This window comes from Leopardus geoffroyi, chromosome B2 (genome assembly GCF_018350155.1).
Source record: "Leopardus geoffroyi isolate Oge1 chromosome B2, O.geoffroyi_Oge1_pat1.0, whole genome shotgun sequence".
In the NCBI taxonomy this organism is placed as follows: domain Eukaryota; kingdom Metazoa; phylum Chordata; class Mammalia; order Carnivora; family Felidae; genus Leopardus; species Leopardus geoffroyi.
In genome coordinates, this window is record NC_059332.1 from 34,357,859 (window position 1) to 34,479,754 (window position 121,896).

The 121,896-nt window shown below is 40.1% G+C and overlaps 1 protein-coding gene and 1 pseudogene across 6 annotated transcripts; both read right to left on the reverse strand.

Moving 5' to 3' along the window:
* Positions 1–2,236: 2,236 nt before the first annotated feature.
* Positions 2,237–121,695, reverse strand: FKBP5 (FKBP prolyl isomerase 5). 6 transcript variants are annotated; one of them, XM_045500763.1, is made up of 13 exons: positions 121,536–121,656; positions 120,912–121,161; positions 114,627–114,732; positions 61,611–61,736; positions 56,995–57,139; positions 41,340–41,482; positions 40,257–40,371; positions 24,428–24,584; positions 17,816–17,906; positions 15,279–15,362; positions 7,418–7,603; positions 5,469–5,708; positions 2,237–4,550 (listed from the first exon to the last, which is right to left on the reverse strand). In XM_045500763.1, exons 4-13 carry the CDS (start codon positions 61,713–61,715, stop codon positions 4,443–4,445), a joined length of 1,374 nt encoding a protein of 457 aa, XP_045356719.1. In that variant the 5' UTR covers positions 61,716–61,736; positions 114,627–114,732; positions 120,912–121,161; positions 121,536–121,656; the 3' UTR covers positions 2,237–4,442. The 6 variants fall into 6 exon arrangements, with proteins under 6 accessions (XP_045356719.1, XP_045356718.1, XP_045356720.1 ...); XM_045500762.1 differs by lacking the exon at positions 120,912–121,161 and having other exon boundaries at positions 121,536–121,695; XM_045500764.1 differs by lacking the exon at positions 120,912–121,161 and having other exon boundaries at positions 61,611–61,739; positions 121,536–121,677.
* LOC123610036 lies at positions 97,709–97,806 on the reverse strand (annotated as a pseudogene).
* Positions 121,696–121,896: the final 201 nt, after the last annotated feature.

Sequence of the window (121,896 nt, forward strand, 5' to 3'; positions counted from 1 at the left end):
CACATGATCCAAAGCAGACCCAGGCCAGAAATATTTAATACCTAAAGAAAGCCTTGGACACTTAGTGTATTTGTAACGTGTCAGCTAAGCCCAGTTTGAAATACATTCCTTCCTTGCAGTTTTGGGTTAGGGATCTTGTGAGACTTGGAAGGTGGAAACAATGCAGCAACAATACTCTTTTTATATTTGGAAGGTCAGCAGAAGGCGAGGTGGTTGAGTGCCTTGTAGAGGAAGCACCCAGTAAATAGCAATGACCAGTTTTAGCTTGCAACTGCAGGACAGCTTTTCCTATGCACCGTTCTTAGCAGCTGAGATCTACCCTACCCTTGTCAACGCCTGGTGTCACTCAACATTTTACTACTTGCCCTTGATTGTCAGACCCTGATGCGAGTCTTGATCCCATGAACTGTGAGACTGTGACCTGAGCTGAAGTCAAGAGTCAGATGCTCAACCGACTGAGCCCCCCAGGCACTACCCACCCCCCCAGCATTGTTTAAAAAGCAAATCATGCCTATGCTTTACATTTCCCGTATTTGTACCCCAAAGTGGAGTATGAGGCCTATGGCTCTGCTGCCATTTCTGGTCAACCAAATGCTTGGGGATTTTAAAGAACTAACAACATCTCGTTCCATCGGCCAAGAGATCATGCTTCAGACTGGAAAAAGACCTATTTTGGAATTGTGTAAGGACATCAGTCGACCTGGGTGACTGTGGGCCGGCCACTTCACCATTCTGGGGCCTCCACATGTGATTCCCCAAGGTCCTCTGGAAATTCCTGCATCAGGGACTAGGCTCAAGATGTCCCGTCTCTAGGCAGCCGTTAGCCCCAACAAAATGCTGACAAAGATCTTCTTGGGAGTTACCTTCAGTGATGTTCCTGTTTTGCAATGTATTACTAAGGACACATGTGTAGATTATGTTCAATTATAGATCAAGAGATAAATTATGCAAACAGCAGTGATGAAATTATTGCGCCTTCTCTGTATCCTTTCCCCGCCTCCCCTCAACATCAGACATGAAGGAGAGAAAAATATGCAAGGCAGCACCGAGTGGGTGTCCCTCAAGACATTTTCAAGCCATTACGGAATGTTCTTTTATGTACACTTTTGTCAGTCATTGCTACTCGAACATGTGAGCAGCCAGCGGATAGAAATAACATACAGCTAGGCTAGGGAGTTCTTAGTTTTGGGATCTTGACTCATCAGTCTGAATTCAGTGCATGTTGTCACTAACGCTGGTGAGTCTCCCAGGGTTGCCAGTCCTACATTCTGATGCATCATGCTAAAAAGGCTGAATACTCATCTCTGGAGTGGATGCAGGCTGCCTTGAGTTACCCAGGTCATGGCTGGGAAACCACCTCTGGCTATCCTTAATACCCCTAGCAAGAGTATTATTTGCTTAGCAAAAACATGCAGAGGCGCCTGGGTGGTTAAGCCCATTAAGTGTCCAACTCTTGATCTCGGCTCACATCACGATCTCATGGTTGGTGGGTTTGAGCCACACGTTGCACGGTGAGGAGCCTGCTTGGGATTCTCTCCCCCCACCTCTCAAGATAAGTAAAAAAATATATATATATAAAAAAATCATGCAAATAAAGACAATTATTTCATTTTCAAATAATTTAGCAGCAAAGGGGTAGGAGTATAATTCAAATCCAGAGATGAAGCAAGGAATTCAGAAGGATAAAAGATAAGGTCTCTGGAGCCTGCACTGACCTATCCGCAGATGCGCGTAGAGCTAGTGGAGATAGGCTCGTCACCACCCCAGCCCCGTGTCACCTTTCTTTTGCAATATGTGTGACCTCTCCTTTGGCCTTCAGAGTATGCAACCAGGAGTATCTGATGAAATATGCTACTTAGAGGACATGCACACTTAAGCCAGAATATCCCCTGATGCATGCTTATGTTTTACATATTTATTAAAGGGCACTACGAAGTCTCTTCATTTCCCAAATGAACCTTATGATCAGTTAAAATGGCGGAATATCCACAGGCTGATGAGAAAACAAAATCCTCTGGTCTCTCTGATCATGTGGTTCATCTGCACAAAGATGCATCATCCTGCCACCTTTAGTCCCATGCTGGTTTCCAGCTGTCCTCAGAGCAAGGAAGACAATATGGCCTCCAGCCAATTTTCTGAGGTCACATGTCTTCAACTTGGCCCCCATGGTTTTCCAACCAAAACAACGTTTCCTGAAGACTACTGAAGCAAAACCAAGAATAATGGAAAGTTTATGTCTGGTTGTTTTTAAAATTTATTTGAGGAACACAAAAAAGTGTATCTGAGTGATTTTTTTAAAAACAAGTTTTTAATTCATATGCTGCCTCACCACTCCATATGTAGTCTAAAAGATGGTTCAAACACATCTGCTGATTTCTAGACAAATTAGATCACTGAATTTGATATAAGAATATATGAAGTTTCTTCTCGAGAGGCGATGGGCACCCACAATCATTTGCTCAGAACCACCCACACACCCCTCCCCGCACTCTTGCCCTCCCTACCCCCCCCCCCCCCCAATCCGGTGACCCATAACACACACCTGGGAGACAGTTGGCTGGGGTGATCTAATTTTTGGAATTGTTCTTTTGTTTGTTACCTGCAAAACACTAACTGGCCTTTTTAGGATGAATCTCAGTATTGGCCTCATTGAAGTCATGCTCTAGTCAACAGAGCTACAAATACTAAACAGTTAAGCAAACAAAGCAAAATCAACTTTTGCTTTTCATATTTCCTAGGCGAAACTGGGGCTTTTGAAGAAATCTCATGAAAAAAGACAAAAGTGAGAAATTAAAAGGATTCTAGTTGTCGAAAGAGAAACTCACAATTTCATTCCGTTTGTTCCATGGAGCAGAGAACTGGTATAAAAGGAAATGATTTAATTTTTAGGTTGCCACGTGGGTCCTAACCTAACAACCAAAGTGTTTTGTTAAAACCACCATAAAAGTAAAAATGAAGTTAATTGCCAGTGTTCTTTAGGATTTTACAAATGAGATGTTCCAGGTTGGAGCGACTGTTTCCTTCAGTTGCAGGCGCTTTCCCACGAGAGCCTTCAGGCTGTGGGGAGAGAAAGCCACGCTCAATCTCGCTTACCCGTAAGGACCAAGATTCCACTGCGTGTACGTATTTGAAGATTTGCCCCGATTCACCACCCCAGTACTGGAGCTTTCAAGGCGAGATGTGCCTGCACAGGAAGCGGTTTTCGATTCTTTTTCACAACCCACACCAGAACAAAGAAGCTATCAGCAGGAGGGGAAAGCTACTGCGTGCCAAACCTGCGAGGAAAACCCTTAATGCACAAGAGCAACTTATTTTTACAACTCCACAGATTTTGTTTTTAAAAATTAAGCTACTCATAGTAGTAAAAAGTCGATTTTTTTTGCATGATAGAGGAGTGTAAATAAAGTTCCATAAATCAGTATACATGTTTACAAGGCAGTAATTTTTAAAAGACAAAAACAAAAGCCGCGGGGATCCTAAGTGGATATGTAACTAAATCCACTCCAGGTCAGATATCATAAGAACAAGTCTTAAATACGTAATAACAATGGTCAGAATGGAAAGAAGAAAGTGAATGGTATAGCAATGCTGGCAGGCAGGGCTGTCCTCCACATTTCTCCTAGAAGGGCCAGAGGAGGGGGGAAAGCACAATTCTGACGGCTATTTTCACGCTTCGGCATCTCAGAGCTTCACCTAAGGCAGGGAAAGCTAGCCCACACACTGCTCTGCTCGTTACTGTCACTAAAGAATGTTATGGGAATGACAGGGTCCCTCCTCCAGGGCCAGGTTGGGTGCAGGAGAAACCCACTCTCCCAAGGAGGCTGGCTTAGGGAGGAGGGAGTTTGGCTGAGTCAGTGAGCTTGTGGCCTCTGAGGTTCTGGCTTTCAAGTCTGGCGGCTGCTGAGGACCTGAGGGGATTCCAGACGCCTCAACTGTGGGTTCTGTTGGTTAAAAAATGCTAGCACTTCAGTCATTTAAAAAAGCCAAACCTTCTCCTCCTCTCCCCCACCCAACTGTAGGAAAGGAGAAACTCATTAAGCAATTATTTTTAGGTTTCCGCAGTGCTACTTAAGTTCAATCGAATGTAAAACCTGACAGACAGCCCCAAATTGTTAGGATTATCTCAAGGGACCCTGAATTAGATGTCAAAGGCTGACATAAACTGAAATGAGCTGGACTCGAGCTGTTGGCTCAGCCTTGCCACACCAACAGTCATTTCCGTTTTGTTCCACCTGGAGTGGTCCCACGCCACCCCCTCGAGGAGAGCACTGGGCAGCAGCAGGGTGGCTGTTTTCTGGGAAGCCACTGGTTTTGCCATTTGCTTCCAGAATCACACAGACTATAACAAACTTTACATTAAACACTGTTTAGTCCTGAGTAGGGTGAAAGCCCATGGAGGAGGGGGCCGAGTTCATCAGGGCTCTTCCCTCCTTGGCGTGGTGTCATACGTGGCCTCCGGCTTTCTCTTCCATCGCTTGCCCCTCTGGTTCTTTTTCACGGCTGACGACCCCTTCTATAGTCTTCTTGCCCACTGCCTTACTGGCCTCTTCCTGAGGAAAAAATAAGAAATCAAGAGGGTCAGAGGAACAAGGAACTGAAACACTGAAGGAATTCCTGGCTCCTCCCGACAGGCTGTCAGGTGTGAAACGGGGACGCGACGACCTTACTGGGGTTGCCCGGCCGGGGAAGTCAGGACAGTGCTGCCAACAGTTGAGGGGGCAGCTTTCACTTTTCCTGGGTGGAGGGGACTAGCCTGCCACCTGCCACAGGCACAGCTGCCAACAAGAGGCTGGGAGCGGGCGGTGAACTCAGGACCAGAGTACAACTCTGCTGTGGGGAGGCCGGCAAAGTAAAGGGTATGATAGCAGGGCTTCCCCATCACAGCCCATCCCTGGCAAAATGGGAAGTCTCAACAAAGACGTACTATCTGAAAAAAATACCTGATGTGCTTGACTTTTTTTTATTATATATTTTTTTAATGTTTATTCATTTTTGAGAGAGAGACAGACAGCATGAGCAGGGGAGGGGCAGAGAGAGGGAGACACAGAATCTGAAGCAGGTTCCAGGCCCCGAGCTGTCAGCACAGAGCCCGATGTGGGGCTCAAACCCACAAACTGTGAGATCATGACCTGAGCTGAAGTCCAGATGCTTAACTGACTGAGCCACCCAGACGCCCCTTGACTTTTAAAAAATAATAAACTTTAGAACGTCTCTAGGGAACTTATTTTCCTCATTTCTTTCACGGATGTGTCAGTGCCTCACAACTCTTGTGTCTGGTGAGTAGAACAGCCCTGTTCTACTTCCAGATCCAAACCAGCCTCAGATAAGATCGGGTATCATTCTCCCCATTCTTGCATCTCTTGGGTTGTCTACCTGTCCTTGTGTCCCATGCTTAACCCATTTTTTAAAAATTATCAAAAAAAATTTTTTTAATGTTTCTCTTGAGAGAGAGAGAGTTCTGTACATACCTTTGCATCCTGCTCTGCAAACTTCTTGAACATGTTGGCATATATCCTGCGGTCCCGCTCATTGTGCTCCTTTGCCTTTTTCTGGCACATGGAAATCTGTAGTCGCGCTGCCTTATTCTGGGGATTAACTTCCAACACTTTCTCAAAGTCGCCCTTGGCCGACTCAAACTCGTTCATGAGCAGCTGGGCTTCCCCCCTTCTGTACAAGCCCTTCTCGTTGGCACTGTCTAGTCCAAGGGCCTAGGGACAGAGGTCTACTTTTTAGAAAGGGTGAATGTAACTTGTGTGCTTTGAAGAAATTCAGTATTTAAGTCACTTACCAAAGCTTCTTGGCCAAGAGAATTGGAAAAAGCATATTGAAGAGATGGGGCTCAAGGTAATTAAATACTACCAATCAAAATCCAACTAACTATGCCCACGTTAACTTCTGTATTTGATACGATTTCTATAAAGATTCCAAGGGGGCTTTGGAGGAGGCTCTTGAGAAATTCATTTTAAAATTCAATGGAAGAAGTAAATGCCCAAGAATGGCTGAGAAAATTTTGGGAGAACAAAAATAACGAGAGGGGACTTGACCTACAACAGAAAAAAATACACTCTGAAACCACTGAAGAGTTTGACTGCCAGTCTGTGCGCAAAGAGGTCAGCGGAACAGAACAAAGCAGAAGCAGATTTATGTGTATGTACATTAAAAGATTTAACAGTGATAAAGGCGGGAATGTACACCGGTAGGGAAAGGACTAACTTTGCAATAAATGGAGCTGAGACACTGGCTATGAACATGGAAAATGAGAATTAAGTTGTTATATCACATCAAAACACAAAAGATTCTAGACCACGTATACCTATATGGAAAAACAAACCTCACCAAAATATAACACGGTTTACTTTTAATTCATTTTTTAAAAGGCATACCTAGGTAGAGTAGGTTTTGCAAGTACCAAACAGAATTATTTTTATCATCTTAGGGTAGGGAAGAGCTTTCTCATTAGAAAGGAAAGGACAGATTCGACTAAGTAAATATTTAAAACTTTCCTCGCAAGTGAGGAGAACAAGGTCCCTATAGTCAGATAAAGGGTTAGCAGTAATGATGTACAGACTGCCTCAGTCAATATGAAACAGACAAATCATCTAGTTGGAGGATCTGAATAGGCAATTCATAGAAGAAATGCAAATGGCTAATGATGAAAAGATGGATACTTTCATTAGGAACCAAGAAACAAAAATGAAAATTTTTTGTTGCCAATAATATTGACAAAACCCCACGGATAATATCTAATAATCCTGTATTTTGAGAGAGAAAGGCAGGGAAGGGGCAGAGAGAGAGGAGAGAATCCCAAGCAGGCTTCACGCTGTCAACATGGAACGCATGAGGGTTGGGGCCTGAACTCACGAACGATGAGATCATGACCTGAGCTGAGGAGCTCAGGAGTCGGATGCTTAAATGGCTGAGCTGCCCAGGGGCCCCTCAATAATCTATTTTTTGACTCCATATTCCATTCCTAGAAATTTAGCCTGTAGAAACAATGCCGAAAGTATACCTAAGTGACCTCTATGTAAGCAGCTCAACTCTATCATACTCAAGTCCTGAAAGGCTGAAGTTGAATCTGTTCTTAGTAAATTGAACATGAGGAGTTCTATGTCCAATCTGATACCAGATGCCATAGATTTAAGGAAGGTCATGGATGAAAAAAATTTTAACAAAACTTTTCTTCATAGTGTATTATCATCTAGGCATCAGAAAAGTCTGACTATAGTTGTAATGTTTCTGAATTTCCCAATTCATAAGGAGAAACAAAGAATCCCAAGGAAACAAATGAATATAACAAAGCAAATGAAACACCACCCACCCCTTGGCTAAGAAGAAGCAAAGTACGAAGACCAAGTATGAAAACGGAGAGAAAGACTGGGACTATGGAAAGTCCAGTTCACACGCAGACACCCTTTACCTTATCACAGCATTCAACAGCTTTGGTGTATTCTCTAAGCTTCAGGTAGCACATGGCCAGGTTCAGGAAGGCAGCCAGCAGAAATGATTCAGAAGCTTTAGATTCCTTCTCTGATAAGCCATATTCCATCTCTAACCAGGATACGATCTTCCCATATTGAATCACTGCCTGCATGTACTTGCCTCCCTAGGAGGAAAAAAAGCTAGGGATTACTTGTTGCACAGGGTCTGGAGGGGGTACAAAAGAAATATAAATTCAGGCCTCCCTGAGAAAACCAAATCCTCAAAATGAAAACAGCCCCCTCATACAAACCATGGTATTTGATCATTTCCTTTTGCTCTTAGGAGATGGGTATCCAGGCCCCTTTCCCCATTCTTTTTGCAGGGCCAGTGACCTGGGAGCTGATTCGGGACAGTGTGCTATAGAATGCTGTTCTCCAGCACGAAGGGGACGGCTCTCCCAGCGGGACGGCATCAAGGCTTTGGGTTACATTCTGGGTGCTAGTATTTCTCAGACTTTCAGAAGGCTGGGGAGTAGTTTTAGAGTAGATCACTAGTTTACATGAAGGGAAATTACTCTTCCCTTTTCTCCTGAGAAGAAGCACTCCACAGTAGACTACATTCTGGCAAGTGCCAGTCACAAACACAGCAAATCTTAGTTATCTAAAGTAGGAGTGGGCAAACCTTTTCTGTAAAGGGGCAGATAAAAAACATTTTAGGCTTTGCAGGCTGAACAATCTGTTGCAACTCTGTCAAGAATAGTGCAAAAGCAGCTACAGACAATATATAAATACACTCGATCCCTGAATAACACAGGGGTTGGGGTGCTGACTCCCCATGTGGTTAGAAATCTGTGTATATTTATCTTTTAAGTGATTTAATTATTTTATGTATTCATTTTTCTCATCATGACAAGTATACTCTTTAATCCCCATCACCTATTTCACCCATCCCCCTACCTACTACCTCTCCTCTGACAACCATCAGTTTGTTCTCTACGGTGAAGAGTCTGTTTCTTGGTCTTTTTCCCCATTTGCTCACTTGTTTTGTTCCTTAAATTCCACATTTGAGTGAAATCATAGGGTATCCGTCTTTCTCTGACTGGCCTTATTTCGCTTAGCTATACTCTCCAGTTCTACCTACATTGTTGCAAATTGCAAGATTTCATTCATTTTTTAAATGGCTGAATAATACACATATACATACACGCCACTTCTTTATTAATTCATGTATCGATGGACACTTGGGCTGCTTCCATTGGCTACTGCAGATAATGCTGTTATAAACACAGGGATGCAGGTGTCCCTCTGAATTAGTGTTTTGTATTTTGGGGGGGAAATACCCAGTAGTGCGATTACTGGATCATAGGGTAGTTCTATTTTTAACTTTTTGAGGAACCTCCATACTGCTTTCCACAGTGGTTGCACCAGTTTGCACTCCCAACAACAGTGCAGGAGGGTTCCTTTTTCTCTACACCTTCCCCAACATTTGTTGTTTCTTTTATTGTTGATTTCAGCCATTCTGGTAGGTGTGAGGTGATGTATCATTGTAGTTTTGATTTGCATCTCCCTGATGAGTGTGTATAACTCCTGACTCTCCCAAAACCTAACTACAAATAGTCTACTGTTGATTGGAAGTCTTATTTTTAGAGAGAGAGAGTGGGCAGAGAAGAGCAGAGCAGAGGCAGAGAGAGAGAGAGAGAGAGAGAGAGAGAGAGAGAGAGAATCTTAAGCAGGCTCCACACTTAGCATAGAGCCCGATGCTAGTCTCAATCCCACGACCCTGGGACCATGACCTGAGCTGAAATCAAGAGTCAGGTGCTCAGCCGAATGAGCCACCCAGGTGCCCCACTGGTTGTTCAACACATTTTCCACGTTATTTGTACTATATATATATTTGTACTATATTCTTACAATAAAACAAGCTCAAAACAAGCAGAAGTTATTTGGGAAATCATAAAATACATTTATGATGCTGAATTTATTTTTAAAAAGTCTGTATATAAGTGGACCAGTGTAGTTCAAACCCATGTTGTTCAAGGATCACTTGTAAATGTGTGTGGCTGTGTTCTGGTAGAATATTACTAAAACAGGCTGTAGTTCGCTAACCTCTGATCTACACACAACGGAAATACAGAGCTGAATAGCAGCATCCAATATAAATAACTATGAGACATAAATCACATAGATGTCAGCTAACTACATGAGAAAAATCTTTAATATACTGTTGCTCTAGTGATTATAATTTTAACAACTGTGAATAACAACTGTAGAGTTAATTCATGTGAGTTAACTATATGCTCTATACAAGAAATTATGGGGCTGAGATGACATGTTCACTGCCATTTTAAGGTGCAAGAAAGAAGTGACAGCCGGTAAGCACACAAATAAAATGGGAGCACAGGTGAGGAGTCGCCTCTGCAGGAGGTGACTCTTAAAATGGAAAGCAGAGGACATGTCCTACCAGACCTGTAGCCAGACCCCTGAGGATTTTAGATCCAGTGTCTGAGCCACCAACAGTATTTAGATCATGTCACTAGGATCCACCACAGTCAAAGCAGTGTGTGCATCTCCGTGTGGAGCTGTCTCCCCACGTGCACTCCAAAGCTCACCCAATGACTGAGAGAAAAATCACAGAGCAGATCTACGAGGATGTTCCTGTTAAAAAGGACTTCAAGTGGCTGGCGTAAGACATGAGCTCCACCTGTAGAAAGAAGCCCTGATGTTGATTTTTAGTGATGAGGATGGAGTAGAGCAGTTCCCCGCAGAAGGCCTACATCTGAAAGCAATGATGGCTACATCCCCCCTTGAACATCCCTCTTCACCAGTGACTTTTTTTTTTTTTTTTTTTGAGGATCACATGACGAGTTGACATTAGTTCCTCCAGGCATGGGAAATTAGAAGATAAGGTACACTTTATTTATTTATTTTTTAAACGTTTATTTATTTTTGAGACAGAGAGAGACAGAGCATGAACAGGGGAGGGGCAGAGAGAGAGGGAGACACAGAATCTGAAACAGGCTCCAGGCTCCGAGCTGTCAGCACAGAGCCTGACGCGGGGCTTGAACTCATGGACCGTGAGATCATGACCTGAGCCGAAGTCGGACGCTTAACCGACTGAGCCACCCAGGCGCCCCACCAGTGACTTGTTTAGGGAACAGAAGACCTACAGAGCTCACAAGTTCTGCTGTAGAAGGGCAGTGCAAAAGAATTCCGAAGTGCTTTGAAGAAACAGTGTATTAGAATCGAAGTCTATTATCCTCTGTGCCTGAAAGATTTGTGATCTGGGTTATTTGTAAGAATAGGAAACCAGGTCCTCTCAGAGTAAATGCTGAATTTTTTTTAGGAAATTAGATTGTATGTGCTATGGACTGAACTGTGTGCCCCCCACCCCCATTCACATGGTGAGGGCCTATCTCCAACACAATGGTAGCTGGAGATGGGGCCTTTGGGAGGTGATCAGGCCTAAACGGGGTCCCGAGGGCGAGGCCCTCACAATGGACTTCATCCCTTTGTAAGAGACAAACTCGCTTCCTCTTTCACCCATGCTGTCTGTAAGCACCTAGGATAGTTCATCCGAGCACACAGCGAGGAGGAGTGCTCTCACACACACCAGCCCTGCTGGAACTTTGAACTTAGACTTGCACTCTCTGGAACTGTGACAGATAAACTGTTGTCTCCATCACCCAGACTATGCTGTTTTATTATGGCAGCCCAAGGTAATGAAGAGAACACTAACATCCTGTCAGAGCCTTAGACCCAGTATTCCTTTTTTGGGACACTACACAAAAGTCCTCATGAGGCACCGGGTTTGTCATTTCTTTCCGTCACTGTGTTTTCTTTTGTGGATGGTGAGCAATCTGAGGATAGGAAGCGTGTCTTATCCTTTTGGAATATCCAAAGACACTGAGCACAAAGAGGCCCTGAGGAGAGGTGTGCTGAACAAATATTAAAGTCAAAGACAGAACTCTGGAATCAAAATGTTCTCTATGGTTGACAGCAAAAATGGAAAGGTGGGTAGAAATGAAAGGTTATCATTTCATTCCGATTAGGTAAGAAGGACAGGTGTTTTCCCTGTTATGCCTAGTTTCTTCTTCTTCCTCCTTCTCAAATGTACCTATTACCTTTCCTGACGATCTCCTAGTATATTGTTACAGGGAAAGAAAAAGACCAGGGACGACAGTGACCCAGAGCTTATCATTGCAGTAGGTTCTAAATAATCAGAATGGTACAAGGCTGTGGTTTCAAACAAAAAATCATACACACACACACACACACACACACACAAAACCCCAAAAAACCAAAACCAAAGGAAAAAAACCCCCAAAACCCCACAAAGTAACAGACTTCACAATGCTTTCTTTACATTTATATAGCATTTTAACTTCTTGAAAGCTCTTTCATCTGTATCACTTATAATTTTTAGAGCTCAACTTCTGACAACAAAAATCTTGTTTTGTGGTATTACTACTTCTAATGTACAAAAACAAGAGTTTTTCAGCTGGGGGTGATTTGCTCCCTGGGGGACATCTGGCAATGTTTAGAGACACTTTTTAGTTGTCACAACCGCAGGGGGGTGTGTGTGCTACTGGCATCCAGTGGGTAGAAACCAGGGATGTCACTAAACATCCCACGACGCACATGACAGCCTCTCGGCAAAACAGAACAGCTCCAAATGTCAGCAGTGCCAAGATTGAGAAATCCTATACTAAGTGAATGAGAGGAGAAGAAAGGGAGGGTGGAGACTTCTTAGGAGTTTTTTTTTTTAACCTAAAACCCTAGAATTCTAGATGACCTGTTACTAAATCACAGCGTTGGTTTTTTGGTTCAGCAAAGTCAAAACACAGCAAAGCCTGGTTTGTCTGAAAAGGGCTCAGCAGTCAATCCTTAACTAGTTTGCCTGAGAAATGCTTTTTTTCCCCGAAGGAGCACAAGGGGGCGCAAGAACCCCGTATCACTGCAGTGTCCTCAGACTTGCGGCTCTGCCTCCAAGTCAGAAAAGAGAACCACTAAACCAAGTAGGATAGTTAATACTCTGGTCTTGCAGAACCCTATTCAGCTATGAGGGCAAATATCATGTCTGTTTAATTGGCCTGCACAATGCCTGGCACAATGGCATGCTGTTACCTGTTAATTCCGGAGCCTCTCCTGCCTTTCTTCTCTTTAGTGGTCAGGGGTTGATATGAGGGGTTTACAATCTAAACAGCAAAATTACTCCCATTTTAAAACTGAGTGCAGTTCAACTCCACAAAGGGGAGAAATTTACCCACTGATGTGTAAACCAAACCAAGAGGTCAACAAAAATGGAGCCGTAATGTACCAGATGGCACGAAATGTAGATTTTTATTTCACCCCATCTCTGCTCTCACCCACACATCTGGACTCTATGCATGTGCACAACGTGCCAAGTCAAACACTCTGGAAAGATGAGGCCCAGGAGGGCAGTGTGGCAGATTGAAACCTGCCCTGAAATTTTAAAAGAGAGTATGTACGGGAAACTACCTACCACTCTGAAGTCTTACATCTAAAACGAGGATCGCTGCTGGGATCTTTTACCTATAATTATGAAGGTGCCTCCAGGGAAGTTTCTAGTAGTACAAAATGTTCAGAGACATTCTGGGAGAAAAGTCTTAGGTCAGTGGTTCTGAACCTTCCATTAATTTTCCCCCAACAGACTAATGTTTTGACAGGTTTTGTCTATCAAATTGCATGTTAAAAATAATATGTTCCATATGTGTGACCGCTGATCCAGATTTTATCCAAAGATCAGTAATTTTAAAAGGGTTCACAATATTATGAAATACACAAACCACTACTGCAATTGTGATGCCTAGAAGTGACAAAGTTAAATCTGTACGGGCACTGAAGCACTGCTCTCTGCTACCGACCACTGACTCTGGCCATCTCTCTGTATATGTTTAGGATACAGCTATACAACACATGGCTTTGCCACATTATTTCATCACCAATAATGTTCCCCAAAGTTCTGAGTCATCAGCAACCAATTAGAGCTTCTGAACAGCTGAGCTGTATTACTACACAGAGTTGATAGAGTTCTGTTCAACATGGCGAAAACTTCAATCCTCCATCCCCAAACTATTAATATTCTATTTAGAAGCTGCAGGAAATATAAAAAATACAATAAGGACTTTTATAGACCTCCAGGTACACAGGAAACACCATTTAGGACCTATGGTCCCAAGGGATTTTACAAAAATTATTTCATTCCAGTGTATTGTGTATTTGAGTCTACAAATTACTCATGTGGAATTTTACTTGAATAGCTTAGAAGTATCCAATATATTTCAATTAGAATTAAAAAAACAAATCAAACTTGCTCTCAAGCGTTTCAAAACTCACAGAATTTTAGGGCTAGAAACAAACTTGGGGATCATCTAATCTAACTCTGTGTATGACTTTTCACACATGAAAATAACCTCTTTGGACCTTAAACGCCTTTAAATCATTTTGAGCCATAAAGCCTGGCTTTCCCCATTTGGAGCTCAGTCCACCATTCCCCAATGCTTTCTGGTGATTGACACGTTATTTTAGTCTATCTAATAAATGGCTATAAATTAATGCAAATAATTATATATTACCTAAATCAACAGATTTCACATTTATTTAGCTATAACCCACAGCAAGAAATATGTTTTCAGTTATGATCCAGAATCCACTCACACACAACAAATTTTATGATACAAAATTTGTCTTTACTACATTAATGCAATACACTTCCCCTAAATTGGGACCATGACCCAATAACGGGTCTGTTCTTACAGTACGGAAAACAAGGAGCACACGTGTTGCCCTCTGTGTGAATTCTGTGTTGATTATAAACGGTCTCACATAATTCTGTAGTTGTTTCACTGGGGTTAACCTTGCTTCCCCTCCCTCCAGACAAGGTTGTCTGTGCAACAGCATGTCTTAGAGCAGCCGCTCCAGTAAGACTGGCTAAAGTACATTTATGTATCATCGTTTTAGATGGTTGAAAACATCATCTACTTTTTTTGCTCATGGACTGCAGTCCATGAAAAAAAGGAAAAAAAAAAAAGAAGAAGAAGAAAGAAGAAGAAGAAACCTTGACAAGAACTCCGTTCTTTCACTCTCTGCTTGACGTGGAGAAGATGCTTTGCTGGGGCCGGTGAAGCAATGGGCAGAACATTCTGGTTAGAACTGAATCAAGTGCTGTTTCTTTCTCTCTTTTATCTGGGGGTTTAAGATCTAAGTGAGAAAGTAACACATTCCTAGATATTACAAGAATGGACTTTGGAGAAGCAACCGATAACAAATATCATGCAGGAGTTTCTCAAGATTCCTCACAAAACCAATGGCAGGATCATCCTGGCCACTGGAAGAAATTAATATTCTCCTCCTGCCAGTTTCTTCTGGAATCTGCAATTTCGCTTTCCTTTTGTCACATGCCTTAGCGGCTTCACCAAGAGAGTAGTAGAAAGGAAAATGATGGGGAACTTATCTCTATGAATTCTCACTTGCTACCAATTATTCCATTCATTCTTTGCTTCATTCCACAAACGCTTACTGAGTGCCAGCCACATCCCAAACAAGATGCCTTAGGTCCTGGGTGATACACTGGTGGGTGGACAAGCCAGACCTGGTCTGCCTTCATGGAGGGTTACAATCTAGGGTAGGATGTGTGAAAGAGGCATCTGTACTCCTTTTGTCACATTAATTCATTCCTTCTCACCATTTCTACACTGAAAATGACAGACTTGTAAAAATTCAGGCTTATTCTTACCCAGAAGTGTACTGACAGAATTCAGAGTAGGGATTACCAGCACAATTCACTGACACTTCAATAAATTCTTTGAGATGGAAAAGATTATACAAGGACTCACACACCTTGAAGTACACAGTTCCCTTCTCTTTGACAATGGCAGCCTGCTCCAGTTTTTCTTTGGTGTCCATCTCCCAGGATTCTTTGGCCTGTTGTGTAAATTTGTAACAATGGTTAGATGAAGAGAGAAGGAAAAAGTATCAGCTGATGCCTGTAAGAACAGACAGCAGCTACTTCTAGGACACCCATGCCTCAAAACACACTGGCTTTTAAAACTGCGTGCTGTTGCCAGTTCACCGCTGGGTTAGAACTCACTTTCCATGATGACTAAGCTGCAGTGTGACCCATGTTGCTCAAGGAGGAGCAAGACAAAAATACAAGTGAGCAAGCTAGGCTGTTGTGTGTTGTTGAAGAGCATCTTCAGAGCTGTCCGGTGAGGACACACAGCAAAACCCGGCGTCCCTCCTCTCCCCTCCTGCACACTTCACCAGTAAACTGCCATTACAGTTTCAGCAAACTGTTTCTCTCTAGCCTCTGTCTGTCGACTCTAAAATGGGAACACTATGGTAGTCAAGTCGCGGCTGTATATTCACAGAGAATTTTTAAAATTCCAGATCACGTAGTTGTCTTTTGACTCTGAAACCTCTTTGGACCAGCAGATAAACTAAAGCTTCCAAACTGTATCAACTTGCAGACGTATACCTGGGGGACTGAAGGAAAACATAACAGGGAGGGTAAAGCTGATGCAGAAATATTTCAAAGCCATAAACCAACGATTTTATGACCATCTGCTATTTTGTATTATGTGTATTATTGCTCTCCACCACTAGAGATATGAATCCAGGGACAACCGCACTGTCATTACGAACAGCTAGATTTAAAGGGACCATAAAGAGTCAACGGAACAATCTGGGATCCTTTAAAAGGGAAAAGGAAAAAGGCTCTGTCAGTGCTACTGACTACATAGGAATTATGAAACTTCAGTGAGTAACTATAAAATTCTATTCAGAAAACAATTAGTGATGTATTCCTGCTGCCACCCACCTCACCAAGTGAATAACGAGAGTTACTAGCCTTTCTGGTTTTTAACAACTTAGCTCTTTTACTTAAAGTCTTTTGTGGTTTTTAACAACTTAGCTCTTTTACTTAAAATTCTAGTCACAAGGGCTCTTTGCATTTTTATACCGAGTTCCGTCTTTATGGAGTATAAATGTATTCTTAATACTACGAGGCAGAGAACTAAATCCCGTTGCTTTTTCCAACAACATCACACTCTCGTGTGGTTTCAAGCGTACGCAGCAGTGCTGCATGGAACATGCTCCTGGAGCGGTGAGCGTGCAGGGGCTCGTTACAGCACAACACAGTGAGAATATTCCGCGACAAGCAATGTCCACACAGCCGGGGATCGGAAGGGGCTGTGGGTTACTTGACTAAAATGGAAATAGGAAAGCCAAAGGTCTACATAATCACATGCTAAAGATTATTTTCTCTCTTTAATAATAAAAAAACTTTGTGCTATGAAGACAGTTTTGGAGGATCAGTGCTGAGCTGGAAGGCCTTCAGGAGAAGTGACCTGACAACAAGTGATGGTCACGACAGGAGCATGTGCTTGTTGTGGGGGCATGGTGGGTGGGGGGTACGATCAGGAACATCGCCGTTGGGGGCGAATCCCAAAGCAGTCTGCCCTGACTTTCTAGGTCCAAAGTTACAGCCCTCCGGGATGATGGTTTCCTTTTGGAGTCTAATGAATCATAAACAGTTACATTTCCAGTCCACAGCTTAATGTACAGAACACGGAGGCAGCACTGTGGGAATAAAAAGGGCACACGAAATGCAGTTCTCCAGGCTTTCAGGGAAGAGTGGGGCGTTGGTGATGCAAAGGGGACTTGGCCGGACACGGTAGCTAGTGCAGACATATGTGGTGGGTGCGTCTGGTGGGGCTGCTGCCGGGAGCCTCCAGAGGTGGGTCTGAGATAGAAACACGTTCGAGGAGGCACGCTGTTTCCGGAACCCAAGGCAACGGACAACCTCTCTTTTTTAGACTTGGACAGGTGGGAAAAGAGAAGGCCGCAGGGTGAACAGGTTTGTCTCTTGTGTCCCTTGTCACACAGCCTGGGGGCCCACAAAGCCTTGCCTTTTGGATTACAACTTGGAGCCACATGAAGGCCTCTTCACAACTCCTGGGAAGGGTACGGTCCGTTCAGCACTGGAGAACTGCACCCCACGCCCCCAAGGAGCTGCTTGGCAGAATGTGAACCTTTTTGTCTTCAACCCAGGAAAAAAAGTACAAAAAGAACAAGTCTAGGAACAAATAAGGGAACAAGTCTTGGATTCTACCCAAAAAAAGTTAAAAAAAAAAAAAAAAAAAAGGCTGACACATAGGAACAAAATCAGAACACTGAGCTCCTTAGCTGTAGATGAGCCGTGTGGTATCGGCGCTCCCGGGGCCGTGTCTGAGACCAGAGACAAACTTCAGTCACGAAAAGCACCGCATGCGAATAAATGCCATCTCCATCCACACCACCTGACAGGAGAAGTAACTTCTAGAAAGCGCATGGAGAAAACATCCACCATGACTTCGGAGAAGCTGGTATTTTCTCACCTTTTCAAAGCTCTTCAGTGTAACTTCATATATCAGCTCAGCATTAGGCTCAATGCCAAACTTAGGCTTCCCTGCCTCTCCAAAACCATATCTGAAATGGAGAGTAGAACAACAAAACTTTAAACAAACTGCTGTATTTCCAGGCACTTCCTCTGGTATTCTGAGGCAGCACGTTAGCACGGGGCTGCACACTTCACATACCACAGACCCCGCAGACAGACCAGATGTTGACCAGAAGCTACAGTGCCGCGTATCACTGTCGTGTTGAAGAAACCGGGCTCGATTTAGCTTTCTTTCCTCCTTCCCAATCACACGTAATGTAACACCTGTGCTCCTTGGGGAAGCTTGCTTGATGGGATTTTAAACGTCACTGCCTTTTTCTCTCTGCTTGATCTTATATCTAGTTCTTTTTATAAAATACCCATAGTTTGGCCATCAGGACTCTTCCCCGAAGCTTTATCAGCAGGAGGACAGAGAAGACAGGCACTGTAATTGTTATAACCTTGCTCGTCAGAGGCTATGTTTAATAAGCTTTTCACTTTAAAGTGCGGTCTCCTTCCGGCAGTAGCACTTCCAGTCAGATAAACGGGGGGAAGGCTCACACATCGGGAAGGAAATTCATCCTCCCAGTGTTTCTGCAAGACATTTAAAAAGCACACCAGAACACAGAAAAGATATAACAAACGTATCATCAAAAGGAACAGCCTAGCAAGCTCTAACACATCATTAGGAGAAATCCTCTCATAGTTCTGTGGCTATCGCACTGGAAAACACTGTACCTTTTAGCCAAAACTTACTAAAGAAAATAAGGATATATAAATTGTTTTCTGTTTCATTTTGAGATCACATCCAAAGCATTCAAGAACATCCTAGAATGGAAGTTCTGGTGGTGTTTGGTCTGTCGGGTCCAACGGTTTTCCCAGCATTTAGTACATACAACGCACGGCATATTATCAAAGTGTTCGCTGAGATATATTGTATTCCCATCTGTTTCACGCCAAACTATTTTTTTTTTTTAAGATTTATTTTTTTAAATGTTTGTTTATTTTTGAGAGAGAGCAGGCAGAGGCAGAGAGAGAGAGACGAAGAGAGAATCCCAACCAGGCTCCGCACTGTCAGTGCAAGGGCTCGACGCAGGGCCCGATCTCATGCACCATGAGATCATGACCTGAGCTGAAATCAAGGGTTGGATGCTTAACTGACCAACCCACCCAGGTGCCCCTCAAGCCAAACTACTCTTAAGTATATGGAATTGTACTGCAAACCTTCAGGCTATGGGTTGAAAGATGCCAAAACCAGGTCGATGCTAATACTTCTAATTTTCTCTGGGGTAAAAAGACTACAGTTGGAACACTCATATTTTGCTGTTCACATCATTTTCTTTACCCCTTGCCTGAATTTTTCAGGAAGAAAATGCTTACTCACCTCCACTATTACACAAGAAAATGAAAGCTGGAGCCAGAGAGAGGCACAGAGACACAAAGAGAGCTGGTAGGAATGGGGCGTGGTAGTTTTAATAGCAGGGCAAAGGGTATCTTCAGCTAAGAAATCAAAGAGGACATAATTATCAGTGGCCAATTTTAGGTAGTCATGACTAGTTCTCTACTTCAAGCTCTTAGACCTGTAGATCTCCTATTTTGTTTCTACCATCTGGTAAATAATGGAATAATCTTTGCTGGGAACCAGGTGGGTGGGGGAGTCCTTGCTGATCATGCTTGCTGAGCCCTGTGCTAAACGGGTACATACCCAGCACAGTCTGACGCCTGCCCTAGACCAGTGGCTCTCAATAGGGGTGACTTGAACCTCCCCCCCCCGCCCCCCCCGGGATAGCAGGCAGTGTCGAGAGGTTTTGGGTTTGCCACAACTAGGGGAGTACTACTAGTGGGCAGAGGCCAGGGACACTGCGGAATGTCCTAGAATGACAGAGCAGCCGCCACAACCGAGAAATACCTGGCTCCAAATGTCAGCCGTGCTGAGCATGAGACAAGCTGCCTTAGAGGAACTCACAGACAGAAGTCTCAAGGCTGGGGGTCGGGGAGATGCGGGTTGGGTCAAGGAAGGCATCAAACTGCCCTGAGTTATCATCAATGGGATTAAAGACAACTGAAGGAGGGTATTATTTCTGTAGTCTCTCCTGGGTTCAAACGAAGAGGTTCTATGAAGATTTATGTGGAGAACACCAGCACGGGGAGGCCTAGGCTCACACCAAACTATTCTGGGAGCATCTAACCCGACCTTCCATGTTACACAGAAAGCTGTCTGACTTATGCCAGATCAGCCTGGGCAAGGAAGGACCCGGGGCACACATCTTCCTCTGACTGAAAGAACACCACAAGTGGGATTCCAGGACTTAACCCACGGACAGGATGGGCTATAGTAGCAGAAGGAATCTGGTAGTAATGTTCTTGAATGAACAGTTGCAGACAGCAGAGATACAAACAATGATTACCAGTGGCCAGTAAGGCTTTATGGGCATAGAAGAAGCACTTGTACCCTAAGTGCTTACAAACTAAGGCTCAGAGAGACATGCTTCCAGACAGTCACACAAAGAGGCAGTAGCAGAGCCAGGACTTCAATTCAGACCCCATGTGTCCCCAGAAAACTGTTTATTTTTTAACCCGGACTGCCTCATAATTAAACATTATGGCTCTTGGCAGTCTGTGTTTTTGTCGGGGGTTGGTGCAGGACAGAAACATAAGGAAGGGGAGGGGGAAAATTGTAACTAGCCATACTTTAAATGAAAAAGAAGCATCGGTCAGTATTAAAAACAATATAAAACATACCGTCCCACTGAGGAAAAGAAAATGGGTTCTTTGGAAGTGTTTTATGAATTTACTGTGAAAACATCCTGCCAAGGAGTCTATCAGAGTCACAGAGAGGTGCACCCTGAGTGTCTTCTGGAGAATGACATGCAGAGGACAGAGAAGAAATACGGAGCATGTATGTGCAGCAGCCACATTTACAGCAACACTGGGACGCGGTGTTCTGCGGTAAGTGGAGGTCCGGACAAGGACACTCACCGTGTGCACACACCTGGTGCGTGCGGACTGGCTACATACGTGGGCAACGTTACATAGTGCACGCGTGGATGGTCTTGTTCCGCAGAGCTGGCACCTCATGGGACTCTACATGCTAACCAGCATCTCAGAAAACAGCACGTTCCTTTCTAACTACGCTAAATTATTTCCATAAAACTATGGAAAAGCTTTTAGACCTAGACATTTATGAAAATTTGATTACTTTTATGATTGAAGATTTGAAAAATGTACCCTATGTTAAAACAGGTCGTCTTGGGGCGCCTGGGCGGCTCAGTCGGTTAAGCGTCCGACTTCAACTCAGGTCACGATCTCATGGTCCGGGAGTTCGAGCCCCGCGTCGGGCTCTGGGCTGATGGCTCAGAGCCTGGAGCCTGTTTCAGATTCTGTGTCTCCCTCTCTCTCTGCCCCTCCCCCGTTCATTCTCTGTCTCTGTCTCAAAAATAAATAAAAAACGTTAAAAAAAAAAATAAAAAAACAAACAAACAGGGTCGCCTTTTCCTTGTGGTCTTGAGGGTAAAACAGCATAGAAAAAGAGTCACCACAATAGCAGTAACAGTTAATATACTGAGAGTTTACATTTGTCAGGCACTTTGCAAAGTTCTTTACATGCATTACCTCATTTAGACCTCCACAACTTTATGAAATAGATATGGTTATCCCCGTTTTACAGAAGGGGAAACTGAGGCTGAGGAGTGTTAAGTGACTTGCACAAGTGGACCTAGATGACACGGGGCATGGCAAGGTTTAACCACTAATGATACGACAAACAATTTAAATGTGCAAGGAACCATTTGCATTAGTAAATATAAGGACAATTTGTTTCTCTTTGCCACTAAATTTGAGACATCTGCCCCCCAAATTGTCTTGTCAGCTAGGTTAAAATATAACAAACTGATTCATACACTATTATATGCCTCCATGTACACAGAATTATCCTCAGGGAGCTTAAATCTGAAAGCATATAGTGGACATAAACGCCATTCTCTTTATGTGAGTCTAGGACTATAATTTTAGAATGCTAGATTAAAAATAATTAGATATTACCTGGATATGGAGGAGACAGCCTCCTCTATTTTCCTTATAGAATGAGAGAAATAAGTTTACCTAAGCGTGAACTACAAATATAGAATAAATGTAAATAAAACACACTAAAGTAGGAATAGAATAGTGGAAAAAGAACGATAGAGAAAAAGAAGGTATTAAATGAAAGGTGCCTCCGTGAAGGTTCTAAAAGGGTTCAAGGTGTAGAGCGTTTGCAGGCATGGCCAGAACCTCACCCGGGAAACAGGATTATGGCTCAAGAGTTAGGGCAAGGGGGGATATGCTGCTGGGCTAGCACTGAGGCTACACAAAGGCCAGCAGGCGTATAAAAGGCACAATTCTACCTACTGGTAAGTGCAGGTCATTCGGATTGTCAATAACCCCAGATCCTAGTGACTGAAATCCAAGGAGCCAAGAGGGAGGAGACTCGAGATAAGCTGATGTACTTTCATGCAAACAGAATCAAAACACCCTGCTTTCTCTCAAGGGTCCATTTATCAAGATAGAAGGGTTAGATTCGTGGTATAATTTTAGGTCTAAAAATAATACCAAACATGTTTTCACAAGAGAGACTGTTAGTGTCTGATAGTTCTAAGCTGGGAAGTGCTAATGGATATCCTTATGATGGGAAAAATTTAGGCAAAAATGAGTCATCTCCGCTGCCTTTAGATCCAGGAAGAACACTTTTTTTTCACCCCAGGGACTCTGTATAAGAACAGGTGGCACAAATTCAAGTAGTAATAAGTCATCCAAATGCTTCTACTTCCACCCCTCACATGTTTTACTGCCTCCCACTTAATTTGGAGAAAAGGAAAGAGGGGCAAGAGAATCACGTGAGAAGGGCCAACAGCTTCCTGTCTCGGCAATATGGCAGGCAAACCAATAAACAGCAAAAATTGCCTGTCAGTCCTATCCTTGACACACAACAATCACGGAAACAGCCTCGCAAATCTTTGATATTGCAAGGCCCATTAATTCACTCCATGATCATATAGTCGGATTCAATTGTTACTACTGTTAGCATGAACTTCACTGAAAACACTAAAACATTGATTGAAAAAGCAAGTGTATCCTATTTTTTTTTAATTAAAATATAGTTGACTTACAATGTTTCAGGTGTACAGCATAGTGATTTGACAATTCTACACGTTACACTAAGCTCACCATAAGTGCAGTTACCATCCATTATCATACAATACTAGCACAGTATTATTTACTATATTCCCTATGCTGTATTTTGCATCCCTATGACTTGTAACCGTAAGTTTGTACCTGTTAATTCCCCCTTCACCTCTTTCACCTAACCTCCCACCCCTCTGGCAACCACCAGTTTGCTCTCCGTATTTATGATTCTGTCTCTGTTTTGTTTGTTCATTTGTTCTGTTTTTTATATTTCACATATAAGTAAAATCCTATGGTATCTGTCTTTCTGTCTGCCGTCTTTCACTTAGCGTAATGCCCCCTAGGTCCATCCATGTTGTCACAAATATAAAACACTGATGAAAGAAATCGAAGATGACACAAATGGAAAGATATATCATGCTTATGGACTGCAGGTATTATATTGTTAAAATGTCCACACAACCCAAAGCAATCTACAGATTCAACGCAATCTCTATCAAAATACCAACAGCATTTTTACAGAACTGGAACACACAAAATGTGGACCCACAGAAGACCCTGCACGACCAAAGCAACCCTGAGAAAGAAGAACAAAGCTAGAGGTATCACAATCCAAGATTTCAAGACACACTACAAAACTGTGATAAGCAAAACAGTATGATACTGGCACAAAACAGACACATAAATCAATGGAACAAGATATAAAGCCCAGAAATAAACCCACACTTATATGGTCAATTAATCCATGCCAAAGGATGTAAGAATATATAATGGGGAAAAGACAGTCTTCAGTAAATGGTGTTGGGAAAACTGACCAGCTACATGCAAAAGAATGAAAGTGGCGGGGCGTCTGGGTGGCGCAGTCGGTTAAGCGTCCGACTTCAGCCAGGTCACGATCTCGCGGTCCGTGAGTTCGAGCCCCGCGTCAGGCTCTGGGCTGATGGCTCGGAGCCTGGAGCCTGTTTCCGATTCTGTGTCTCCCTCTCTCTCTGCCCCTCCCCCGTTCATGCTCTGTCTCTCTCTGTCCCAAAAATAAATAAACGTTGAAAAAAAAAAAAATTAAAAAAAAAAAAAAAGAATGAAAGTGGACCACTTTTTTTTTTTTAATGTTTATTTGAGAGAGAGAGACAAAGTGCGAGTGGACGAGGGGCAGAGAGAGAGGCAAACACAGAATCCAAAGCAGGCTCCAGGCTCTGAGCTGTCAGCACAGAGCCCGATGCGGGCCTCAAACCCAAGAGACATGAGATAATGACCTGAGCCAAAGTTGGACACTCAAATGACTGGGCCACCCAGGCGTCCCGAAAGTGGACCACTTTCTTACACCACTACCACCACACACACACACACACACACACACACACCCCAGTCCTTTAGATAACTTCACTATGTACTGAACTGGTATGCTGCTTACCGTGGTCCAAGATATAAAATACACTGTTCTTCCCGCTGCATTTTCTCCAGGGCTTTGTCAATTCCAATTGGAATGTCATGGTCTTCTCCTTCCCCAACGATGAATACCACATCTCTACAATCAAACATCCTTCCATTATAGCGGCCTTCCAGGTGGACTGAGGGAGAGGAGACAGGTCAGTCAACAAAGCTGCTCCGTAGGACTGGTTAATTTAGGGAAGTGATAAATGATGATTTTCCTTTCTCATTTCATCAAGAGACAAATGGGTATATCTTGTTGACACTTAGTCTACTGAGTCTGAAAATTTAAGAGCCATCCTATTTCTAAGTTTAAACTTATACTTACCAGGAACTGTATCAATACAATAGCTTAGTGGATAATAAAACAAAGTGGAAACACAGGTTTAAATTAAACCTACCATATGAGACTTCCTCACCTATAATACAGGATCAAGAAATAGAATATTAGATAACTATGAAGGTGCCACAAATTTAATTATCAACTATATAAGGGATTAAACATTTATAACTACATCTTGACTTCAGAGGCTTAGATGAAAAACAACTAAACGGCTATTTCCCCAAAGCTATACAAAGGTTAACTGAATAAAAAAAAGCTCTTTAAAAAAAAAAAAAAAAAAAAAAAAAGAGTCTTAATCTCATTCACAAATATGTTTGAGTAAAAACAGAAAACCCAAAGCCAACATTATCAGTAACTGTATCATAGCTATATCCCTTAGTGGAGTGATAAATGTAAAGTGTGAAAGGAATCATTAGTCTACTATAACTTCATAAATCAAATTACTTAACCACCTCTTCTGAAATGTTAAAAGATCAATTTCTTGGGGCCTAATTTCTCACTTCACTCACACTCAGCTCATTTCCAGGGTAATTTCAGAACAGATAAGGAGCTTTTATGTTTCTTCAAGACAAAATATGAAAAATGTATAGAGATATGTATATTTTTCTTGATCCGTTAGACTTTTTTCCTAGGATAAACAATTCTCTGAATCTTTCCAACTACTTTTCATATTAAAGATATTCATTCTTTTCCATTTAGGTCTTTGACTTAGTAAGAAAAATGAATGGCTCATACAACAGCACAACAGTCACCAAATAATACAATAATTTGTATTTCGTAAGAAAATTCTTTAACTTCTAGGAAACCAATTTGACAATAAATTTCATATATTAAAAAAAAAAAAGAAAATTCTTTAACTTCTATAACATAATGGACTAGATTCAAATGTAACAATTTCCTAAAATGCTTCTTTTCTAACACTGGTTTCTCTCCTTTAACTTGCTTTAGAGAGACTAAAAATCACTCACTCTGTTCTACTTGTTTCACGAGACAATTATGATTTTTGAAATACAAATTCAAGTCCAACTTACTCTACTTTTGAACTATGTGATCTCAAAGGTCCTGTGAAGCTCTAAAATGCTTCAAAGCATTTTAGAATCTATGACCCAGTGATAGAATTCTTGATATAGGCTAGAAACGAGCTTCAAAGCTAATTCCGCAGTTAATCATTTGATCAGGTTACCTTTAGCCCAGCCCTGAGAAATGAAACACTGAAAAGTAAACAGTGGTGATATAGACATCAAGAGCCACAATGTCACATGGACATTATACTTTGAAGCTCTCTACCCTGTTCTGATTTACTAGGATTCATATCATCCTGATGTGTTTCCATCACAGACACAGGATGAACTTGGGCCAAATTAGAGAGGGATGGGACTCTCCAAACAAGGGGAAGAAAAACACTGGCTCTTGGGGTGGGGTTGACATATAGGAATTTCACTCTATGTCCCACAGTCATAAATGTAGATGATCTTCTCTATTACAGTCACTTTTGGAATGCTCTAGATAAAATAAAACTCAATCAACTTATAGCACATTGAAAATTCTTTTTAATTGGAAGTATTTTCAAAATAAATTTATTATTTTCAAACATGTACTAGAGAGGTTCTGCAGGGAGTCTAAGGTTTAAGATATTTTTACTAAAATAAATAAAAGATGATGTTCTAAAGGAATTGAGAGTTCTGGAAAGTTTATGTTCTTAAATATTTTAAAATCTGCCCAGGAAATCTAATATAGACCAATGCGATGATACTTTTCACGAAAAAAAAAAAAAAAAAAAAAAAATGTTGAGCAAAGTGAATTTCAGTCCTTGAATTGTGGAATACTCTCAAATATTGAGATTTATCATCCTGCTACCTCACAACTTAGCAGACAGATTTTTCTGTCTGAGGTTTATTGTTAGAAGTATCTTCCTCCCTAAAGGAGAGTACATTTAGTGGGAGAGGAAACTATCAGTACATTCATTGTGGTTTTTGGTTGATCAAGTTTGAATGTGTTTTCAAAACAGGAAATCCAGAGACTCTGCAAAAGATTCCTGCTCATGTGTCAGTTTCCTAGGCTAGTTTTCAGCTTGATGCATGTACTTGATGTTAAAATTACATAAATAATTTCAGAAGTTTTCTTTACATGGCACAACCCATGATATTAGGAAAAGAAAAAAAAAGATTGGCTACTAGTGAACATAACTGAGAAAGATAAGTGAAGCAAGCAAGCCAAAAAAAAAAAAAAAAGGTTCAAATTATAATGAAGGCAAGCAAACTATAATGAAAGCAGCTGGTCTACGAGAGACAATAAATGATAGAACCAATGTTTATGGCCACCTAGTAGAAAGGTAAAAATCTGCAATGACTCTTATTCTTACTTACTACCTTATATACATAATAATCTTTTCTTCTGGTAAATCTAACTCTTCTAAGTTGGACCTGAACACTATCTACAGTACCCTAAAATCTTAAACTGATACATGCATGTGCACAAACACACATACACCAGTTCGTATGTACTTATAAAGCCACTACCTTTAAAAAAAAAAGATTTTAGGAAGAGAGAGAGAGAGCACGGGAGCACGTGAGCAGGGGAGAGAGGTAGAGGAAGAAAGAGACAGAACCTTAAGCAGGCCCCACGCTCAGTACAGAGCCTGGGACTCGAGCCCATGACCCTGGGATCACGACCTGAACCCAAATCAAGAGTTGGATGCTCAACTGACTTAGCCACCCAGGCGCCCCCAAACCTCTACCTTTTAATCTGGAATGTCAGAGTAAGAGAAGGTATCATAGCCTCAGGGGGTATACAGCCCACTGATTCTTTAGGTCTACAAGTAGCAAAGGCTATCGCTCTGTTAACTGGTTTCTAAACTTGGAACACTGGTGTGACAAGTTCTACAAGACTGCTGACAAGAACTCATACACCACCCAGGGGGCCACAGAAACGCCATGAACGGCCTGCCATTGTAGGGCCCCTTCACGGTGACAGAAGCAAACCTGCCTGGTTCCTACAGAGCCAGTGCCTTCTTTTTTTTTTTTTTTTAATTGTCTCAACAATTGGTACCAAAGAAAACTGTGGCAGCTCTGGCTAAGGAAGACCTGTGGTTGCTTTTGACCTTGCATCTCTTAGTGCAAATACTCACTTAATAAATATTTAATAATAACCATCATGACTCACTGGGAGCTCAGCCTCTAGGGCTCAGGAGGTCTGTTGCTAATTCCAACCAGCATGATTTACGGGAAGTAAATGATCTATGACGTGCCCAAAGAGAATAAAAGTACATACAGGATGCTTCTACTTAGGGCTTTTTTGGTAAAGAAAAAAATACACAAGTTAAAAAGGAACATTTTCCCTTGACTTAAAGTCTACGTAACTCCCCATGAAGTCAAACCAAATGAAATTACCCGAGCTTTGCTGCGCAATCCGAGTGTAACCACATCAAGTAAGCCGGGTCTGCTGCAAAACATCACTTAAACTGGAGCTCTGACTTATTGTTCTCTTACTGCCCTAGAGCAATTTTGTTTTGAAGAGCACAGAACACCCTGTTCTGAATGTGGCTGGCACATGAACTCGATGTGCTGACAGCAATTTGTACTCCGATTAAAATAGGGGGGAAAAGGAAAGAGAGTGCACTGCAGTAACAAAAACTGGAATGCAAGAACCCAAAAACTGTAGAATTTGTATTTTAGGAAGCAAAACTGAGAAGGAGGCTCCATAACCTTAAAAAAAAAAAAAAAAAAAAAAAAAGGTGCTGTAAATGCTCCAGCCTAAAGACGTTAGCTCTGGTAAGTGTCTGTTTTTCCCTTTTCTAATTATAGTAGCTGGTGTCTGATAGCTTTGCACTCATTCCCAAAACAATTACTGGGTCATGGGGATCTGAATGGGAATGTTGTAATGGCATTACTACTAGACAAGACCAGTCATCTGGCCAGAGAAAACCAGGTTGTGACAGGTTACTACCACATGGCAAGGGTTTGTTCTGCTGCCTAATTCATGCCAAAATGAGTTTCTCTCTGCCTGCCTAATAGAGCAGAACATCCAAGAGACACTGGATTCTTAATGACCCCCTGAAAAGGCAAATAAGGAAACAGAGATGGATTTGTAACATCAGGAGAGGCATATTAATCACCGATTAGAAGAGAAACTGTTCCCATCAAGCATGGTGGTCAAATGTGCCCCGAACTGCCTCCCTTCCTCCTCTGCACCGTTTTACACTAGTAGACATGAACAAATAGCACTAGACGACTGCTTACAGAACTGAGGGTCAGATGCTAGCTGAGAGCGGGCGTGGACCCTGGCCACTGGAACAGAATAGCCCTTATGCAAATGGCTTACAGATCTTCGTCTAAATAGTAAGCACACCCACGGCAATAAATTCCACACCAGCACACATCCTCCTCACGCATCTCTTTACGCAGGTATAGCACTTTCGTCAGACCTGGGTGCCAGTCCCATTGTGCCACTTCACAACTGTGGCTTTGGGCACGGTCATCTCAATTACCTGAAGCTCAGTTTCATCCACAGAATTAGGGAAAAGAATATCAGCTAACTAGGGGCGCCTGTGTGGCTCAGTCATTTGAGTGCCTGACTTCGGCTCAGGTCATGATCTCATGGTCTGTGAGTTCAAGCCCCACGTTGGGCTCTGCTCTGACAGCTCAGAGCTTGGAGCCTACTTCGGATTCTGTCTCCCTCTCTTTCTGCCCTTCCCCGACTCACGCTCTGTCTCTCTCCCTCTCTCAAAAATAAATAAACATTAAAAAAATATATATATATATATATTAGCTAACTCCTTACAGTGGAGAGGATCAAATCAGGTCCCGAATTAGAGCTTTTAGCCCAGCACCTGGCATTCGTTCATGCCTATGTCAGGGTACCTAAGATGTGAAAATATTGTCCTATGTGTGGATACACATAGATGATCTAAATGGAAGTTAGCTATGATTATTTTCCTGCAATTAGTGGTAAATTACGCCAGATTAAACATGTTTTAGAACTTTGGTACAAGCAACTGCTTAATGGCTCCACAGACAGAGCTGTCATAGTGTGAATAAAACTCTAAGTACGTAGGCAAAGGCAATGTCTTATAACTTCTTTTGTACCTCAGTGCCTACCACACAGTTCAAGGACAGAGAGTAAGTATTTAACAATTAATTTGAAAACAGGGCATTAAGGAACATGGTAGTAATTTTCACTCTTTATAGAAATTTTCCTTTTTGAATATATCAGTACTCCTATTTTTAACAACTTGCAAGGGCTATTTAAAATTTTTCACTGATATGGAGCTTTTGTTTATTATTTTTTTTTTTACTTTTTAAACGTTTATTTATTATTGAGAGACATGGCATGAGCATGGGAGGGACAGAGAGAGAGGGAGACACAGAATCCGAAGCAGGCTCCAGCTGTCACCAGAGACAGCCTGACGTGGGGCTCGAACTTGCAAACCGTGAGATCTTGACCTGAGCTGAAGTCGGACGCTTAACTGACTGAGCCACCCAGGTGCCCCTGTTTAATACTATTCTAAAATGAATGATCCATTGGCTGTATTTTTTTAATAACAGAAAGGACTATTTTTTACTAAGATTTTACTCTACCTGAAGACTTGAAGCTACTGTTTTAGAAGGAGCCATATAAATTCAAGATATTTGAAAGAATAAATACTATCCATTTTAGACCAAGTACCACACTACGTTATTTTGTGAGAACACATAAGAAAGCAGTTTCAAGAATTTGCTCTTTCTTACTGGACAAAATTTACCAGGACATTCATAAATACTTCAGAAGCATGTGAAAAAAACCAAAAAAGCCTCATAGTTTGATCAGATCTCAACATGTGCATACATGAAATCATTCCTCTATTTCCAATTTTCAGTACCATTTTGTTTTTAATATTTATTATATTTTATTATATTATTATAAAGAACATTTATAGCTAGATTTTGTTGTTGTTTTAAACTTCTGAGAATTTTTGCCTTTAATAGGTGACTTTATCTCATCCATATTTTCGTAACACTGATATGATTGGTTTTATTCCTACCATCTTATTTTAGGTTTTCTATATAATCTTTTCTTGTTATTTTTTTATAACTTTTATTAGATTAAATTTTCCTTGTTCCTCTATTTCTTCACGTCACTCCAAAGAAAGTTTTTTTAATTTAATTTTTTAAATGTTTATTATTTTTGAGAGACACAGTGTGAGTGGAGGAGGGGCAGAGAGGGAGACAGAATCCGAAGCAGGTTCCAGACTCTGAGCTGTCAGCACAGAGCCCCAACATGGGGCTTGAACCCATGAGTTCATAACCTGAGCTGAAGTTGGATACTTAACCGGCTGAGCCACCCACCCAGCTGCCCCCCAATTTTTTTTTTAAGATTTTATTTTAAGTAATCTCTACACCCAACATGGGACTCAAACTTACAACCTTGAGATCAAGTATTGCACACTCTACCAACTGAGCCACAAGTTCTGGTTTGGAAGTTCTACATGCTATTCTTCCTAGCACCTAACATTACATTTAAACAAATCACTTAAAGGTATATATACTTTTATCAATGTTAACAAATTAATCAGCATAATCGTCCCCTGGAATAAAACTATGGATGATTTTGCCTCCCCTCTCCACTTCCCATCTGCACATTTTGTTTAAATGACTCAGAAAACCTAGCTCCAGACTGTTAAGCCATTATTATTTTTAACATTATAGTTATGTCATTTCAGAGATCTTTCAAGATAAATGTATCCAACTTCACTGACATGTTATGGAAATTACTTTTTTGCTCACTAATGTTTCTTATGCCTTGAAGTCTTTCCTTCTTGGTTTTGTTTTTTGTGATGTTTTAGTATATCCTATAGTATATTTTTCAAAAAGGGCATGAGTCTGCATATTCCCAAAAGCTGATTTTGTTCTCATACTTAAATGATGATTTGGCTGAGGACAGAACTCTGAGGTCAAAATACTCATAGTCACAATGCTCAAAGCATTGTCATGTGGTATGCAGCGTCATGAGTTAAGAAATCTGATGTCATTCTGATTCTCCTTTCTTTGCACAAGGCTTGTTCCTCCCTGGAACAGTTCAAAATTTCCTTTTAAGCTGTGGAATTAAGAAATTTCACCAGAATGTACCTAGGTGAAAAAGCACTCTTTACTGTTGTATGGCACTCTTAATCTTTTTTTTTTTAAGTTGTTTTCTTGTTTAATGTTCTTATTTTTGAGAGAGACAGAGTGCGAGCAGGGGAACGGCAGAAAGAGAAGAAGACACAGAAGCCAAAGCAAGCTCCAGGCTCTGGGCTGTCAGCACAGAGCCTGACATGGGGCTTGAACTCGCAGACCATGAGATCATGACCTGAGCTGAAGTTGGATGCTTAACCGACTGAGCCACCCAGGCACCCCAAGGTCCTTTCAATCTTAAGGCTCTTCTATTTTCTCTAGGAAATTTTCTTCTATCACATGTTTGATTAGATTCAAATGGGCTTTGATTTTTCATCCCTACCTTCTTTCTTTGCCTTTTGTATCTTTGGGTTTTTTTTTTTTTTTTTTGCTCTATGTTCTGAGATATTCTTATAGACTACTTTTTTATATTACCAATTCAGAATTCTGGGACTGTCCATTTTGCCTTTTGGCCCTTGCTCTGAGTTCCAATTTTGCCAATAATATTCTTAATTTCCAGAAACTTTATCCTCCCTTTCCTTTTTCAAAGAAGCTGGTTTTTTGACTTATTAACTTAACGTCCCTTAAACATCTCGAAAGATAATGACGAGTATTTTTAAAAGTTCTCTTCAGGGCACCTGGGTGGCTCAGTCAGTTAAGTGTCCGACTTTGGCTCAGGTCATGAGCTGATGGCTTATGAATTCGAGCCCTACGTCGGGCTGTGCTGACAGCTCAGAGCCTGGAGCCTGCTTTGGATTCTGTGTCTTCCTCTCTCTCTCTGCCCCTCCCCAGCTCACACTCTGTCTCTCTCTCAAAAATAAACAAACATTAAAAAAAAAAAAAAAAAAAAAAAAACACAGTTCAAAGACACTTTATGTCCTCAACCTCTAGCCCAAATCTTGACACACAGTCTTCTGAGGCGGATCCCTATTTTATTTTAGAAATCTGGCCTTACAGGCCTTAGCCTGCAAGCAAAAGACATAGCCAGACCCTATAGAGTAATTCTCAATCCTTGGCTGCAAATTAGAATCACCTGGGGAATTTAAAAAGTTGTGCCTGGAGTTCCAGCCTGTGAGAGTTAAGATTCTTATTTAATTGGTCTGGGCTGAGGTCTGGGCATCAGGATTTTAAAAGCTCTCCAGGTAATTCTAAATTCAGCCAAAGTTGAGTACTGCTACTAAAGCTTACTGGCCCAGCTGTTCCATATTGTTTTATAAAAACCCAGATGATTGCCCCATAGCCTACTTTGGCTCCCTTGTACCAGCTAGCTGACTGTGAGCTTGGAGTTCTGCCCAAGCTTGTTGAGAAGAATGGTATGTACCTCTGCAGAGATCTTCTCTACACCTGTTTTGAGTTGGGTTCCCTGAGTCTAGTTTCCATCAGTCCAATTTTATCTACTTTACATATTCCAGAAATTCTTCATAATTTCTAATCCACTTCTTGCATTCTCCCTATTTTCCAGCATGGCTATGGACTTCTTTCTTTCTTTTTTTTTTTTTATGTTTATTTTTGAGTGAAAGAGAGCAAACATCATGCATGCGGGAGGGACAGAGACACAGCGAGAGTGAGAGCTACAGAGAGCATCCCAAGCAGGCTCCGTGCTGTCAGCGCAGGGCCCAGTGTGGGACTCAAACTCACAAACCCTGAGATCATGACCTGAGCTGAAATCAAGAGTTGGATGCTTAATTGACTAAGCCACCCAGGCACCCCCTCCTTACTCTTTTTTGAAGTCATTCTCCAGCCCCTCTCCCATCTTACTCAGTGGGATCTGGAGAGGAAGAGGGGAGAGGGAAGAGGGAGGGTACTCCAACAACTCGAACTCTGCAGACAGCTCTGCTGAAAGGCTCACATTTGAAAACACTGTCAAGTGTCTGCATCCTTGCACTCAGATGTGGTGAAGCACTGTGAGGCAAGACAGCTACATACAGCCGGCATGTGGATGTGTCTACTCCAAGCAATGAAGTAAACAATCAAAAAATGTGTAAGACGGGTGACTTGCGGAAGAGTAGGAGGAGTGGTAGGCTTATGTGAGTCAGATTCAATTTCTAAGAAAGCTAAGCTTAAAAGTGACAATGCAGCCATTGCTGGCGACTAAAATACAGTGACTAAAGCATCAGTCGCCATCACAGTGTCAACTGGACTACCTTAGAACCCTGTGGCTTTTTTAATGGAAAAAGAACACTGAGTAAGAATTACAAGATGGTCATCTTAACTGACATAAGAAAAAGCACAACAGAAGCTAAAAACCGACTTGCAATTATTAGGATCCTGACAAGAGAGGGTAAACATTTCTCTGAGGAAGAATAAATCCTGTCAACTAATTAAGTTCTCTCTTCCACAACAAACAAATTAAAAGGAAGCAAAAGATCACAAGTGAGTAAAATCCTTTTTTGATTCATTCCGTAACTTTATTCTTCAAAAACCAACCAACCAAACATCCTGGAGAAATAGGATTTAGGCACGATTAGTACTAAGAAGACATATAATTAATTTGAAGACTGTGTTAAAGACAGAGGCAAATTAATCATGAGTTCCAGGTCAACCCTGGTAGAGCCAAAAGGATTTGCTGATGAATTGGATGTAGAATATAAGAGAATGAGGAGTCGAGGATTTCCTTCCTTAAATCTATTTTAAGGAAGCAAAACCAATTCTATAAGCATAATATACAGGGTAGAAAAAAGAAATGTAATTTCCATCCTGTACTAGGCACCTTTCTTCATTTAACTGTCCACACAACCTGTGTGTGTATAGGAGAAGATCATTCCCATTTTACAGATGGGAAAACTGGATGCCCATGGTTGTTGAGTAACTTGTCTAAAGTCACAAGAATATCACTTAGTGATTCCAAGATTCAAAATTCATCTATCACTTCCAAAGCCTGTGTGCCCCTCCCTGACTACCCACTATACCTTCACACAGAAGTGACACTTTGTAACTCTTCTGTGTCTATAATGATATATTATAATTAAAAAAAATTTTTTAATGTTTATTTATTTTTGGAGAGAGGCAGAGTGCGAGTGGGGGAGGGGCAGAGAGAGGGGGAGACACAGAATCTGAAGCAGGCTCCAGGCTCCAAGCTGTCAGCACAGAGCCAAACACGGGGCTCAAACTCACAAATCACGAGATCATGATCTGAGCTGAAGTTGGATGCCCAACCGACTGAGGCACCCAGGCTCCCCTATAATGATATATTGTAATGGATCATCATTGTCTCCTGTTCTCTTCACAGCAGAACTGGCTTTAGTTTGGGGATTTCTTCCTGGCTTTGAATCTAAGTGTTACGGGCGATGCTATGAAAAAAGGCAAGCTGGTGAAGACCTGAGAAGACTTTAAAAGAACAAAGTGCTTGTGGTTTCTGACAGGCACCACTTTTTTTTTTTTTTTTTTTTAATGTTTGTTTATTTTAAGACAGAGAGACAGGGAGAGAGAATCCCAAGCAGGCTCTGCGCTGTCAGCACAGAGCCCGACGTGGGGCTCGGTCTTATGAACCATGAGATTATGACTGAGCCTAAATCAAGAGTTGGATGCTTAACTGACTGAGCCACCTAGGTGCCCTTGACAGGCACCACTTTTAAGTCAACCTTCTGTCCTCCTCCCACACACAGTGAACTTGTTTCAAAGAGGGATAAGTGAAAATACAATGTTTTTATAAAATTGATTTGTTCCAGAAAACCAAATGGGGCTTTTGGATGAAAAAAGTAAAAATAAACCATTTACTCTAAACTTTCCAGAAAGTAAAATCTAACAAGATGAGAGACAAAAGATTAGTCATTACCCTTTTTTAAGATATTAGGAAACAGAAAAAGCAAAATTAGATAAAGAATTATTCAAGTATTTTTTTTAAAACCCATCGATAGTATGTTACCCTCCGTACAAAAAGGAAGGGGACATAAAAGAAAAAAATACAGATACCTGCTCATTTCTGCAAAAGAAACACAAGAAGTATAAACCAAGAAGAAATGTGACTGGTGACCTACAGGAGGTAGGCAGGAAGGAAGGTGGAAATAATGGGGAAATGGGAACCGGTTAGTACAGAGGACGGGGGAATAACACTTCTGTGTATATCTTTTTGTTTAGTTTAGAACCATGGCACTGTTTCATCTACCCCGAACACAAATAAATAGTTAAAAGCAACCGGAGTGTGGGGGGTGACCCTAAATGGCATCCAAACATAACAAATGAACATAACTGCGTTATAAATAAATAACATAACCACACTGAAGGGAGTGAGAACACAAAACTAACCTAAGTTGGAAAACAGTGTTTTTAATGTATGCTATAAGGCTGGTGACTACAGGAACTTCTACACAAATACTTCCTGCGTTTACGAAGTGCGTTTTTTGCAGGGGTGTGGGTTAGCAATTTTGAAACTACTTTCTGTGTAAACTACAATTAAGCAAATAAACAAATACATCGTGGATAGGAGAGAGAGGTTTCTCACTGCTGGAGAAAGAAGTTTTAAATAAGTGAAGGGAGAAGGTAAGGATGAACATGAGGTGCTGGATCGGAACTGCAGGCATCAGTATGTGCTCCTAGCTTTTAATAGACATATGGACTAACAGAGAACACGTACAGCTAATAAAGAACACGTAAAGCTGTGTACATGTGCCTTCTGTGGTACATCTATTTCCCAGCTCTGTCAAGTTAAGAAGCAACACGTTCCACAGTGTGAGTATACCCGGCACCCAAATCTTGGTTTCTAAATACTGTTTTCTAATAAAAGAAATCAGAGCTCCTTGGAGAAATGGTTGATTCCAGCCCTGGGGTGGGGAAGCTACAAAATGAGCCTAGAGCATCTTGTACCAAAAGTAAGGAAGTGCTTAAAAAACAAAGGAGGGGGGTGCCTGGGTGGCTCAGTGGGTTAAAAGGTCTGACTTTAGCTCAGGTCATGACCTCGTGTTCTTTCAGGGCTCGTGTCGGGCTCTGTGCTGACAGATCAGAGCCTAGAGCCTACTTTGGATTTTGTGTCTTCCTTTCTCTGCCCTGCCCCCACCTCTCAAAAATAAACATTAAAAAAAAAAAAAAAAAAGGATGTCTGTTGAAAAGACACAAAAGCTAGGTTAAGAACCTTTCAATGGCCAAATCTGGGACAATCTGACCAACAAAGTAAGAGTAGCAATGAATAATAACCTACAGAATAAAATAAATACCAATGACTCTACACTATTATAAATAACTGAATAAACAGGGAAGAAGAGGCAGCCCTTCCTTATGGCAGAATTCCAATTAAATTGTAGAAGGAACGGTGGAAATAGAAAAATCACCACTAGGTAAATCCTACAGTAATAACTGTTGCATGGAAATATCATTCATGGATCAGGGGCGCCTGGGTGGCTCAGTCAGTTAAATGTCCGACTCCTGATTTTGGCTCAGGTCATGATCTCATGGTTCATGGGATTGAACTCCTGCTGACAGCATGAAGCCTGCCTGGGATTCTCTCTCCTCCCCCCGCCTTCTCTCTCTCTACCCTACCCATCCTGCTTTGTGCTCTCTCTCTCAAAATAAATAAACTTAAAAAAAAAAAAAAAAATCATGGATCAGTGTGTGAAGATGTGATGCAAAAGACACCTGCATGGTCTCCTAGTAGTTAGATCCCTCCCAAAGAGATACTTAGTAAGGCAAAAATAGCAACTTTACAAAGGAGAAACATGGCAGATCCCACCTTAACCAAGTGACCCAAGTTAACATCAATATCATGTACCTCCTGATAATGATGAACTGATAAGGCACGGCATCACTTACATGGTATGTAAAAAAAAAAAAAAATGCTTAACTCCAACCTAATCATGGAGAACATCAGACAAACCCAAATTGAAATATATTCTAAATAGGCCAGTTGTCTTCAAAAGTATTAAAATCATGAAAAAACACAGGAAGACTGATAATTGTCACAGACTGGAGACTACTACTAGAGGGACAACATATAGCACTGGATCCTGAATCTGACCATGACCAGAAGAGGACATCAGTACAGCAAATGAGGAAACTCACACAAGATCTGTAGAATAGTATTAACAGTATTTTTTAAAGTTTATTTATTTTGAGAAAGAGAGAGAGAAAGCACACACACGTGAGAGGGAGAAGGGCAGAGAGAAAGAGGGAGAGAATCACAAGCAGGTTCCATTCTGTCAGTGCAGAGCCTGACGCTGGCTTGATCCCACAAACTATGAGATCATGACTTGAGCCAATACCAAGAGTCAGACGCTCAACCAACTGAGCCACCCAGGCACCCCTAAAAGTTAATAGTATCTTATTGGTGTTAATTTCCTGATTTTGATAAATGCAGCACTGTGGTGAGGGATGATGTTACCATCAGGGGAAGCTGGATGAAGCATATAAGTGAATTCTCTGTACTAGTTTCGCAATTTGTCTGTAAGGCGAAAATGATTTCAAAACAAAGTTAAAAATAAGGACTCCCACCAAAAATACTACCAAAAGCAAGATGGGATTTAATTTAGCCTGCCCCAAAGTTAACTCTGCAATGGTAGTTTTGTGGCATTGCCTATAATTGGGGAAAGTTTTTCTTTTTAATTTGGTTGACAAAAGCCTCCAGGTTAAAAATATATATTACAAATTGCTGAATCTGGGAATTACTCTATCATAGGAAAAAAACCTCTGGTTTTTTGATATTTGAAAATATTCATAATAAAAAATTTAAATATCTGTTACAGATAACCTTCTTACATACTTGTTAATGTGCTGAAGATGATGTTCTATCATTCTAGTCACTTTCATAAACATTTAGAACTCTATCATGGAACATTCAGGGCTAACAGGACCTTAGAAATCGAGATGTGGGGCGCCTGGGTGGCGCAGTCGGTTGAGCGTCCGACTTCAGCCAGGTCACGATCTCGCGGTTCGTGAGTTTGAGCCCCGCATCGGGCTCTGAGCTGATGGCTCAGAGCCTGGAGCCTGTTTCCGATTCTGTGTCTCCCTCTCTCTCTGCCCCTCCCCCGTTCATGCTCTGTCTCTCTCTGTCCCAAAAATAAATAAACGTTGAAAAAAAAAAAAAAAAAAAGAAATCGAGATGTCTACCCCTGTGTCATTGTAAAGGAAGCCAGAGCCCAGAAAGGCAAGGGCTAGTTAGAGTCTGCTGAAGTTAGAATCCTGCCTCTGGCTCCTGGGCTAGGTATTTCTCCAACATTATACATTTGAGCTCCTCTTCATTTATTCTAAAACTTACCAGGAATGATTGCTACCTAAAGACTTCAACAGCAATAGTACAGTAATACTATTTACAACTGTTTCCAACTAAGTAAGTAACTCAATTTGAACTAATTTGCCAGACCCAAGGGAATGAAACATGCATCTCAAGTAGAATATACAAATGGTAAAGATAAGAAAATCAACCATTCTAGTTTACTGTTCTAAATGAACTCTTTATTTTAACTACGCCTTTTATAATAGTTCATATTGTCAAGTACTCTGTTTTCTTAATGGAAGTATTTTTCTGTTTTCTCATGACTCTCTTTTTAACGGTACTTCAAGCTCAGTGAATGGCGTCTTTCAAACATCTATCCATGCAGAAAGCACCTACCGAACACCCAATGTGTGTAGGGCACTGTAGGTAATGCTGGAAACAAAAAGACTTAAAAAGATTCTGGGCTTCAAGCCGTCTACTGGAGAAATGGGCAAACACTGACTACAATACAAAGTGACAAGCGGTGGGCGCCATGGTCCATACATTGTGCTCTGGAAGAGTGATCAAGTAATCGGTCCTTGGGAGTATCCTTCCCCCCAGTTTAGCAAGTAAAAAAAATGGAATAGCTGTAAGTCACCCAATAAATGGCAAAGCAAAACATGAACCTAGATCTCCTGACAGAGAATGGAATGAACACTATTACCCAATTTTGATCTAACTAAAACGATGAACTTTTTCATCTTGAGACAAGCCAGTGAGACAGGTTTGAGAGCTCTGAAGGACATTACAATCCAACTGCTCTGTTCAGTAACTCTGTAACCTTGGGGCAATTTCTCTGAACTCACTTTTCTCACCTGGGGATAATAAATCTTATCTCGTAAGGTTATTTTGAGAAATAAATGAGTAAATCCATAAGGCAACTAACATTGTGGCTGGTACACCATGGAGCCCGTAGACTTGGACTTGATGCTATCCATCTTCTGGGTCTACCAAAGCTGGTACAGTAAATACCTAGCATAGACATGTTGGATGAATATTTACCAAATAAAGTCATTATTAAGTAAATGTTGAATTTAAAACTATTCTCGAGTTGAGCTATATTTAATTGTTTATTTCTAGATTTTTAAAAAGAAATCTCCATTTTATCCCTGTAAATGGAACCCAATTTTAAGGACTCGTTCACTGTCACAGCAATACTTACTTTCTACTGTTGCTCCTTCGTTTGGGTTTGAATATCCTTCTCCTTTCTGTTTGATTCTTCGGATAATGCCTCCATCTTCAAATAAATCCTCTCCTTTGAAATCGAGGAGCTCAATCTAGAAAGGAAAAAAAGATTTGGCTGAGAAAAGACCAAACAGAGCCAGCTTAACATACTTAAAGACAAGGACAACCGATTCTCCTTTCATTTTACAAAATAAAACTCTTTAATATTTATCTATGCATCTCAGTTATTGGAAAAGTAGGAAAAAAAAGAACGCTGCACTTTCAATACCTGGAAAGAGCCTTCACGTAACGATAATGTCTAGGACTGCATCCTGTGGGGTTGCAGTGCAAAGACAGACAGGAAATACTAGGAAAGCTGCCTTGTGGGCAAAAAGCCAGAGCTACAAGGTGCTGCCCAGAACTATTTTGTCTGACTCTAGAGGCCACCACCTTTCCACCCCACATTCATGGAATTCCCTTTTGTAAATGTAAAAATAAATCCTATGAATCAGACCTACAACCAACTAAAGGTGTTTTTTGTTTTTTTGGTTTTATTTTGTTTTACCCAGTTACGACATTTCAGGCATTTCCTCCCTTAATTTTTTAATCACACTTGGACAGATCTATGTAATTCAACACAGAATGAATAATGTTATCACCACCTACTGCTTCTAATGAAGAAGCGAGACTGGTGACAAATTGTAAACCTGTATAATATGAAAGTATCTTACCATTTGGTTTAGGTATATTTCAACACTGGTCTGCCACATCTTCAACGTTGTCTTCTGGTCAACTTTGAGTATGTTATACTCACACCACTGACCAGAACCTTTCTTTTTAAGCCTGGTGTCTTTTGTTTATTTGGATATGATCGTTCAGTGCCAGAAACACGTTTCTAAGAAAGCACTGGCACACACCCCTTGGGTTTGTGGGAAACAATTCAAGAAGCCAAGCTCCAAAATAAATAAGTTGGATCTGATTCTCAACAGCAAGCTTAGCTCCTTGTTCCACTGCCTGTTGCTTCAGAGCCAGCACTATACTAGAACAGAGGCTAACAAGGCAACATCACACACACACTTACCTCAAAAAAGAGAGTTGCATTCGAGGGAATTTTGGGGAGACTGCCAGCAGAGCCATATGCGTATTCTGGTTTGCACAGTAAATGGCAGATCTCTCCTTTCTTCATGGTAGCCACCCCAATGTCCCATGCTTTGATAACTTGGCCTACGAGAAAGAAAAAGGTGGTTGAAAGCGATAGGCCGTATTTAAAAATATTTAACTGTCATAAAACAAAAGTTTGAATAAATTTCCTTTACATTACATACTCAATTAGCAGGGGCTCAAAAAGAACCAAGAAATAAATTGATTAAAAAAATTCTTTTTAATGTTTATTTACTATTGAGAGAGAGAGAGAGAGAGAGAGCGAGCGAGCATGAATGGGGGAAGGGCAGAGAGCGAGGGAGACACAGAATCTGAATCAGGCTCCACGCTCTGAGCTGTCAGCACAGAGCCCAACGCGGGGCTCGAACCTGAGATTGTGACCTGAACTGAAGCAGGAAGATGTTTAACTGACTGAGACACCCAGGAGCCCCGCCCCCTTTAAATTTTTTTAATGTTTATTTACTTTTGAAGGAGAGAGAGCCAGCGAGCATGAGCAGGGGAGGGGCAGATAGAGAGGGAGACAATAAACTGATTTTTGAGGGTGACCAGAGAAGATTCCCTGCTGAGAAGGAGAACAGTAGTATCAATTTCTAAGTTTCAAAGACTGAATCTTTGAAAAGTGGTAATAATGTAATCTTTGAAATGTAGCTGGGCTGCAGCTGTTGCTTAATTTACAATTTCAACCATAATAAAGGGTGTGTTTTCTAGGTACAGATAGAACAAAAATAGTATGGGATGAAATGGAATTTGTCCTAAGGAAGCTTATAATTCAGTTGAGTAGACAAAAACAACAAAACAACTGGAAAAGTATAAATTGCATAAAAGGGCCCATGAAAGAGATCTCCAAATTTAGAAAAAGAAAAAAAATATTTTTGTTTTGTTTTTAAACAAAATGGTTATGTGTCCTTTTGTCAAATCACAAGAACTACTGAACTCAGAATTTTTTTTCCTACTTCCAGGAAACTAAAAGTTGACTTTACTCCTCAACTGTAGAACTATTCTAGCGTACATAATTGTAATTATATCTTACAATAATCAGTCTCAAATCCTTTGGGAAACAAAAAATGCAGGTGATTTAAAGAGGTAAAATACAAAAATGAGGTACTATGTCAATCAAAAACATAAGTACTGACAGCAGGATCAGGTAAACAATAAATCCCAACAGAAGTGAATTTTTTTAAAGTTTATTTATTTGAGAGTGAGACAGTGTATAAGAGCAGGGGAAAAGCAGGGGGAAGGGGGAGTGGGAGGAGGGGGGAGGAGAGGAGAGGGGAGGGGAGGGGAGGGGAGGGGAGGGGAGGGGAGGAGAGGAGAGGAGAGGAGAGGAGAGGAGAGGAGAGGAGAGGAGAGGAGGAGACATAATCCCAAGCAAGCTCTACACTGTAGTGCAGAGCCTGATGTGGAGCTCAAACCCACGAACCACGAGATCATGACCTGAGCCAAAGTCAGATACTTAACCGACTGAGCCACACAGGCACCCCTGAAAGTGAATTTTGAAGAAAGCTATCATCTTGAACTGTGGTAGGATTATTAGAATAAGACGAATTCTATACTAAAGTAGGTAAGTAGGGATGGATAGAACATTCCTGACTCAGGACTACAGCTTGTCTTAAGTATTGTAATTTTTCAAAAGATCAGATACTGTAGTTAAAAATGTTTAAGTTATACATGCCTATTATTCAATCACACACAAGAGAAAAAACAAAGTAAAAGGGCATCCATTCCCTCCTTGTAAGAAGACACTGTTTGTTGTCCCTTTTATACCCTTCTGGTGCATGCTGTACAGCATACCATGCATTTAATTCTGCTTTTTATTCAATATATATCTTGATCTCTTTCTGTCAGCAGAAAGGAGGATATGCATTATTTTTAGGATATGCATTTTAGAGGTTAAAAATGTAGACTGTTTTAACCACAGACTACCTGGATTCAAATACCAGGTCTGCCCCTTATAAGTAATGTGTAAATTATTTAATCTCTGTGCCTCAGTCTCTCATCTGCAAAATGTAGATAATAACCGTGCCTGCCAAATAGTTGTTATGAGAATTGTTAGATAAAATCTGTCAAATGCATGACATAATGACTGGCATATGATATACACTTAAGAACAGCTGTCATTATTCAGGCACCTGGCTGGCTCAGTTGGTAGAGCACGTGACTTTTGACCTTAGGAACAGGAGTTCAAGCCCCACGTTGGGTGTACAGCCTACTTCTAGAAATAAAAAAATAAACAAATAATGGAAGAACAGCCATCATTATCACCATCATCATAAATACAAATATACAAATATTTGTACAACATTGAATACAATTATTAAATGAGATCTAGTTCATTCTAAATGACAGCATGATATTCCAGTCACTCTCCTATTGAGAAACATATTAACAGTAGTCTAAATAAGGATATGTGTCCATACAGGATTGTCTACTTTGTGTGAGAATATTTGGAGAATATTCTAGAAATGCAATGGTGATGTGCACTTTCAATTTGACGGACATTGCCCAACTGCCCTTCTAAAATGGCTACATCGATTTATTTTTATTTTTAAAAAATGTTTATTTTTGAGAAAGAGCACTTGCAAGTGGGGCAGAAAGGAGACTGAGGATCTGAAGCAGGCTCCAGGCTCTGTGCTGACAGCAGAGAGCCCGACGCAGGGCTCCAACTCACAAACTGTGAGATCATGAGCTGAGCCAAAGTCAGACGCTTAACCAACTGAGCCACCCAAGTGCCCCAGCTATGTCAGTTTATACGCTCACACATGGTTCTACTGTGAAAACAGTCCAGAATCATCAGGTGAAATGTAAAGTCTGCTGTTGATAGGTTGCTTTCCTGTCACTGATGCTTGGAGTGGGCCCTTGAGGAATATTTTTTTTCTTTACTATCAACTCTGGTAGTTTAAGACATACTTGTCCAGGAAATTTTTATATTGTGTGTGGGGGGGAGGGGTGAGGGGGGACTACTGTACATTTTTTCAAGTTATTTAGCCAACTACTGAGGAACAAAGGTCCAGCTATTAAGAATACAAAGACGGCCATTCCCTTCTTCCTTCCAAGGAAGGTGCAATGTAGTATGGCTAGTGGAAGAGAATGATAAGTGCACTGTTTTTGTTTTTGCTTTAAACGAAGCAATGGTAAACACCAACAAAGAGTATAAACAAGGGGCTTTTTGCTTTTGGATGGGGGTTAGAGCAATCAACAAAAGCCCAATTCATTGATAAGATCTACTCTATGCCTAGAAGTTGGAAACATTAGCCTGTGGATTAAATCTATAGGAGCCTTGACCTAAAAAATTCATGCCTGTGCCTTTGCTTTTCTTCTCATTTAGAACATAAAGCTTCTCTTACATCGAATTCCTAATACTGAATGAAAACACATTAACAAAGAGCCAGACTGGAATGAACACAGGTATATATTTCTAAAATAGTCAATCCAGGGACTTTCTTTTTTTTTTTTTTTTTTAATTTATTTGTTTATTTTGAGAGAGAAAGAGAGCACGAATGTAGGTGTCAACAGGAAAGGGGCAGAGAGAGAGGGAGAGAGAAAAGAGTCTTAAGCAGGTTTCACACTGTCAGTGCGAGTCCGACACAGGGCTAGAACTCACGAACTGTGAGACCGTGACCTGAGCCAGTCACAAATCGGATGCTCAACCCACTGAACGACCCAGGTGCCCCCAGGAACTCTTCTTAAAAAGTACTTCCCCGGGGCGCCTGGGTGGCGCAGTCGGTTAAGCGTCCGACTTCAGCCAGGTCACGATCTCGCGGTCCGTGAGTTTGAGCCCCGCGTCGGGCTCTGGGCTGATGGCTCGGGGCCTGGAGCCTGTTTCCGATTCTGTGTCTCCCTCTCTCTCTGCCCCTTCCCCGTTCATGCTCTGTCTCTCTCTGTCCCAAAAATAAATAAACGTTAAAAAAAAAAAAAAATTAAAAAAAAAAAAAAAGTACTTCCCCCTGTTGTGATGACTACCGGGTGATGTATGAAGTGTTGACTCACTAAATTGTACACTTGAAACTAATATTACAATGCATGTTAACTAACTGGGATTTAAATACAAACTTTAAAAAAAAAAAAAGTATCTTCCCCCGATTAAAAAAACAAAAAGTAACAATACATACTTATTATAGAACACCTAGAAATTATAGAAAAGCATAAAGAGTAAAATAAAAAACCTCTGAAATTCCAGCATCTGGGTTAAACTGTCAATTTCCTGGTACATTTCTTTCCAATTATATGTTCACTTGGTTTGCATTTAAAATTTTTACATATACATTCTTAAAATTCTGGTCATAGTTTATTTGGTTTTGTGATCTACTTTATATTTCACACTAAATGAGCATTTTCTTGTTAAAAGACAGTATTTGAAAAATGACCTAATAACTATCTCATCTTCTGATTATAATTTCAATTACATTAATAAACATTTAGGTTCTTCCTTTATTCTTCTGACTTTTATAAAGTTCTGATGAACTGATGGATGAATGGATAAAGAAGATGTGGTGTGTATATATATATGTGTGTGTGTGTGTGTGTACACACACACACACACTTGGCAATAAGAATGAAATCTTGCCATTTGCAACTACGTGGATGGAGCTAGAGGGTATTATTCTAAGCAAAATTAGTCAGTTGGAGAAAGACAAATATCATATGACTTCACTCATGTGAGGACTTTAAGATACAAAACAGATGAACATAAGGGAAGGGAAGCAAAAATAATATAAAAACAGAGAGGGGGACAAAAACATAAGAGACTCTTAAATATGGAGAACAAACAGAGGGTTACTAGAGGGGTTGTGGGAGGGAGGATGGGCTAAATGGGTAAGGGGCATTAAGGAATCTACTCCTGAAATCATTGTTGCACTATATGCTAACTAACTTAGACATAAATTAAAAAAAAAAGTTCTGATGAACAATTTTGCACCTACATCTTTACGTAACTTTTTCTGTATAATAAAAGCCTCTTACCTGATAATCAGAGCTATACAGTTGGGAGGATAATTTAAAATGTTGCTTGGGATTCTCACTCTCTGCCCCTCCCCTGCTCTCTCAATGAATGAGTAAATCATTTGCAATTTACAATGTGGGTTTCTTTAAAGTGGACTGAGAACCAGAAGATACTTGTAAAGCAATCAGTACATAGAATTCTTCTGGTAAAATGTGTTCTGAAGGTCTTGTTTTTGCCTTTTACCCATCCCTAATTCAACAACAATTTACAAAATGCTTTTAGCAATTTACCTTAGTAAGGCTTTCCAAAAATGTCCAAGTTTTCACAGAAATAATTCCTCTTTCTTTCTACACTAATTTAAGTGTTTTATATATTAATTAAATTATATAATTACAAAAAGTACAATGGCTATAAACAGGTTTCAAGTGATTCTTAGTAACAGTCTGAGGAAGAAAAATGCAGGCCCTAACATCCAGAAACTGCTGGACACTGACAGCTAGGCCTTACTGATGTCTGAAGCTGGCCTGGGGGGAACCTAGGCCATGCTATTCTCCCGGTGCACACAAACAATCTCACTAAATACCAACATCAGACAAGGTCACTCTGAGACCATGAAAAAGTGAGACAAAACAAAAACACTTCAAAATTTTGGACAAAAAATAAGGTCATTGTGCAACCTACAAAATACCAAATATCCCCCTCTCCTGGCAGCCAGGAGTGACTGCTGCTTCTCCAGCAGGTAGGGCTTTAGTCTCTTGTCTATTTGGCCTTCCTCCTAGATAAGATTTGTTAAGATCCCTAAAGAATCACCCCACATCCTAGCAATATCCAATCCAGAGCAAAGGAGCTCTTCCTTAATCCCTTCCCCAAATCACCCAATACAAAAGCCTAAATCCTAAAATAAATCCCTTTGAACACTCTTACTGAAATACCACACAGTCTCTCACGCGCATTTTACCTCTACAATGAGTAATCAACCCGGCTTGTTCAATGACAGCTATGTTCCTAGTGGTCTATGGCTGGAGGGCATTGACAAGGCACACTCAATTGGCTGAAGCACAGGGTAGGACCACACCACAGAACAGGAAACCAGCAGTATTGCTCAACATCTTTACAAACAGAACGGGGAGCATCATCAATCCGGGGTTGGTTAAGCAAGCTTCTACCATACTTTCTTAGGTTCAATTTGTAGAAGCAGAATTACGGGGTCAAAGCATAAACATTTTACAGATTCTTCTTGATCTTTAGGATCATAACTATAGGTATCATGTACCAAGAATATGTAATTTGTTCTCACACTTGATCTGGACTTCCAATTTTACTAGCTCAAATATAATTTATCAATTTCAGGAGTCCTATTTCATTTGTAACCATAACTGAAAATAAAAACATATATTTAAACAAATCTATAGCATAGCTACCCCTAAGTTTAAAGGCTCTCTCTACATATGTAACCACAGGCAATTGAAAAACTTAAAAGTATACAAGAAGACTAGTATCAAAGCAATGAACTGTACTTTTTTCTTGCTTCTGCAAAGTGTAATCGAAGAATACACTTTAAGACATAAAATTTTATAGGTTCAATGTAGGTTCATCAATCCTAACAAGTGGATCACTCTGGTGGAGGGTGTTGTTAAGGGGGAAGCTATGCCTGTGTAGGGATGGGAGATACATGAGAACTCTGTACCTTCTGCTCAGTTTTACTGTGAACCTAAAAGTGCTTTAAAAGTCAATTCTACTGGGGTGCCTGGGTGGCTCAGTCAATTAAATGTCCAACTTCAACTCAGGTTATGATTGCGTGGTTTGTGAGTTCGAGACCCACGTCGGGCTCTGTGCTGACAGCTCAGAGCATGGACCCTGCTTTGGAATCTGTTACTCTCCCCCTCTCCCTCCCCCATTCATGCTCTGTCTCTCTCTCTCATAAAAAAAAAAAAAAAAAAAAGTTTAAAAAGTCTATTAAAAAAATCATAGGGGCGCCTGCGTGGCTCAGTCAGTTAAGCATCCGACTTCGGCTCAGGTCATGATCTCATGGTCCGTGAGTTCGAGCCGCGCGTCAGGCTCTGTGCTGACAGCTCAGAGCCTGGAGCCTGCTTCGGATTCTGTGTCTCCCCTTCTCTCTGACCCTCCCCTGTTCATGCTCTATCTCGCTCTGTCTCAAAAATAAATAAACTTTAAAAAAAATTTTAAAAATCATATTAACAAAATTTAACAAAGTAACCCAAGTGTCCCTAGATAGATGAATGGCTAAAGATGTAGTTTATATACACAATGGAATATTATTTAGCTATAAAAAAGAATGAAATCTTGCCATTTGTAACAATATGGGTAGATTTAGAGGGTATAATGCTAAGTGAAATAAGTCAGAGAAAGACAAATACCGTATGATTTCACTCGTATGTGGAAACAAATGAACAAAGAAATAAAAGACAATCAAATAAACCCAGACTTTTGAATACAGAGAACAAACAGTTACCAGAGGGGAGGTGGGCAGGCTATGGGCAAACAGGTGAAGGGGATCAAAGAGTACACTTATCGTGATGAGCACTGAGTAATGTACAGAACTGTTTATTGTACACCTGAAACTAATGTAACACTGTATGTTAATTACAAATTTTTTTAATGTTTTTTTTTGTTTTTTTTGTTTTTGAGAGACACAGAGAGACAAAGCACGAGCAGGGGAGGGCAGAGAGAGAGGGAGACACATAATTCAAAGCAGGCCCCAGGCTCTGAGCTGTCAGCACAACTCGGGGCTCAAACCCACGAACCATGAGATCATGACCTGAGCCGAAGCTGGAGCCTTAACCGACTGAGCCACCCAGGCACCACAACACTGTATGTTAATTATACTGGAAAATAAATAAATTTATAAAATAAAAAATCAGATAACACATTTTAAAATACATTTTGATTTAATCATGAATACTTTCATTTACAATAAAGACTATAGTGACCACTTTAGAATATTCTAATTTTTCTCTTTATTGATTTAAAACATTTTAAAACATTGTGGTAAAATACAGGGGCGCCTGGGTGACTCAGTCAGTTAAGTATCCGAGTTTGGGTCACATCATGATCTCATGGTTCATGGGTCTGAGCACGGCACCAGGCTCAAAGCTGACAGTGCAGAGCCTAGGAATTCTCTCTCTCTGCCCATCCCTTGCTTTCTCTTTCTCCTCCTCTCTCCCTCCCACAAAATAAACTTAAAAAAAAAATTGTGGCAAAATACACGTAACATAAAATATGCCATCACAACCATTTTTAAGTGTACAGATCAATACTGTTACATATATTCACACTGTTGTGCAACCAGACTAAAACTTTTTCATCTTGCAATGCTAAAACTCTACCCATTAAACAACTTCCCATTTCTTTCTACCCCAAGCCTGTGGCAAGAATTTCATTTGACTCCGTTTCTGTGAATTTGATTATTCTAGATTCACCTAGATGTCAGGGGAATTATGTATGTCTTGTTTTTCAAAAGCTATTATTTTTCAGTTATCTCTACACTCAACGTGGTGCTCAAACTTACAACCCATAAGATCAAGAGTCACATGCTCTACCAACAGAGCCAGCCAGGTGCCCCATATAGTATTTGTCTTTTCATGACTAGTTCACTTCACTTAGTGTATCCTCAAGTTCCATCAGTGTTGTCACATGTGTCAGATTTCCCTCTTTTTTAAGGCTGAATAATATTCCACGGTATGTATACACGAATTTATTTATCCATTCATCTAGAGATAAACACTTGGGCTGCTTCCATCTTTTGGCTATAATGAATAATGCTGTTAACAAACAGGAGTGTACAAATATATCTCTTTGAGACCCTGCTCTCAGTTCTTCTGCGAACATACTCAGAAGTAAAATTGCTGGGTCGTGGGGTAGTTCTATTCTTAATTTTTTGAGGAAATGCCATACTGTTTTCCATTGTGGCTGCACCATTCTACATTCCTACCAACAGCATACAAAGGTTTTCAGTTTCTCCACAGCCTTGCCACATGCTGTTTCCTCTCCCACCTTTTTTTGATAGTAGCCACCCTGATGGGTATGAGGGTATGAGGTGGTATCTCAGTGCAGTTTTGATCTGTATTTCCCTAATTATTAGTGATGTTGAGCATCTTCTCCTATGCTAGTCAGGCCATTTATATATATATATATATATATATATATATATATATATACACACACACACACACACACACACACGGAGAAATGTCTTTCATTGCCTATTTTATGATCAGTTTATTTGTGGTTTTTCGTTGTTGATGAATTATAGGAGTTCATTATAATGACAAGGGATCAGATATTTGCAAACAGTCTCCCATTCCATAGGCTGCCTTTTCACTCTGTCATTGTATCCTTTGATGCACAGCTTTTAATTTTGATATAGTCCAAGTTATATATTTTTGACTCTTGTTGCCTGTTGCTTTTGGTGTCCTATCTAAAAAATCATTGTCAAATACAATGTCAAAGCTTTTCCTCTATGTTTTCTTCTAAGAAAATATAGTTTTAGGTCTCATGTTTAGACCTTTGATGCATTTTTTAGTTAATCTGTGTATATGGTGTAAAGGCTACAACCTTCACTATCTTGCATGTGAATATCCAGCTTTCCCACCATCATTTGTCAAAAAGACTGTTTTGTTTTTTATAATTTTTTTAATGTTTATTCATTTTGAGAGAGTGAGAGGGGGAGAGGGGCAGAGAGAGGGAGACAGAGAATCCCAAGCAAGCTCCACACCGTCAGCGCAGAGCCTGAACTGTGAGATCATGACCTAAGCCAACACCCAGAATCGGACGCTTAACTGACTGAACCACCCCACCCAGGCACCTCACTGAAAATACTGTTCTTTCTCTATTAACTAGTCTTGGGAAAATTATTCACTATATAACTTTTAAATGTAGGTATGCATTTGAAATATGAGCATATTTAAAATTCTACAGGATGAAAGATGTATCATATAGAAAAATACTTTTTAATGTGGAAATAGAGGACAAAAAAGATAAAATAATTTTGCCGTAGAAGGGTTTCCATTCAAAACAGAAGAGTTGATACTCTCTTAAATATAAGCATAATCACTAATAAGTTTCAGATAATTAAAAACACACATCTGATTTATTCCTGCTTTACCTTCATTGAAGGATTTCCAGGACTTAGTACAAATTTCTGCTATTTTAATTCTATGAGTATTTTGCTAATATTTTCTATTAAAAAAAAAAAAGAAAATTGCATATCATTATAAAATGGACAACGTCGGGGCACCTGAGTGGCTCAGTCGGTTAAGTGTCCGAGTTTGGCTCAGGTCATGATCTCGTGGTTCTTGAGTTCAAGCCCCACATCAGGCTCTGTGCTGACAGCTCAGAGTCTGGATCCTGCTTTGGATTCTGTGCCTCCCCCTCCCATCCCTCCCCGACTCACACTTCCCTGTCTCTCAAAAATGAATAAACGTTAAAAAAAAAAATATATATATATATATGGACAATGTTTTTCTTCTTTTTATACTAGATAAAGCAAATTAGCTTTTCCTGTTTACTTTATCCTCTTATGAATTGTTTTGGTTCTATTTCAGAATGTCTTACAAAAGGGCTCTGATAATCCTCTCTACTCTCTACCAAAAGTATCTTGATTATGAATTGAACAAATAAATTTACATTTTAAGATTCTTCTAAGGTGATCATGCCTTCTGTTACATTCATTTTTGGCAGTTCTCTGATTACTAAGAAAACTGATCACAGGAGAGTATCTTCCCATTCTCATGGCTTTATAATTTTTTTAAAAAGAGAGGGAAAATAGGAATGGTAGCATAATCTGTCCTGGGACAGCCTCATTAAGGATTAACATCAACTCTGCCAGGCTAAACTGTTAGATACTTGAAGGCAGGAGTCAGGTCTTGATTATTTTCTATTTCCTAAAGAATTATAAACTATAATACCATAACATTATACTCAATTAAACAACAGGATCCATGCTATAATTTTATATAAATGGAGTTAGAAATTTGTTAGCTTCCCACGGTTTAGTCTTACCCTGCCCCAACAGGCTTCTCCCCGGTATCCATTAACAGAGCAATGGAAATGAAAAGCATTCTTCCTCTACTGCAAAGCACCAGGTAAAGCCAAAGAACGTACTTTCTCAAAGTTTGCTGTCTTTCTGGCTCACGCTTTTGGAGAAGGTTAGAAAAATTAAATATTTTGGCCTAAAAGCAATCCTGAATACTCCTAAACTGCATGTAAAACAAACAAACAGAAACCCAGATGTTAAGGATATATTTAAGTGGGAGCAAAAGCATCAACAGAAATTTAAAGGGAGCACATGGTTAAACCACAAACAACCCACAGGAAGTTGGCTACACAGTTACCCATTACTAGTAGTGCTTTACCAGTTGTAAGATATTGTCAAGACTTAAAGTGCATGAAAAAAACATACTTCAATTTAAAAAAAAACAACAAACTTTCAAAATAGGAATTCAACCCATAACATCAAGCAGGAAATAGCAAAAATTTTGCTTTTTAAAAAATTTTATTTATTTATTTTGAGAGAGAGAGAGAGACAGAGAGAGAGAGAAAGGAAGGAAGGGAGGGAGGGAGGGAGAGAGAGAAAGAGCACGAGCTGGGAGGGGCAAAGGGAGAGGGACACACAGGATCCCAAGCAGTCTCCACACTGAGCGCAGAGCCCGACACGGAGCTCAAACCCATGAACCACGACATCATGACCTGAGCAGAAACTAAGAGTCAGACACTTAACTGATTAAGCTACCCAGGTGCCCGCAAAAACTTTGCTTTTGATAAACCTCTGTAACTACAGCATTCCTGTAAGAAAAGTGTCTGTCTGATGTACAGCAGGCACTCAGTAAATACTGCTGGATGAGGACCTATTTCGTTTTTGTACCTAGTTTAAGCTAGTTTTAAACCTTAAGATACATACACCTTGAAAGAAATTGCTTGTGTTTGAATCCTGGCCCTACCACTTTATTGTATAACCATGGGCTAATGGCTTACTTCTTCTCTCTGTAGTGTCCTCATATGTAAACAAAAAACCCAAACCAAATGAAAACAAAAATGGTCATTCATAATAGGTGAGCCATAAAAAAAATTAGCAAAGTAGACATCATCAAAATTAAAATTCTTCCTTTAAAGACCAATTAAAATGAAAAGGCAAGGCAGGGGCATCTTGGTGGCTCAGTTGGTTAAGCATCCGATTTTGGCTCAGATCATGATCTCACGGTTTGTGGGTTCGAGCCCTGCATGAGGCTCTGTGCTGACAGCTCAGAGCCTGGAGCCTGCTTCAGATTCTGTGTCTCCCTCTCTCTCTGCCCCTCCCCTGTGCACTCTTTCAAAAATAAACATTTAAAAAAAAAACCCACAAAAAATTATAAACTGCCTACCAATGTTTCTTGCTTTATCTTAGTCTTTTATGGTTTTCATTCCTGTACTCTTTACAGAAGGTACAAGAATGAAATCATAGCCAGAATTAATCTTAATGCTTTTCTACAGATGCCTCCTTTTTAGAGGAGCGGGGAAGGTTAGGTGGCTTACTCATGTTAACATAACACAGGGAAGAGTGAAGATAGGAACTCTGGCTTCCTAACACCCAGGTGGATGCTCTCCCCAAGAGACCACACTGTCTCTGGACAGGTGTGTCATAGGTACCAAGTCAACTGAAAGCTGCCTCTTTTATCTCTGCTCAAATTTCTAGGAAACATAAAAGACTCATTCAGCATAGGGTAGTTTATTAAGAATATGCAGGTAGAAAAGATAGCAGCATAAGTTCTTAGCAATTCTTTTTTTCCCCCCCAGTTCTTAGCAATTCTTAGCAAGTCTGCTTGCAAAGATAGCTGCTGAAGAGACTTGTTGGCTTAAATCCATCAACTTCTTTAGGACAGAAATTCAAAGGGTAGAGTAAGAGTTTGAAGGGGGCAGGGGGAGCAGTGGAAACACAGATGTCTGATGAGGCCATTTACTCTGAGGTCATCTAAATTAAATGCTGATGCCACAGCCATGCTGGTGGCCCTGGAGGTTCACATCTCTGAATCAACAAAAAAGAAAAAAAATTCTAATTTAACTGCCAATCATTATCCGCTTTCTCAACAAAAAGAATCTGTATTTGATTGCCATCGTACTGAAACACAAGATTAATCTCCCACGAGCCACCAACTCACTGAAGACCCAAAGGAGAAGGGAGCAGTGGCACAGGCTGCACCAGAGCCCAGGAAGGGTACAGCCGGACAAGAAGCAGGAGTCAACAGGACACAGGCCTGTGAGTACCAGGAAAGGCAGGGTACAAGAGAGGCAGAAAGAGTTTAAGTCTGCAGTTCCTCACTGGCTCTTTTCTTTCCCAGACCATGCCTGGTTAACAATTCATTTCAGGTGGTACAGTAAAAAATGAAAGGGGTTATAGTCAACACTGAGCCATGGTGGTAGACCAGTGCAGGGTTGGTGGGGGGGGGGGGGGGGCGTCCAATCCTTTTCTCCCACACTTAATCTGGGAACGAACTAGAGATCTGTTCTATCTGTAGCAGATAAGAATTAAAAACATTGGTAACTCAGCCACTAACTTTCAATAAGCCACATGGTCCACAAAGTCTAGTTTGATGTATGGGCTATTATTCTCACAAGATTAAAGAAAGTACTAAATTAACTAAAGACACGCAAAAGCATTTGAAAATGAATTAGTAAAAATAACACTTAAGACCTGAAAATAGTGCTTCTCAACCTTTTTCCTCAGGACCCCTTTAATCTTAAAAATTGAAGGCCCCAAAGAATTTGTTTATCTATCTACTGATATCTACCACCTTAAAAATTAAAGTTACTTACCAATTAAAAAATAGTACATTTATTATTGAAAAATAGTAACAGCCTCATATATGTTAACACAAAAAAATTTTTATGAAAAGCAACTATATTTGTAAAACATTAGTGAGAACAGCATTGTTTTGCAGTTTAACAAGTGTAAAACGTGTCTGACTTGACAGAAGACAACCAAATTCTCATACCCACTTCTGCATTCATCTGTCGCAATCTGAGTTTAAATCTACAGAAAAAATCCAAACCCAACAGATAGACAGGTGGAAAAGGTAGGAGTACTTTAACAGCCTTTTCAGATAATTATGAATATAATCATCTGAGAGGACATGCAAGCTGGACAAGTGGCAGTTTCATAAAAGTTAGTTGCAATGGAGAATCTGAAAGCAGATCAAGGAACTTTTCGTTAGTATTATGTTACACTAAAATCCATTGATCTAGCCTGCAAAACGAATGGATCTTTTTAGTCACACGTGATTTTGTAACATCTTGTATTGGGAAAATATTGGTTCACTGAGTTACACAGATCTTCCACAGGTTAACACATTTCACTGGATGATATTTTACAAACCACATTCCTGAACATCCATCGATCTCATCAGAAGTCTTTTAAGTTCTGGGAAGCTGTCAAGCTCACCATGGCAGATACAAATTTCCCAGAACTAGAATTTTCATTTGAAAACTCAATGGTTGGGGCGCCTGGGTGGCTCAGTCTTTTAAGCGGCCGACTTCGGCTCAGGTCATGATCTCGCGGTCCGTGGGTTCGAGCCCCGCGTTGGGCTCTGTGCTGACAGCTCAGAGCCTGGAGCCTGTTTTGGATTCTGTGTCTCCCTCTCTCTGACCCTCCCCCGTTCATGCTCTGTCTCTCTCGGTCTCAAAAATGAATAAACATTAAAAAAATTAAAAAAAAAAAAAAAAGAAAACTCAATGGTTACAAATACTGTCAGCTGTTTTCCTTGAAGTGACAGGCTCGCTTCATTCATTTTTAAGAAAGTTATCTGCCAAATACTGAATAATCAAATCCGAACAATAACAGTTTGCCCTTTTTTTTCTTTTCTTTTCTTTCTTTTCTTTTTTTTTTTTTTAACGTTTATTTATTTTGGAGACAGAGAGAGACAGAGCATGAACAGGGGAGGGGCAGAGAGAGAGGGAGACACAGAATCTGAAACAGGCTCCAGGCTCTGAGCTGTCAGCACGGAGCCCGACGCGGAGCTCGAACTCACGGACCGTGAGATCATGACCTGAGCCGAAGTCAGATGCTTAACCGACCGAGCCACCCAGGCGCCCCCGGTTTGCCCTTTCTAATAAAAATGGTGTTTTCTGGAAAAATGCACCTCATTCAGTTCTTCACTCAGGTTAAGTGCACAAGTGCTTTCCCAGAAGACAACCACTGTCCTTGGGTACAGAAGTGTGCCCTGTGCGCCTCCCTGTCTGTCACAAAACAGCAGAACAATGCCAAAGCCGAGGATTAGGATTTAATACAATTGGTATTTTTTACACTGTTATCAAGGACATTAAGTGACATGGGCTTCCCTCCTTTTTCTTATTTAAACAGCGAATGAGGGCATCGAAGAATATCGGATTACTCATATAGTTTGGTGCCGTAGCCCAGATCTGTGCTAACGGCAGCAGCAGTTTTTACCACTGTAGCTTTTGTACCATCAGTGCGAATGTCAACACGGTAAAAAGCTGGACAACATCTTAATAACATTATGAAAATAACTTTGACATTATGGACCCCCTAAAAATCGACTAGCTCCTATACAGGATAGACCAGCTTCTATATAATATAAGTAGCAATAAGTCTAAGCAAAACACAACTCAAAAAACACCCTCTTACCTTTGCCAAGACTAAAGACAAACGGTTCATTTCTATCATGACTGGAATCAAATTTCTTTCCATTTGACAATTTTCCTTTGTAATGGACATAAACTTTGTCTCCAATCATTGGCATTTCCTCACTATTTCCCACTCTTTTGACAATCTGGAAAAGACAAACATCAAAAAAAGGAGCTGATTTTATTCTAATCAAATAAAAAAGGTCACAGAATCCATTCTACATTACCCAGGCAGATTTGCAAATAATTACCTGTCCTTTCTCAAGGCTTCCCTCCCAGTTCTCTCAATAATTCTGTTAGAAATCCTTCCTATACTACTCTAAATCTTTTTTTTTTTTTTTTTTTTTTTTTTCAACGTTTATTTTTGGGACAGAGAGAGACAGAGCATGAACGGGGGAGGGGCAGAGAGAGAGGGAGACACAGAATCGGAAACAGGGTCCAGGCTCTGAGCCATCAGCCCAGAGCCTGACGCGGGGCTCGAACTCCCAGACCGCGAGATCGTGACCTGGCTGAAGTCGGACGCTCAACCGACTGCGCCACCCAGGCGCCCCACTACTCTAAATCTTTAATGCTGTATTTAATTTCACTGTCAAGCACACTATCCCCTCAAAATAAGGTAATAATATAACCAATAGATCCTGCTTCATGCTTTGACACTAAAATCTCTCAAAACATAGAACCAGTTCACATATAAACTGAATCAGAACAAAAAGATGAGTGGACTTTCAAAAAATCTTCAAAAAGAAGTCTAAAGCAAGTTTCAAAAGGTGAGATTTTATTTACTTCTCTCTTTTGCTAAAAACATTACCTTTTGACTAAATTCCACTAGTTTGGTTTACTTTCAAAAAGCTCAACTTCCTAGTATAACAGGTTCCACTTCCTTTTATATGAAGAATATTCAATGTGCAAAAAACCCAGCATCACTGCATAGTTTGATATGATACTGAAAAACTTGTTTTCTAGTAAAGCAAATGCCAAAAAAAAAGCTCCAGGCTGAAAAATATTTAGCTGTCATAAAATCCAGTATACTTATTTTGTTCTTGGCAGAGTAGGCCACTAATGCAGTTGGTCAGTTCTGGGAAAAGAAAATCAAATCCAGGCGTGTGGTGGTATAATTTATTCTGTCAATCACCTATGCCAAATTAATCATCTTTATTAGGTAACAGAGAATGGTAGCTCATGCCCAAGAAACATCGTATTAGGGGAAGAGTCTGAAACTTTATATAAAGAATTCAATCATTTGCTCCTAAGTTCTTTAAGTTGTGTCCTACCAGCCCCGCCCTCTTATCACCATGTGAACACAGTAAACTTCTATTCTACAACTTTCTTAGTTCAAAAGTCCAGACATTGTTTAAAGGAAAAGAATCGGAGGAGCCTGGGTGGCTCAGTCGGCTAAGCATAGGACTCTTGACTTTGTTTGGCTCAGGCCATGATCTCAGGGTCATGAGATTGAGCCCAATGTTGGGTTCCGCACCGAACATGGAACCTGCTTGAGATTCTCTCTCTCCCTCTCCTCCCTCAGCCCTCCCTCATCCACTCTCAAAAAATAAAAAAAATAAAAAAATAAAGATGAGAATCATTACTGCAACTCCACTAAAAACCTGTTAGAACTAATCAATGAATTCAGTAAAATGGGAGGATTCAAAATCAACACACAGAAATCAGTTGTGTTTCTATACGCTTGTTAAGAAGGAAGTAATGGAAAAACAAAACAATCCCCAAAATGCAAATCAAACCCACGAGACTTTACCTCACCTTTTAGAATGGCTATGATGAGAAAAACAAGAAAAAACAAGTGCTGGTGAGGATATGGAGAAAAGGGAACCTTCGTGCACTGGTGGTAGGAATGTAAATGGGTGCTGCCACTGTAGAAAATAGTGTGAAGTTTCCTCAATAAATTAAAAATAGAATTACGATATGATCTAGCAATTCTACTTCTGGGTATTTATCTGAAGAAAACGAGAACACTAGCTCAAAAAGATCTATGCACCCCATGTTCAGGGCGGCAATATTTACAACAGCTAAACCCTGGAAACAATCTAAGGATCCATACGCAAATGAATGCATCAAGAGAAATGTGGCACATATACACACAGTGGAATGTTAATTCAGCCACAATAAAGAACACAATCTTGCCATTTGTGACAACATGGATGGATCTTAGGAGCATTATGCTACGTGACAGAGAAAGACAGACACTGTGTGATCTCACTTATATGTGACATCTAAAAAAGCTGAACTCATAACAGAGAATAGAATGTTAGTTGCTAGGGGCTCTGGGTAGGAGGAAATGGGAAGATGTGAGGAGGTGCCTTAAGCAGTTGCATTAAGGAATGAATTTTAGTCTCGATTCATTTTAAAAAGGTAAGCTCCACAGTGTAATTTTATTTTCCTGAGCTAGTCACTGACTTCCCAGACGTGCCTTGGTCTTTTAAAAAGTTATGTATGTAATAGGGAGTAAACGAGGTTACTACAGATGAGGCACTGTGCTAAATGCTTTATATAATCCCAGTAACTCTATGAGGTAGGTAGTAGTATTGTTCCAATTTTATAATGAGGAAATTTCATCAAAGAGAGGTTAACTACATCGCCCCATGTCACACAGTTAGTAGACTATTTAATCTTAACCAAAAGCCCCATGGTGAAACCTAAGGCTCTAGACAGTGATAAGTGATATGATTTAAAGGGCTTACAATCTCAAAATGCGTCCTACAAGCCTAAAAATCTTATCAGATTTACTCCCTGGAACAAAACAGGGCTGGAGGCAGGTTGAGGAACATGTTCTCTGCATGGGTGGGTACACTGAAAACATGAAAGAGAAAGACTTAAATAGAGCGAGGAGATGGTGCAGACTGCCTGCACAATTTCTACTGTCTCTAGAAGTATCCTGGAGTTTGGGATAAGGAATTCATATAGTTATAGACTGAGAAGCCCTCTGAAAAATGAGAGCATGATACAAATCTATGGCATAAAGCCCTTATTTCTGTAGTTGAAAGTCTTCCAAAATTTGGCTTAGCATGTAGCAAGCTAACGGTAAAACAACTACATTCGGAAGATTCAGGCACAGAAAAAAAAGCTTTCACACAAGCAAGATCAGACAAAACAAACTAAAAAATTCTCATTTACTACTGCTGACACATGGAGATACTAAAACTCACTTAGTGATAATACTTAGAATGTGGGAGATCATATTTTCAGGGAAAAATAATTAACTATACAAAACTTGTCCATGTAACAACAACGTAGGAGAAGGCATGACTTAATACAACTAAAGCATTTAACCTTCTCTCAGCTGCAGTTTATTAATTTATATGGAATTCAAATATACATTTTCCATCAATAAAATGGAAGGATTAACAGGTGCTCTGGTCGTCTCACAAGACCACTGTGAGATACAAATAAAAAAAAGACACAGGGGCACCTGGGTGGCTCAGTCGGTTGAGTGTCCGACTTCAGCTCAGGCCACGATCTCACGGTTTGTGGGTTCGAGCCCTGCGTCGGGCTCTGTGCTGACAGCTCAGAGCCTGGAGCCTGCTTCGGATTCTATGTCTCCCTCGCTCTCTGCCCCTCCCCCCTGCTTGTGCTCTGTCTCTGTCTCTGTCTCTCTCAAAAATAAACAAACATTAAAAAAAAAAAACACTATGCACAGAAATGACTAATTACACAGTGAAAACCATACACAGTTTTTACCTTTAATTTTTAATTTTAGAGAGGGAGAGAGTGCGAGCAGGGCAGAGGGGCAGAAGGAGAGAAAGAGGATGAAGCAGCCTCCACACTTAGCATGAGCCCAAAACAGGCCTCAATCCCATGACCCTGGGATCACGACCTGAGCTGAAACCAAGAGTTGGACACTCAACCGACTGAGCCACCCAGGTCCCCTGTAGTGTTTTAATGAGGAAAGCTAATTCCGAAGTAAGATATATTCTTGGATGAAACCTCACAAAATATCTTCACTGCACAAACAAGAATCTGTATGTAAAAACAATCCTTTTGAACCCTGCAAGTTGGCTTTTCTTTTTCCTTTAGTAAGTCTTCTGAATTGTCATTAGCTATTCACGTCCTTAAATATTACGTTAAAATAACCACCCATGCGTACACGCTGATAACTGGGGGACTCTATCTAAGTCCTACGTCATTTGCATCTGACCCCCAGATCTGTATTTCCTATGATCTAGGATACTGGGCAGGTTAATTCACCCACTGGGGCCTCAATTTCACCATCTCTCTGGGAATAAAAATAAACCTTGGGGTGCCTGGGTGCTCACTCGGCTCCGGTCATGATTTCGCAGTTTGTGGGTTCCAGCCCCCCCATCGGGCTCTGCGCTGACAGGGTGGATCCTGCTTCAGATCTTCTGTCCCTTTCTCTCTCTGCCTCTCCACAGCTTGTGTGCGCTCTCTCTCTCTCTCTCTCTCTCTCTCAAAAATAAATAACCTTTAAAAATTTTTTAATTAAAAAAATAAACCTCAAGTCGTGAAGATGAAATGAGAGTTTAGCACTTAGTAAGCCTCAGTGAACAACATCCACCTCCACCTCCGACCAAAAACACAAACATTTTTTATAAATAATCCTTCCAGGTAGGAAATTTCCCTACATGTCATTCAACCTTGTAACCTCACCTTTAATACTCCTCTATCTTTTTTAGAGGTAATATCCTCTCCGCGTTCAGCCACAGCTGCCGCTGGGTTTTCTCCATTGTTCTTGGCACCTTCATCAGTAGTCATGGTCTTTTGTTAGTAGAAAACCTGCTGAGAAGAAATGTATTTTAGCTAGGAAAAATATCACTGCTTCAAGCACCTGAAAATGCCCCTATGAACTGGGCTCTCCCTGATGTAAGATTTACGTGGGGCCAATAAGGTTAAACGGTGAAAATGAAGACAAAAACGTTTGCCACAGGCATGTATTCATGTCATGCGGCATGTAAATAAAACATCATCCAGTTCTTCAGCTTCCTATGCAGCGCTGGCCCCAATTAGAGAGCAGTACAAGTCGGGTTTGGTGGTGATTACATTCCTTAGCATGATTACACACTGAAAAGCAGTACTTCCGGAACTTTGAAAATGTCTTTTTCCCACAGCCATATTCTTAACAGAGGATCAAGAACGTATCAGGTGACCTGTTTTTAAAAAACAATATATCACAGTGGCAAACAGAACAGGTTTTAGAAGCGCACAGACCCCAGTCCAAGTCTTAGCTCCAGCAGTATGTTTGACACCTGCAAACCTAATCTCACGGAGCCTCGATTTCACATCTGTAAAAGGGACAGAGTACTTTGTTCAGTTACTGCAGGCGTTAGTGAGATTCTGTGTGTATCATGTGAAGAGATTAGCACAGGATCTTAACTTAAAAATGTAAGCATTTATCATGCTTATTACTGGGTTCTCTACAGGGCTATCCTACACTTTTCATTTCCTGCTCGAAATACCTATGGAAGGAGGCTCTCTCTTCCCTAGCATGGCATTCTGAGGCCCTTCACAGTCTGACCTAACCTGTCACAGGCCCAGCTTCCACCACTTTCTTTTACTGTATCTCACGCAGCTCACGCCAAACCAGAGCAGCCCCTCAGCCATAATAAGCCCTGTGCTTTCCCATCTTGGTCCTGTTGCTCACTTTTTCTTCCTCCCTAGACATGTTCCCTCTCAAATGCTTCCCCCGGCATACCAACCTTGACTCTATACTTGGAGGCTGTCTGCACTTCTGTGTGCTTCCCTAGCTCTTCCCTTGATGTGCTGCCTATAATTAATATATTTATAAGAAGACATACTGGTTTGATTTAAAACGTCCTTGAGAACAAGGGCCGTGCTTTGTTCATATTTAGAACCCACAGAATGCCTCTACCTTTCAGAGTGCTAAAACAAAAAAAAGCAAGGAATCTGGGGCTCCTTATGAGCTGTTTGATGTCGGCTATCTTTCACTTCTCTCCGTCTTTCCCCTCACCTGTGTAATTAGAATAAAAATAATAACAACTTTCACAGAGTGATCACCTGGATTAAATGGTATGATATGTATTTTTAGAAGTATACCTTCCAACATTAGCACTTACTGTTATTATCACTCACCCAAATGACAGGCACTTTTTCATACAAGGCAAGCCAGTGTTACCAACAGGCTAATCGATAGATGAAACAAAACACACCTCAGTGGCTCCTGCCATGATTAATTCCATACTGCTTTCCTGGTTGAGCAGGGAAAGTCAAGAATTAACCACTTCTACAGCTATTCTGCATTAGGCTAATAATGGATCTAAAGCTCCCTAAAGTCAATACATAATAATAATATATTGCAGTGTTTTAACTCATTTCCAGTTGACCCAAATATACTTCAGTGTCAACAAAGACACAAATCAAATTCGGCTGTGCCCAAAAATCTTCAAAGAGAACACCAAAAACCAGGGGCTAAGCTCCTTTGCTCTATTTTCTAGTACACTTTATACCAAACACAAAAGATCCAAATGCTTGGCTCAGGATAAGGGAGAGGCCAGAACAAAGCATTCTCAAACAACAACAGAAATTAAGTGCCCAGCTGTATGTGATGCTATGTTAGATAATTAAGAAAATCACATGAACATTGTTGGTTCCCAGCTTCTAGTAACCCACTGCTTATAACAGACTTCTCTAATGCATAGGAACTTGTAGAAGCCACCTCCAAAAGAGAGGGGGACAAAAGATTTTTAAAAATAGTTTGCGAGTCATGAATCATATTCCTGGAAAAATATATGTACCCAAAAAAATTTCCTGGGCTTCATCAGTAGACATCCATCAGTAGACCCCTGGCAAAACTCTGAATTAAATCAATGAACAAATTACAATAACCAGGTGGAAGGTTCTAAAGGAGTAGGACAGTCACAAAGTCTCAAAGCATGAATCTAGATTACTTAATAGAGGAAAAGGGCTTTCCAATGAAGTGATCTGACAGCTATTCCTTAGCACAAGTGGTCTGCATCAAGATCGAACTGTGTACTACCAAAAGTAACACAAACTGATATCACTGTGCCTCCTGATGTGGTAGAATGGCAAGTATACATGTAGTAATCCTACCAAAAGTATTTAACCTGAAACTAATCAAGAAGACAAGACAAAATTTGTTGTGGAATATTGTAGGAGACAACTGGCCCAGATTCTTTAAAATGTTAATGTTATGAAAGATCCCTCACCCAAAAAAGACAGAGGTCCTGCTCTGGTTTAAAGGAGACTAAAGAGCTGTTTCGAAGGGACATATGTACCCCAGTGTTTATAGCAGCACTATCAACAACAGCCAAAGTATGGAAAGAGCCCAAATGTCCATCGATAGATGAATGGATAAAGAAGATGTAGTATATCTATACAATGGAGTATTACTCGGCAATCAAAAATGAAATCTTGCCATTTGCAACTACACGGATGGAACTGGAGGGTATTATGCTAAGTGAAATCAGTCAGAGAAAGACGAGTATCATATGACTTCACTCATATAAGGACTGTGAGACAAAACAGATGAATATAAGGGAAAGGCAACAAAAATATAAAAACAGGGAGGGGGACAAAACAAAAGAGACTCTTAAATATGGTGAACAAACAGAGGGTTAGTGGAGGGGTTGTAGGAGGGGGGATGGGCTAAATGGGTAAGTGGCGGTAAGGAATCTACTCCTGAAATCATTGTTGCACTATATGCTAACTAATTTGGATGTAAATAAACAAACAAACAAATAAATAAATAAAGGAGACTAAAGAGACACCGCGACCAAATGTGATGTGTGATCTTTGGCCGGATCCTGGATTAGGGGGACAAAAGTATCATAAAAGTACATTTCTGGGAGAATTAGAAAAACTTGGAAAAGTAAGACTGTGCATTAGATTATTATTACTTCATAATGTCAACTTTCTAGGGTGTGATACAGTAGTAATGTTTTACACAGAATAATATTCTCATTCTCAGGAGACACGTGCTGAGGTACTTAGGGGTGAGGTGTCATGAAGTGTGCCACTTACTTTCAAATCATTTATGAGAGTGTGTGTGAGCACAAATATCACAAAAAAACTAAAAGCTTTGAGAAAGCATGGCCACCACACATCCAAAGACAATGCCTTTCTTTTCAATGCTCATCAACTGGGGATCAGCTGAACTTTTAAATGAAAATATTGTCAATCAAAAAGCATTTTCTTTTGCTTCTAATCCAAAGGGTAGCAAACAATGGCTTGCTAAAATTCAATAAATAGAAAACCTGTAAGCTGATCTGCTAACTTTGTAAGTCTCACTTGATCAAGAAATTTACTCTTCATTTTTGGTTCTAACACTGCAATGGATACAGGTGATTTCAGACAATGGTTCTAAGTAGTATGGAGTTGCTAAGAAGAGGAGTAGCATGAATTATTAAAACACAAAGATAAACAACAATAAAACTGTTTTCAACGTTCAAAGGCAGATAAATCTGGAAGAATAAGGAAAAAAACGGAACTTTCCAAGTTTTTTCCCTTAATTCCAGTTATGTCATTTGGGGTACAGATTTTTATAAACAAACAAAACAAATTTTAAAAAACCCTTTTTCCGGGGAACCTGGGTGGGTAGCTCAATTGGGTAAGTATCCGACTCTTGATTTCAGCTGAGGGGATGATCTCACGGTTCCTGAGTTCAAGCCCCAAGTTGGGCTCTGTGCTCGCAGCGCAGAGCCTGTTTGGGATTCTCTCTCTCCCTGCTCCTCCTGCTCGGGCACGTGCACACGTGCTTTCTCAAAATAAACAAACATTAAAAACAAACAAACCAACAAACAGCTTTTTCCTTGGGGTGCCTGACTGGCTCACTCTTGCAACTCTTGATCTCGTGGTCGCTGAGTTGAGTCCCATGTTGGGTGTAGAGATTACTTAAATAAAAATAAAACTTAAAAACAACAATGACCTTTTTCCTTAATCTAGTTTATATGAAAAAAGGCAGGAAGAACAGACAATTCCTAAAAACCGGCAAGACACACTGAGAAAGTTTCACTTTCTTCATGAGACAGCCTTTTCTTCTCTCCCCTACTCTCGGTTTATTCTGGATTTAGAACCACTATGTAGCTATGGATATTAATCTAGGATAAAGCTCACTGTTCTGAACTGTCCAAAGGGGGGAAACTGCTACCCGGCACATCAGAGAGGGAACACACAGTTCTGTTATGGACATGCCAGATAAGCAGGCACTCTCCAAAGCGCCAGTCCGCAAACACCTGAGACATAACAGAAAAATGAGAATACGCTTACAATTTCACCAACAGCGTACTGAAAAATTCAGTCAATGTAACTAGACTGTCAGATTCCCCAGACGAGAAGTCCTTTTAAAGCGTTATCCACTAATTCCCCGTGTGTATTACTTACTGTGTTGTTCTCTGTTAAAATATAGATAACTTGTATCAGGTTATCCTACTGTCTACCAGGAGAGTTTTCAGAAAGATTAAAAAAAAAAAAAAAAAGAATATAGGAACTAGATACTTGGTTAACAGCACAGAACATTACAGTAGCATTCTTTCTACGTAACACAGATGCCTGAGCCATAAAGGTTTTCAGCCTCCTAGAACTAAAACACAAAAGAAAGAAAACACACAAGGAAAGAGGTATATACCCTGGGGCTTAATTCATCTTAATGCAGTAATTCATCTTAATTTTGAATATACTCGAGTGAGGATGAACTGAAAAGCCCTCGCTGACTTTCTTTTTAATTTTTTTTAACATTTATTTATTTTTGAGACAGAGAGAGACAGAGCATGAATAGGGGAGGAGCAGAGAGAGAGGGAGACACAGAATCTGAAACAGGCTCTAGGCTCTGAGCTGTCAGCATAGAGCCCAATGCGGGGCTCGAACTCACAGAGTGTGAGACCATGACCTGAGCCGAAGTCGGATGCTTAACCGACTGAGCCACCCAGGCGCCCCTGGCCTCACTGACTTTCAACCCAGGCCTCCGTCAAACATTCAAGTCCAGGAACACACCAGCATGTTAGGAGGAGTTCCCAGACAACAAAAGATAAATATGCATGCAGAGGAAAGAAGATCACATATGAAGACAGACTATACATCTCTATAAAACTGCACACTGCATTTAGCCATGTTCCCCCAGGTAACGTCCTTCCTCCATACTGGGGAGGGGAATGGAAAGATGATTACGACTACTGCCACGTGTGCCCGTACATTTTTTTCTCCTTCAAAAAGGAAACCTGTGAAAAATGGCCAATAAGCACATGAAAAGACGCTCAACATCATTAGTTATTAGGGAAATGCAAAACAAAATCACAATGAGATATGTAAAGGGGAAAATGATCCCCTTCTCTCCTTCTAGGTTCTTAGGCTGGTCTAACAATTAAATTTACCTAAGACAGATTAACAGGAGGGAAAAAAAAAAAACAAATTTTGTACCTGTGAGAACCCCAAAGATAGGAAGCTCCCAGACAAGCAAGTGAGGCTTATAAGCCATATGGAAAAGGGGGTAGGAGTCTAGAACTTCAAGGAGGAGGAAGACAATTCACAGGAAGATGGGAGGAAAAGATGTTTTATAAGCAAATGTCTGCCCTGCCATGCAGATAAATCTTTTTTATATAAAAAGTTATCTCTGGTATTAGCTCTCTTCATGGTACAGGCCCTCTATCTAAATTTTTTTAGGCAGTTAAGGGAGAGGTAGAGATAAAAACAAAAACCAAAACCAAACGTCTTCCTGAGTCTATTAGACCTCGATTGCCTTCAGCTCAAAATAATCCACATGCCAAAGTGGCATCTTCTGGGGTCACATATTCTGCCCCCCTCTTAGATACCACTTCACACCTATTAGAATGGCTATATGAGAACTTAAAATTATGAGTGTTGGGGAGATGTAGACAAACTGGAACCCTATGCTTTACTGGTGGGGATATAAAATGGTGCATGCCCTGTGGTTCATCAAAATGTTAAACACAGAATCACCATTAGGATCCGGTTATTCTACTCCTGCAAATACACCCAAAGGAAGTGAAAGCAGAGACTTGTACAGCAATCTTCATAGCAACACTATTCATAATGGCCAAAAGGTGGAAACCACCCAAGTGTCCATAAACAAGACATGGTGTGTGCATATATGTATTATTAAAATATCTGGCCATAAAAAAATAAAATTCTAACACATGCTACAACATGGATAAACCCTAAAAACATTATGCTAAGTGAAATAAGCCAGACACAAAAGGGCAAATATCACATGACTCTTTCATGAGGTACCTAGAACAGGCAAATTCACAAAGTCAGAAAAGTAGAATAGAAAATTAGTAGGGGCTGGGGGAAGGGGAATGGACAGTTGTTTAATGCGTGCAGAGTTTCTGTCTGGGAAGGTGAAAAAGTTCCGGAGAACAACAGTGGTAATAATTGCACAGCAATGTGAACGTATGGTCACCGCACTGTACATTCAAAGCTGGTAAAAACTGCAAATTTTGTTATGTGTACTTAAGTACAATCAAAAAAAGAAACAAGAAAGAAATCTGAGGCGAGAGCAGATGGAAATTAGCAGAACAGTCAGCCAGACTTAACTTCTCTTTAATCCTCCCACCTTCACCGTGACTGAAGATGCCTTTCTCGTTTCCAGTGTGCATCCAAGGTTGGGAACCGAGTCTCCAGCAGTGACTGCTGCATCAATTCTTCAGAGACTGAAGGCTCAGATGTCCAGTCAATGAGACAGCAGAGCAAAAAGAATTCTAAATGGGATTACCACTTTATAGCTAGACACTATTTCCTCCTTCATTGTATCTCTTAGATACATACGATGCTTTGGTCAACTCACTTTTCTCAGTTCAAGCAGTTACTGAAGAAAGCAAAGTTAACAGACCAAATTTATAATTACTTCTGTCACTGACCACTTGGATGAATTACTATTCTCATTAAAAACAAAACAGGGGCGCCTGGGTGGCGCAGTCGGTTAAGCGTCCGACTTCAGCCAGGTCACGATCTCGCGGTCCGTGAGTTCGAGCCCCGCGTCGGGCTCTGGGCTGATGGCTCGGAGCCTGGAGCCTGTTTCCGATTCTGTGTCTCCCTCTCTCTCTGCCCCTCCCCCGTTCATGCTCTGTCTCTCTCTGTCCCAAAAATAAATACACGTTGAAAAAAAAAAAATTTTTAAAAACAAAACAAAACAACAACAAACCCTAGAAAATATTAGACCATCCAAATGTCAAAGGTTGGAGGACAGTACTAAATTACCAACTTTCTCCAAGATGACACTGGAATCACAGAAAAATTTGTAAAGCTCTAACTGAGCTGGAAAACAAAAAGTGTGTCACTGAACCAGAAGGCAGAAGGGATCAGACTAAAGGAGAGAACAAAGAAGCGCAAACTGACTTCTAAATCCAACAGTAAGAGACCAGCTCTTCCCCATGGAGTCTGCGGTCAGCGTCACAAAAAAAGCAGGAGTGGGCCAGAGAAATTAAGTAGAGAGACATGTCTAGGAAGAGAGCAGAAGCTGTGTTTGGGTCAGTTAGGCCAGTTAGGTTTCCTTCCCTCCCTAGTGCACAAGGTGTCTCCCATTCTTTATAGAAGAAACAGGGATTTTCTTTATTCTTGGGGTTCAGACAGATCTTGGTGATTTGTTTTCTTTCCTTAATTCCTGCAGGGCCTTGATATCCTGGCCCTCAACTGCTGAAGGTGAGTCTTTGGGGGACCTCAGGGGAGGTGCTACTATTATTTCTTCTCCTTCCATGTCTGTCCTCTGCCTCTAAAAGTCTTGCTAGACAGACTGTGGACATCTTGGTTCTATCCTTCAGATCTCTTAAGCATGTTTCTAAACATGGGATAAATATTAGAATCACCTGGGAAGCTTTAAAAAGCCACTGGTGCTTGTACCCTATTCCCAGAGAATCTGTATATAATTGAGCTATGCTGGGGCCAAGGCATCAGTGATTTTAAAAAGTTATCTCAGATGATTCTAATGTGCACACAGGGTTGAGAGACATTGAGCTTTTCTCTTCAACTCCATCGTTGGCTTTTGGTTCTATATTCTAAGAGATTTCCTTTGACGGAATTTATAGATCGCTATTTGGTTATCAACTCTGTCCATTATTTCATTTATTCTGTTCAAAGGATCTTTTATTTTTTATTCTTTATTTATTTTTGAGAGAGACAGAGAGCACGAGCAGGGGAGGGGAAAAGAGGGAGACAGAATCAGAAGCAGGCTCCAGGCTCTGAGCTGTCAGCACACAGCCTGACACGGGGCTTGAACCCACGAACCACTAGATCATGACCTGAGCCGAAGTCGGATGCTTAACCAACTGAACCACCCAGGCACTCCTTTTCAAAGGATTTTTATAAACAGTGTTTTTGATTTCTGTACACTCTTATCATCCGATTGAACATTTTTCTTAGCATGTCTTTATTTTGTAGATGCAATCACTTCTCAAACATTTAAGGGTTGCTCTTAGGATAAAATGGAACATCTATGAATAAGTATTTGGCTAAAAGTTTTGTTTTTCATTTTGCAGGGGGAACGTTGCTGACAATGTGTATCCCCTAGTATCTCCCCTGGACACTGGGCAGTGGTAAAGGTTGAAAGGTTAAGAAAGGGAAATGAGAGAAAGATAGCGTATTCCAAGTTAAAAGTTAAGTAGAAGGGGAATGTATAAAGATGTGAAAGTGACAAGGGAGCCATTTGATATTTGTGCTACACTTATAAAGGGAAAAGGTAAAATGCTTTAGGCAAAAGGGAAGTAGAGAGCACAGACTTAAAAAGAGAAAAGGACCAGAAAGACTTAAATATACAGAGGAAAGAGTCAGGAGGAAACAGAAAAGTAATGACTTAAGAGTAGGAAGAACACAAGTGTACATTTGTTAATCACTTAAACATTTATAGATTGCTTAAGTTACTGCTAAGTTAACCATATGGCTAAATAAAATATGCTGAAGTTTTTCCTCAATAGAATAACATGGGAGTGTTTAAATAAAATTTGGCAAGGGGCGCCTGGGTGGCTCAGTCGGTTGAGCATCCAACTTCGGCTCACGTCATGATCTCACAGTTCATGAGTTCAAGCCTCAAGCTCTGTGCTGAGAGCTCAGAGCCTGGAGCCTACTTCAGATTCTGTGACTCCCCTCTCTCTTCCCCTCCGCTGCTCACGCTCTGTGTCTCTCTCTCAATAATAAACGTTAAAAAAATTTTTAAATAAAATTTGGCAAATTCACACTACAAAAATATAATGCAGTCTTTGAAAAGGATGAGATAAATCTAGATAGTACAAAATGACTTAGTTAAGAGTCTAAACACCAGAAACATCCAAATAGCTGAATTAAGATTTTATAAATGCTCATCCACTGTGGGGGGGGGGGGGGGGACACTGTAGTAAATGAAGTGTATTGTTACGGTGCATAGTGCCCAGTGCCCAGTGGTGATTTGGTCCTCTGGGTTGTTTAGGGAAAAAAAAAAAAAAAAAAAAAAAAGTCAACTGATGATATCACAGAGGGTAATACATGTGACAATGTGGTATTATTTTAATTGTATCAACCAACCACGGTTCCCAGTTTGTAGATTTTGCCATGTGCAAACATTTTACAGCACTGGATTACAATTATGCAAATATAACATGTCAAATTTTTTTATCATGGTTTTTTCTCAGAGTTAAGATAGCTAAATTCCAGAAAGAGTAACATAGAACAGGTAAGGTTTTAGCCATTCCAGATAAAATAACCTTCTAATAAGGACATGAAAAGATGAAAAGATGTCTAAGATGTCCTATTAAGCAAATGGCGAGTTGCAAACACTCTGTAATATGATCCTATTTTTAGAAGGAACATAGGGTGTATGTGTGTATAATATTGCTTATATACACAAAAAGTTTGGAAAGATACCTACTATTAAAACAGCCAGTAAAGACAGCTCTGGAGAATGAGATCTGGGAGGAGAAGGGTAAGAAGGAATTTTCACTTTGTAATTTTATTTTAGATAATTTAAATAGTTTAATGCTGAGGATCTATTACTTTCATATTTTTTCTTAAACTTAGGACAAAAAGATGAAATACTTCATGATTCCACTCATCAGAACTTTTTACTTTTTTTCTCTTCAATTTAATGAAAACATTTTGGAGTGCCTTCGATGCAGAGGAAGAAAACTCTGATTGAGCAAAGAGTCCTTGCGAGACACCCAGAAGGCAGTCAGACATGAGGCCTGAGTTCAGAAGAGAAGTCTGCATGTTCACTGGGAAGTTACCAGACTCTACATGGAAATTAAGATGAAAATATACACAGTAGTTGCAATTACTACTAAGCAAATAAAACCGTGTTCTCAAACTTATAATGTCCAAGCCCCACTTCTGAGTACTAACACCCTTAGTGATACAGTTGAACAGCTTAAAAACCACAAACCATCCCCAAAGAAGACAGCAATATTACCCAGGAGAGATTTAAAAGATCTCTCAGCACTGGGGTGCCTGGATGGTTCAGTAAATCGAGCATCTGACTCTTAATTCCGGCTTGGGTCAACATCCCAGGGTCGTGGGATAGAGGCCCATGTCTGGCACCATGCTGAATGTGGAGCCTGCTTAAGATTCTCTTCTCTCTCCCTCTGCCCCTCCCCTGTTCGACAGTGTGCCATCAATCACTAAGATCTTTTAGCACTTTGAAAGCACTAGTCCTCTCACTGTCCTTTAATACCATACCATGGTTCAAATATAATTATTTACTATTCTTTTACCTCCTCAGGCAAGCATGTGAATGAATCCTTCCCTGGTACTTGACTTTAGGCATTGCCTCTTGGCTGTGACTAACTGTAGCCTGCTCCGCATCAAGTCATGAAACCCCCTTAGCCCCAAGGTACATCTGATAGGTATCGTGGGTCAGACTTGTGGTAGAGACTGCTAGCAGTTCTCAAGTCTCTTTTTCTCCACTTCTTCTTAATTAATAAAACCCCTAGTTTTTAACTGAACACAAAGCTTCCCAAATGAAGCCCCAATGTCCTCCCTTACAGCTAAATATGGCCATGTAACTAAATTCAGGCCAATGGGATGTAAGGAAAATATATCCGTAAAGGAACAGGTAGCCAAAACATTATAAGGACACATGTGAGTTAAAAGCTGAAAGATAAGTGGCCATTCAACAAATATTTACTGAGCACCTACTATGTGTCAGACACTGTCTGAGCCAAGGGAGATACAGCAGTAGTGAACAGAAACAATTTCTATCTCCTCAGAACTTACATTCTGGTAAAGGTAAAGACAGAAGTAAGCCTTTATTACCTGTTCATGTTTTTGATAGAAAAATCAAATTTCTGGGGCTCAGTCAGTTAAGTGTCCGACTGCAGCTCACGATCTTATGGTTCATGGGTGCGAGCCCCGCGTTGGTCTCTGTGCTGACAGCTCAGAGCCTGGAACCTGCTTTGGATTCTGTGTCTCCCTCTCTCTGGCCCTCCCTGCTCCTGTTCAGTCTCTATCTCTCAAAAATAAACAAACATTAACAAAATTTTTAAAAAAATCAAAATTCTACCTTGCCACAGTGGAAGATTATCAACCTGGGTTGGTTCATAGGGTCAAACAGTTTGCTTCCAAATCTGCTGATGATTTCTAAGAACAGGCCAACAAGGTAACGCATGACAAAGGTCTGCAAACACTGTACGTTGTGTCCCACTCATTTGTGTACCTCTACCACCTAGCCTAAGTGAATGGCAAAAAAGCACTCAACAAACACTGAAATAAATGAACTGTGATTTTCAAAAGTAGTCAATATAAAAGTGGTAAAATATAAGACGCTAGAGTAAGGAATCAGTACTGAAATATCATTACCAGTTGACTATATTCCCTCTCCAAATCTACTATGAAAAAATCTAGAATTACACTGTACCTGTGTTCAACTATAAAAAAAAAAAAAAGTAAAAATAATATTCTGTTCTAATCAGGAACAGTAACAAAACCCTGGCATAACTAGTATATCTCTGAAATGCACTGTAAGTACATGTCTGTGCATATATACACATAATAGATTCATCTTTTGAGAGAGAGAGAGAGAAAGAGAAAGAGAGAGAGAAAGAGAGAGAGAAAGAGAGAGAGAGAAAGAGAGAGAGAGAGAAAGAGAGAGAGAGAGAACATGTACACAAGTGAGTAAGGGGCAGAGGGAGGGAGTGAGAAAGAGAATTCCACAAGGGAGAGAGAGAGAGAGAGAGAGGGAAAGAGAGAGACAGAGAGGCAGGGCTCACCCAAAGCGGGGCTTAAGCTCACCTAATGTGGGACTCGAACTCACAAACTGTGAGATCATGACCTGAGCCAAAGTCAGATGCTCAATGATTGAGTCACCCAGGTGCCAGTAGATTCATCTTATTAATATCAATTTGGCTTACACACAGGCAGTAAGAACAGAACACTACACCTAGCTGTCTATCTCTTGAGTACACATTAAATAGCAACTAGAGGAAGAGATGGTTCCCAGCTGGAACGCAGAGAGAAGAAACCTAGTATAAAAGTTCTGCATAATACTGTATCCCCTTATAGTACTGTCTCATTAAAGCACTGAAATATAAATGAAGCAGATTTAAGATAGGGCCTTAATACATGTTTTCAAAGGTCCATTTTTTAAAAATCTTTTAAAATGTTTATTTTTGGGACAGAGAGAGAGAGAGAGAGAGAGAGAGAGAGAGTAAGGGGTGGGTGGGGAGAGATGAGCACAGAGAGGAAGACACAGAATCCGAAGGAGACTCCAGGCTCAGTCTGAGCTGTTAGCACAGAGCCCAACATGGGACTTGAACTCACAAACCGCAAGATCATGACCTGAGCTGAAGTTTGACACTTAACTGACTGAGCCACCCTGGTGACCCCATTATTTTTTTAAAGTACTTTTTAAGCTTTTTTTTTTTTTTTTTTTTTTGAGAGAGAGATAGAGACCAAGTGGGGGAGGGGCAGAAAGAGAGGGAGACAGAATTCCAAGCAGGCTCCATGCTGCCAGCACACAGCCCAATGTAGGGCTCAAACTCATGCACCGTGAGATTGTGACCAAGGTCCATTATTATGTCCAACAGAAAAACTGTATGAGAATAGCATTTCAGGTCTGTGAACAAAACCTTAGGTAGAAGAACAGAAACCTTGGCTACCTTAAATCCCCACCATACAGGTGCAGAAGGAGAACAGCAGCTGAAGACAGAGAGGGGAAAGAGTGCTGCTCTCCAGATTAATGTCCAGGGACTTCTGTCTGGGCACTGGGTTTTCAGAACAAGTATCTTCCATTACAGGAGAGAGGCAGTGTTTGGGGAAACGTCTGGAGAAAAATAGAATCTATAAGCCTGTTAACAGGGCGAGAATATGGAAAATTATTTTTGATGTATCCCCACCCTCTCCCAGAACCCTCCATTTTGCCTTGGTACTTTCCCCTGTATGCATATCAAGTTACTGACCAGTGAAGTTTGTTAATGGGACTTACTCCATCCCTTAAGGATCAGGCTCTTAGGACCTTCCTAGATGACAAATTAATCCCATAACCAATCCTGTCAACTAGACAAAGATTCGTCTATCTCCCTACGTAAACACCCTCTTTGGATAAGTGACTCAGATATTCCACAATTCTGGAACAAATTTCTCATTAAAGGGTATACATACAGTAGAGCACTGAACCACGCCTGAAGGTAAACTATGATCTATTGCTAACTAGCTATGGAATCTTTGGCTGTCGCTCAGTTTCTCCATCTATAAATTTCAGGAGGTTAGAGTAGAATGACATCTAAGATTTATTCCAACTAATATTTTATATTTAGAATCACTTTTTGGTGAGTAAATACATATTTTACTTTATGGGAAAATGAGATTTGAAATGTGGAAGGGAAAACAATTCCCAAGGAATGGAAAAAGTTACTTTGGTATTACAGAATTCACTTTTCACTGCAACTCTCCAGCAAAACACTATTAATTCTGAGCTTTACCACCTTAGATACTGCATTCGTTATTTTACAGCTGCAGTAACAAATTACCACCAACACACAGGTTAGGTAATACACATTTATTATCTTATAGTTCTGGAATCAGAAACAGATCTCTCTGGGATAAAATCAAGGTGTAAGCAGGGCTGCAATTCCTTCTAGAAACTCAAGGAGAAAATCTATTTCCTTGCTTTTTCCAAATTCTAGAGGCCACCTACATTCCTTGGTTCATGGCTCCTTCCTCTATTTTCAAAGTAACAATATTGTGGTGCTCCTGGGTGACTCAGTCACTTTAGCATCCAACTTCGACTCACGTCATGATCTCAGTTTGTGAGTTCGAGCCCTTCATCAGGCTCTGCACAGGCAGCATGGAGCCTACTTGGGATTCTCTCTACCCTCCCCCACCCCCACTCTCTCTCAAAATATATAAACTTAAAAGAAATTCAAAATAACAATATTGTATGTCTCTGATCATTCTTATGCAGTCACATTGCCTTCTGATCACAGCCAGGAAAGTTTCTCTGCTTTCTTAAATTTCTTAAGAATCCCTGTGATTATGTCGGGCCCATTTGGGTAATCCAGGATAATCTCCCCATCTCAAAGTTTTTAATCACATCTACAAAGTCCCTTCTGTGTAAGGTAACATACTGACAAATTCCAGAGATTAGGATGTGGACATATTTAAGGGGCCATTATTCTACCTAACATAGATACCTGGTCATCCAATCAAAATCCTAAGAATTTTTCTCCCAAGCCCAGAATACTGTTGACTTCCTCCATTTTCTCTTTAGGGTTCTTATAACATTCTTTCCTATTTATCATCCAGTTGAACAACAATATTCTAATCTGACAATAAAATTAAACCTAACATTTGATGTATATCATTCTGAAAATTCCTTTAGAATTTCAGAAAGCCTAAGTTGGAACATTTATTATAGTTTTTCAGCTTCATGATAAATTAAAACTGTAAGTAAACTCGGACACCTGGGTGGCTCAGTCGGTTAAGCGTCCAACTTCAGCTCAGGTCATGATCTTGTGGTTATGAGTTCGAGCCCCGTGTCAGGCTCTGTGCTGACAGCTCAGAGCCTGGAGCCTGCTTCAGATTCTGTGTCTCCCTTTCTTTCTCAAAATAATAAATAAATGTTAAAAAAAAACTGTAAGTAAATTTGATCATACACAATGGACCTGTTCCTACCCCAAACTTAATCACTGGAAATTATTTAAAAAATTATTGAGTCCCTTATGTGATTCTGAAATTTGAGCAGCACAATATAAACACTGAAGAACACACAAGTACATTTGTTTTAAAATTTTTTTAAGGTTTTTTTTTTTTTTTTTTTTTTTTTGAGACAGCGAGAAAGCTCAGGGTAGGGGCAGAGAGAGAGGTAGACACAGAATCCGAAGCAGGCTCCAGGCTCTGAGCTGTCAGCACAGAGCCCGACACAGGGCTCGAACTCACAGACCGCGAGATCATGACCTGAAGTCCGACACCCAACCAAGTGACTCACCCAGATGCTCCACACAAGTAATTTTAAAAACAGATTTAGTGGGGCGCCTGGGTGGCACAGTCAGTTAAGTGTCCAACTTCAGCTCAGGTCATGATCTCGTGGTCCGTGAATTTGAGCCCCGTGTCGGCTCTTATGCTGACAGCTCAGAGCCTGAAGCCTGCTTCGGATTCTGTGTCTCCTTCTTTCTCTGCACCTCCCCCGCTCACTCATTCTCTCTCTCTCTCTCTAAAATAAATAAACGTCAAAAAAAATTTATGGGAATGCAAGCTGGTGCAGCCACTCTGGAAAACAGTATGGAGGTTCCTCAAAAAAACTAAAAACAGAACCACCCTACGACCCAGCAACTGCACTACTAGGCATTTATCCACGGGATACATGTGTGCTGTTTCGAAGGGACACATGCACCCCCATGTTTATAGCAGCGCTTTCAACAACAGACAAAGTATGGAAAGAGCCCAAATGTCCATCGACGGATGAATGGATAAAGAAGATGCGGTGTGTATATATACACAATGGAGTATTACTTGGCAATCAAAAAGAATGAAATCTTGCCATTTGCAACTATGTGGATGGAACTGGAGGGTATTATGCTAAGTGAAATTAGAGAAAGACACAAATCATATGACTTCACTCATATGAGGACTTTAAGAGACAAAACAGATGAACATAAGGGAAGGGAAACAAAAATAATATAAAAACAGGGAGGGGACAAAACAGAAGAGACTCATAAATATGGAGAACAAACTGAGGGTTGCTGGAGGGGTGGTGGGAGGGGGGATGGGCTAAATGGGTAAGGGGCACTAAGGAATCTACTCCTGAAATCATTGTTACACTATATACTAACTAATTTGGATGTAAATTTTAAAAAATAAAAAATAAAATAAAATAAAAAGAAATAAAATAAAGAAGGTACAACCCTTAAAAAATTTTTTAATAAAAATAAAAACAGATTTAGTGACATATATTTAACATACAATAACTTGCACATATTTAAAGTATACAATTTGGTAAGTTTTGACATACGTACATATATCTGTAAAGCCATCACTACAACAAAGATGAGCCTGTCATTCCAAAAAGTCTTGTGTCCTTTTATGATTCATTCCTCTCCAGCTCACGTCTCCAGACCTCTAATCTGCTTTCTGAATAGTTTATATTTTATAGGATTTCATATAAATAGAACCATGTCTCTTTCCTGGCTTTTATTACTGTAATTATATTGAGACTCAAACACATTACAGTGTGTATCAATAGTTCCTTCCTTTTTATTGCTGAGTAATATCCCATTGTATGAAGACAGTGCAAACTGTATTTGCCTGCTGACGCACATTTGAATTATTTGCATACTGATACACATTTGGACTGTTTTCAATTCCTGTCTTTTACAGATAAAGATGCTGTGAATATCTAGGTACAATCTTTATGTGGTCATGTGCATTCAACTCTCCCAGATAAGTGCCTAGGAGTAGAATGGCTAAGTCATAGGGTAGGAGTACATTTTAGGTCGTTAAGAAAGTGCCAAACTTTTTTCCAAAGGGGCTATAAAACCTTGCATTCCCACCAGATCAGGTGCTCCACATCCTCACCAACACTTGGTACTGCAAGCCTTTTTAACTGAAAACATCCTAACAAGTTTGTAGTGGTATCTATCGAGGTTTTAATCTACATTTCCCTAATGATATGGCTCATCTTTTCATGTGTTTATCTGCTACCCATGCATTTTCTCTGGCGAAATGCCCACTTGTATCTTTTGCCTATTTTTTACTGGGTTGTTTTCCTATCGCTGAGTTTTGAGAATTCCTTATATATTCTAAATAAGTCTTTAACCAGAAAAGTGATTTGTGGGGGTGGCTCAGTCAGTTAAGCATCCGTCCGACTCTTGATTTTGGCTCAGGTCATGATCTCGCATTTGTGAGTTCAAGCCCCGCTTAGGGCTCTGCGCTGACAGTGCAGAGCCTGCTCGGGATAGTCTCTCCCCCTCCTCCCCTGCTCTCTCTCTATATCAAAATAAATAAGTAAGCCTGAAGAGAAAAAAGAAAAAGAAAAAGAAATGGGATTTGTGAATATTTCTCCCATTCTGTGACTTGTCCTTGTTCTCTTAAAGGTGGCTTTCAAAGAGACATTAATATTGATATAGTCCAACTTATCTTTTTTTTTTTAAAATAAATCATGCTTGTTATTGTATCTTACAAACCTTTACCAAACCCCAAAAATCACAAACATTTTTTTCTAGAAATTGTATAGATTTAGGCTTTAGATTTAGGTCTATGACCAATTTTGAATTAACTTTTTATGTGTGATGCAAGGTATGATTAAGGTAGGATTCATTTTTTTTCTATAGGAGTACCAAATTGTTCCATTTATTGAAAAGACTATCCCTGGGGCACCCGGAGGGGCGGGGGGGGGGGGGGGCTCACTCAGTTAAGCAGCCAACTCTTGATTTCAGCTCAGTTCACGATCTCCTGGTTTTTGAGTTTGAGCCCCGGGCGGGGGGCACTCAGCTCACAGCATAGGGCCTGCTTCAGATCCTCAGTCTCTCCTTTCCGCCCCTCCCCCACTCATGCTTCTTCTCTCTCAAAACTAAATAAACATTGAAAAGACCACTCTTTTTTCATTTAATTTCCTTGGTGCCATACTCAAAAATTAACTGACCGTATTTTTTTCTGGACTTTCTGTTCTGTGAATCTATTTGCTCATCTTTACATCAATACCACTGTCTTGATTAACATAGCTATGATAAGCTTTAGAAGTCCTCTCTGCTCTTCACCAAAATTGTTTTGGCTGTTCTAGGACCTTTGCATTTCCGTACGAACTTTAAAACCAGCTCGTCACTTTCCAGAAATTGCTGGTTGGGGATTTTGAGTGGGATTGTACTGAATCTGTATCTTTATAGAGAATTGACAATATTGAGTCTTCCCATCCTTGAACATAACAGCTTTTCATTTATTTAGGTTTTCTTTAATTTTCCTCAGTAATATTTTATAGCTTCCAACGTAGAGGTCTTATACATCTTTTATACAATTTATCCTTAGGTAGTGAATATTATTTATTTTACTGTAAATGGTATTCTTTTTAAATTTCAACTTCTGACTATTTGCTCATATATAGAAATACAAGTGACTCTTCTATATTCTTGTATCCTGCAACTTTGTTACATGCACTTAATTGTTCTGGGAACGTTTTTTTTTGTTTGTTTGTTTGGTTTTTTTTTTAAGAAATCACACAGAATCATGTCATCTGTAAATAAAAAGTTTTACCCTTCTCTTTCAATCTAGATGTCTTTTATTTTTCTTGCCTGATTGCACTGGCTAGAACCTCCGGTACAATGTTGAATAGAAGTGATGACAGTGAACACCTTGTCTTGTTCCTGTTCTTAGAGGGAAAATATTCAGTCTTTCAGCCTTAAGTATGATTTCAGCTATTGATTTTTCATAGATGCTCTTTATCAGATTGAGGAAGTTTCCTTTTTTCCCTAGTTTGTTGAGAGTTTTTATCATCACCATATGTTGGATTTTGTTAAATGCCTTTCTGTATCTACAGAGTTGATCGTATGGTTTTTCTTTTTTACTTTGTTATTGGCTACATAGTCTCTGCCCACCACCTGCCTTATCTAAAGGAAATATATCCCAAGACCCCCAGTGGATGCCTGAAACTACAGATAGTACCAAACCCTATATATATGATTTTTTTTCCTATATGCATGTATCTATGATAAAGGTTAGTTTATAAATTGGGCACAACAATAACAACAATAACAGAATTGTAACATACTGTAATAAAAGTTATGTGAGTGGCACCTGGGTGGCTCAGTCAATTAAGTGTCCGACTCCTGATTTCAGCTCAGGTAATGATCTCAGTTTTGTGAGCTCGAGACCCATGTCAGGCTCCATGTGTGCTGACAGTGTGGAGCCTGCTTGGGATCATCTCGCTCCCTCACTCTCTGCCCTTCCCCTGTCATGCTGTCTCTTGCTCTCTTAAAAAAAAAAAAAAAAGAAAAGAAAAAGAAAAAGCTACGTGAATATGGTCTCTTTCCCAAAATACCTTTTTTTTTTTTTTTAAGTTTATTTATTTTTGAGAGAGAGAGTGAGAGAGAGAGTGTGAGAGGGGGAGGGGCAGAGAGAGAGGGAGACAGATTTAAAGCAGACTCAAGATTCTGAGCTATCAGCACAGAGCTTGACACGGGGCTCAAACTCATGAACCGTGAGATCATGACCAGAGCTGAAATCAGACGCTTAACCAACTGACCCACCCAAGCACGCATCTTAAATTGAACTTAATTGAACATCTTAATTGAACTGTATTTGCCCTTTTTCTTGGGAAGATGGGAGATAAAATGCTTACACAATGAGATGAAGGCAGGTGAATGATAAAAGGCATTGTGATGTAGTGTTAGGCTACTATTGACCTTCTAAGGATACATCAGGAGAACCGTATGCTTCCAGATTCCAATTGGCCACAGGTAACTAAAATCATGGGAAGTGAAACCACAAATAATGAGGGATTACTGTTCGCATGCCTGGGACAAATCTCATTTGGTCACTGTATTTTATCTACCTTATATGTTGTTGGAGTCAATTTGCTAAAATTTTGTTAAGAATCTTACGACTATGCTCATAAGAGAGATCAGTCTATAATTTTTTTTCTTGCAATGTATTTGGATGGATGGATTTATTATTTGTTATTTAATTTTTTAAGCAATCTCTACACCCAATGTGGGGCTTGAACTTACAACCCCAAGATCAAGAGTCACATGCTCTACCAACTGAGCTAGCCAGGGCACCCACCCATGTCTGCTTTTAATATCAGGATAATACTAGTATCAAAGAACAAGTTATGAAATATTCCCTCTTCATCAATTTTATGGAGGAATTTGTTTAAAACTGTATTATGACTTCTCAAAATGTTTGGTAGAATTCATCAGGGAAGGTATCTGGGCCCAGAGTTTTATTTGGGGGGATTTAATGTCTTTAATAGGTAAAGGATTATTCAGGTTGCTTGTTTCTTCTTGAGTAATCTTTGATATTTTGTCTTTTTCAAGGAATTTGCCTATTTCATCTAATACACTGCCATAAAATAATTAATGCCATTGTCGTATTTATCCTTTTAGTAACTATAGGATCTACAGCTTTGCCAACTCTTTTCTTCCTGATATTGGTGACTTACGTCTTCACTTTTGCCTGATCCATCAGACTGGAGGTTTATCAATTTTACTGGTCTCAAAGAGCCAGCTTTTGATTTCACGGACTTTGTGTTTCACTAGTTTTGGCTTTTAGCATTAATTCATTTCTTCTGCTTACTTTGGGTTTAATTTTCTCTTCTTTTTCTAGTGTCTTAAGGTGGAAGCTCAAGACACTGATTTGCAACCTCACTCCTCTAACACAGACATAATATTTTCCTCCTAGCACTTGTATTAGCTACTTCCTGCAAATTTGATACACTGTTTTCATTTCCATCCAGTACAAAATACTTTCTGAATTCATGTTTGATTTTTTTTTTTCCCTTTGACCCATGAGTTTCTTAATTAGTTTCCAAATATTTAGGGTTCTGGAAAAGACAGTTTTCTGTTATCAATTTAAAATTTAATTCCCTGCTGGTCAGATGACTTATTTTTTTATGATGTAAGTAATTTTAAATTTATTCACACTATTCTAGGGACAAAAATGTGGTCTATATTAGTAAATCTTGTATGTGTAACTGAGAAAAATGTATATTCTGCTGTACTAGGTAGATGTCAAATAAATGTCAATTAGGTCAATTGGCTGATAACGTTTAAACCTTCTAACTCATTACTGATATTTTGTCTTCTTGTTCTATCTATCAGTTGAGTGGGTAAGGTACTGAAATGCCCAACTATAATTGCAGATCTGTTTCTCCTTTCAGTTCTATCAGTTTCTGATTCATATATTTTGAAGCTTATTAGGTACAAAAATATTTAGGACTATTAATTCTTTTTGAACTGACCACTTTATCACTATGAAACAACCTTCTTTATTCCTGGTACTATTTATTCTCTGCTCTAAAATCTAGTTTGTCTGAGGGGTGCCTGGGTGGCTCAGTCGGTTGAGCATCCAACTTTCGTTCAGGTCATGATCTCAAAGTTCGTGAGTTCCAACCCCACGTCAGGCTCTGTGTTGACAGCGGAGAGCCTGGAACCTGCTTTGGATTCTGTGTCTCCCTCTCTCTGCCCCTCCCCTGTTCATACTTTCTCTGTCTCAAAAATAAACATTAAAAAAATTAAATAAAATATTTAAATATGTTATATATCTGTATTGGACATTCTCAATCTCTCCTATACTGCCTTGAAAATATGGAATACAGTCATAATAAATGTTTTAATGTCTTTCTCCACTAACTCCATCATCTGTATCTCTGTTTCTACTTACTGATTTTCCTTCTCAGGGGCTGTATTTTCTGTTTCATTCCAAGTCTGATATTTTCCACTGGAAGCCAAATGTAAATTTTACCTTGGTGAGTACTAGATATTTTTGTATACTTATAAATATTAAGCTTTGTTCTGGGATGCAGTTAAACTACTTGGAAATAGCTTCATCCTGCTGAGGTTTTTTTTTTTTTTTTTTTTTTTTTTTTTAAGCTTTGTTAGATGGGACCAGAGTCTTTAGTTTAGGGCTACATTTGCCCTACTGCAGAGGCAATACCTTTCTGAGTATTCTACCCAATATCCTATGACTTACATCTTCCTCTCTGGCTGGTGGGAACACAACATAAGAAAGAATCAGATTACTCCCTCTAATCATTTTGGGTGGTCTGTTCTTGACTTTGGGTAGCTTCCATAAAACACAACTGATCAGTACTCATCTGAAGACTTAAGGGGGACTCTGCAGACCTAAGAGTTCTCTCTTTGTGCAGCTCTTTCTTTTCCAAAATGTAGCCACCTTTGGCCTCACTGGCCTCCAGCTATCACCTAAACTCAAGGAGACTGCTGGGCTCTGCATGGGAACGCCCCCCCCCCACCGGCCCCCCACCAACTTCCTTACACTGTAGCCTGGAAACTCTCTCCAGGTAGTAAGCTAGGATAACTAACTGTAGGGCTCATCTGTTTCTGGTTTCTTGGTGATCACTGTCTTATGCTGACTGTTGCCCAGTGTTTCAAACTTCATATATTTTTTCTGGGTTTTTTTTTTTTTGTTTTTTATGTGATTACAGCCAAAAGAGTAAATCCATCTTGGCCAGAAGCACAAGTCTATGAGTACATTTTCAAGCCAGAAAAAGGAAGATACACAGCTAAAAGAAAGAAAGAAAGAAAGAAAGAAAGAAAGAAAGAAAGAAAGAAAGAAAGAAAGAAAGAAAGACAGAAAGAAAGAAAGACAGAAAGAAAGAAAGAACAGGAAGGAAGAAAAAGAGAAACAACAAACCACAAGTATTATGAATGGAGTTTCAAGTAGGAGAAAAAGTGATAAACACTGTTTAGAACAGATTTTGAGTCTGAAATTTGAAGGGTATAGGTTTTTCATGACATTAAAAAAGTCAAAGCCTGTAACTGAGAGGTGCCTGGGTGGATCAGTCAGTAAAGCACCCAGCTCTTGGTTTTTCAGCTCAGATAATGATTTTGTGATTTGTGGGAAAGAGCCCTGCATTAGGCTGTGCTGGCAAGCAGAGCCTGCTTGGGATTCTCTCTCTCTCTCTCTCTCTCTCTCTCTCTCTCTCTCTCTCTGCCCCTCCCCCTCTCAAAATAAATAATCTTAAAAAAAAAAAAAAAAAAAAGCCTGTAACTGATAAATGAATCTACCTCCAAAAATGGCAGGTACTTTATCAGCCAAAACTATGAAAATTTCTGGAAATCTGGGTAATTGCAGTCTCTTTTTTCCTTTAATCTATTAAGAAATGATTGTTTTAAACATTCCAAGAATGAAAAAAGTGTAACTTTACATTTATAAAGGCCATTAATATACCACAATTAAAAAACTCTAAATTAGGGGACCCCTGGGTGGCTCAGATGGTTAAGTGCCTGACTCGTGGTTTTGGCTCAGGTCATGATCTCATGGTTTGTGAGTTCGGGTCCTGCATAGGACTCTGAGCTAACAGTGTGCAGCCTGCTTGGGATTCTCTGTCTCCCTCTCTCTGCCTCTCCCCTGCTTGCTCTCTATTTCTCTCTCTCTCAAAATAAATAAACATTAAAAAGAAATCTAAAATAAAAGAAAAATCCCCTTCTTTTGATTAATTCAATTGAAAAATACACAGTGAAAATCACCTTAATACTTGAAAGTCATAATGCTACAAAAGTTAGCTTGTGGTTGACATTGGTATAAAACTTGCTTTTGTTTTAAAACAAACCTCAAGGGGCGCCTGGGTGGCGCAGTCGGTTAAGCGTCCGACTTCAGCCAGGTCACGATCTCGCGGTCCGTGAGTTCGAGCCCCGCGTCGGGCTCTGGGCTGATGGCTCAGAGCCTGGAGCCTGTTTCCGAATCTGTGTCTCCCTCTCTCTCTGCCCCTCCCCTGTTCATGCTCTGTCTCTCTCTGTCCCAAAAATAAATAAACGTTGAAAAAAAAAAAATTAAAAAAAATAAAAAAATAAAAAAAATAAAACAAACCTCAAATGGACGATATGCAAAATCTCAATATTTTGCATTGATGCAATATGATGAGATACAATAATGTATCTCAATATACTGAGATTTTAATATTGCTTAAAGTGGAAAGAAAACTCCCTATTTAAATTTTTTTTAATGCTTATTTATTTTTGACAGAGAGAGAGACAGACAGAGCATGAGTAGGGGAGGGGCAGAGAGAGGGAGACACAGAATCCGAAGCAGGCTCCAGGCTCTGAACTATCAGCACAGAGCCCTATGCAGGGCTCGAACTCAGACCACAAGATCATGACCTGAGCTGAAGCCGGACGCTCAACTAAATGAGCCACCCAGGCGCCCCAAGAAAACTCCCTATTTAGAACACACACATGTTGGGGCGCCTGCGTGGCTCAGTCGGTTAAGCATCCGACTTCAGGTCAGGTAACGATCTCACGGTCCGTGAGTTCCAGCCCCGCGTCGGGCTCTGGGCTGATGGCTCAGAACCTGGAGCCTGCTTCCGATTCTGTGTCTCCCTCTCTCTCTGACCCTCCCCCGTTCATGCTCTGTCTCTGTCTCAAAAATAAATACACTTAAAAAAAAAAAAAAGAACACACACATACTGCAGAAGGACCTACAAGCAACATATGAACAGCAGTCTGTCACCAAATCATATGGCTTGCTTCTCTGTGTCTATTTACTTTACTTTTTTTAAATTTTATTTATTTTTGAGAGAGAGAAAGAGAGCATGAGCTCATAGTTCATGAGTTCGAACACAACACGGAGTCTGCTTGGGATTCTCTCCTTCTCCCGCCTCTGTCTCTCCCTCTCCCCGCCTCTGTCACTCCCTGGTTTGTGAACTCTCTCTCTCAAAATAAATAAATTAATTTTTAAAAAAAAGCTGAATATTAAATCTGAGACTGGCTCATTCTAACCATAACCTTAAATCCCAGCTCCTCACCTTCACACATTCTTCCTGGAAAGTTAAGTTAACTTGGTTTTTTATCTACAGAGCCAAGAGTTGCCTCTTGAGTTAAAAAGTTATTCTATTAGCCAAAACTGAGTTAAAATTATAAAATTTAATGTAGTTATATATTAGAGAAAGTTTCAGAAATAAAGAGGAAAAAAAATCATAATCCCAGTATTACAATATAAGGGTACCTTCTTTTAAACAGATATTATCTTTTAGAGCAGTCGTAGGTTCACGGCAAAAACTGAGTAAAATAGCCAAAACTACCTTGAAAAGAACAAAGCTGAGAGAACTCACACTTCATGGTTCCAAACCTTAACTACAAAAGCTCCAACATCAAGACAGTGTGGTAGCAGAAATAAGGACAGACATCGATCTATGGGATAGAATTGAAAGCTGAGAAATAAACTCTTACATTTATGTTCAACTTGTATTTTTTTTTAATTAAAAATTTTTTTTGATGTTTATTTACTTCTGAGACAGAGAGAGACAGAGCATGAACAGGGGAGGGGCAGAGAGAGAGGGAGACACAGAATCTGAAGCAGGCTCCAGGCTCTGAGCTGTCAGCACAGAACCCGACGCAGGGCTCGAACTCATGGACCGCGAGATCATGACCTGAGCCGAAGTCGGGCGCTCAACCGACTGAGCCGCCCAGGCGCCCCTCAACTTATATTTTCAAAATAGTTGCCGTGACAATTCAGTGGGGGAAACAACAGTCTTTTCAACAAATGGGACAGCTAGATCTCCAAAAGCAAAAGATGACAAAGTTTGACTACCGTACCTCATACCACATACAAAAAGTAACTCAAAATGGATCAATGACAGCAATTTAAGAGCTAAAACTATCTACCTCCTAGAAGAAAGCATGGGGATTGTAAATCTTCACTGAGCATGAATTAGGCAATGGTGCCTTATGTGAAAGTGAAAGCACAAGCAACAACAAAAAACAGAAGAGACTTCATGAAAATTAAAAACTTCTGTGCTTCAAAGAACACCATGAAGAAAGCGAAAAGACATCACACAGGATGGGATGACAATTTTCCCAATCACTTATCTGATAACAGGATTGATATCTAGAATACTTTAATTCCTAAGAGAGATGGGAAAGAAGGCAGAGTGGGAAGATCCTGAGCTCATCTCCCATCACGGACACACCGAGGTAACAATTCCATGTGGTAAAACTCACAGTAAAAATGATGTGAAGACTGGCAGAACAGATCTTCAACAGTCGAAAACTTAAGGAGAAGACCACATCAAGGAGAGGAGGAGCAGAGACACAACTGGTGAACCAAACCCCCAGGGCTGCAACCCACAGCGGGAGGGATATCACAGGCATGAAGGAGCCCGGAGACCAAGCCCCACAGTGGGTGCCCCCAGCCCTGGGACCTGCACGGGAAAGATGAGACCCCGTAACATCTGGCTCTGAAAATCAGGGGGTCTTATTTCTTGGAGAATCACAGGGCCACAGGAAACCAAGACTCCTCTACTAAAGGGCCATGGTACTACTATCACCCAGTCTAAGACCCAGCACAGAAGCAGAGTTTGGAAAATACCTGGGTTTTAAGTGAAGGAGATTTACTAATTGTTAGAACATGTGCTGGAGAGGGCAGGAATCTGCAGGAACTTTCCTGGAAAACAGCAGTCTGAAGGGTCCCACATTTCTTGCCCTCCTTCAGCTTACCTGGCCAGACACTTGTGGGAGCCAGTTTTGACACTCTCTACCTACCTTGCAAGCGTGCTAGCCCAGCCCTAGCATTCCCCTGTAGACCTGCCCCACCTGGCAGGCTCCCCTCCAAAGTGGATTCCACCGTACCACACCTGAAGGGCAGTCTCAGTCACGACCGACATTCCTGTGGAGCAACTACTACTCTGCCGTACCTGGCGGGCAGCCCTAAGCTGAGAGGCAACCCTCTAAGCACCCCTCCAGACTTCTGCCCTGAAGAGTCAGGAAGCTAGCCCCATGCACCAGCACGCCCATACTAGCTATAGCAGGGTCTCTCAGCTAGCCGTGGGAATAAAGGCGGGGCGGGGGGGAGGCCTGCCCACCAGTGCACCCAGAGGTAGAAGCCAGTCATTGAAGACAGCAGGGCTGAGGGCTCGTCCCACCCACCAGCACATCCCCCAAAACTACAGCTGTAGCCACACAGGAGGCACACTCTGTCAACCAGTACCCTGCCAGAGATTGCAGCCCATCACTGCTGACAGCCAAACTGAGGGCCAGCCCTGTCCACCAGCATGACCACAGCAGTCACAGCCCATCCACAATAGATGAGCGCACACTACTAACACAGGGGACACCTTTAGAACAGCTGGTTGCAGTGACGGGGTGGGTGGGGGGCTGCTGCACTGATGGACACTACAGGATATCTTCTACATAAGGCCATTCACTTTCAGAGCAGGAGATACAGCTGACCCACCTAATACACAGAAACAAACAGAGATTCGGACAAAATGAAGGGACAGAGAAATATGTTCAAAATGAAAGGACAAAACCCCAGAAAAAATAAATGAAACAGAAGTAAGCAATCTGCTGATAAAGAGCTCAAAGTAATGGTCATAAACAGACTCACCGGACTTGAAAGAAGAGTGAATGAACTCAGTGAGAACTTCAACAACAAAATAAAAAATATAAAAAGAACCAGTCAGAGCTAAATACAATAACTGAAATGAAAAACACACTAGAGAGAATCAACAAATTAAAAGATGCAGAAGAATGGATGAGAGATCTAGAAGACGGGAAAGTGGAAAACAACCAAACTGAACAGCAAAAGGAAAAAGATATTTTTTCTTTCATGAAAATAAGTTAAAGAGAACTCTGTGACAGCATCAAGCATATATTAGCATTCACATAACAGGGGTCCAAGAAAGGGGTAGAAAACTTACTTGAAGACATAATAGCTAAAAACTTCCCTAACCTGGGAAAAGAAACAGACATCCAAGTCCAGGAATGAAAGAGAGCCCCAAACAAGATGAACCCAAGGAGATCCACACCAAGACAGATAATAATTAAAATGGCAAAAGTTAAAGAAAATCTTAAAAGCAGCAATAGAAAAGCAAACAGTTACATACAAGGGAAACTCCATAAGACTGTCAGCTGATTTCCCAGCAGAAAACTTTCAGGCCAGAAGGGAGTGGCATGATATATTCAAAGTACTGAAAGGAAAAAACCTAAAGCCAAAATATTCTGCCTGACAAGGTTATCATTCAGAATTGAAGGAGAAATAAAGAGTTTCCTAGACAACAAAAGTTAAGGGTGTTTACCACCACTAAACCAGCCTTACATTAAAATGAATTCTTTAAAGGGTGCCTGGGTGGCTCATTCGGTTCAGCGGCCGACTTAGGCTCAGGTCATGATCTCGCGATCCGTGAGTTCGAGCCCTGCGTCAGGCTCTGTGCTGACAGCTCAGAGCCTGGAGCCTGTTTCGGATTCTGTGTCTTCCTCTCTCTGACCCTCCCCCGTTCATGCTCTGTCTCTCTCTGTCTCAAAAATAAGTAAACATTAAAAAATAAATAAATAAATAAATAAATAAATAAATAAATAAAAATGAATTCTTTAAGTGGAAAAGAAAAGGGCATAACTAAAAAGAAAATTATGAAAGGAAAATATTTTACTGGTAAAAGCAAACACACTGTAAAAAGTAGATCACTTATAAAAATAGTATGAAGTTTAAAAGACAAAATTAGTAAAATTATAAAAAGTTATTTAAAAATATAATGTAGGGGCGCCTGGGTGGCTCAGTCGGTGAAGCATCCAACTTCGGCTCAGGTCGATCTCATGGTTCCTGAGTTCGAGCCCCGCGTCAGGCTCTGTGCTGACAGCTCAGAGCCCGGAGCCTGCTTCAGCTTCTGTGTCTCCCTCGCTCTCTGACCCTCCCCTGCTCACACTCTTGTCTCTCTTTCAAAAATAAACATCATAAAAAGAAATTTAAAAAAAATATTATCTAAAAATAAAACATCAGACAGAAAACATGGACAGGGAAGTAAATATGTAGTGCTTTTGGAATGTGTTCAAACTTAAGTGACCATCAATTTAATCAATACTGTCATATACATAGATCGTTATATATGAACCTCATGGTAACCACAAACCAAAAACCTGTAAAACGTATATATATATATATATATATATATATATATATATATATACACACAAAAGAATAAAATAAAGAGAAAGGAATCCAAACATAACACCAAAGAAAGTCAACAAATCACAAAGGAAGAGAGCAAAAGAAGAAATGAACAGAGAACCACAAAAACGACCAAAAAACAATGGACAAAATGACAATAAATACATACCCATCAATAACTTTAAATGTAAATGGATTAAATGCTCCAATCAAAAGAAAGAGGGTGACAGAATAAACAAGATCCACCTATATGCTGTCTACAAGAGACTCACCTCAGAACTAAAAAAAGACTGAAAGTCAAGAGATATAAAGGTATTCCATGTAAATGGAAGTGGGAAAAAAAAAACTGAGACAGCAATACTTATATCAGAACAAACAGACTTTAAAACAAAGACTGTAAGAAGATACAAAGAAAGGCATTACATAATGATAAAGGGATTGATCTGATAAGAGGGTATGACAATTTTAAATATCTATGCACCCCACATAGAGGCACCTAAATATATAAAGCAAATATTAACAGACACAAAGGGAGAAATTGACAGGAATACAACAACAGTAGGAGATGTTAACACCCTACTTACATCAATGGATAGATCATCCAGGCAAAAAAAATCAATAAGTAAACACCGGCTTTGAACAACACATTAGACCAGATGGACTTTGAACAGATATATACAGAACATTCCATCCCAAAACAGCAGAATACACATTCTTTTCAAGCACAGATGGAACATTTTCAGGATAGATCACATGTTAGGCCATGAAACAAGTTTCAATAAATTTAAGAAGACTTAAATCGTACTAAACATCTTTTCCAACCACAACAGTATAAAACTAGAAATCAATTACAAGAAAAAAACTGGAAAAAACACAAAACATCTGGAGCCTAAAAAACATGCTACAACCAACCAATGGGTCAAATTAAATCAAGGAGGAAAAATAACTGGAGACAAATGAAAATGGAAACACAATGGTTCAAAATCTTTGGGATGCAGCAAAAGCAATTCTTAGAGGAAAGTTTATGTGATACAGACCTACCTCAAGAAACAAGAAAAATCTCAAATAGACAATCTCATCTTACACCAAAATGAACTAGAAAGAGAATATGGGGCGCCTGGGTGGCTCAGATGGTTAAGCGTCCGACTCCAGCTCAGGTCATGGTCTCACGGTTCATGAGTTTGAGCCCCACGTCAGGCTTTGTGCTGACAGCTCAGAGCCTGGAGTCTGCTTTGGATTCTGTGTCTCCACCAATCTCTGCCTCTCCCCTGCTCATGCTATGTTGTCTGTCTCCCTCTCTCTATGTCTCTCAAAAATAAGTAAAAAAAAAATAAAAAGAAAAGAGAGAATAAAGACTAAAGGTAGTAGAATGAAGAAAACAATAAAGATCAGCGTGGAAATAAATGAAATACAGACTTAAAAAACAACAGAAAAGATCAATGAAACTAAGTTGGTTTATTGACAAGATTAAAATTGACAAATCTTTAGTCAGACTCTTCAAGAAAAAATGAGAACCCAAATAAAACAAAAAAATGGAAGAGAAGTTACAAACGAGACCATAAAAATACAAAGGATTATAAAACACTACAACAAAAAATTATATGCCAACAAATTGAACAACCCGGAAGAAGTGGATAAATTCTTAGAAACATACCTTCTTTCAAGACTGAATCAAGAAGAAACAGAAAATCTGAATGGACCAATTCTTAGGAACAAAATTCAATCAGTAATCAAAACACTCTCCACAACAAAAGTCTATGACCAGATGGCTTCACAAGTGAATTCTACTAAAACATATATGTTAAAAACTCTATCCTTCTCAAACTATTCCAAAAAAAAAAAAAAAAAAAAAGGAAAGAAGGAAAGAATGCTTTCAGATTCATTTTATAAGGCCAGCGATTACCCTGATCAAAACCAAAGACACTACCCTACCCCCAAAAAACTTACAGAATACCTTAATGAACATAGATGTAAAGACCCTCAACAAAATATTAGCACAACTAACATCATACTCAACAGTGAAAAGCTTTTCCTCTAAGATCAGGAAGAAGGATGCCGACTTTCACCACTTTTATTCACCATAGTACTGGAAGTCCTAACCACAGTAATCAGACAAGAAAAAGAAATAAAAAGCCTCCAAACTGGTAAGAAACAAGTAAACTGTCACTATTTGCAGATGACATGATACTATATACAGAAAACCTTAAAGACTCCACCAAAAAATTACTAGAAATAATAAATGAATTCAGTAAAAATAGCAAGATACAAAACCAACATATGGAAATCAGTTATATTTCTATACACTAATAACAAACTATCAGAAAAAGATATTAAGAAAATAATTGCATCAAAAATAATAACATACCTAGGAATAAATTTAACAAAGAAGGTGAAAGATCTGTACTCTAAAAAAACTGCAAGATATTGCTGGAAAAAAGAAATGAAGACAAACAAATAAATTAAAAAGTTATATACCATGACCATGGATCGTAAGAATTAGTATTATTAAAATGTCCATACTACCCAAACCAATCCACAGATTCAATACAATCCCTATCAAAATACCAATGGCATTTTTCACAGAACTAGAAAAATCCTAAAATGTGTATAGAACCACAAGAGATCCCAAATAGCCAAAGTAATCTTGAGAAAGAGGAACAAAGCTGGAGATATTACAATCCCAGATTTCAAACTATACTACAAAGCAATAGTAATCAAAACAGTATGCTGCTGGCACAAAAGGAGACACATAGATCAACTGAACAGGATACAAAGCCCAGAAATAAACCCAAGGTTCTATGGTACAATGAATCTACGACAAAAGACGCAAAAATACACAATGGGGAAAAGACCATCTCTTCCAATAAATGGCGTTGAGAAAACTGGGCAGCTACATACAAAAGAATGAAACTGGACCACTTTTTTACACCACATACAAAAAGAAACTCAAAATGTATTAAAGATCTAAATGTAAGACCTGAAACTATAAAACTTCTAAAAGAAAACACAGGCAGTAAACTCTTAGACACTGGCCTTAGTAACTTGTTTTATATATGTCTCCCCAGACAAGGAAAACAAAAGCAAAACACAAAACAAAACAAAACTGGGATATCAAACTATAAAGCTTTTCCACAGTGAAGGAAACCACCAACAAAACAATAAGGCAACCTACTGAATGGGAAAAGATATCTGCTGATGATATATCCAAAATATATTAATGCAAAATATATAAAGAACTCATACAACTCAACACCAAAAGACAATCTGATTAAAACCTGGGCAGAGGACCTAAACAGATATTTTCCCAAAGAGGACATATAGGCGGCCAACAAGTACATGAAAAGATGCTTAGCATCACTTATCAAGGAAATTCAAATTAAAACCACAATGAGATATTAACTAACACCTGTCAAAATGGCTATTATCAAAAAGATAAGAAATAACAACTGTTGGCAACAATGTGGAGAAAAGGGAACTTCCTTGCATTAGTTGTTGGGAATGGAAATTGATGTAACCACTACAGAAAACAGTATGGAGGCTCCTCAAAAAATTGCAAGTAGAAATACCATATGACCCAGTAATTCCATTTCTGGACATTTAATCAAAGAAAACACTAAATGAAAAGCATACTGGCACTCCTATGTTTACTAAAGCACCATTTACAACAGGCAAGATACAGAAGCCAACACAAGTGTCCATCGATACATGAATGGCTAAAGAAAATGTGGTGTGTGTACACAATGGAATATTACTTGGCCACAAAAGAGTGAAATCATGCATTCGCAACATCTATAGACCTAGAGCATATTATGCTAAATAAGTCAGACAGAGAAAGATAAATACCATCGGATTTCACTTATATATAGAACCTAAAAAACAAAACAGAAACAGAGTCATAAATATAGGAAAAAAACCTGATGGCTACAAGAAGGGAGGGAGTTGGAGAGAGATGAAATAGGTGAAGGGGATTAAGAGGTACAGACTTCCAGTTATAAATAAGTCATGGGGATGAAAAGCATAGCATAGGGAATACAGTCAATAATAGTGTAATAACTTCATTTAGTGACATAGGACTACACTTACCATGGTGAGCATTTCATAATGTATCTAATTTTCACATCACTATATTGTACACCTGAAACTAACATAATGTCAACTATACTTCAATAAAAAAAAATCTACAACTCAGTAATAAAGAAAACAAATAACCCAATTAAAAAATGGGCAGGGGTGCCCGGCTGGCTCAGTTGTGGAGCATGTGACTCTTGATCTCGGGGTTATGAATTTGAGCCCCACAATGGGTACAGAGATTACTTGAAAAATAAAAGTTAAAAAAATGGGCAAAGTATTCACATACACATTTCCCCCAAAGAAGATACATAAATAGCAAATAATCACATGAAAAGATGCTGAGGGAAAGTAGGGAAATGCAGATCAAAGCCACAGTAACAGACCACTCCATACCCAATAGGATGGCTATTAGAAAAAAAGATCGTAACAAACACTGACAAAAATGTAGAAAAAGTAGAACCCTCACGCATTGCTAGTGGGAATGCAAAATGGTACAGCTGCTTTGGAAAACAGTGTGGCAATTCCTCTAAAAGTTAAACAGTTATCATTTGATCAACAGTTCTAAGACAAATGAAAACATATGTCCACACAAAACCTTATGCATCAATGTTCATAACAGCATTATTCATATTAGCCAAAGAGTAGAAACAACCCTAATATCCATTAACTACTGAATGGGTAAACAAAATGTATATTCATGCAACACAATATTATTCAGCAATGAAAAGCAATAAAGTACTGATAATATGCTACATGAACAAATCTTGAAAATACTATGCTAAGTGAGAGCAAGACAAAAAAATACCATATATGCTATGATTCCATTGATATGAAATGTCCAGAACAGGCAAATCTATAGAGGCAGAAAGTAGAATGGTGGTCCCTGAGAGTAATGGTTAGAAGTAGGAGTGACTGCTAACGGGTGTGACATTTCTTTTGGGGGTGACAAAATGCTCTGAAGTGGGATAATGGGAATAGTTGCATGATTTTGTGAATATATTGTTGAAATCTTTTTATTTTAATGTTTAATCATTTTTCAGAGAGAGAGTTTGAGCGGGGAAAGGGTAGAGAGAGAAGAGGACAGAGAATCTGAAGCAGGCTCTGTGCGGATAGCAGCAAGCCCGATGGCAGGGCTCGAACTCATGAATGGTGAAATCATGACCTGAGCCAAAGTCAGAAGCTCAACTGATGAGCCACCCAGGTGCCCCACAATTCTGTAAATATACTGGAAACCACTGATTAACACACCTTAAAGAGGTGAATACCAGGCTATGTGAATTTTATCTCAATACAGCTGTTAGAAAAATTATCTTCTTGAATGGACATTAGCTCCTAACATACATTCTTCCAATGTATCTATTTTATGTAACACTGCTGTGAACATTTTTGTGCCTAGGCATTTATCATACTAAATAATTAAGAGTATGGATTCTTGGGGCACCTGGGTGCTTCAGAAGGTTAATAAGCAAGCATCTGACTCGTGGTTTCAGCTCAGGTCATAATTTCACAGTTTGTGAGATAGAGTGCCATGTCAGGTTCCATGCTGACAGTGTGGAGCATGCTTGGGATGCTCCTTCGCGCGCTCTCTCTCTCTCTCTCTCTCTGCCCCTCCCCTGCTCTCACTTGCTCCCTCTCCCTCCCTCTCTTAAAATAAATGAATAAACTTAAAAATAAATTTTTTAAAAAGAGTATGGATTCTTGGTGTGCCTGGCTGGATCAGTTGGTGGAGTGTGTGACTCTTGATCTCAGGGTTGTGGGTTCGAGGCCCAGGTTGGTGTGGAGATTTAAAGATAAAATCTTAAAAAAAAAAAAAAGAGGGGCGCCTGGGTGGCGCAGTCGGTTAAGCGTCCGACTTCAGCCAGGTCACGATCTCGCGGTCCGTGAGTTCGAGCCCCGCGTCGGGCTCTGGGCTGATGGCTCAGAGCCTGGAGCCTGTTTCCGATTCTGTGTCTCCCTCTCTCTCTGACCCTCCCCCGTTCATGCTCTGTCTCTCTCTGTCCCAAAAATAAATAAACGTTGAAAAAAAAAAAATTAAAAAAAAAAAAAAAAAAGAGAAAGTATGGATTCCTTTTTTTTAAGATTTTAATTTTATTTTTTACGTTTATTTGAGAGACAGAGAGCACAAGCACAAGCAGGGGAGGGGCAGAGAGAGAGGGAGAAACAGAATCCCAAGCAAGTTCGATCGCACGAGCAGTGAGATCATGACCTGAGCCAAAATCAAGAATCAGAGGTTTAACCGACTGAGCCACCCAGGTGCCTCAACGAGTATGGATTCTTAACAGTCTGCTTTAGTGGCAACCCTGGCTTGACAACAATAGCAGCTATATGAGTGCTGCTTGGGCAAGTCACCCAACTACTTTGTGCCTCAATTTTCCCGTCTATCACATGAGATTAACAATATTCACACCTCTTGGAATTTTGAAAATTAAATTAAGTAAGGGCTTGGCATGGTGACTGTCACACAGTAAACTTTCAAACATTAGTAGTTATAACTGTCATCCTGGTTTGTATTATTTCCTTTTTTAATTTTTTTTTTTTTTTTTTTAATTTTAGGGGTGGGGGAGGGACAAAGAGAGAGACAGAAGGAGAGAGAATCTCAAGCAGGTTCCATGCTAAGTGTGGAGCCTAATGCAGGGCTGGATCTCACGACCCCGCCCCTTTTTTTTTTAATTGAGATACAACTTACAAAAAATATGGAATGCTTCATGAATTTCCATGTCATTTTTGCACAGGGGCCACACTAATCTTCTCTATCATTGCTACTTTATTTTACTTTGTTTTCAAGTTTTATTTATTTGAGAGAGGCAGAAATAGGGGAAGTGGGCAAGGGGCAAAGAGAGGGAGAGAGAATCCAAGCAGGTTCCGTGCTGCCAGCACAGAGCCCGACGTGGGGCTCGAACTCAAGAAACCGTGAGATCATGACCTGAGCCAAGACCAAGAGTCAGACGCTTTACAACTGAGCCACCCAGGCACCTCTCGTTCCAATTTTAGCATACGTGCTGCCAAAGCAACCACCGCATTATTTTCTCAAGATGGTTTCTGGAAATGGTGTCACTGGGTCAAAACCCATGAACATTTATGTTTTCGAATCCATTTTGCTAAACTACATTCCAAAAGGGGTGCACCAATTTTTGGTGCCAATAGTAAATATATGAGAGAACCAAGGTAACCACGCCATCATCAACATTATGTCACAGTAAGTTTTTTTGGTTAATTTCACAGCTGCCTCACTTTGGTTGTTCATTTTTGCTGCTTTGCCTTCAGCATCTTGAAACCCAACAGTTTTCTACTTATGCTGTGAATCCTGTACACCATGAGTACCTACTGAATGCAAAATCTGAGCAAGCCGCTATACTGGGAGCCACAATGGAAACTGAAAGGAGCAAGGCCAAGGATTTGGGGTGAGGTGGGGCAAAGAAGCATTTCAATTCAAGATAACTGATTAAGTACGAGAGAGCTACAAAATATTTGTTAAGGGCAGGGGAAAGATGGAGGTTTAGAAAGCAGGGAAAAGAAGGCAGTATTCCAGCTGGTTCTTGAAGGATGGACATTAATTTCAAGTGGCAGGGGTGTGGGGCAAGAGCAAAATCGAGGCTGGGAAAAGAACACAGCACATTCCAGGACTGTGGCTCGAGTACAAAGTTGCTAGGGGAGAGGGAAAGGTGAGAGAACAAGGCACAGAGTGCCCTCGGAGCACAAAGAGGACCCTCCAAAACACAGCCAATGACTATGTGCGCTGAGGGGGAGAGTTTCTCAAAGGGCAAATAACATGCAGAAAGACACAAAGACATGAATCATCACGGCCAATCCAAGGAACTGCATCTAATCCAATTTGGCCAAAGTGGAGGATACATGTGGAAAGGATGCCGATGATACTAAATAGGCAGAAGCTGACTGTGAAGGACTGTGTGTGCCAGAATAAAGCATGTGAACTTCATTCCAAAGGAAATAGAGAACTGAAGCAAAGAAGCGACAATCAGACTAGCTTAAAAAAATTACTCTGGCAACACTCCAACAGCTTCCCATCTCACACAGAATAAAATCCAAAATCCAAAAAGTCCTTCTTGCACTTAACACCCCGCATGCTGGTCAGTGGCTATCTCTGAAACTGTTTCCTATTACTCCTCCTCTCACTCCCCGTTTTTGCTACACTGGCCTTCTCGCTACAGCCTCCAACATGCCTCTCTGCAGGGCTTCTGCGCTCACTCTTCCCTCTGTCTAGAACTCCTTCCTCCCCCAGCATAGTTGGCTCCCTGACTTCCTTCAGGTAGGTCTCTGCTCAAATACTTATCAGAGAGGCCTTCCTTATTACCTAATATAAAAGAACAAGTAACTACAGCAATCAGCCCTACCATTTTTTCCCTCCACTTACCACCTTGCACAGTGCTGGTAAGAATGGTAAGTTCCATGACGGAGCCTCTCTCAATAACCCTGTACAAAATAGGAACTGTTCTTGCCATTTCCAGATGGTAAAATTAAGAGGCACGATATTGCTGGTGAACAGTGAAACCAGGTAGAATGACTCCTGAGGCTGCAACTCTAACCGTTTCACATAGTATCAGAAGTCCTATTTGATACTGTATCATTTCCTGTAAGTAGGCTCCATCCTGACAAGCACTACAACAGTAAAAACTCTAAATTCACACTATGTCCTAAAAATATATGGATTCTTACCACTGGTTATTGGCCAAGTTTCAAAAGCCAGGAAACATTTTTCTAAACGATCAATTAACTGCTCAAGGCTGTGATGCCCCTCATTGAGGCCTGGATTTACGCACCTTAGCCCCTGGGGCCTGCTTCCAGCTAGCTGAGTGAGCCCCATCGGCTGGACTGTAAAGGAGTTGCAACGGGTCTCCTGTGCCCCATCTCCCTGCTTTGTTTCCCTCTCACTTCCTTGGCCTGCTGCTCTGGCCAGGAGCTCAGGGCCTTTTTGTGCACCCCTTCACTCTCTTTCTGAAAAAGCTGTTTTCAGTAAAGATCTGATAAACTCATTCACTCTCAGGTGACTAATAATACCTTAAATATGAGGGGGGAAAATGTACAAGGTATATGGACTTTACCCAACCATAAGCTGTATTTTTTTCTTGTTTAGGACCCACAGATATTAAGATGAAAAGATTTTTATGAAACTAAAAGGAACAAAGCATATGACACCAAAACTCAAGTATAACTTCAGGAATAAAATTAACTCCATCTTGGGGCGCCTGGGTGGCTCAGTCAGTTGAGCTTCTGACTTCAGCTCGGGTCATGATCTCGTGGTTCCTGAGTTCAAGCCCCACATCGGGCTCTGTGCTGACAGCTCAGAGCCTGGAGCCTGCTTCAGATTCTGTGTCTCCCTCTCTCTCTGCCCCTTGCCTGCTCACACTCTGTCTCTATCTCTCAAAAGTAAATAAATATTAAAAAAAAAAAAAAAATTAACTCCATCTTTAAGATAACCATTAAAATTTTCTGAGGTATCACTACCAAAAGAAGAACACAGCATGTGCCTGGAAAACATCAGGTAAGTATTGTATCATATGCAGATATAAATCCTGATTCTTTTCCTGCTCCCAATTATTAATTTCTTCTTTCCTTGATTTTTCTTTCATCCCATCTCCCATTATTGAGAGTACCCCTTTTCAAAATGTAGTTCTCAATCAACTGCTCTTCCCCTGTCAACTTCATCTTACCAGAACTTACCACTCTTAATTCCAACTACTACCTGTATTATAACCAAATCTACTTCTAATTTCTCTGTCTTCCGTTCTGCAGTTTTTTTAACGTTTATTTATTTTTGAGACAGAGCATGAGCAGGGACAGGCAGAGAGAGAGGGAGACAGAGAATCCAAAGCAGAATCTGTGCTGTCAGCACAAAGCCTAATGCAGGGCTTGAACCCAAGAACCGCAAGATCATGACCTGAGCCAAAGTCAGTCGCTTAACCAACTAAGCCATCCAGGCTTCTGCAGTTTTGATCTCGAATTGCCTGACTATAAGTAGAACCCTTTTATATCCCTACCTTTTCAAAGAAAACCAACTTTTTCAAAATTATCCCCTTTTCTATTTACTTCATCATCTGTATTATCTGGCTATTCTCCTAGGTTTACAACTTTAATATATTTTTTCTCCATTTAATCAACAGGACTTGCCAAATACTCATTGTGTTTCCTACTATCCTTCTTTCCAAATCCGCATCTATCACCATATTCTGGGTTTTCATTTCCTTCCCGAATTACCACAGTTCTCCAGCTGGCCCGCCTACTTCCAGCCTACTCACTCACTTCCATTCATTCTATACATGCTGCCAGTAAAGCCTCTCTCACACAGTACAATCCCAATTCAAGGACTTTATTTTTTTTTTAATTTTTTTTATTTTAATATATGAAATTTATTGTCAAATTGGTTTCCATACTCAATTCAAGGACTTTAAATAGTTCTCCAGCACAGGTCCAAACTTCTCAAACCAGCACTCAGGGCCTTCTACCCCTTCAGACTGTCACTAATAAATGTTTATCTTACACATTCTAAGACAAAACCCCAGAAAACCAACATCTTCATCTCCCATAGCCAAATAGTGCAATGCACACAACAGGTCTATAGACAGTACAGAGCACCTTCTTTCACTTGACTTCAACTGATCACCTCAGGCAACAGGAACATATTAATCTATCATCTTCTGAACATCTCAAATTAGTATGAGAAGGATTCATTTTCTCAAGATGAACACTTCTAATCAGCAAAATGAAAACGTATAGTTATCAGTAAATAACACCCCATATCCTTAATGAAAGTACAAAGTGGTAAATATTATTTTAAAGGTGAATTTGCCAGTATCTATAAAGGGTTTAAGTGCAAAATATTCTTTAACCCAGCAATACTTCCAGGAAATTACTTGTAGATATTCTCACAGAAGAAAAATTATATGCAAAAGGACATTAAGCACAACACAGTTGTAATAGTTAAGAAAAAAAACACATGACACAACTGAAGCCTCCTTACTGGACTATTATTATACAGCCCCACCAATGGAATATTATACAGCAACTAAAAATAAAGCAGCAGCTGTAAATGAACTGATAGGTAAAGATGTTTAAGAATGACCTAAAGGGAGAAAAAAAAAAAAAAAAAAGCAAATCACAGAACAGAACGTATATTATTATTCTATTTGTGTAAAGAAAATGCATATACATTAGTGAATGCAAAGAAATATCTGAAAAGAAATATAACAAACCACTAATAGTAGCTAATTCTGGGAATGGGATTCAGGGAAAGAAACGAGATTTTCACTTTGGGGGTGTATGTGTATGTATACATACATACATACAAACATATCCTTTTTTATTTAACTGAAGTATAGTTGACATACAATATTACTTTCAGGTTTACAATACAGTGATTTGATATTTATATACATTATGAAATGCTCACCACAATGAGTAGTTATCACCTGTCATCATACAAAGTTACTACAATGTTATTGACTATATTCTCTATGCTGTCCTTTACATCCCCTGATTTGTTTTATAACTAGAAGTCTGTGTCTCTTAATCCCCTTCACCTTTTTGCCCATCCCCCCCACCCCTCCCTTCTGATAACTACCATTTGTTCTTGGTATTTAGGAGTCTCTGTTTTGTTTTTTAGATTCCACATAAGTAAGATCATAAGTATGTGTCTTTCTCTAACTTATTTCACTTAGTATAATACCCTCTAGGTCCATCCATGTTCTTGCAAACGGCAAGATTTCATTCTTTTTTATGGCCGAGAAATATTTGTGTGTGTGTGTGTGTGTGTGCGCGCGCACGTGTATATCATGCCTTCTTTACCCATTTATCTCTTGATGGACACTTAGGCTGCTTCCGTATTTGGCCCCAGGGATGCATATATCTTTTCAAATCATACCTTTTTAAACAATAATCAGTATTAAATATTCACTTAAGAAAAAAGAAACAAAAAAAATAAGACTTTTTTTTAAATGTTTATTTGAGAGAGAGACAGAGCATGAGTGGGGAGGGGCTGAGAGAGGGAGACACAGAATCCAAAGCAGGCTCCAGGCTCTGAGCTGCCAGCACAGAGCCCAGCGCAGGGCTCAAATTCACTAACCGTGAGATCATGACCTGAGCTGAAGTTGGGACACTTAGTTGACTGAGCCACCCAGGAGCCCCACAAAAAAAGACTCTTAAATACAGACAACAAACTGGTGGTTGCCAGAGAGGAGGTGGGTGGGAGAATGGGTGAAACAGGTAAAGGGGAGTAAGGGGTACAAATTCTAGTTACAAAGTAAAGCATGCAGATAAAAAGTACAGCAGAGGGAATATAGTCAATAATACCATAATAACTTTGTATGGGAACAGATGGGGATTACACTTATCATGGAGGGCACAGAGCAATGCACAGAACTGCCAAATTGCTATGTTGTATACCTGAAACTAATGTAATATTGCATGTCAATTATACTTAATAATAAATTTTAAAGAGAAAGAAAAGGCTGTGACAGCAAAGGCTCTTAATTTTGGATGAATATAATTGATCTTGATTATCCATGGTGCAAGAAATATGAACTACTCAAAATGCTTAATGAGAAACTCATCCCTTCATTCAACAATTATTTATGGAACACTTACTATATGCCAAGCACAGTGCCTGATGATACTGACAGAACAGTAACAAGAAAAACCTAGTCCATGCTCCCTAAGAGCTTATAAAAAGGTCTTTTGGTCTCCATTTTTCCCATTTCCCCTGTAAAAGCCACTCTGCCTTCCATGTCTGTGTTCTCATTATGCCTATGGTTGTTCCCCCCAAAAAGATACAAATTAATAGGGCAATTGTATCAAACAAAAACAAAGGTTTTAAAAACTGACTCCTATTCCCTTCATAATTAATTCTAAAAGTTACTAGCAGCACAATTTGTAGAAAGAACAGTTCAACAAGCACACTTTAAAATAAATAAAAAGTAACCTAGGAGCACTTGAGTGGCTCAGTCAGTTAAGCGGTTAAGCGTCTGATTCTCGCTTTCCGCTCAGGCCACGATCGCACAGTTCAAGTGTGAGCCCCACATCAGACTGTGCAATGACAGCGTGGGAGCCTGCTTGGGATTCTCTCTCTCCCTCTGCTTCTGCCTCTGCCCCACCCCCATGCTGCACATACATGCACTTTCTCTCTCTCAAAAACAAACAAAAAAGGAACCTAGATGCTAAATGAAGAGAAATCAAGAACATTTGAGGAAGGGAAAGATGTTATAGGAAATATTAATTTTCGTCACTAACTTATACATGTTTCTAGATTTTTGTACAATGAACATGTACTACATAAGAAGTTCGATAATATAATAATATACGTGAGAAGTATAATAAGGTCTTGTTCTTGGGAAAAAAACATCTATTGCAACAAAAGAGCAACTACCGCACACGGTTCAACTTTTTCACCTTCCATCCCAGCCCCTTTGTGGTCTGGCCTTGGTGAGACTCCTTGTTTTGTCAGCCCCAAGTCCATTCCTCCCCTCCTCTGCTGGAAACAGCATTCTGGGACTTTCCACCGGGGAACCATGTTCCCCACCGCCTGGAGTGGAACCAATCCCCAATCTTTGCCAGTCATTGCTTTCTACCCCCTTGGCTGCCACGACAGTTTGGAAGCGAACATGTGACCGTAACAGATATAAACCAAAATCAATCCTGACAAGAGGCTAATTTTAATGAGACCATTAAAATGATTTATAAGTACTTATAAAATGATTATAAGTACATATAATGCAGCTGAAATTCCTACAAAGAACATTGTAAAAAAAAAAAAATAGGATTCTCATTTAATGTGGCAGTGAAATAGTCATTAGTTACCTCTTTTGTTGAAATATACAATGGAACAGCAACAAAAATACAATTGTTAGAAAAATGTCCTCTTCCAAAGTTAAAACTTCCTACTTGTCTCAAAGAATAGAATGTTGAAGCCATATAAATCACATCCTGTTAAAACAGCTATGTATAGAAACAGAAAATACAGGTTCCAGGCATATACGTTAATCACATCTCCTCTGACAGAAATTTACAAAATAAGTTCAAAAATAAAGATTCCAATGGTAGTATTTTATGAGGCACCTAAAATGCCACAATACATGAAAAAATAAAAGTTAACATACATTTAACTTTTGAAGTCATTTTAGTCAATTATTTTCAACACTAAGAAAATATAGAACATATTAATAAATTATAGGGGAACAAAGTTCAACTTGAAAAAATAAAACTTACCCATCAGAACTTCCTAAAAGTAAAATGGACTACCTTGTAAAATAGAGACCTCCCCTTCCCAAGAACTAAACTAAACCCCAAACTGCAATTCTCTGAAAACATGACATCCTTGAAGAATTTGATAGATGTGCCAGCTGTTTTATTTCTTGAAAGCGTATAGTTGAACACATATAATAATCTGTTGCATTTTTTTCTAGCATTGCACAATTTTCCTGGCCCGCAATGCACATACTGCATCCATTATCATATTTAAGCATCTGACAGCATTGTTACAAGAATCCATAATATTCGTTTCTGACTAAACTCATATATAAATTTTTCAGGCTTCAAATGGTCATGGATTTCAGTATCATATATATTTTTTCCACAAAGTCTCAATACAATACATTTCCTGAACTTTCAGCTTTCAGTTTCCTGTTCGTCAATGGCTTCAATTCTAGAAGCAATACATAAATACACCCCAGCCATGGTATTTCCACTTTGACAACAGTGGACGTGAACTTAGTATGACCAAACATAACTACAGTGCGTATAAATGATACATGACAGCTAACACAGCAATAGCAGAAATTTAATAGTTTACAAAATTGGAAATATAAATTATACTACTGATATAAGAATGACAATTACAAAACAGTCTCTTTCTTTCTCAATGTATGAGAATTACAGGACTTATACCAAAACAATTTTCCAAATACAAAAGAAATTGCAGATCACAAGGCAGATTGAAAAAAATCCCTTCTCCCTTCAGAAAAGGGAAGACAGGAAAAAAGAAACCAAACCATGGGAAATATAGTAACTAAGTGACTGGATACAAAGCTTTAAGGATATGGGAGAAAAAATTTGTATACATCTGTGGATTATACAATTCAACTTCAGTGTTTAAGAATGATAAAGAGGGGCGCCTGGGTGGCACAGTCGGTTAAGCGTCCGACTTCAGCCAGGTCACGATCTCGCGGTCCGTGAGTTCGAGCCCCGCGTCGGGCTCTGGGCTGATGGCTCAGAGCCTGGAGCCTGTTTCCGATTCTGTGTCTCCCTCTCTCTCTGCCCCTCCCCCGTTCATGCTCTGTCTCTCTCTGTCCCAAAAATAAATAAATGTTGAAAAAGAATGATAAAGAAAAATTAGTACTTCAGTAAAAATGAATCTAGTCCAGGAGCCTATTTTCTTTGAAGGAATACAGCAGGATAAGCAGAGGTCTGGGGCATTTTTAGGTAACTCATGCCTTTTTCTTTCCGTAATCATGGGAAAGACTATAGAACATTGTTACCAGTTGCAAAATGATTCATGATAAAAGTATACTCAAAGTGACTAAGAAGTATTTGTACACCATGCAAATTTTCAAAATGCAGTAAGGACATCTTGCCAAAGTTCAAACAATACCTTTCAAGGGAAAAAAACAGTGTGATAATCATTTATTTGGTGGCTTGGAATGGACATTATATACAAGAAAAAATTATCTACTCTATAAAAAGGGAGTATTTATTGAGCATCTCGAGTGACCAGAAACTAAGTTTAGAACTTTACAAATCTTCCATTGTAGGGGCGCCTGGGTGGCTCAGTCGGTTGAGCGGCCGACTTCAACTCAGGTCATGATCTCACAGTCCGTGGGTTCGAGCCCCGCGTCGGGCTCTGGGCTGACAGCTCGGAGCCTGGAGCCTGCTTCAGATTCTGTGTCTCCCTCTCTCTCTCTGCCCCTCCTCCACTCACGCTCTGTCTTCTCTCTCTCTCTCTCTCAAAAATAAACATTAAAAAAAAATTTAGGGGCACCTGGGTGACTCAGTCGGTTAAGCGTCCGTCTTCAGCTCAGGTCATCATCTCACAGTCCGTGAGTTCGAGCCCCGCATCGGGCACTGTGCTGACAGCTCGGAGCCTAGAGCCTGTTTCGGATTCCGTTTCTCCCTCTCTCTCTGCCCCTCCCCTGCTCACACTCTGTCTCTCTGTCTCTCAAAAATAAATGTTAAAAAAATTTTTTTCTTTAATAAATCAATCAATCAATCAATCAATCAATCTTCCATTATCCTGCATCTACATAGGGAAACTGTGTAGAAGAAAACAATGCTGAAATAAGTTTCTCACCATTATTTGTGGCATATAATAAAATGTAACAGGCTGGAGAAGATGTTGACTCAAGAGCCTACTGTAATAGAAATATAGGGTTGGGGGCTGCAAGGCCAAAGTACCAGAGGTCCCAACTCTCCATGCTAATTGTACAAGCACATCAATCAGTAAAATGATAGAAACAAAAAGTCCACTTTTTCTGAGAATGCTATTTATGTTTACAATGCTACTATAATTCACAACTCTAAAAATGAAAGAAAGAAACCCTTTTCTTCTTAAAGCAGATTTTGGAGTTTTGGTTTCAAATATTACTTCAAGAATAGTAATGCTCATCCAAGAAATGTAATCATGGGTTTCTCATTAAGAAGTGTGGGGGTGGGGCGCCTGGGTGGCGCAGTTGGTTAAGCGTCCGACTTCGGCCAGGTCACGATCTCGCGGTCCGTGAGTTCGAGCCCCGCGTCGGGCTCTGGGCTGATGGCTCAGAGCCTGGAGCCTGTTTCCGATTCTGTGTCTCCCTCTCTCTCTGCCCCTCCCCCGTTCATGCTCTGTCTCTCTCTGTCCCAAAAATAAATAAAAACGTTGAAAAAAATTTAAAAAAAAAAAAAAAAAAAAAAAAAAAAAGAAGTGTGGGGGTGCCTGGGTGGCTCAGTCGGTTCAGCGGCAGATTTCAGCTCAGGTCATGATCTTGCGGTTCATGAGTTCAAGCCCCACGTCGGGGGTCTGTGCTGACAGCTCAGAGCCTGGAGCCTGCTTCAGATTCTGTGTCTCCCTCTCTCTCTCTGCCCCTCCCCTGCTTGCTCTCTGTCTCTCTCTTTCTCTCAAGTAATAAACATTTAAAAAAATTTTTTTAAAGAAGTGTGAATTACGTGGCGCCTGGGTGGCTCAGTCGGTTAAGTGTCCGACTTCAGCTCAGGTCATCATCTTGTGGTCTGTGAGTCTGAGTCCAAATCAGGCTTTGTGCTGACAGCTCAGAGCCTGGAGCCTGCTTCAGATTCTGTGTCTCCTCTCTGCCCTTCCCCACTCACACTCTGTATCTCTCTCAAAAATAAGTAAACATTAAAAAAAAAAAATTTTTTTTAAGTGTGAATCACTCTCACATTTTTCTTGGTAGTAAAATTATTTTTTATCTTGGTTTTTAATAGTAATAGTAGAAAAATTATTGGTAGTTCTACTGTAATTACCACTCAGATGGTTGAGAATCACACTAGATAGGACAGCAAAAAACACAAAAAACAAAAAACAAACAAAAAAAACCCAGACCTAGTTTAGCTCTAAAAGGTGCAGGCTTGCTCATTAATTAGCTGTGGATCTTGAACATGTGACTGTACTTCCTCTAGACATCAATGTCCTCATCTGTAAAACAAGATGGCTGGACTACAGGTTATTTCCCTCCCTTCCTCTCTTTCTCCCTCCCCCTGGCCCTTTCTACATTATGGCTTTAGTGATTTAGGATCTAGACTGGGGTTTCTGAGGACAGAGAGGAAAATCTGGAGAAAAGGAGTTAGGATTATGTAAACAACTAAAACATGGAGAGAAAAAAAGTAAAAGAATTCACGTTTACAAAAAGAAATGGACAAATGGTTCAGGAAGGATCATGAGTTTCATTGTCAAAATTAGTTTAAACACAAGTTTCAGTTATAATGAAATCAGGAAAGAAAGTGAGAAATGCCAGAGTGCCTCACAAATAAGCCAAGAAATCCTCCCAAGTTGCCTCAGTACCTATAGAAAAGACTTCCTAACACCGGACTTAATCATTCATAATCCTGCCCCTACATAATCACCAGCTATTTTCCAACAAGTTATTCCCCTCAGCCAATTTGGCCTCATCGTTTCCAACAAAAATCCAGAATATCTCCCGTTCGTTATCACTCAGTGTTCTATCTGAAATGCACTCTCTCTCCTCTCAACTTGTACTACTAATTTATCATGCTCTCACCATGCCTGAAGCACTTCTCAGTGCCCGACATATACTAACTCATTTAATTCTCTCAACGATCCTGGGAGAGGGGTGAGTAACCGTGCTTGAGATTACACAGTAGCAGAGCTATAGCATTCCGTTTATAATTTGTAAGAGCCTGTTCTCTTAGCTTGCTAACTAGTCCTTCAGAGTTCAGATCAAGTTGTCACCTTTCTGAAGTTCTCATCTGCTCAGCAATTATTCCTGCCCCTCAAGTTCTTAAGTAAACCACTCATTTGCCACTTACTGTGGGGCCTAGGTTGTTGTTTATCTTTTGTGCATATATTCTATCTTTTCTAAGAACAGGCTCTTGTCTCATTTATTCTGTAGCAACACTACTTAGAACCTAAAAGAGCCGAATGCCTGAAATATAAAGGTGCTTGTTAATGAAACTATGATGGCATTTAATGATTACTGAACACATATACCAGACTCTGGGCTAAGTGCTTTATAGGCACTGTCTCATTTAATTCTCACAACTGCCCCTGCTCAATATTACAGGTGAGGAAACGAGGCTTAGAAGAAGCTCTGTCTGTTGTCCAATCTCTCCACATGGTAGTGACAGTCTTACTGAAAAGAGTCTGTACCGCACTCTTCACGTCCAGCCTACCAGAGAACACCTTGAAGAAAGAATCCGTCCTAACCGCAATTGAGCTCAACTAGCGCTTAGCCTACAGCATACCCCTGAACACAAAGGATTCAGGATCAGAGGTGCACCTCCTGCCCGCAAGAAATTCACAGTCCATTAGGACTCCAGGACCAAGCTGTCACTGGCAGAGTCACCGTCATCAAGACTTCAATATCTTAACTTATAGTTTAAATCATAATAGCAAATTAATCCTTAGAAACTCTCATTCACACCACTCATTCTCCCTTCAAGCTCCCTCACTCCCTTTATCTTTGGACTCCTCTGTTTAGCTTTATGTACTATAGAGTAGAAGGGTCCCGTTAATCCTAACAACTATTAGGATATCTAAATTTAATTTGGTGATAGCTCAGACTCAAGGGTCTGTCTGATGAATACCATGCCACAATGAAATATGAGCAGTGAAGAAGAGCTAGAAAAAAAAGCAGTAGCAAAAAGCAGTGAAAAGAGGAATATGAAAGTCAACACTGTAAAGACAAGTAAAAGCAATAAAAGAAAGGAAATGGACACAGATACAAGGTAGAAAATAGGAATCCAGAATAAACTCAGTGGAGAAACACAGATAAATAACAACATTAAAATCTAATCCAACTTAGGAATTCTGACTCCTTCTATAATTATTTCTTTTCCTAACCTCTGAAGGAAATAGAAAAATATGTATATGAAGCAATAGCTGGAAAACTACTAGGAACAGTACATAAATTAGGAGGTTTTGTTTTTTTTTTTTCCTGAGAAACCATTCCTTTTAGAATTTCAGAGATTCAAAGAAATCTTAAAATACTATCTAATCTAACCCACTCATTTTACAATTAAAATAAGGCCCGGAAAGGTTGATTAATTTAATTTGCCCAAGACCATATAGCTACTTAGTAGCAACACTCTTGAATCTCATTCCAAGGTCTGCTCCCCCAGACAAGGCTTCCTAGCAATGTATTTTACTCCTCCATTTTCCACTCTTAATAACTATTAGTTTCTGTGTAAGTATCTCAGAATCCACATTTTATTCCTAATTCCCATAGAATAAAATAATCAGATATTCTGGATTATGTAAAGCAATATGGAATTTAATTCTTTTATTCCCTAAATCAGTAATCTCAAATTGAGTCCTGGTTCCTACCAGGAGGAAATTCAAACATTTCCCAGAAGAGCAGAAAGAAAAAAAGATCTCCATAAGCTAACCAAAGGCAAGCCAAGTTGATAAACTACAACCCGTCTGGAAAGGAATCAGGCCCAAGGCCCCTGGAGGCTGGATGACAGCTAATGAGGATCACTTACTTTCCTGTTTCTATTTTATACCCTCCTAACTAACCTCAGGCTCCTATCTTTCTGACAAACTTCAATTCTAGGAGTCCGTAAAGAAAAATAATGAAAAGAGTATCATGTCAATTTCAGCAGAAGTAGCTTTTAGACAGGAACTATCTTGGTCAGGAAATATGGCACAAGGGACAAGAGAAGAATTTCAAGTAACCCATACACTGGTACTTTTAGCCTTAAAAACACCAAGAAGTCATCAGAGTGTATAATATACACTTAATATTTCCTCAACTGCGAAGCACTTGAAGATATTATGGCCTGGAAGGAACTCATCTGGGCCATTTCTGTGGTCTAAGAAAGGCTGCTGCTTACACCCTACCCCCTGTCCCCCACAATAAACTGTGGGCCCTGCCAGTCACCGTTCTCCAAGTTATTTGAGCTAAGTGATTTTCAAGTCTTATGTATCATCTTAGTTTAAATACAGTGATTACTTAGGCCTTCAAAATGATGTCTCTGCTATAGAGGGCTGACTGAAGCCTTCTCTTTCTGAAAGAGACAAAAATGCCTTAGTTTACTTTAGAAACATAGCTTAATTTTGGTATGTATCAAGTTCATTATAGATTAGGGATAATCTCCTACTTTAACATGTTAACCAAATTAGGATAATTGTACTAGAAATGAAAAGGACAAAAAAATAAAGAAGACATTATAAAGTCAGAAACAAAGTGTTTTAGTGACTCACTGAGCTTAGTTAGGAAGCAAAGGAAGAGTGAAAAATGACCGACAAGAATAATGGAGTTATTAACAGCTAAAGAGGAAAACCGGGAAGAGCTTTCTGGCTGGGGATGAGAGGCGGGGGTGTTGGTGTGCAGCTTCTACAGAGATGGTATTTATTTATTTATTTTTTTTTTTTTAATTTTTTTTTTTCAACGTTTATTTATTTTTGGGACAGAGAGAGACAGAGCACGAACGGGGGAGGGGCAGAGAGAGAGGGAGACACAGAATCGGAAACAGGCTCCAGGCTCTGAGCCATCAGCCCAGAGCCTGACGCGGGGCTCGAACTCACGGACCGCGAGATCGTGACCTGGCTGAAGTCGGACGCTTAACCGACTGCGCCACCCAGGCGCCCCCAGAGATGGTATTTAAACAGATTTAGATTTAAGACATAGGTGAAAATCTGGGCCTCAAGTTTGGAAGGCCTCAAGTTTAAACAGAAGATACATATTTGGGGCCTAAAAGCACAGCAAGGACCAAGTTTTTAGAGAAAGAGAAGGATATAGAAAAAAAAAAAAAAAACTCTTAAAACGACGGCATTCCTCAGATAATACACTTTGAAGATGACCTAACCTTCCAGATGAATACTTTATTATGTAGATACAGAATATTTGGACTGCTTTGTTCTAAACGAAAAGCTAAAACATTATTTTTTCCTCAGGCTATGAATTGACAGAAGCTAAGGATTAAAACAGTTTCATAATTACTATTTGTCCAAAGTCAAGTCTCTGAACTAAAACACACTGCTTCTGAAGTTTCTGTATTTATAACAAAACTTTTGGAAAATACTAAGAGAAAAATCCGATGCACCAATACCACTACCATTTTATAATATTTGTGAGAACTTAATGGTCTTAAAAGCACACTGGGAGCACCTGGTGGCTCAGTTAGGCATCTGACTCTTGATCTCGGCTCAGGTCACTCATTATTATCTCATGGTTCATGAGATCGAGCCCCACACTGGGCTCTGTGCTGACAGCGCAAAACCTGCTTGGGATGGATTCTTTCCCCCCTCTCTCTCTCTCTCTGCCCCTGCCCCATGTGCACACACACACTCTCTCTCTCTAAATAACTTAAAAAAAAAAAAAAAAAAAAAAGCACAAAAAAAATGTTGATAGTTACTACATCTGGAGAATAGGTAGAGGTTCATAAGACTATTCTCCCCAGGTCTGTGTAGTTTAAAACTTCCATTATATATTAAAAAAAAAAAAAAAGCCTATCTACAGATATTTTTAAAATTCTATCTGCAGTTAAGGTTTGACAACTAAAACAAAAACAAAAACGGCTTGACAACTTGAACCAAAATCCTAACAGATAAAACATTTCAAATAATGTTTTACTCATTCTTAGTAGACCAATGAAATTTAGTGTGTATGAAAGGGAAAAAAGATCCTGTGTCATTTTAGAGAAACATGAATACGTTCATTAATGCAAAATGTCCTTTTATCCCTGTTACTTGATGTTGGACATTTGTTATTTTGCTTTTCAATGAACTTACAATTTTTGCTGAAGAAAATATATAGTCCATATAAATGTATGATTTTCGTTAGTAAAGGCAAAATAAACATTCATCCCCAGTATCAATGATTGCTTTGTTGAACCTGCTGGTTAGTTGTCATATTATTTCAAATATTTTCCACTCTACTAAGTAATCAAATAAACAACTTTTTTTATGTGGATACAAAAAAAAAATTATAAGAACCAAGACCCATAAATTATACCTAACCCTAACCTGTAAAAAACCCCACACATTTAAAAGTATACAAACTAATAAGTAGAAGGGTAAAGTTGAATTTTTTTTTTTTTTTTAATTTTTTTTTTCAACGTTTATTTATTTTTGGGACAGAGAGAGACAGAGCATGAACGGGGGAGGGGCAGAGAGAGAGGGAGACACAGAATCGGAAACAGGCTCCAGGCTCTGAGCCATCAGCCCAGAGCCTGACACGGGGCTCGAACTCACAGACCACGAGATCGTGACCTGGCTGATGTCGGACGCTTAACCGGCTGCGCCACCCAGGCGCCCCAAGTTGAATGTTTTTAACAATTACCAAAGTTTTAGCTAGGATTTAAATAGATGTAGTTTAACCCAAATCAGTCTAGAGACTCTGACAGCACTGCAACTAATGGAGAGCAACAAATTTACTGCTTAGATTTGCCACTCGCTGATAACCAAGAGTAGTTTATACAGTTTGTAAGCACCTGTCTTTCCTCCATATGATAAACAGCACCACCCAAAAAAAGACAAGCAGATTTGTTTGCCTCCTGTTCATCTGGTAAGTTCCAAGACAATAAAAACTATGCATGTCTGTGCAAAATCTAGCACACTGTAGGTGTGCAACGTTTAACAGGAATAATCACACCCTCACTTCCCAGAAAGCTATTGCTAGCTATCAGTCCCATACTCTGAGTAACGTGCATAGCGTAACAAAATAAGGCAGGCTTTTCTTGCTGATACTTCTGCTTTGAATCACGTTCAGAACCTTGTTTCTTCTAACAGAAGTAAGTCACCATGAAACTTCAGAGAGAAGCAGTATAAATACACATGTACAGAGACAAGAGATCGTCAGTGATTCTCTTTTTCTCCATCATCAATAAAGCACTCCTTAAGTCTGAATCGAGGTATTTCATTTTGCAGATAACAAGATCATTCTCCAACAAATTTTTGTAGCTCTTTTCCTCATTAAAGTAAAAATTACATACCGTAAAATGCCCAGATCTTAAGTAGTCAGCTCAGTAAGTTTGAACAAACGTGTACACCAACAACTGGTGAATCTGGGCGTTCCTTGGACTAGGTCTGGCAATTTTTCTGTAAGTTAAAAATTATATGAAAGTAAGTTACCCAAAAAGCATACACTTGAATTTCCATTACCTAAGTCAAGCTACAGAATATTTCAATCTCCCTAGAAAGTTCCTTTTTGCCTCTTTCCAATCAACCACACTCTTACCCAGAAACCACTGTCCTGATTTCTATCACCGTACCTAAGTTTCGCCCGTTCTTGTATTTTTCAAAAATGGCATCATTTGGTACATACTTATGCCTGGCTTCTCTTGCTCTGAATAATATTTCTTGGATTCATCTATGTTGTGCGAATCATTAGTTCATTTCTACTGTAAAAAAAGCTGCTATGAACATTTTAATTTTACATCAATCTTTTTGTGAATATGTACTTTCTCCTTGGTGAAATAAGATTTCATTTAGAAAGAGGTAGGGGGCTCACATATAACTAAGCCTGTAAAGTCATATAGTACAGATAGATGGACTCATTACATAGTATAATTATATATAGGAAATATGTATACAGTTGTATAAAATACAAAAAAATAAAACATAGGTATTTTACCTACGCGTGTGTATATAAATGAATATATACTGTGTGTATATAAATGAATAGATTCTGAGAAGTCCAACTGGGGCCAACAAAGATATATTTCTTTAAATTAATACAGTTCACAGTGAAAACACATCTAACGTGGGAAAGCTGTCCATTTCAGTTTTTCTTAATAAGTATTTTTTTTATTTTTTTTCAACTTTTTTTAATTTTATTTTATTTTTGGGACAGAGAGAGACAGAGCATGAACGGGGGAGGGGCAGAGAGAGAGGGAGACACAGAATCGGAAACAGGCTCCAGGCTCTGAGCCATCAGCCCAGAGCCTGACACGGGGCTCGAACTCACGGACCGCGAGATCGTGACCTGGCTGAAGTTGGACGCTTAACCGACTGCACCACCCAGGCGCCCCAATAAGTATTTTTTTTAATGTTTATTTATTTTTGAGACAATGCGAGAGACAGAGTGCAAGCGGCAAGCAGCGAAGGGGGCACAGAATCCAAAGCAGGCTCCAGGCTCTGAGCTGTCAGCACAGAGCCTGACGCGGGGCTCGAGCTCACAAACCGTGAGATCATGACCTGAGCCGAAGTCGGACGCTTAAACGACTGAGCCACTCAGGCGCCCCTCTTAGTATTATGCTTTAACCTAAGAATAATTCAAAAGAGAAACAGATTTCTCTCCATATAAGCTACTGTTACCTCCACTACACAATCATTTTCTATGTGAGGAGTAAAACCCAAAATATGTGTTAAAAGTACAAATTTTATTTTATCGTCTTGCTTTTTTAAAACAAAGTTAAGGGACGCTTGGTGGTTCAGTCAGTTAAGTGTCCGACTTCGGCTCAGGTCATGATCTCACAGTTTGTGAGTTCGAGCCCCGCATGGGGCTCTATGCTGTCAGCTCAGAGCCTGGAGCCTGCTTCGGATTCTGTGTCTCCTTCTCTCTCTGCCCCTCCCCACTTGTGCTCTGTCTCTCTGTCTCTCAAAAATAAATAAATGTAAAAAAAAAATTTTTTTTTTTAAGTTAAACAGGGAAATAATCCATTGGCTGATACTTAACATGGGTAAAGACCATCCCATCTCCATTGAGAATATATTCTGAAAAAGGCTCAATCCCTAGGATGTTTTCTCCATCCCAAGAAGTAATTTATCGCAGCATTAAGTCTATGAAAGACACATCCTGACTCTGAAATTCTACTGTGTAATTGCAGCTAAAAGTAGAGGAAGTTCTTTAATTTCTAGTGATGGTAACATTAAGAAACATACACATAAGTCTGATTTTTGAAGTCAATTTGAAACTCCCAACCCTGCTGTTTATAATCAGATTATCATTTTCAGGGGACTAAAAGTGTCTCCTCATTTAACATTACCCATAAATTGCCAAGATGGAGGCAGAATGCTACAAAATGTCCTAGAAATTTACCACTGCCTGTTTTATAAAGGGTTTGCAACTATCAATGGGAGAAAACAACCCACTTCTAATGTTTGCTCTTTGTTCACCTTTTATTCCTCCTCCCCCAAAATGAGCAACTTCAAAAACATACCATTCTAATGTACTACATTTTTCATCTTAAAAAATATTCTTAGCATTTAAATGGTCCCTGACTTTCACAGGTGTGTAATTATTTACTTAACCCATTATTCACTCTGAAAATACATCATTTTCCAATAATTGTACCATTTTCTAAAAAAAACAAGGAAAACAGCCTTGATTAATTGTTACAAAAACCAACAGTGGCTCTAAACCACTACAACTCTCAACTGTCATCATCTTTTTCCTGACTGTTTTAGAGAATTACAATTTTATTCTTATTTTTAAAATATCTTTCTCCCAGACCAAGAGCAGAAAACAGGTACAGCAATTGTGTAGACCCCATACTCCCTCTGGTGGTCCTTCACTCTCATTAACTAGATGTTTTCCAAAAGACTAGAAGTAAATACTAAATTAAGCATAAAATGAACTTGCCCCATTTAAGGACATAGTCTTACATGTTTAAGTTTCAGCAGAATACAGGGTAATTCTCTTCATAACAAATTGTGAGGTACAAATTATTTTGAGAGCTTGAATTTTAGTGTTTAAAATATTGCTAAATATCCTTAGTAACCTGTTATACAAATTAGTTACAAGAGTGAGTTAGGCCCTACTATAATTATTTTAAGCTCTCTTTTGACGGAAGAGTCACGTAACGGTACCTTATTTGCAAATTAAATCACACTTAAGTGGCTATTGTTTGAAAGTCAGTAGTTATTTACATACCAACAACCACTCAGTGTATGTCTCCTCTGTATGTAAATTTAATTTTCTTTACACTTTGGGGATATATTATCAGAAGTCAAAAAAAAAAAAAAAAAAAAAAAAAAAAAGCACTATAGAGCCTTTCTCACTAGCTCCTTGGGTCCCACACCTAAGGCAGGAAGGAAGATGGTAGCTGCACAGAAGTCCTCCCCGGAGTCAATTACCTCTAGGCTCCAAGTTGATATGATAAGGGGACAGTACACGATGGGGTACAAGTAGATAAAATAATCAGACACGGCCAAACTGGTCATCCTAGCCAACAACTGCCCAGCCTTGAGGAAATAAACACTACACTATCTTGGCCAAAATTGGGGCCCGACATGCAGTGGCAAGAATACTGAATTGGGCCCAGCCTGTGAAAAATACTACAGAATATGCACAATGGTTATCACTGATCCAGGTGATTCTGGTAACACCAGGAGCATGCCAGAAAAGACTGGTGAAAGTAAACCATGCAAAATTTTTCTTTAAAGCTGGCCAGAAATGGGGGGGAAATGCACTGTAGAAAATTCAGACATGTACAATAATGAGAAAGCAAAATAATTACTAATCAACTATGTTAGAAAGTTCAGGAGCACCAGGGTGCCTCAGTCAGTCACAAGCTGAACGTGGAGCCTGCCTGTGATAGTCTCTCTGCCCCTCTCCCCTGCTCACACGTGCTCTCAATCTCTCTCTCTCTCTCTCCCAAAAAATAAAAGAAAAAAGACAAACTTTTGTTTAAAAAAAAAAAGTTCAAGAAGTTTCAGAGTGCCTGACTGGCTCTATTGGTAGAACATGTAACTCTTGATCTCAGGGTTGTGGGTTCAAGCCCCACACTGAGTAGACAGCTTAAAAAACAAAAACAAAAACAAAAACAAAAACAAAAACAAAAAAAACAAAAAAAAAGTTCAAATTGTTTCAGAATTATAAAATGTCTGTATTTAACTGTTCAGCATTGAGTAATCACAGAATTTGGTGTGCCAAAATATGGACAATATAGATTTTTCTTTAGGAACTCTGAAAAATTAATTAAAGGCCTATACAGAGATATTCTTCATGCTAGATGTAACATGCGTACTGCGGTCAAATAAAGCCATATTCATGTCTAACATGGCCACTTGATTTATCCTCAAATTAGCTATTTTAGTATATGTCTTTGTTTTTTTGTGGCTTTCTTCATTCAAAAATATTTGCCAACCCCCAAACAACAAAAAGAACCACACCTGAGGATAAATGACTTAAACACACTCAATATGTTTATTGTGTACATATCAGAATTCAACTTATGCTTAATTTTGAAACTGAAATGTGGTTGATAATTTTGATATGGTCTACCACAAGTTAAAGTGGACCAAAAAAACCAGTAAAATATCTAAAAACTGAATTTGAAAATGGGCTTTTAATAAAGTTCCTAAAATATGCTTTTGTGTAAATAAAACTATGAAATGTAAGTTTAATTTACTATATGTGGTATATTTAAACATCACCATATGATAAGGATTGTAATAATTATACACAGAAAATTACACATACTAGTTAAGACTCCTATATTCCTATACACTTTAAAGAACAATTATCTAAGTCATCCAAAACAAAGAGAACCTCAGACTTGTAAGATTCCTTACAACTATTTATGTAGAATAAAACCCACCCAACACGACGTGCCACTGTTGAACAAATCTACCCTAAGCATCAAAAAGACAACTCTGCTTTAATAGCAATAACTTTTTCTACAGCTACAGAATGAGGATGTTCTTTCTTCTCTAGACTGATTCGTTCTAAGCTAAGAAACCTTTAGGAAACTAACCCAAAATATGTGTTCTTTTCCAGCCCAAGAACAAACAGAAAATTGAGGATTTAATTAGTTGCCTAATCCAGTGTTTTAAAAGGTTTTCATGTTGAACTGGTTAAAATTATGGGGTTTTTTTCTTAAACCACCCAAAATTAAAGATTAAAAAAGTATGTATTTGTTTTGTTAAATGCTGTAAGGACAAAGACCTCATAACACTTAACCCTGTTGTTTTAGAGATATAAAACACTTCATAAAGACCATTTTTTATTTTGTTTTAAAATCCCAGTCACAACTAGCCTATTGGTTAATGAGTTCAACTTTAAATGATGTTACTAAATAGCTAGGTACATAATAAAATAGCCATTCAGTGAAATATTAATAAAGTAGCATAATTAAATCAAAACCATAACGTTGCTTTTAAAAAGTTGCACCCCTCTTAAATATAAGTCATCCCCAATAGACACAAAACACACATTAGAAAAAAATTAAGTAAGCTAAATCAAGTTACTCACAAATAAATTTAAATACATATAAACTACATTTAAAAAATAATTATATACTATTTTTAAATGTATCTTTTCTATAGATGCCCTACATTGGTCAGGTCCATAATTGTGGATTAAGTTAAGTGGAGGTCAGTTGGGAGAGAGACGCAGAAAAGGCTAAGTAAAGTACGACAAATAAAAATTTCCCAAAAAGAATAAAAATTCGTTCAAGTCTATCCTTGACCTTTGATTCATACACCAAGAGAAAAAGCTACTACAATTCTCTAAAGTAAAAACCCCTCTGGGGGTGGGGGGGGGGCGGGGGGGGGGCGCAGAATTCCACAGACTATTAAAAACACTTAACCAAAATATGCCTTGACTTTTCCCTTGTCCACAATCTAACAAAATGGGAAGACAATGAAAATAAACACTCCTGTCTACTCCCATTTTTCCAAAGAAAGCTCCCATTCAATGCTAAGCCTTATTCCACTGGAAAACATACTCCTGAAAAGTAAATCCAAAACCACGAGCTCGAACTACTTCATGCAGAATTTACTGAATGGCGGCCAAACGTTGTACACGCTGTCCTGAACCACTCTGAAGGGTATCTAGAGTTCTGCATTCTCCATTTACTAACTTTGTACCTTACTATGCTTTCGCCACCACTGCACAAACCGAATTTTTAAAATAAGACCATGTTCCTCCAGGCTCGTCAATGGAAAGAATGCGATCAATCTGCACGTTGACCCCCTCAAACGGTTGGTGTTTTTTGTTTTTTGTTTTAAATCAATACTGGGTTGGACTCCTACACTATTGCCAGTACACCTTTTTAGACATCAGTGGAAGGAGTTCTAACGTTCCAGGAGTGAACCAAGTCAGGAGCCCTAAAACAAGTTGGAACTGGCTTTCACCTGGCACGAGAACAATCACCTGTTAGAAAGGCGCTGCACTGGCACCCTTCAACAGCGGCTGAGAGCCGGGATGCTGTATCCCAGTCACTTGTCCCATGGTGGCAGGTGAAGGCGGCGAACACGCATCCACACCCACCGCCCCGGGAGCGCAAACCGAAAGCGAGGAGCGCAGCAGCGGGACACTCCGTTATCCTCACCCGCCACGGGCCCCGCCAGGTGTGCGCGGCTCCATCGCGCCCGCGGCGTCCCGGCGCACGGCTCACCCCGGCTCGACTTCGCCCGCCGGCCCGGGCCCCGGAAGGCGAAGTTTCTCTCCCGCCCGCGGCGGCGGCCGCTCACGCGCCGCCCGGCTCTCCGCGGGTCCCGCAGCCTGCTCCGGGCGGTCGCGGTCACAGGCGCCGGGCCTCGGGCGAGTCGGGGGAGACCGACGGGAGCCGGAGCCGGGACCTGTCACCTCGGGCAGGAAACAAAAGCCGGGTGAGGACGAGCGGGCGCGACCGGCCTCGACTCCGCGAGGGGGAGCGCGGCGGGGGCGGGGAGCGGCTCTCGCGGTCGCCCGACTCCGCGCCTCGCGGAGAGAGCACCGACCCCGCGGGCCGGCGGGGCGCGGAGAGGCCCCGCAGTTGGGCAAGGGGCATCCGGCGCGCTCGCCTCGAGGCTTCCCCCGCCCCGTTCGCCCCGAGCCTGCCTCTCTGGGGCAGGAGAACCGCGCGTGAGGGGGCGCCGAAGCGGCGCGGCGGCGATCTGACCGCGAAGGAGGGAATTCGGTTCCCGGGGCGCCGCGGCCGCCCGCCCCATCCCTGCGGCCATGGCGCCGGTACCTGTCGCCGTGGCTGCTCCTTGACCCCTTCTCTCTCCGCCTCACCCTCGCGCTGCTCGGCCCCCAGCCCACCCAGCAGGCCGTCCGCGCGCCGGACGCCGCCGCCCGAGACTGGCAGCGCCCGCGAACCGGCCCGAATCCCCGGGGCAGCGCCCGGCGCGGTCCCGCCCCCGCCGGCCGCAGGACCCGTCTTCGATAGGGCCCCGGGGCTGTCAGTCCGCCCCCAAAAGGCGCGCGGGCTGTCGCTCCGCCTGTCCGGATTGGTGGCCGCGCACCGTCTATGCAAATGAGGCTCCGCCCCCGTCCATTTGCACCTCCGCCTTAGTGTAAACTCCGCCTCTCCACGCCAGCCCACGTGTCTG

Bases quoted from the DNA above. Each gene is read 5' to 3' on its own strand.
- FKBP5 (XM_045500762.1), bottom strand. From the start codon at position 61,715: ATGACTACTGATGAAGGTGCCAAGAACAATGGAGAAAACCCAGCGGCA. The intron at 57,140-61,610 runs GTGAGGTTACAA...TGTCTTTTCCAG, and splicing joins AAGATAGAGGAGTATTAAAG to ATTGTCAAAAGAGTGGGAAA. The intron at 5,709-7,417 runs GTAAAGGGTGTC...CTCTGTCCCTAG, and splicing joins CTGTTGAATGCTGTGATAAG to GCCCTTGGACTAGACAGTGC.